At 39.1% G+C, this 144,179-nt stretch overlaps 2 pseudogenes; one reads left to right on the forward strand and one right to left on the reverse strand.

Annotated features, from left to right (window-relative positions):
• Positions 1-52,838: 52,838 nt before the first annotated feature.
• LOC149174568 (uncharacterized) lies at positions 52,839-83,868 on the reverse strand (annotated as a pseudogene).
• A 52,595-nt stretch (positions 83,869-136,463) lies between these two features.
• Positions 136,464-137,591, forward strand: LOC149174569 (LEAF RUST 10 DISEASE-RESISTANCE LOCUS RECEPTOR-LIKE PROTEIN KINASE-like 1.1 pseudogene; annotated as a pseudogene).
• Positions 137,592-144,179: the final 6,588 nt, after the last annotated feature.

Consider the following 144,179-nt stretch of genomic DNA (forward strand, 5'->3'; position numbering starts at 1 on the left):
TTACTTAAAGAACTATTGTAATAGGGGTTTCATGTCATAGGTTGATGGCAGGGTACCCCCGCTTACACCCATAGTATGCATATAAAATGCATCCACACATTTGTCCCAGGTATTTAACTCTCAAAGGAGTCAAATCTTCAACCATCCATGGTTAAGGCCCTATTCATCAGTTCCTTTATATCGAAACTCAATCACCCCACTTAAACCTTCTATCAAGACTTTAACCAACCCTTTGTAACCTTTATACAACCCTTTAAGCCTGCATATATATAACCTTTCCCTTTGCTAACCTTGGTTAATATATAATTATCGTATAAAATCTTCTATCGACGCTCTTTTCCTTTACAAATGATTTACAAAGGAAAAGCCCATTTATAAAGGAAAAACCCTACAAACATACCTTTTGCCCTTGTATGGCCTCTGCACACTTTCCGAGGTTAACTTCATCGCAATCGGGGTATCGCTTCTCCGTGGCACACAGCATACTCCTTCTGCTTCCCTCATATGCGATTATATCATTTTCCGAAATACACCAGAAAACAAAGGAAAACCTGCTTCAAACCATTAAGCCGGACTTCAAAAGTTATAAGCCCACATTCACAAATATCGTCGGGTCCACTCCTTCCAAGCCTTTTGTTGCACTACTCCGATCTCTGCCTTCTCCAATCGCCGATACATTTTACCTTCGATCGCTGACACGTCCGATATCCACTTATTGGCTATCGCCACATCTCTTCATCGCAATATCGCAAGTCGGAGGTTTTCAAGGCCCGATGCTAAAACACTTAAAAGCTCTAATGTGATCAGGCTCTCAAACCCGATAGGATTATAAATTTTAGATCCAGTTATGTCACAATATTGGAGTTTGACAATTCTATAGGCCTGGTTCCTCTCCACTGAAACGATGTGATGCGATAGTGTTTTGCCAATGCGACTTAATCCTAGCCGTTGATCTTAAAGATCCAACGGCTATTGTGCAACCATACTTCACTTCTCCGTTCGACTTGTTTACTTAGATTTTACACTGTTTTCAGTGGTTGCGATGGTTCCTGGGTTTCTTCAAAAGGTTCTAGACCTTCGCTATTCCGTTGCGCACTATCTCTTCTGAGCTTAAACTCTACACTCTCCTTTGATCTCTGTTTTTGCAGAGCTCTACCTTGGCTTCTAATGGATTCAATGATCCATCGTGATCCTCTGTATCATTTTCTCCCTCTACGTGTTCTGCAGAATGTTTAGTCAATTTAGTGTTCCTAAATTGATGTCATTAATTGTCAACCCGGGGCTCGTAAGCTGATGAAGTGAAGGTGTACTATATGTACTTAAGCAACCTCTTAGATCTTTTTGTCGTTTGGGGTGTTGTTTGTGGTCAATTTATCTTCCTAAGATGGAATGGAGGTTTTATAAACAGATGAGTGATAGTGTGTGTTACTGGTGATTTCTAAATGAGTGAGTGTGTGTTACTGGTGGTTTCTAACTACCTTCTAAACTTGCAAAGAAAGAGCTTGAAAGAAACTGAAAGCAAAGCATAAAAACCACTTTCTAATGGCACTAGTCACTACTCATGCTGCTGCAATAAAAAGGTAAGAAAAACCACTTTAAAGACCAATTATAATGTTCATCTCTTCCTAACACTCTGCTTCCAACATATAGTACTATGTGAAACACGATTAAGAAGTAGTTAGATATAAGTCTCAAAAGTAATCAAGCTCTAAGATGACAAATTATAACACCACTTTGCCTCTCTCCAACATTCTGCTTCCAACATACATTGTAATGTGTAACAAGTGAAGAAAGAGTTAGTGATATAAGTCAAAAACTACTCAAAGCAAGCTGTAATTTATTAGTATTCTGATCTCTTAAAGATGAACAACTTATGATAAGGAAACCATCAATATGTTAGCAGACAACTTGAGAAACTAAACTAGAAATCAAGCTAGAAAAACAGAGTAAAGGCAGCAACTATGAATATGACAACTGAAAATACCATTATAGATAAAGCAAATACAACAAAGACACACAATCCCGGGCTAACACCTGTAGAAAACAATCCTGATCAGTTAAAGTAAACGTTGGAAATGAAATGACAGTGAAAGTAAATCAAACTGTACGTGTTTTAAAGAAAAAGGAAAATTGTTGAATTCAAAAGAAGGAAATGGCAAGAACATAAAGGTAAATTTACTGTACAAAGGCTGTTATGAACGGGGGCCCTCCATCCACAAAACCCAAGGAAAGATCAGCTACTTGAAGGAGTCAAAACAGCACAGTCTTCTATTAACTCATATGCAGAAATTACAGTAAAAAGTGCTGAAACAACAGCTTCAAAACAGAGTTTCTGTATACACTAAAATTGTAGCAATTACATAAACAAAGCAACTAAAAACTAATCCTTAAGCGTACGCAGACGGTGGATTTTATAGGCGTATGAACAACTGCATACTGCGTAAAACATGAAACTAGAAATTAACTGATAGTCATGCTAATTAAAGGTACAGCAACACGTCAATAGGTCCGTGCGTTATCTTGGAGGCTTCTGTCGTCATGGAGGGTGAATCCAAAGCTGGATCCTGTCTCCCATAACCTGCATAGTGTGGAGGAATCGCCATCTGGAGTGACGTGACCTATCAGCTCACGCAGCACCGTTTGAGCTGGCTTTGTTGACCGAAGTTTGATCCACGTTGACCGGAGGTGTGCGTGGCGTTGCTGACCGAACCAATAGCATAGGAACCTTTAACACCTTCATTCCCACGTGCCCATGTGATTCGTTTTTCAAAATGACACGTGGAACATAGAGATCAATGAAAAGGCTGCGGAATGACTAGATAGCTGCGGAATTGCTGAATGGTTGCGGAATTGCCAGACAGCTGCGGAATCTCTGTGCATATGTCAAAAATCTAGACAAACAGTCAAACATTAGCAAAGTTAACCAATCATGCTTAAAGACATCAAATGTAATGATCTGGGTAGGTTTATGAGGAAAATAGGGCAAAAGAGAGAGATAAGTGAGGGAAAAGCTGTAGGTAATGATAGATAATTAGGTGCAAATTAGAGGCTCTACATACCCCCACTACGAGGGTGTTGCATGTCCTCATGCAACCAAAAATACTATTTAATCCACCTGTTGAGATGCCTCTGCTAAGACATCTAGTCTTCTCCTCTTCCTCTGTGTGGCCACATTGACTCTTGGTTTCCTCACCAAGCATCTGAATTTTAAATTGACCAAAGCTCTGCTTAGCTTCCTGCATTTCTTCTTTAGCTTTTTGTTTTTCCTTTGCCAAAGGCCCAGATGAAGCATGGTATTATCGTGGACCATCTTGTCCACTTTAGCTTGCTCCTTCAATTTTTCATTCTCTTGTATGATGTGGCGATTTAAAACTTCAAGCTCAAAATTTTCCTGTTTGAGTGAGTGAACTTGCTGTTCAAGAGGTAGAACAGTGCTTGGACCAGCAGCAGCTTGTTCTAACATCTCCAGGTAATTATAAACTTTTTGCTGATCTGGGTCAATCTCTGGTGACCTCTTTGGACTAGGCTCACGCTTAAATTCGGGTTCATGCTCAAAAGGACTTTCCTCACGTGGAGGTCTAGTCTCACCATGCTCAACATGTGGAGGGATTTTCTCAAAGTCAAGTCTTGTAGCAACCTTTTCAGGTGTGCTCAAGTCAATAATGAGTGACTCTTTATCCTTTGTGGCCCCCACTTTGTCTTGTAGCCTGCTGCTCCTCCTCATGGTGGTGATGCTCTGTTTTTCCTTTTGTTGCTTTTGCTTTTGTTTTTGCATCTTCTTGGAAAGGGCAGCCTCATGAAGTTGGGCCAGTCTATGTGCCAATGGCTGAGTGTCTTCTTCACTGGAATTTTCAGGAGTAAGGTAGGTTTCTTGGGCTATAGCTTTTCCTTTATCCTTCTTTTGTCTCTTCCTACTCTCCTTTTTCTTTTGAGCAGCCTCTTGGACAATTTCTTGCAGGGTTTCTGTAATGATTTCTTGGGCTGTTTGGTCAATATCTACAGCAGGCTCAGGGTCATTTTCTTCTTCAGAATGATGTGCAGCAATTTCTTCTTCAACAAGGTCTTGGACAGTTTCTTCTTGGACAACAATTTCAGGGACAGCAGTTTCTAATTGGACAACAATTTCTGGGGTAATTTCCTCTCTTCTTTTCCTTCTACTCTTTTTAGGCACTTGAGGTGAACCACCAGAGGCTCCCCCTATCTCTTGGAAATGATTCCTTACAAGAAATCTTTCCCATGTATCTCTTTTTGCTTTCAACTGTTCTTCAACTAGTATCTTGACAAGCCCATGATGATACAAATGTGGCTTAATGTTTCTTGGGTTTCTTTGGACTATTGAGCACATTTTTCTAAGGCTTGAGAGTAAAAAATATGGAAGGTTAATGTCATGCTCTCCTAAGAAATGCATCATAATTTTGGCATGGTAAACATATAGAATTCCAAACCTTCCCTCACATGTAAAGAATTTTTGTACTAGTAGAAGCAAAGCTGTCCATTCTTCTTTGACAAGATTAACAGGGATTCCCTTTGTAAAAATGCTAGTGTCCATACCTGGATTTTTCAAAATTTGCTTCCATTGCTGGTCTTTTACTGATCGGTTTTTGAACCATCTCTCCCCAGTTTGTGGTAGTGAAGTGGCCTGTGCTAAACTGCTTTCGGTGACTGTAAATTTCAGATCTCCTATCTCCACTTGGTTGTCTTTGTCTTTGAAAGAACGTGCAAAAGCCTTTGTAACCTCTCTATGGTAACCCTTGAATCTTTGGATGCACTGGAGCCAATTTGCCTTCTGCAAAGCGTCTTTGATTTGGGGATATCCTTCCAGAAATTTGGAGCCCTCTGGCTCTGCCCTCAAAAGTTTACCCATCAGCTCTCTGGCTTGTCTTACAGCTCTGTTTTAATACTTTGGAGAAAGGGTTATATGGCTTCAACAATGGCTTCAACACAATAGATTGACGGCTTCAACAAAACAGCCGTAATGCATTCACAACAGTGGTCAAAGTTTAGCGGAGGGAAAAATGAAACAGAGTATGGTTACGGTGGCAGAGTAGTGAATAAGGCAGAGCAGTGGAAAACAAGGGAAATGCGGAAGTGAATCAACAGCGTGAATGAGATTATACATGCGTAGGAGGGTTATGAATAATGGGAAGAAACGGTTAAGTCCCTTAGACATCGGTCATGAGTGTACATTTGGCTGCGGAATCATAACGCAGAGAGCTGTAGTACAATTGTCTACGTCACTCAGGTACAAGAGTTTTAATGGAAGAGCAGCCGTGTTTGAGTTTTAAAATCGTGATGAATAGGGACTGTTAAGGCTGAGAGATACGTGGATTTCCGGTCGAGTAATGGAAAGGATTGGTAATCATTACATTAAATGGCTAAAAACACAATCCGGAAACTATGCAAAATGTTATAACCGTAGGTTTAGAAATTAGATCATACCTTATGTATCCGCGCTTTGATTCCTTTTGCTCATCTGACACTAACCTTTCATTGTTTATTGCTGCTACATGACCTTTTTTCATTATTGCTGATGACTTTTGGACTGCAGATTCCTTCTTAAAACAGACTGTGTTTTTTTATGCAGGTGCAGAAAGTGTATCGGCTGCGGAATTGGGATGTTGGCTGCGGAATTGCTCCTCAGCTGCGGAAACTGCAGTGATACCCTCTGTCTGCACAAAACAACTTTAGCTGTGTGAAATAAATCTGACAATGACTTTATTGGTGAGATGGAATGTAATGGATGGATGGATGGAAAGAAATGAGGTGGAGTGAGAGTGATTGGATGAATGAGATGGTGAATGAAGTGGGCGAAATGAGATGGAACAAGGAGGAGAGAGAGATTTTTTTTTTTTTTGGAAAATGTGAGGTGTCAGGGGACCCTGATTTTCACCTCAGATTTTATGCATAGGACTGCCAATCAGAGACTGGTTTTCAGGCCTATACATTTATATTTTTTTCTTCTTTCTTTTTTTTTTTTTTTTTTTTTTCAAAAACCAAAGATTAGGCTGATGGAGGAGAAGAATCCTTCTCCACCAACCTGATTGCAGAATCTTCTTTAAACAACTTGACAAATTCCTCTTTTGAGAGTGGCTTCTAGTAGATCTTCAAGCGATGGCCATTCAAAATAAGAGGAGTATGAAATTCATCAATAGTTTTCACTCGAACTACTCCATTGCTAAAGACTTCATCAATCTCATATGGCCCAAGCCAATGAGTTTGAAATTTTCCTTTGAAGTCTTTAAACTTTGAATCAAACAATAGAGCCCAATCTCCTTTCTGAAACTTCTTCTCCTTGATGTATCTATCATGCCATTTTGTTCTTTGATGCTGAACTAGATCGGTTCTTAAAATGGCATCTTGTCTTATCTCATCTAGTTCATTTAACTGCTCCATTCTGTGCTTCTGGGCTTCTGAAAGATTCATCCCCAACTGGACTGCCATCTTGAAAGTTTTGACTTGGAACTCAATGGGGAGCAGGACTTCTTTCCCATAAACAAGTTCATAGGGAGAATATCCTGTGGTACTCCTCCATGTAGTTCTATAGGCCCATAAAACTTCAGGTAGCCTTTCAGCCCAATCTCTTCTATGCAGATGAACAGTCTTGGTGATGATATTCTCAAGGACTTTGTTTGTAGATTCCACTTGACCATTTGCTTGTGGATGGTAAGGAGTAGATGTTCTATGCTTGATCTTGTATTCCTCCATCAGCTTATCCATCAGATTAGATGTAAATTGGCTTCCTTGATCTGTTACAATTTCTCTTGGAACACCAAAACGAGTGAAAATATCCTCAAAAAGAAATTGAACAACTGAATTTTCAGTGGCAGAAGGCAAAGCTTTTGCTTCTACCCACTTAGTAACATAGTCAGTACAAACCAATATATACTTCTTTTGTTTAGATGGCGGATTAATGGGTCCAACGAAATCTAAAGCCCATTTTTCAAAAGGTTCGATGAGTACCTGTGGCTGCAATGGCATCTCACTTGAAAGAGTTGGTCTCCCAATTCTTTGGCAGCTGTCACACCTTCTGACATATTGCTTTGCATCTTTGAAAAGAGTAGGCCAATAATATCCCAAAGAAAGGATTTTATAGGCTGTTCTCTTGTCAGCGAAGTGTCCACCGCATGGCTCGTCATGGCATGCCTTAAGGATGTCAGGCATCTCATCTTCCCAAACACATCTTCTAATCACACAGTCTAGCCCTGTTTTGAACAATTCATTAGAAATCTGTGAATAACTTGAACTCTGCTGAATAATCTTTCTCCTTTCATTAGGAAAAAGATGTGGAGGTAGTTTCCCTGTAACCAAATAATTAGCAATATCCGCATACCAAGGGGTTTTAGTAGTTATTGCAAACAAATACTCATCAGGAAACTTATCCTCTACAGGAGAATCTTCGTTAGCATTTTGGATTCTAGACAAGAAATCAGCTACTGTATTTTGTTTTCCTGGTCTATCTAACACAGTAATATTGAATTCTTGCAAAAGTAAGAGCCATCTGGTGACTCTGCCATTAGTAACAGGTTTGTTCATTAAATATCTTATGGTAGAATGATCAGTATGAACAAAAGTTTCATAGCCGGTTATGTAGTGTCTAAACTTATTGATCGCATGTACCACAGCTAAGAACTCTTTTTCTGTCACAGTATAATTTAACTCAGTGGGAGTCAAATTTTTACTGGTGTAATAAATGGCATAAGGGATCAAATCCTTTTGTCCCAATACAGCTCCTAGAGCTGTATCTGAAGCATCTGTAGAAATATGGAAAGGAAGTTTCCAATTTGGCCCTCTTAGAATGGGTGCTTCAGATATTCTCGTTTTTAAAGCTTCAAATGCAGATTGGCATTCAGGATCCCATTTAAATTCACAGTCCTTTGTAAGTAGTTTGAAGAGCGGGGATGCTATTTTGGTGAAGTTTTCAATAAATCTTCTATAGTACCCAGTAAACCCAAGAAAACTTCTAACATCCTTTTGGCAGTTTGGAATAGGTAACTTAGAGATGACCTCAACTTTGGATCTATCAACCTTAATTCCATCTCCTGAAATATGATGTCCTAAAACAATCCCTTCAGTAAACATCATAAAACACTTTTCATGACTTAAAGAAAGATTTGTTTCCTTACATCTTATCAGTACTTTTTCCAAATTTTCCAAAGCTTCTTCAAACGTATTACCATAGACTGTAAAATCATCCATATAGACCTCTACACAATCATGGATTAGATCTGAAAAGATACCTAATACAGCCCTTTGAAAAGTAGCAGGTGCATTGCATAATCCAAAAGGAAGTACTCGGTAGGCAAAAGTTCCCCAAGGACAGGTGAATGTGGTCTTATCTTGATCTTCAGGTGCTACCTGAATTTGATTATACCCACTAAAACCATCCAAGAATGAGAAATACTTTTTACCTGCTAAAGTGTCTAGTACCTGATCAATAAAAGGTAGAGGAAAATGATCCTTTAAGGTTGCCTTGTTCAATTCTCGATAATCAATGCAAACTCTCCATTTACCATTCTTTTTGGGCACTATAACCAAGGGAGAAACCCATTGGCTATCTGAAATGGGGTAAATGAAGTTTACCTTGAGCAATTTCTGAAGTTCTTCTTTCACGATTTCCCTAAGGTTTGGATTCATCCTTCTCTGTGGTTGCCTAATAGGTCTGCTATTTTCTTCAATATAGATGTGATGAATACAAGTCTTAGGATCGATGCCTTTCATGTCAGTGTATTCCCATGCAAATGCAGTAGAATGTTTTTGCAAAAGCTTGGTTACTTTTTCTTGTTGTGGTCCTTCCAAGTTTCTGTTAATGTTCAATGTTTTCCCTGGAAGGATTTCAACTGTAGAACTACCAAACTCTTCCATTGAGAAGAGAGACATTTGTCTAGAGGAAAGATATTCAATGTCTGCATCTAACTGAAACCGTGTAGAGTCATATTCTGAAGATATTTCAAAGTTTTCTAATGTATTTAGAATTTGACTGTCTTCACTGATCTCAGAGATGGTTAGAACAGGTTGTATAGTATCCTCATCATCGACCCACTCGTCTTCTCCTATTTCTGTTATTGCTCTTGCTGGAGGATACAAGTTGAATTTCTTGGTTGAATTACCATCTGATATATACATGTCTCCAGACCTACAACTGATAAAAGCATCAGCTGTTGCTAGCCAAGGTCTTCCTAAGATAAGAGGATGTCCTCCTAGATTGTTCTTGGGAGTCAAAATCATAAAATCAACTGGATATTCCCAAGAGTCTAGAGAGACTGGAATGTCTTCCAATACACCATTAGGTTTAATGATTGATCGATCTGCAAGTTGCAGTAAAGTAGGTGTAAAGAGAAGGTTAGGAAGCTTTAACTTATCCATGGTCTGTCTACTCATGATGTTGATAGCAGCTCCTAAGTCAATCAAAGTATTTGGGATTTCAACCCCATTAATATGAGTTTTGACAATAGGACTACCGGGATCCACATATTTTTGCATGGTAATCTTACCCATCATAATGTCTGCAATTTTTCCAACCAGATGTATCCTTTTGGTATCTCTGGTTCTCTTTCCTGTTTTCTTCAAACTCAACTCCTTTATTGTCTTTGCTAGAATGGGAATTTCCTTTATGGCTTGTAACAAGGGGATCTTGATACAGACATTCTTCAATTCATCTAGAAAGGTATAGTCAGGAAACCAAATTTGTTTTTCCACTCCCCTATCAATTTGCAATCTCTCAGGAAAAGGGGGAGTGGATGAGGATGTAGGTTGCTCAACTATGGGAGTTGTAGGTGTTATTTCTTTTTCTTTTTGCTTTTCTGGGTTTTGAAGTGATGCTTCAGAACCCTTATTGACTTTAAGAGATTCTTCCTTAGAAATGCTTGGCTGTTGAACATTTATAGAAGGTTGATCTAAGATTCTACCTGATCTGAGTTGTACTTCATTGAGAGGAACAATCATATAGGTAGGGAATGGTTGACCTTCCATCATGTAAGCATTTTGAGGGTTCCTATTATTGGGATTTGGTAATGGCTGAGAGGGAAGTTGATTTGACTTCTGTTGGGATTGAAGCAAGAGTTGAGAATTTTGATTTTGTGGAGGAGGTTGTTGTTGTTGAGGGTATGGCAATGATAGTTGTTGACCTTGATTTGGAAGTTGTGGAGCTTGCTGGTTCTGAAAAGGTGGAGGATATTGATAGAACTGAGCAAATCTCCCATAAGGATTTTGCATGCTTTGCATCCATGATTGAAAAGGATTTTGAGGTTGAGGCCAAGGTTGTTGCCAAGGATTCCAATTTGGTTGGGCTTGAAAATTCATAGAGTTGTTAAACCCTTGATTCTGTTGCCCTTGCCAAGGTCTCCTTGCAACAAAACAGAGAGATTCAAGTGTATTTGGATCTTCTTGAAAGACTGCTTTGAGGCCAGGAATTGAAGGACAATCCTTGGTCTCATGAGTTTCTGAGAAAATTACGCATGTTTCTACAACGTGTGCATCCAAGGGACATTCCCTTAAAGCATGTTTCTTTCTACATTTCGGGCAAAAATTGGCCAAAGCCTCAGCTTCTGCTTTTTGTTTATTGTGAATCTTAAGGGTATCTAATTGTTCACTAAGACTCCCTAAGATGTCAGTTTTGAATTCATCAAGCATATTGCCGATTTCAGCCCTACTTACTGATCCCGTTGCAGATTTATTTGCTCTAAGGAGAGAAGGATCTCTAGGCCCTTTTTGAGTTTTCGATTTGCCCCTTGAGAGATGGATACAAAGTTCTGCTATATCACTGAGTGAAAGTTGAGATATATCCCCTTTCCCCATCATGTTCAAGATATCTATCCATTCATCTCTAATGGCTTTTAATAGGAGGGCTTTTAAGGTCTCCTCATCCAAGTTACTCATCTTTGCTCTTTTCAAGTTATATTGAAATCTTTCAAGTAAATCTTCTAGGCTCTCGTCTTCTCTTTGTATCATTTTAAATACCTTGTCCTTGTGATTAGTAGGCATACAATAGTCCAGATACCTATCCAAAAATGTTTGTTTCATTTCATCCCAAGACCTAATGGATTGAGTGAGTAACCCCATGAACCATTTCAAAGCTTGATCTTTCAATGTTGAAGGGAATAATTTGAGTTTCTGAGAGTCATCCAAATAGTCATAAGTTCGACACACAACTTCAAACTCAAATAAAAATGTTTCGGGGTCCTCAGTTCTTAACCCATGGAAATTTGGGAGGACAGATGGCGATATGTTTTTCATAGTAGCTCGGGAATCCTCATTAACAATAGGAAACCCAAATGAGTTATCCCCATCTCTATTTCCTCCTCCAATGGGACCTCTACCTCCTCCATTGTTGTTTCCTCCTCTTCCTCCTCTACCTCTACCTCTGTCATGATGGTTCCCCTAGGGATTTCAAGATCTTCTGGTTCTTCTACAAAGGGTGAATGAGAAGAGATTTCTCCTTCTTCTTCAGATGATTCTACTTCCTCAATTACAATTGGTCTTTCTGTAGGAGAAAGAGAAGGGTCTCTTCCTGGTTCAAATTCAATAGAAGGTGTGGGAGAGTCAATTATTGGCTCTTGAATTCCAGGAATTCTAAGGCTAGGAGTGTCGGTTGGAGATGAGGGAGGTGTCTCTTGTCTATTCCTTGCAGCAGATGGACTTGTAAAAATTGAACTTCGAGCTCTAGCTAAAAACCTTCCCCTAGAATCTCTAGCTCTATGCATGTCATTTTTTTTTTATTTCTTCAAGTCAAGTTAATAGTTTTGTTTCTGATCTTCCAGGTCACTCTAGGTGCAAGAAGAGAGCATACTCAAGAAACTACTAAATCAATAACTTTCTCTTTTCTGATCCTCCAGATCACTTTGCAGTGCAAGAGGAGAGCATACTTTGATAGGTTATCAACTTCTTTTCTTGAAATTTTATGTTTTATGTTTTTTTTTCTAAGAATTTGGCTACTTAATTTTCACTTCCCCGGCAACGGCGCCAAAATGTTTAGTCAATTTAGTGTTCCTAAATTGATGTCATTAATTGTCAACCCGGGGCTCGTAAGCTGATGAAGTGAAGGTGTACTATATGTACTTAAGCAACCTCTTAGATCTTTTTGTCGTTTGGGGTGTTGTTTGTGGTCAATTTATCTTCCTAAGATGGAATGGAGGTTTTATAAACAGATGAGTGATAGTGTGTGTTACTGGTGATTTCTAAATGAGTGAGTGTGTGTTACTGGTGGTTTCTAACTACCTTCTAAACTTGCAAAGAAAGAGCTTGAAAGAAACTGAAAGCAAAGCATAAAAACCACTTTCTAATGGCACTACTCACTACTCATGCTGCTGCAATAAAAGGTAAGAAAAACCACTTTAAAGACCAATTATAATGTTCATCTCTTCCTAACACTCTGCTTCCAACATATAGTACTATGTGAAACACGATTAAGAAGTAGTTAGATATAAGTCTCAAAAGTAATCAAGCTCTAAGATGACAAATTATAACACCACTTTGCCTCTCTCCAACATTCTGCTTCCAACATACATTGTAATGTGTAACAAGTGAAGAAAGAGTTAGTGATATAAGTCAAAAACTACTCAAAGCAAGCTGTAATTTATTAGTATTCTGATCTCTTAAAGATGAACAACTTATGATAAGGAGACCATCAATATGTTAGCAGACAACTTGAGAAACTAAACTAGAAATCAAGCTAGAAAAACAGAGTAAAGGCAGCAACTATGAATATGACAACTGAAAATACCATTAGAGATAAAGCAAATACAACAAAGACACAATCCCGGGCTAACACCTGCAGAAAACAATCCTGATCAGTTAAAGTAAACGCTGGAAATGAAATGACAGTGAAAGTAAATCAAACTGTACATGTTTTAAAGAAAAGGAAAATTGCTGAATTCAAAAGAAGGAAATGGCAAGAACATAAAGGTAAATTTACTGTACAAAGGCTGTTATGAACGGGGGCCCTCCATCCACAAAACCCAAGGAAAGATTAGCTACTTGAAGGAGTCAAAACAACACAGTCTTCTATTAACTCATATGCAGAAATTACAGTAAAAAGTGCTTAAACAACAGCTTCAAAACAGAGTTTCTGTATACACTAAAATTGTAGCAATTACATAAACAAAGAAACTAAAAACTAATCCTTAAGCGTACGCAGACACTGGATTTTATAGGGGTATGAACAACTGCCTACTACGTAAAACATGAAACTAGAAATTAACTGATAGTCATGCTAATTAAAGGTACAACAACACGTCAATAGGTCCGTCCGTTATCTTGGAGGCTTCTGTCGTCATGGAGGGTGAATCCAAAGCTGGATCCTGTCTCCCATAACCTGCATAGCGTGGAGGAATTGCCATCTGGAGTGACATGACCTATCAGCTCACGCAGCACCGTTTGAGCTGGCTTTGTTGACCGAAGTTTGATCCACGTTGACCGGATGTGTGCGTGGCATTGCTGACCGAACCAATAGCATAGGAACCTTTAACACCTTCATTCCCACGTGCCCATGTGATTCATTTTTCAAAATGACACGTGGAACATAGAGATCAATGAAAAGGCTGCGGAATGACTAGATAGCTGCGGAATTGCTGAATGTCTGCGGAATTGCCAGACAGCTGTGGAATCTCTGTGCATATGTCAAAAATCTAGACAAACAGTCAAACATTAGCAAAGTTAACCAATCATGCTTAAAGACATCAAATGTAATGATCTGGGTAGGTTTATGAGGAAAATAGGGCAAAAGAGAGAGATAAGTGAGGGAAAAGCTGTAGGTAATGATAGATAATTAGGTGCAAATTAGAGGCTCTACACAGAACTTTGCCTACAACCCCGTGTTACAGAACCTACAAATTCACATATAAATCAACACTCGAAACACACATTCCAACTCAAAATTGAGTTGATTATATTAATAAATTTAAATAATGATTATAGAATGAGATCTCTGTGTCTTTCACAGGCCTGATCTTCAACTATCAGTGGCCTCCTTCATCTACTCCATCTGTAGGCTTACACTTATACCAGCAAGGTTCATTGAACTAATTCTGGTTCGATTCCTAAATCTACTGAACTGACTCCTAAATCCTCTATGTCCACTTCTACTTCAATTAATTCCTAAGTACTCTCTCTAGTTCCTCAAATCATGGAACTGTTTTAAGAGTCATAATTGACTTCTGACTCTTGTCATTATTCACCACTCATGTTCTCCTTTAATTCAAGAGCATTTACAACTTCCTCTCATTATCTAATTAATTCCTATTCTATGCACTCAAAAGCCTAATATTACATTAATTCATCCCTTCGGAATCCAAATTCCTAAATTACATGACCCCCTATGTCTACTTAATTACAATGATTTCTCTTGGGTTGAATGCTCCTGCATCAGACTCCCAAAGTAGAAAATATTCATGATCTCCTGATCATGTGTCTTCTGATCTTTGTCTTCCTAGATCCCATACTTTGTTTTGTAATTGCTCAAATGCTTTGTTCCTTTGTTGCTGCTGCATGTCTATTGTCTTCTGTTTCATCTTCCTCTCTTTGTCAATCAGGTTCAAGTTCTGATTGATCATCCTTCCTACTGCTATCATTTTCCTCCAAATGGATTGCTTCATCATTAACTGCCATAAATCTTCAATCTCCATCTCCGGTATATCTTTGGGCTGGTCCATATTCTGCCATTCATTGTTAACTCTTTCTCTCTGCTTCAGGTTGTTGTTGTTGTCTTCAAATTGCTGTTTATTTTCTTCTATTTTTACTCTTGCTATCATTGTAGACATTGCTCTTGCTCTAGCTATCATTGTAGACATTGCCTCCACCCAAACTTCCTAAGTATCTTTAAGGATATCTCCCTCTGCAACATCTAGTTTCTACATTGAATTCTGACTTTCTAGCATCTCCAGCAATTGAACATTTCGGTTCCATGGTTTAAATACTTCCACAAAATATTCTTCTTTCATTTTTATTTGTCTGCTTACCTGTGCAAAATTTCCTCCAGCATATGCAACAAAACCTGCACTCACAAAACACTTGTTAAAATAAGAAGCATAAGCCTTCAGTGCCTTATTTTCCTTTGGAAATAATTCAGTTTGTTGCTCTGTTTCTTTCTCCTCTGTCAGCACATCAGTATGCTGTTTTGATTTCTCAAAAGAATTCATGAGACTGTCAATTAGCCTCTCCTCCACATCGTCTCTTTCAATGATATCTCTTTGCTTTTGTTCATGGTAGTGAACTTCTTCTTCCTTAGCCTGCTGCTGGTTAACTCTTCTTTGAAATTGTTTGATTCTTACTGCCTCCCTTTCATCCTTACCCTCTTGTTCTTTAAGAACCTCCATATCATCTTTAAACAATCTCTGTCCTTCCCCAATGACATTCATTGGATCATTTCTTTGGGATAAAATTTCTTCAATCTTCATTGGAATAAGACTATCATATTCTTCCTCTATGATAGCTCTATCATTCTGCTGCCTACTCCCAGGTGATTCTTCTATCTCCTTCTGATTTTGAGATCTTGCCATCTCAGTCTTGATTTGAATAGATTTCAGATTCTACTCCTTCTCTCTGACAAACTCTGAATTTTGTTCATTCTCCTGTGATGTGCCTGCAATCATCCACAAATTATTAATTTTAAAATCATAAGACCTGGTGGTCTTACTTGACTCTTCAGTCATCACATTCCCATGAGACTCGGAATATTCTACGTGATTTAGCTCCTCAGGCTCAACTTCATCTCCTTCCTTCACAAGGAATGGTTCTTGTCTTGTAAGAGCTCCAATTATTAATTTGTCAATGAGTTCTTTCTGTTGTAACAACTCAATACTTTCCTCATTTGAGAGGTCTTCTTCATCATACTCTGCTGCTCTAGAGTACCTTTTATCCCCTAAAACACATTGCTCCTCATACTTCAGTTTAAGAGCTCTATTCAGCTTCACTTCAGAGTATTCATCTTCTGTAAGATACTCCTCCATGCTTTCGACAGCTTCACAAGATTGTCTATCCTCTCCTATGCATCCTGCAAGCACACCAAAACTATTAGGTTAAAAAACACAAGGCTTGATGGCCTTATACATCAGCTCTTCATCTTCAATCAGCATCTCTTCATGTTATTTTGAACTATCCCAATATTCCATGAGATCTTCACTTGATCTCCATTCTTTATCTTCATTGTAGTCTTCAGTTTCTCCTAGAATTTCTCCCTGTTCTGGTTCACAAATGAACTCTTCCATTTCCAACTCAACTTCCTTGAGTTTTTCCCTTAGCCACTTTATTTTCTTTTGTCGTAGCCTTCTCTGCATCGCATGCCACTCCAATAGCTTCTTCCTTAATACCCAACCTTGTCTCTGGTTTTCTTCTATCTGCATTGTTAACACATCAAGTTCTTTTCTCATCTCAACCAACTCCTTGTCAATCTCCTCTTGACTCAGTCTCTTGCCATCTGCTTTTGCATTCTACTTCTCATATCCTCTACTATGTCTTCTCTCTGAACCTCTGCTATGACTATCAGTAGTCACGTTCTTCTCCTCTTTCTTCATGATCTCCTCACTTGTCTGCAACAAGCCTCTGCAATAGCTAGTCCTCCTCGCTGCAATCTTACCTCACTAAGCTCTCCTCACTCGGTCTTTTGGTTGGCACAGGTCCTCTATCTAGAACCTCCTCTTGAGCAAGACCTTTGCTTCTTCTAGGCTTCTGCAATCTCTCACTCTCTCTTGAGAACACTTCATCTATCCTCTTTATCCAACCCCTTGTTGGATTCTTCAAGTTCACTACCACTTCTTCTTCATAGTGTTTTCCTTACTCTGCCTTCAAGAACACATTTGGTTCTCCTCACACAGCTTCTCTTGATGTCCTTTGCTGAGATGTTTCATCTGCAACCACAATCTTCGATTTTAATTTGAATCAAAACATGCTATCTTACCTCCAAGATCTGTATGATCTTGTTCTCCCATTCTTCTGCACTTTGAATGGATTGTCCTCTGTTTGGTCTCCAAGTCCTCTTTCCTTTAGAACTTGTAATACGCAATCTTACTCTCACTTTTCTTCAAGGAATTCTCTCTTCCTCTCTACTCCAAGCCTCTGTTGGAACTGTTACAATCTCCCAAGAACTCCAAAAGTTCCCCTACAATCTTCTGTTGTAGTCTCTATCATTCATCAATTAACTTATGCACATTACCTTCTTCTGTGTGCAAACTCCTTTTCATAGGAAATCTTTCCCCACTTTGATTACAATTCTGCTCTGATACCACTAATGATGGCAAGGTACCCCCGCTTACACCCACAGTATGCATATAAAATGCATCCACAAATTTTTCCCAGGTATTTAACTCTCAAAGGAGTCAAATATTCAACCATCCATGGTTAAGGCCTTATTCATCAGTTCCTTTATATCGGAACTCAATCACCCCACTTAAACCTTCTATCGGGATTTTAATCAACCCTTCGTAACCTTTATACAACCCTTTATGCCTGCATATATATAACAATTCCCTTTTCTAACCTTGGTTAATATATAATTATCGTATAAAAGTTTCTATCAATGCTCTTTTCCTTTACAAACCATTTACAAAGGAAAAACCATGCAAACATACCTTTTGCCTTTGTATGGTCTCTGCACACTTTCTGAGGTTAACTTTATCGCAATCAGGGTATCACTTCTCTGCGGAACACATCATACTCTTTCTGCTTCCCCGATATGTGATTATATCATTTTCCGGAATACACCGAAAAACAAAGGAAAACCTGCTTCGAGCCTTTATGCCGAACTTCAAAAGTTATAAACCCGCATTCACAAATATCATCGGGTCCACTCCTTCCAAGCCTTCTGTTGTGCTACTCCAATCTCTGCCTTCTCCAATCGCTGATACCTTTTACCTCTGATCTCTAACACCTCCGATCTCCGCTTATCGGCTATCAGCACATCTCTTCAGCGCAAGTCGGAGGTTTTCAAGGCTCGATGCTAAAACAATTAAAAGCTCCAATGCGATCAGGCTCTCAGACCTGATAGGATTATAAATCTTCCTTTATAAAATTTTGGATCTGGTTATGTCGCAATATCGAAGTTCGAAAATTCTATAGGCCCAGTTCCTCTCCACTGAAACAATGTGATGTGATAGTTTTTTGTTGATGTGACTTAATCCTGGCCATTGATCTTAAAGATCCAACGGCTGCTGTGCCACCATACTTCACTTCTCCGTTCGACTTGTTTACTTATATTTTACACTGTTTTCAGTGGTTGCGATGATTCCCGGGTTTCTTCAAAAGGTTCTGGACCTTCGCTATTCCGCTGCGCTCTATCTCACTCTCCTTTGATCTCTGTTTTTGCAGAGCTCTACCTTGTCTTCTAATGGATTCAATGATCCATCGTGATCCTCTATATCATTTTCTCCCTCTGTGTGTTCTACAAAACTCTACCTGCAACCCCCTGTTACAGAACCTACGAATTCACATATAAATCAACACTCGAAACATGCATTCCAACTCAGAATTGAGTTGATTATATTAATAAATATAAACAATGATTACATAATGATATCTCTATGTCTCACACATGCCTGATGTTCAACTATCAGTGGCCTCCTTCCTCTACTCTGCCCATAGGCTTACACTTATACAAGTAAGGTTCGTTGAACTAATTCTGGTTCAATTCCTAAATCTACCGAACTGACTCCTAAATCCTCTATGTCAACTTCTACTTAAATTAATTCCTAAGTACTCTCTCTAGTTCCTCGAATCATGGAACTATTTTAAGTGTCATAATTGACTTCTGACTCTTGTCACTATTCACCACTCATGTTCTCCTTTAATTCGAAACCATTTACAACTTCCTCTCATTATCTAATTAATTCCTATTCTATGCACTCAAAAGCCTAATATTACATTAATTCATCACTTAAGAATCCAACTTCCTAAAAATACATGACCCCCTATGTCTACTTAATTACAATGATTTCTCTTGGGTTGAATGCTCCTACATCATAGGTAGGGAGGATCAATCTCAGATCTGGGAATCATTGGAATTTGTCTTTTTTCAAATTTAGACTTTGTATTTTAGGCAAAGCTTGCAATATTGCAACTTTTCCTTTTTATGGCAGAGTGTTTAATTTGAAAGAGATTGTTGGAGGTCAATTCAAGGAATAGTGCAAGAGACTAGGTTTCATTAGTTTCTAATTTGAATATTTTTATTTAATTGAAAATTTTATTTATGTAATGGTGGATTCATTTAAAATTTTCTCATGTTATGCATTCATGTTTGATATGAGGAAAAATGCATTTTGGATTAGCTATCTAATTGATAGTCACATAGATTTGTTATTAATTTCTCTTTGCTCAAATATTTAAATAAGATTTCTAGGTAACTATTTACATAGAAATTTATCATCAAAAGTCGATTTAATTACTAATGAAATTATGAGATCTTTTTCTTGGTTTTGATATTCAATTATTCATTGTTAAATGATCTGCAAATAGAACATGTCTTCGTAATTATAATATCATATAGTAGAACTATTTCATTAGCCAGATATTCACCTAAAACCAAGCATGTTAAAATCACAATCATTTAATTACTTTGCTCTTGGTTGGGTTATATCTACATCTTCCTAATCGAGATAGGCTTATGATTTATTTCCTTTTAATTGAATTATAGGATTAGTTTACATATAAATTAATCATTACATTTCTAGAAGTCCTCTTATCAAATTGGAAAAATTTATTTGTCGCTTGGTTGAGCCCTAGATCAGCGTTAGGATCACTTTCTTGCCTGAGCTTAGCAAGAGGGCTGATATAATGTCTCTTCTCTATTCGTAAGTAAAAGACTTAATTTAAGCCAGTAGAGATAGAGAGAAGGTAACTAGACCTAGTTTAACCCATTAGAAACACCATTCAAAATGGAAAATGGTTTTCTTTAAGTTCTCAACTGGGTGGTTACCCTTATAATGTTGAATGGTCATTTCAATCCTACAACATTTTTGGCACTAGAAAGAGGGTCTAAATAAAATCATATCTCTGATGATTTTGTGCTTTGAAATTTTATTTTATTACTATGGCTCCATGTAAAAACTTCCTTAGAGTTTCTTTATTGGACCTCATCCAACTATCACTCGGTAAAGGCAGTCCAAACCTTGTCTCAGGTAAAATATAATGGTATGACATGTGCTTTTAATCATCTCCTTCCATTTATTTTAAATTTTAATAATTTCAATATTGACAAAGGTGTTCTTTGCAGGATTTTCACCATTAAGGAAAAGCCAAAGACTGGTGCTTATCACTTCTAGTTGCCTCCGTACATAGCTGGGACGAATTTTTGAATATTTTCCTTCATGCATTTCAGGAATATGATTACGAAAAGGTGTGTGATCAGTTAGAAAAATTACGTAGGATGGAAGGTGAGACTTTGGATATGTTTTATATTAGATTTAAATTAATTTTAATTCAATTTCAGTCCAAAGATTTGCCTCCTCAATTCCAATTAATTGGATGGTTCAAACATTTAGTTTCTCTATCCTGTGAAAGCTATCAAGAACCCAAAAATATATCCATTATTGATACAATTGATCAAAATGGAAACTTTGATTCTTCACAAATTGAAATTACAAATTCTAATATTTATGCCAAAACTGCTCCAAATTTACATAATGTTGATCAACTAGAAATTCAACAAGATGCACAATCTATTAGCAGAAGTTAGTAACAACTAAATCAATAAATCAACTTGACAATGACAACAATGCATGGTCTACTGCTGAAATTAATTCACAATTTGCTAATAATAAAATGGAGCATCTCACCAAAAATTTGTTGATTGATCGAATGCATGAAAAATATGATTTTTGTGAAGACAATAATCAATAGTCTGAAATTGACAACAACATAATAATGGAATAATATGAAATATCTATTTTGGAAAAAAACCAACATTTTTTTAACAGAAAAATTTATAGGTTTGTAAATTCAAATTCTCACTTTTCTCTGTATCCTGATTTATTTTATAATTCATTTGCAGCTGCTCCTTTTGGCATTGATAATAATTCAAAATATGAAGGAGTTATCATTTACGAATTATCAGTAAGCTCTTATAGGAATATAGAAAATTTAATTGGTTATAATTCTAAAAATTCTCTAGCATATGGTTCCCTAACTGATTCTAATTTAGGAAAAGAAGATACTAACGAAATTGTTCATGATGATGAACCCATTGAACTTTGTTATTCTTCTTCTCCAAAAATTGTTTTAATTGACTCTCATTCTTTAAGTGAATCTATTTTTGAAGAGGGAAAGGATGATAGTTTAAATGTTTCAGTTAATTCTTCATCATTCGATCATCATGATGATTTTAGCAATCATGAATCTACCCCAATTTATGACTCCTACGATGATGACATACCTTTTTGTAATCATAATCTTGAAATTCTCCCATCTTTGCAAGTGAACTAAGAGAAAAATTAATTTAACTTTATAATCACTTATGGAAAGGAAATATTTACAAAAAAAGTCCTGCTATGTCGTACTATTATCTGTAACATAAATGTACATTATAATTTATCTTTCTCACATTTTCCCCCATTTCAATTTCTTTCTTTTTCAAATTTTATTTTTGATTTTTTGGGCATATTGTGCTGGCATTTTGAGTATCAAAACTCTAGTATCTCATCAAGCGTGTTAATCAGCATATATGAAAATCGATTTCAGAATTTCATTCATGACCATTGGCTACTTCTTATTTGGAGTTTTTATTTTATGATTATGTGTGGCCAATTTGTTTTTGATTTTCAAATTATTCTTTCACAAATGTTGACATTTGAAAGCCCACTATTGTATTCTCACCAAAATATTAAGAGAACAATACTCACTACAATTCATAAAGAAGAGTTGTTTCATTCTCATTTCTATGGATTTGGTTTACTTCTAATTTCTTGAACCTGAGACATCATTTTCTAGTTTAATGCTTTATTTATTTTAGGTTTAATAAATGATGATTTTGGGTCAATGAAATTTCAAAAAAATCAACTTCTTCATGTTTTTACTTCCAATTAAAAGAAGAGTTTATCTTTTGTTGGAGAAGATCCACGCCTTTCAGGTAAGTTAAACGAGATTCTCCAATGGTAAGTCTCATATGACCATCTTCATTCCTTTTTATTCTTTAAGTTTTATTTTTTTTGCTGATCTTAAACTTTATTTTGCATGACTTCAAGAATTACTACACACCTTAGATTTGGTACTCATTCTCCTTTCTTTGGTTTTCTTTTGGAAAAAGCAGTAATGATCCTCAACAAATCAGCTAAACTAGAGAGTTTTGAAACCTTTAATCTATTTCTTAACCATTATTTTATTAGAAAATGGTTAAGATACTTTTATGCAGGATTTCCTTTGAAACAAGAAAATTTGCAGCAAGCAGAGACTTCTCATTTAGCTTATTATCTTTCATCACTTATATTGACCCTTTAATTTCAGAAGCCTAATCACCCATAACTCCACATGATAAAATTTACTATATTCGCAACAAAAGACAAACACACATATGGTTTTCCTATTTTATTCATTTGTTGAGACATTTTATAGTTAATCTTGTTGGAGTTTGTTCTTTAAATTTGGGATTTTTCTTTTAGCTTTTGCGTTCTTCATTTTTACATTTTTTGGAGTTTGTTGATTTCTCTTTCATTTCGAATTGTAATTTTTTTTCCTTTTTCTTTTGGTTTTGGCTTGATTTTGGTGACTCGACCATGATATATGTGAAAGGTATTTTCCTCACCCAAAAATATTTGGCATACATGCGAAATCTTTACTCTGTCTATTTCAGTGAATTTCATTTATCACTAAAGGTATATCTTTATGGAATTGTGAAGCCCTCTTGCTTTAAAATATTTTTCATGGAGGAACACACATCCTTGTGATTTGGTTCACCTTTTCAAGGGAAGAACTGACCTAATTTTAACTCAACGAATCACTCTCACCACTCCACTTTATAAAAGTGTTTGATTGATAGTCGCAGGAAAATAATTTGGAGTCAACATTATGGAAGTATTATATCCATTAACATAAGTCTCTATTATCATCACACATCTTTCACCCTAGTACATCATAAAGTAAAATCTCACAAATGAGCTTATCAAAAGGGTGATTAAAAAAGGAATCATGGGAAATACAAGTAAAATCTTCGGGGCTATAAACATTTGCTGGCAATGGGACCATGCTTGTATGGTATAAAAGACAAGTTTGTCGGGGTACTGTTAAGGCTCACTAGTAGTGAAGCAATATCAGAGACAATTCATATCAATGGATATATGCTTTATCAAAAACTTGTAATTGTACCTTCTTCTATTCCTCATACGAAGTAATTTTAAAATATTTTTTTCCCAAAATTTAGATTCATGATTTTTTCTCATTCTACTTTGAGTACTTATCTTTTTGAACTCATATTGCTTAATATATTTATGTGGGACCCATGGAAATTTTTTACTGTTATATGGTTTCGTGGAATCCATTATTTTTCACCTTTGGGTAAATTAAAGTTCATCTTCTTTTAACCAGAGATAATTGGTTCTTCCACCTGTGTCGCCAGTGTTGAAGAGAAAACTCAACTTCCTCATTTTTTACTTATTTATTTCAAATAATGGGGAAAATGGGGACCCTCTCCATAATTCTTGGCTAAATAACCTTTTTAATATTTTCTTTTGGTTAAATGTCCTACAGTTTTCTCAATTTTGCATTTTCATTGGATTTCTATTTTGATTACTTCATTGAGTTCAACTTTTCACTAGCTTTCCATCAGTACTTGTTTTATCTCATTTAGTTACACAATTTGCAAATGGTGTTCATCCAAAGTTTAATAATTTTTACCACTTGGGTTAAAAAAGTATACAAAATGTATATTATATTAATATTTATAAATAAATTAGTAATTGATTGTAAATATTAATTTCTAGTTAATTTTAACTAATTATTTCATTTTTCACTAACGGTCCTACAAAATTGTTGTAGCCAAACTATAGAATAATTAAAATTATGTGTTTTCAAGATATCGGTAATTTATTCCAATTTCCAATTTAAAAAAAAATTATGAGACTTGAAATCTCAAAAGTGCAAAGTGGTTGTAGTTCATTTTGTCAGCTTTTTAATTACCAAGTGGTTGTGGTTTATACTGGACGAGTCCCACTCCACGTGGGCCCCACTTCACTTCACCTCCTCCCTTACTCCTTCACACCTCAGCACATAACATTATATTGGAACCATATAATAAAACCCTCTGATATGAAAAGTCTCAATAAACCAAAGTCCCGATATAAAAGTCCCAATATAAAAAATTCGGATAAAAACATTTCCTGATATAAAAGTTTCCGATAAATAAAAATCCAAATATGATGTATTGGACATCAACTTTTTTTGTTTGATGTCAAAACTTTCATATGAAAAATCTCTGATATATAGTAGTTTCAATATTTCAATATGTGATATCATGTGACGGGTTTGATTTGGTGTAATGAAGGTCTCATCTCCTTCATATAAAGACTTCACCTCATTTCAAAAAGTCCTTCCTCCTTTGTTTATTTGATCCATTCTCATGGATCTAAAGCCATTTGTGAAAATTTTTAAAAATGATTTTTGATTTGTTTAATATTTTTAATTATAGTTTCAATATAATATAATTTTAATTTTAATTCATTTAAATTTTTAATTAAATAATTCTAATTAAATTAATATTAATTGAGTAATAACTGTTAACTTAATTTAGGATTAGATTTTAATTAAAATTTCTTATTTTTGGCCTAAGCAACAATTTTTCCAAAATGCTCACAGTTTTGACACTTCAACTTTGGAAGCTCATAAGTTTAGTTTTACTCGGCCAAATGAGGCCCAATGTGGCTTGTTATATAGATAAAATCATTGAAAATATCTCTGAGGTGGTTTCATGACCAAATGCGGTCACTAAATGAGTATAAAATGTAGCAAAAAATTAATCTCTGAATTTGTAATCGAAACTAATCTTTTGAGTTTAATTTTTGCATTTTCAATTTGGTCAAAACCTCTGATGATTCCAAATCCATTCATTTATGTTCTCTTTGACCAATAAGATATTTACAAAGATCAATGGAAAGCTCAGATTTATTTAATTAATTAAAATGTGATTAGAGATGTTTGTTTTCCACATTTGGTATTTTTTATTTTAATTTGCATTTTAATTTAATTTTGATTGGTTTTTGGCAAGAGAACAGTTGAGGAGATGAGGAAGAGAAGATTTGAATCAATGGAATTGCTATAGCAAGAGAAGAAAAATAATTTTGACCAATGAAAATTGTTGGAGATAATTTTTTTCTTTAACACCTCTCCTATTTGGAATTCATTTTTGTAATTATAAATGGTGGTTTGAATAATAAGGAAGGGGTTTCTCTCTTTTGCAATTTTGTAATTCTTAAAGCACTATTGTAATAGGGGTTTAATGTTGTAGGTAGGGAGAATCAATCTCATATCTGGGAACCATTAGGATTTGTCTTTTTTCAAATTTGGACTTTGTATTATAGGAAAATCTTGCATTATTGTAGCTTTTCCTTTTGCTCGGGGAGTGTTTAATTTGAAAGAGATTGTTGGAGGTCAGTTCAAGGAACAGAGCAAGAGACCATGTTTCGTTATTTTGTAATTTTAATACTTTTATTTAATTGCAAATTTCATTTATGTAATGGTGGATCTGTGTAAAATTTGTTGATGTTGTGCATTCTTGTTTGATATGAGGAAAAATTTCTTTTGGATTAGCTATGAAATTCATAGTCACATAGATCTATTATTAATTTTTCTTTGCTCAAATATTTCAATCATATTTTTGAGTAACTATTAACTTAGAAATTTTTCATCAAAAGTTGATTTAATTACTTTTGAAATTATGAGAACCTTTTTCTTTATTTTATAGATGATGATAATGATGATCGGATATAAAATATGGTCATATGGATCATTTTTATATATGAAATGATATATATATATATATATATATATATATATATATATATATATATTAGAACATGATGACCTTCTTTAGAGCAACACCACAACAATTGGAACAAAAAAGAGAAAAAGGGCTTTGTTACAAAGTGGAAAGAAAAATTATGGAAACAAGGAATTATACCCCTCACAACTATAAATATGGAAGTGTTGTTTCTCCTAGCCTTCCACAACCTACAAGGGTTACACCACAAAAATTGGAAGAAAAAAGAGGAAAAAGGCTTTGTTACAATTGTGATAAAAAATACATTAAAGATCATAAGTGTGCTGAGAAGAAATTATTTTATATTGATTGTGGAGAGGAGGAAGAAAATGATCAAAAAATATCAAAAGAAGAGTATATACACCAGGAACCAACCCTAGCGAAAGAAGAAATGAATCTGGCCACATCTTGTAAAGCATTGGAAATAATTACTACTCCTCAAACTCTTAAGATAGGACATATCAAGAAGAAAAAGGTTCAAGAAGTGAAACACCACATCAATAAAGAAGAAATGAATCTGACCATATATTGTAATGCAATGGCCGGAATTACCACTCCTCAAACTATCAAGATAGGACATATCAAGAAGAAAAATGTTCAAGAAGTGAAAGATCACATAGAGCATCAAGAAATGAATCCAACCATATCTTGTAATGCACTAGAAGAAATTACCACTCATCAAACTCTCAATATAGAAGGACATATCAAGAAGAAAAATATTCAAGCAGTGAAAGATCACATTGAGCATCAACAACAAGTTCTCCAACTTTTAAAGGATAACGCCACTTTGGTGCAGATGCGAATGAAACAACAGGCAGATAAACATCACAATGAAAGAAGTTTTGATGTAGGTGATTGGGTATTTTTATGGTTACATACATACAAACAAATTTCCCTCAAGAAAGCTATTTATGAGAAGGAAATGTTGGCAATACTACATGCACTTAAGAAATGGCGACCTTACCTAATGGGAAGACACTTCAAGGTAAAAACAAATCATGATAGTATTAAACACTTTTTAGAACAAAGATTATCCTCTGAAGAGCAACAAAAATGGGTCACAAATATGTTGGGTTATGACTTTGAAATCATCTACAAAAAAGGGAAGCAAAATGTTGTAGCAGATGCACTCTCAAGAAAGGATGAGGATGTGGAAGCATTGTTGTGTGTCATTTCTATTATCCAACCAGATTGGATAAATGAAACAAGGTATGAATGGAAGAAGGATGAAGAAGTGTGGCCACTCATTCAAAAGTTGTAGAAGATCCCAGTTCAAACAATATTGCCAAAACTTGACGAAGAAGGAAAAATAATATTGGAGCCTGGAGTAGTCACAGAAGCAAGAACCCGACAGCTAAGAAATCGATCAATTTCAGAGTATGTCATCAAGTGGAAGAACTTACCAGCCGAAGATTCCACATGGGAGGACAAGAATTTTATACAAGAGCATCAAGAGCTACTCAAGTGTTGAGGACAACACTTTTTTAAGGAGAGGGGCATGTTAGGTCCCTATACTACTATTGTAACCCCTTATTGTTATTAGTACAACCCCCTTATTATATTGTTGTGCCCATGTAGTCCCCATATTTTTATTATTGTGCCCTAAAGAAGCCCACTATTGTTATTATTGTGCCCTTACATTATTATTGTTATGTCGGCTCTGATTATATTATGACCCCTTAGACTCCTATATATAGAAAGGAGGTCTTCTCATTTGTATCATCTAAGAATTGTTCATTTGTGTAATGTAAAGGAGGTTGCCCCTTGAAGAGGCTTACTTCTAAGGCATTCATCTATCTTTTCTATCTTTTTGTGAGATGGTTTCGTAACATTTGGTATCAAAGCAGTGAAATATCACATCGAGCATCAACAACAAGTTCTCCAACTTTTAAAGGATAACACCACTTTCGTGCAGAATCGAAGGAAAAAACAGGTAGATCAACATCACAGTGAAAAATGTTTTGATTTAGGTGATTGGGTATTTTTATGGCTACATCTCAAGCAAGCTATTTATGAGAAGGAAATGTTGGCAATACTACATGCACTTAAGAAATGGCGACCTTACCCAATGGGAAGACACTTCAAGGTACAAAATGGATCATGATCGTCTTAAATACTTTTTAGAACAAATATTATCTTTAGAAGAACAGAAAAAATGGGTCACAAATATGTTGGGTTATGACTTTGACATCATCTATAGAAAAGGGAAGAAAACTTTTTTGCAAATGCACTCTCAAGAAAGGATGAGGATGTGGAAGCATTGTTTTGTGCTATTTCTATTGTCCAACCAGATTGTATAAATGGAGCAAGGGATGAATGGAACAAGGACGAAAAAGTGTGGCCACTCATTGAAAAGTTGCAGAAGATCCCAATTCAAACAATATTGCTAGAACTTGAAGAGGAAGGAAAAATCATATTCGAACCTGGAGCAGTCACAGAAACAAGAACCTAAAAGCTAAGAAATTGATCAATTTCAGAGTATCTCATCAAGTGGACGAACTTACCCACTGAAGATTCCACATGGGAGGACAAGAATTTACAGAAGCATCAAGAACTACTCAAGCGTTGAGGACAACACTGTTTGAAGGAGAGGGGCATGTTAGGCCCCTATACTACTAGTGTAACCCCTTATTGTTATTGGTACAACCCTCTTGTTATATTTTTGTACCCATGTAGTCCCCATATTGTTATTATTGTGCCCCATAGAAGCCCACTATTTTTATTATTGTGCCCTTACATTATTATTGTTATGTCAGCTCTGATTATATTATGACCCCTTAGACTCCTATATATAGAAAGGAGTTCTTGTCATTTGTATCATCCAAGAATTGTTCATTTGTGTAATGTAAAGGAGGTTGCCCCCTCGAAGATGCTTATTTATAAGGCATTCATCTATCTTTTCTATCTTTTTGTGAGTTGGTTTCATAACAGCTTCCTTCATAGTTATGGGATCATCAATAGTGACAGATAAAGCAAAATTTGAATAGAAAGCAGATGGACTATACCTTTCTGGCTGCTTTCTTTCTTGAACTGATCTTCTTACACCCAGAGTTTGTGGCTCTTCATCTTCTGATTCCTCCTTTTTTGTAGAGTATGATTCTTCCTCCTTTAGCTCAAACTCTATCTTCTCAGGTTCCTTTGGTTGGACTTCACGTTTAATAACATCTTTCACCTCTCTGAACACCACATCTCAGCTGTACATAACCTTCCTTATTGTTGGGTTACAAATCTTATAACCCTTTAAACCATACTTATACCCAATGAATATGCACTTTTCAGATTTACTATCCATCTTGGTTCGTTTCTCCTTTGGAACATGTACATATGCAACACATCCACATACCCTCAGATGTGAAAGAGAGTGTTTCTAACCAGTCTATACATCTTGTGGAGTTTTATCTACCAACGCTGATGAAGGTGATCTATTGACCAGGTAACATGATATCTCCACCACCTCTGCCCAGAATTCCTATCCTAACCCGGCACCACTGAGCATGCTTCTTTCCCTTTCCATCAATGTCTTGTTCATTCTTTCTGCAACTCCATTTTGTTGAGGTGTATATGGAGTAGTCTTCTATCATGCTATACCACACTTCATACAGAATTCTTAAAATTCCTTACTGCAAAACTCTCCACCGTTATCTGTCCTCAACACCTTTATCTTCTTCTCTGTCTGGTTTTCCACCAGAGCCTTAAATTCTTTAAACCTGTCAAAGACTTCAGATTGCTTCTTAAGGAAATATATCCATGTATTCCTTGAGAAGTCATTTATTAATGATACATAGTACATAGACTTACCCAGTGATGGAACCTTCACAAGTCCAAACACATCACTGTGCACAAGTTCTAATTTCTGTTTCGCCCTCTTACCACCAGTGGGAAAACTCACCCGATTATGCTTCCCATATACACAATTTTCACAGAAATCAAAATCCAGAGAGCTATTACTCATACCTTCTACCTTATCTTTACCATGAAGTATTCGAAGGCCCTTCTCTCCAATATGTCCAAGCCTTTGATGCCACAGCATGGTCTTCTCTCTAGAGACCACTAGATTTTCTACTCCACTTTCAGGAACCATAGAACTATTGCACCCTCCAACAATAATGCTACCTTGTAGCTTGTACATAGTTCCAATCCGAACTCCCTGCATCAATACCAGTGCTCCCCAAACCATCTTGTAGGTATCCTTCTCGAACACTGTTTTTACACCTGCATCATCCAACTTGCTTACAGAAATCAGATTTCTGGCTAATGCAGGAATATGCAGAACACCCGAAAGTGTTCTAACCCTTCCACCTTGCAACTTCAACTTTACTTTTCCACGACTAATGATTCTAGCCTTCCTATCATCCCCTAAGAAGACATCATCGTATTTATCATAATCGTAGAACCACTCTCTATGGGGAGTGAAGTGAAAGGATGCACCTAAGTCAGTCAACCATGCCTCATGATCTACATGTGTACTTGAAGAAGCCAAGTACACATCCCCACCTTCATCTGAGGTGGTTTTTGCCTCTGCAAAAGAAGCATCATCAGATCCCTTTCCTTTTTCAAGAGATTTATATTTACAGTCTCTTTTGTAGTGCCCTTCCTTTCCACATTTCCAGAACACCACCTTTATAGGTTTTCCTGGAGATTTAGATCTCCCTCTAGATTTAGATCTCCTACTCGATGACTTATTTTTGTTTCTATTCTGGGACCATCCTTGTACAGACAAGGCATCACCATTTTGGCTCTCCATATTTTTCCTTCTCATCTCCTCTGTCAACAAGGATGAGAATATTTCATCAAACTGCAAGGCAGTTGCATTGCTACCTATTGCAATAACAAGACTATCCCACGAATCTGGTAGAGAACACAAGAAACTAATGCACTTATCTTCATCTGAAATTTTGATATCAACATATGATAACTGACTTACCACAGTATTAAACGTATTCATATGTGTTATAGACATTTTTGTGCCTTACAGCATTGAGCATGAAATGTCCATAATCTAAGGGATCCAAAGTCCCTAAACATGTTGTTCCTACCCCTAGAGGAACAAGGCTAACTAACCACAGCAATTCACAGAAGTTCTCCACCTGAAAACACTCAAAAACAAGCCAATTCTGGATCATGTCAACTGCTACACTTAGCATCTGCGCTGAATATCAACTGCTCCACTGTCTACCTGCGTTGAATGTCAACTCCAACAAAGGCTACCTGCGCTGAGCGTAATTGGACAAGTGGCAGGCTCATTCCTCAATGTGTCAATGCCCAGGAAGCTTCCAAAATGATACTTGCATCAAGGAATTCGACTGGTGATGAGTAAGAGGTTCCAAATCTCCAAGTGGAAGCAAGAACCTCCAAGTGGACTCAAGAACTAAGAGAGGGAGAGGACACTAGTCAGATCTCAAGCTGACTCATCCTCTCTCCAAAATAACTATATATAGATCTCTCCTCCATGAGATCTAGAGGCTGGAATTTTGTTATTGCAAAGAATTGCTGTTGGTTTGGGACTGGAAACATTGGGTGCTTAATGCTTTGAAGGGAGTTGAAGAAGGAATTCCATTCTGCTGGGAAGGAGATGCTGGATTGGAGCCCTATGGGTTGTATCTCTTCCTGAACCCTGTTACTTATCAATAAAGCTATCTTGGTTTGCTCCTATATGCTGGTGTATTTGTATGATTGCATTAGTGTATTTGATTTACTTCTAATCCTGAATCATTTATGAATATGAATATATGCCTTTGTGTTGTGTTCTTCTCTTGTCGCAAGTAGCTGTTCTCTTGTCACAGGTAGCTGTTCTCTTGTGATCTCGTGGGAATCAAGTAGCTGTTCTCTTGAGCAAGCGAGGAGGCAAGTAGCTGTGAACACCGAAAGAGAAGAGGATCTAGATCGAGGGACAAACAGAAGACTACGGTAAGTCTATCGATCTCCCCTCTTTCACATTTCATAAAGGAAGAAACCAGTGTAGCTGTATTCGTTTGTTGCTAAGGTGCTGTCACACCTTAGGTGGATAGGATCGTCCTGCATAGGCATTTTTCCCCACAACAAATTGGTGACTCCGCTGGGGAGAACTTGTTTATTCATTTCATTTGTGTTTCTGTCATTTGTTTACTTCATAGACTTGACAGCAACTCTTGAACTGCATCTTTCCCGGATGCAAAGTAGAAAGTTGCTGCTTTGATCCAGTTGCTGGACTTGTCTATGATCTAAACAATGGATCTACAAATGATTTGATGATCCTTTGTGATAGTCTTTAGTACCCTCTCAAAGCATCCCTCTGTTTATACCTTGCTTGTGTTTCTGATTTGGCCTGAAACAGTTGATTTTTGAGCATTTTGTGACCCAGAACCCAGGGGAAACGAGAGTTTCTCCTTCAGCGCAACTGCTGTGAAGGCAGTATGCATTTCAACGCAGGTCCCGTGAGGGCTACCTGCACTGAATTTCAAGTCCTCAGTGTTGAGGTTGCGCTGAACCAGTTTGGCCTTGTGCAGCTGGGGTTCTCTGTTGTCTGTTGCCCTGTTTTGATCTCTGTTTTTTGCAGCCTTTAACCAGCATAGGTACCAGTCTGATAAACCTTTTTCTTTGCTTAGATTCCGCCTCCTTTTGTACAAAAAGACTGTGAATGTTTTTATGTGTTTGTGATGTCATTTACAGTTTTCCTTTGCATGAGTAAAGTAGTCATCCTGTAGCCTTTGATTCAGATCTGATTGATTGTGATCTTAGAAGAGAGTTCATTGGCTGTTTGCAGATTGATTATAGGTTTACTTTTGCTTATTGGTTTGAATTTGTCTCTTTTGAAGTGTCAAAACAAGTCTTTATTTCGAAAATCGTTAAGTAGTGTAATCTCTTCTCTCTTCTCTGATTTCGAAAAAGTGAACTTGTTTGTATTGATCATTTTAAAAGCAAATTCAAAGTTGTGCAAAAAGCTTTCTTTGTAGGCATTTATACTAAGAAAGTGGAAAACAAACACTTGCATTGTGCATTTTGCATTTGATAGTTTGCATGTTGGATTTAGGGAAAGTGCATTAGAGTGTGTTGATTGCTCTTTGAGAAAAGATAGTGTCTTTCTTTTCCCTTAGTAGCTAGGATTTTCAAAGTTGAAAAGATAATAAAGCTTGCTTATCATCTTAGACTACATTTAGGAATTTGTATCATACATCTCGTGGTGAACCTTGAAAGGCAAACTTTAAAAAAGATCAACCTAAAATAAACTGAATGAACCTAACAACGCTTTGTAACATAACGCACAACATAGAGGTCTAGGCTAGAGACGTGTTCCGGCGTCGTTAAGCCTAGTGACTGTCGATCTCGGAGAAGGTGGGTGATTCCTCCTGAGCGACGATAGCACTAGTACGGATTGTGCTCCCACGTACCGTCGCGTATATATTGGGAGACCCCTATAGGCATATATCCTTTATCCTTAGGAAGCTGTGTCGGCCGCCCTACTGATCGCAATGCAGTGAACACAGCATTCACGAAGATCGACCGCCCGTACCCTAAAATGTATTCTGCGGTTTTGCGAAAAGTTTGGCACACCCTTTGCCTAGAACTCCAGAGCAGTTTCTTTTGGCCTTTTTCAGACTCTATAATAGAAAAAGTCCAGCCGAGCATTTGTAATTTCGGGCTCGTTAAAACATCGAAGGAGACTAGAGTCATCTTTAGCTTTTTCTCGACTCTTTAAAAGTGAAAAAGCAAGTTGTGTCTAAAGCGTCGTTAACAATTTATTTTAAACGGAACAATCACCCTTTAATCCTGCGTTGATCTTTAGGTTGAAAAGATGGAGCACACCAACCAAGGAGTTCCCTTGGGTGGAAATCCTAGTCCCTTCTCCTCTTGGGGAGATGTTGGTGTGCCCCACATGGCCACATTGTCGCTTCCAGGACTGACAATTGGCCTACCAGTTTGGCTCTTTTCAACCAATGTCGTTCAGAATACCACCATTCCTGAACAGTCGAGTCAACAGTTAGATCAAACAAGAGTTGCCTCCCAGCATTCCACTTCATCTTCCTCCCCTCCTTCCTCTTCGCTTGACGGAACTGGTCGAACAAAAAACCAGGTTCCTAAGGAGAAGAAGGAGAAGAAGAAGAAAGAAAAGAAGAAGAAGGAGCCTAAGGCGACTGGGAGAAAACAAGTGTCATCTAACAAAAATCCACACACCGCACTCGTAAGGCCTAAATCTCCATGCGTCATATGCAAGGGGGACCATTTCCATAGAGATTGTCCCTGTATCCCCCGGATACTAAGGGACTGGTCCCCCCGTTTGCACAATTCGGTAGCATCGACCTCTGATAGCCATGTCGACTGCTCACCGTCAACTAGTGGGAGTGAAGCTCCAGGACAGAGCGGGAAAGCTAAATTTCCCTGCAGACTGTGTGAAGGCGATCACGCCATCCACCGTTGTCCCTTCTTAGACGAGGCAAAAAGAGTTCTGGAAGATCGCTCGATTTTACAAGCGCAACTTCCTCCTGGATATCAAAAACTCTTGCCAAGTCCCTCGCTAGTTGAGAATCTGGCTGACCCACCCAGGTGGTCAACCGAAGCACCTATCATTGAAGATGAACCGTCTGGATCCATGCCCGACGAAAGTCAAAAGGTTGATATGCCAGTTGACCCGGTTTTGCCCTCAGAGGCTCTATCTTCGAATGACACCATCACAGAGGAGAATAAAGACGACACTGTCCAGATTCTCTTCATCAGCACTAACTCTGATGATCAAGGGGGCAATGCCACCATTCCTTTATCGCAGGAAGGAAGTTCATCAGAGCGCTATCCGGCCGTATATTCGGTCCCACCACCAAGCAACCTAGTTGTGTCCTTTGACTGGAACCAACTAGGCAGACCCCAGTTGCCAGCCAGTATACCATTCAGAATTATTTGTCAAATATACAGAATGGTAATGGCTGGCACTATCATTGATGAGGGGGCATCTGTGAGTATCCTTTCCTCTATTGCTTGGAAAGCGCTTGGTTCACCGGCGCTTTTACCTGAGATGAGAAATCTATCAGGTTTTGATAAAGGAACCAGTCGACCTTTAGGGATCCTCCCCAATGTGCCTATAACATTGAAAGGGAAGACCGTTCAAATGAACGTGATGGTCGTTCAAGGACCCTTGGATTATAACCTACTCCTTGGACAAGACTATATATATTGCATGGGAGCTGTAGTCTCCTCACTCTTTAGAGTAATGTGTTTTCCGCATGAAGGAAGAATGGTCAAGCTCGTGGACCAACTTTCATTTCCCGGATCACGCATCGCAAATAATCATGAACCATCCCTAAATGGTCTATTCATGCAAGAAGTGTCTCAACCCACGTTCCGTCCTCCTGATGAGCGTGAGTAATCCGGGAGGATATGACCGGAACCCAGGGGGCATGCGTCCTGGCCTGCTTCGGCAGGAAAACTTTGGGTATAGGGTAGGTTTCCGCGGGAGAATATGACTAGTTCGTACCCCGTCCGTGGATGGAAGAGGGGTTGTTCTAGAATAGGATTCTTTTGTCAAAGTTACGTGTTTGGCGCCAGAGTCATTCACCCTTGTCTATTTCGGTAGACATTGCCGAGGAAGTGTTTTTTTTGAAAGAGTAACGAGACAATCTTTGGGTAACCTGAAAGAGGTAAGCCTCTCCTGATTAAAACAAATGTTTTGGCGGAAGGGAAGTAGAGGTAACCTTGAAACTCTGTTTTATACCTGGGGGCATGCAAACCTTTCGGAGTGCAAGAAAGGGGTAACTATTTATTTTTTAAATTTTTAGGACCTCTAACCCTTTAAACTCGTAGGATTAGTCGTTTCCGAGCTTACATAAAGAAAGGATGGGGAGAAAAGCTTAGTGAGATGAAGCTCCATAAAAAATAGAATCTTGATGAGACACTCTTATCTTATGACTGGTATAATCGAGCAGTTTTAGCATAAAGTTCATGCTCGTTAAAAAATAAACGCAAGATCCGAGCAGTTTTAACGCGGTCTTCATGCTCGTTAAAAAATAAATATAAGCAGTGAGCAATGTTTCCTCCAGTGTTTAAGCTCATTTTTAACTAAAAAATGAACCTATCCCGGTAAATAACCACTGTGATCGTAAATTTATCAGCCATTAAAGCCTTGGTCGTGTTTGCACCTGCCACCTCCACTTTTCATTTGGCCGATCGTTCACCTCCATATGATTGTTTACCCATTTTGAGGAACAGCTGCGAAGAGTGATTTCACCTAGCCATCCATGTGACACTGCCGTGATTGGAAAATTCCAACCTGTACTTGGAATCTGCTGCTAACCCTGTTTATCACTCGTTCCTCAAAAGACGAGTCTTCTTTAAGCTCTTTTCAATTGACTCGTAAAATGTGAAAAGATTGCCGAGTTTTGGCCTTCCAGCTCGTTAAAGTGACCGGAAGAGCTATCCCTCCTCTAGATTTTAATCTTTTTGGACCTGAGGGATTATTGCACAAAAAGGTCGAGCGCTTGTTTTATTCGGCTCGTTAAAATTATCGAAAACTCATCCCTTCTGTATTGTTTTATACTTTTTCGGACTTAAGGGATTAGATGACGAAAAAGGAATTTTGGAGTTGACTTTATGTATCTTTTCAGACTCTCTAAAAATGAAAAGAACCGAGTTATCCTTGTCGTTAGACTCGTTAAAATTATTAAATAGCGACAAACTTGTCTTTAGACGAGAACGAGTTTCCCTATCGCTAGGCTCGTTAAAACATAGCGATGGGCTTGCCCGAAGGGCAGGTTATAGAACAAGCATATGTTATCCTCCTCAAGCTTGACAAAAATAAAGAGGTACTGGTCAGCAATGACTGGGGAAAAATTGGGAAAAAACTAAAGAAAACTTTGATGGTAGCAGGTCGCTCTTGAACATGACACTTTTCCTCCGTATCACAATCGGGTTGGGTTGTCTGATTCACCGGTCACATCACCATGGTCTCGCCATACCATCCATATTTGGGGTAATGCTACCGATCCATCGCATCAGTGTCGCCATATGTTCAAGAGAAGTCGTTCAGAAAGAGTCAACCGGGTCCCATCCACTGCCATACATTATCCTTCATCCATTCATGACCGCCACCCTGAATCATATGTCACAGATCGTTTTCACCTCCATTAAAATCATTAGCTCCGTTCCGTGTCACTGATGTGGGATTCATCAAGGCCCTCCTTTGACGGATCGCTTCTTGTCGACATCAGCTCATTATCCAAGAAGTTGATCTAGGAACACCCCTTTCAGTACTTTGAAGCTTGCATGCTTCAATGGCAAGTTTCTCACTTCCGGCGACAGGTATACATCAATGACCTTCGACCAGAAGATTTTGCGTGGTGTTCGACGCCAAGTCCTTTATTCACACCACATGAATTGTACTGCAGTACCTTGAGGGTCATTATCATTATCGGTGATTCCTCTCGCGCTTGTTAACAGTTTACATCATTGACCGGTAATCAAGCGATGTCTTTCCATGTTCAACTTCAGCGCAATTCTCACATGGATCGACTTGTACTTAGAGTGAAGATCGAACGAGTTTGAAGACCCCGGATCTAGTTTCATCCATCCGGGCTGCGATATATATTCAGGAAAGATAAAGACATTTGCCATGTACATCATTGCAGCAGATGATCATCCTACTTAAAGGATGATAATTTCGCCAAAATTATCAGTCTACCATCAGACGATCGTCTGTTCTATGTACAAAAATGAATTTATAAAGCTGAGCATGGGAATGCCCGCCTCAGCTAGATCATGAAAGTAGTATGAATCATAATGTATTGTATTGTATCTTATTACAGGTCTCCTCCCAGCAAATGGATGAACTTCGAACCCTCCTGGATAAAGCATTTCACCCGATAAACGGCCTCATACTTTAGGGGGCAACTGTTATAGACATTTTTGTGCCTTACAGCATTGAGCATGAAATTTCCATAATCTAAGGGATCCAAAGTCCCTAAACATGTTGTTCCTACCCCTAGAGGAACAAGGCTGACTAACCACAACAATTCACAGAAGTTCTCCACCTGAAAACACTCAAAAACAAGCCAATTCTGGATCATGTCAACTGCTACACTGAGCATCTGCGCTGAATGTCAACTGCTCCACTATCTACCTGCGTTGAATGTCAACTCCAACAAAGGCTACCTGCGCTGAGCGTAATTGGACAAGTGGCAGGCTCATTCCTCAATGTGTCAATGCCTAGGAAGCTTCCAAAATGACACTTGCATCAAGGAATTCGACTGGTGATGAGTAAGAGGTTCCAAATCTCCAAGTGGAAGAAAGAACCTCCAAGTGGACTCAAGAACTGAGAGAGGGAGAGGACACTAGTCAGATCTCAAACTGACTCATCCTCTCTCCAAAATAACTATATATAGATCTCTCCTCCATGAGATCTAGAGGCTGGAATTTTGTTATTGCAAAGAATTGCTGTTGGTTTGGGACTGGAAACATTGGGTGCTTAATGCTTTGAAGGGAGCTGAAGAAGGAATTCCATTATGCTGGGAAGGAGATGCTGGATTGGAGCCCTATGGGTTGTATCTCTTCCTGAACCCTGTTACTTACCAATAAAGCTATCTTGGTTTGCTCCTATATGCTGGTGTATTTGTATGATTGCATTAGTGTATTTGATTTACTTCTAATCCTGAATCATTTATGAATATGAATATATGCCTTTTTGTTGTGTTCTTCTCTTGTCGCAAGTAGCTGTTCTCTTGTCACAGGTAGCTGTTCTCTTGTGATCTCGTGGGAATCAAGTAGCTGTTCTCTTGAGCAAGCGAGGAGGCAAGTAGCTGTGAACACCCAAAGATAAGAGGATCTAGATCGAGGGACAAACGGAAGACTATGGTAAGTCTATCGATCTCCCCTCTTTCACATTTCATAAAGGAAGAAACCAATGTAGCTGTATTCGTTTGTTGCTAAGGCACTGTCACACCTTAGGTGGATAGGATCGTCCTGCATAGGCATTTTTCCCCACAACAATATGCTCTGTCACCGAGTCTCCATCTTTAATTCTTAGGTTATAGAGCTTTTTCCGCAGGAACAGTTTATTCACCAGAGACTTAGATTGGTACAAAGTCCCTAACTTGTCCCACAAAGCCTTCACCGTAGCTTCCCCTGATACATTTAAAAATACTGAATCTGAGACACACAATTGTATTGTGCTCTTTCCCTTCTGATCCAACTTCTTCCATTCTTCATCGGTCACTCCGGTTGGTTTAGTACCTAGATCTACCGTGATCCACTAATCTTATCCACCAAGAGATCCTCCATCTTGAGTTTCCACGGCTCAAAACTTTGATCATTAAATTTCTCGATCTCTATATTTCCACTACTTGCCATCTTCTTTTACCACTAGAATCGATCTTGCAGATCTCCCACTGAACAGGGTCTACCACAGGCCCGAGCGAAACCCCTTAGCAACAAAGGTGTCCCCTTGAAGCCAAAATAGCTCTGATACCAAATGTAGGTTTTAACACCGTACAGAAATTACCTACATACGAATTCTAAAACACAGAACATAAACAATGCAATAGCATAACACATAAAACACATATACATAGAGATTTTCCCACTAGATCCCAAAACCAGGACTACCAGCTTGATTTTTCATTATGTTCCTTTCAATGTTACAATACATATTTATACATGTCGAAGCATCCAATACCATGGACCGAAAACCATCGCGTCCAAAACCATGGACCGAAAACCATAGGTAGGTTCACCCAACCTAATATAGGGTCCAAAAAAAATTTCCCAGGGCGCTACCCTGGACCCCATAGATGGGAGCTACCCACGCCCCTCAAACCCCCTATGACCCCCCCAATATGCAATTGACACAACAAAGGGGGGGCTCCACCCCCCTTTTAACCCCCCAGTTCACTACGTAGGTTAGTCATGGAAACAATATAACACAACCCAACACTGTGAAGGTAGCAACGCAAATCCTTGCAAGGAAGGTGATGCGAAAGTGTCACGTCGATGAGGTGTTGGCACTTGTTGTTGCGCTCGCATAGAAATGCACGGAAGGATTCCAGTTTAACTGGTCGGACTACCTTCACAGAGAGTTCTTGGCGAACTTTCACAAAGCACAAGATGAAAGCAAGACATTCCACTACGCGTGGCTCTTGCTGTCAATTATGCTGGTATTATGGGAGCTACCAGAGGACAGCCAGTTCCCTTCGGTCATGCCAGACCTTCCTGAAGTAGCGAGGTATGCTTCGCTGTGGGTGACCAAGGATTCGCAATGAGTTCGCTACAACAAGATCTTCTAGATCTTGATGGAGATGAATATTAGGAAGGTCGTCAATCACAAGCTATGATTTTCACCCATGGTGTATTCTAACCTACATAGCTATGTCGATTTTAAAGTTGATTTCCATCGAGTATCAATCAGGGCATAGAAGGACCCTACGTAGAAGTGGTATGACTTGTCGTATCTGGCCACGGATGATGCCATCGATGCGGTGCTCGATCAATGGTCGACGGAGTGGCGCACTACCATGGACTTAGCGGTGGGTGGCAGCAAGTCCACCACGCATAAGAAGGAGGAGGAGGCCAAGTTGAAGATGGTGCAGTTGGTCGAAAAGAGGAAAAAGGAGGCCACTGAAATGACCCAGGTAGAGCAGGCAGGAAAATAGATAGGTGGCACAGATCGGGGCTCTGACAAAGGCATGCAGTCACCTTCACCTGAGACAGAATAGGAAGAAACAAAGCAGCACAGCGCAAACCCTTAGGAGACATCCGCTCGCACTAACCGCCCGAGAGAGCTGGAAAAGGGAGGGTCCAAAAAGAAATCCAAGGCAACCAAGACCTCATTGGACCCTATCACATTGACGGAGGGTGACTTACATGATATTGGTGACACATTCAGAGATTTCACCGCGGAGGCCTTGCAGCAATTTGAATAGTATCAAGAGATCATACTAGGGGCTATCCAGACCGGGTTGCAAGAATTGTAACCTGCGTGTCGCAGGCTAGTACGGTGTCTACCAACTTGTCCATTAGCACTTCAGAGGTTGTCGATATGCTACGCATGAAGGCTTCCAGTGCGATAGTGTTGCCGGATAGAGCACTGACTATAGACAATGAGGCTCACAGGCCCACTATCAATGCCTTGAAGGGAGTTGGGATGAGCATGGTAACGCTTCCGCGCGAAGCACTCCACCTCTTGTAGGATGGAGTAATAGCAGAAATGAGGGCCTGAGATCACCATGCCCTCCAAGTGATCAGTGAACAGTGGACCAACAATTAACAGATGGCCCTACAGAGAAATGATTCCATCGCCAATCAGACCAAAGTGACCAACCAGAGAAAGAATATTATGCAGGTCGTTGAGGAGGCATGCAGAATGGCCCCAAAGTTGGACATTCTGGAGGAAGAGCCATTCGAGGTTTGCATCCGCAAGTTGGCCATAGGGATATGTGACACTCAGACTGAGATGGTGCAAGTTTAGCTAGAGTTGAACCTGCAAATTACCAAGATACAGCTAAGGGCCAAGCCCTCCACACTTCTAGAAGTAAAGAAACAGCGGGTGACCACTGTCACAGAGGCAATCGTGGTGGTGGAAAGTGCAGTAGCAGAATGCATGCAATTGTTCGAGTAATCATTTGAGCTCCTGGCAAGCTTGCAGGAGGACCCAAATGTACAAAGGCTAGAGATGCAAGCGCGCGAGCTACAAGAATGCTACTATGAAGTTAAGGGAACAGGTGGATGCAGTACTACACAAGGAAGAAGTGTTGAAGGTGTGATTAAAGTCCTGGTTGGAGGAATATTACACAATCATAGGAAATATTGAAGGCAAGCTTGCGACTCTGAAGTGATGCAACAAAAGCTTTAAGCTGACAGCGTAGGGGTAGTGGTCGAGAAGACAGTGGAAGATGTGAAGCAGGTGGCAGCTCAGTTCACAGGCAAGGTAGCCATCATATAGGTTGAGCTGGATGGGCTTCACGCAAAGATCTCTGCGCCTACTGAGTGACTCGAGGGCGAGTCACGATGTTTGTGTTGGGGGCCTATTGGGAGTGGGATCCCCCAAGGGCAGTTTTGGGGCTAAAAGCCCATGTTTGAGTTAAATTTTGTAATAAAATGGTAAAGTCTCCGCATTTTGTGGTCGCGGAGTGCAAAGGTGTTATGTGTCATAAAGGGTAGTCCGCCCTTAGTTTTGTAAAGTAAAGTCAGCTGTAAGAGATCTACCCATGGTCCGCAGACCATGGGATTGTATAAAAAGAGCTAAGCTCTAAATATTTTAGAGAGACACGATATAGAATGATGAATAATGTAAGAGAGTCGTAACTCTAAAGTAAGAAGTCTAAGTCTTGGGTTGTAGTGCAGGTAGAGGCTCTGCAGCTGAGTATGCAGAGGCCTAGGGTAGAAGTCCGCAGCTGAGTGCGCGGACCCTTGCAGTTGTGTGTGCAGGGTGGACAGAGCTTGTGAACATTTGGAAGATATTAAGAAAGAGAGATATTCTGCAATTTCTTTGTCTTTGTTCTGTTGATGCACCTAGATATTTTATGCATGAAGTTCCTTTATTGTGCTTATATGATGCGCGAATGACCGCAATTACATTGAATAATTGAACTTGGTTAGGAATATCTATTTACACAATGTTAACTCTAATTTTTTGATAAGATAAGCAAGACAATTAGATTAATTAGGGAATTTGTATGGCTCATTGCCTTAGCAGCACGAAAGTACCTAGGCAGCAGGCTAGGGCTACAAGAAGATTGATCATACCCTTTCACGGAGGTACTGAAAGCAAGAATAGAGGGCTAGTCTTGCAAGCCCTAGACCGAAGCAATCTGCATGAAGTGAGGGATAGAAGGAATTAAACGACATCACAACCATCTCAGGGTGTGGAAACTTGGTTCTAGCATCCCCCCATACTGCTTCGGGTGAGACTTCAGTCTGTGCTCCGTGGGCTGATGCTGAAAGGGAAAATAGTGTAGGGATTTGTTTCACTAATTAACGCTAAACCTGGGTCAGGCCCCCCCAAGCCAACACAACCATAGTATTAAACCATTAAAAAAATAAGTTACTAGCATGAGAAAGTTCAGAATTTTGAGGCTCGCCTACAAATACAAAAGAAAACTTAGAGGACCCATAGAACATAGGTGATAAAAACTACTAACTAGAAAACCCCCAAGAGGGAACTACAACGTTCTTAATCATCCAAAGAAAGTTATGGATAGGGGTGGAGAACTACAAGTGCAATTGTAAAGAAAACATTGTGGGTGAGAACAATATTTAACCCATGCATCCGTCGTTGGAGCAAGATCGTCATTACAGCAAGAAAAATACGCAAAACCTGCCTGCAAGAGAAATGCACCCATGATTAGACCATGTTATATTCAAGAAAAATACGCAAAACCTGCCTGCAAGAAAAATGCACCCACGATTAGACCATGTTATATTCATAGAAAAGAAGAGAATGGAGAAACAAATATTTTCATTTCTTACCTGACATTATTTTGGAAAAAAGTGGAAAGACTGAGCCCTGGAAGGAACCAGAAGGTCGGGATTAGGAATCAAACTATAACCCTAATATGTCCTAGTAAAACTTGTAGCGAAGGCCTTGAGAAATGTAAAATGTTACCTGAGAACTAGGGTAAAATCTACCAACCTCATGAACTGGGGCATCTTTTTTATTCAAGCTCTCGTCCAACCAACAAACGTAGAAACACAAAGAAAAAGGGTTCAATGCCACTGTGGAGAACAAAATAACATAAAATCTTGAAGTAGCACAAGATAGTTAACACAGGCCAACTGTTGTGACTCACCTAGGAGTGAGAAGGAGATAAATCATGGCACAGAAATGAAAAGTTGAAGACGACTCTTGTTGGTCCTGTGAGATAAAAATGACCTAGGTAGAAATGGGAGAAATTGGGCGGTTTCACCTTTACTGACCCAAAACCATTGAACTCATCAAATTGGGACCCTAGCCAATTAATAGTCGATTATCTTCCAAGTGGACAAGATTTGAAGTTCGAGAGAATTCAAATAGATGAATGCACCTTAATCCTAGTGCCCATCTTCGATACATCATTCGTGACATGATGGAGCCACAACAAAAGTTAATGACCCATCAAGTCATAAATTAATGAAACCATACAAGAATAAGTATAATATTTATGAGGGTCAATGTATAATAGTTAAGTTGACAAGCAGGGTATGTGGTGAGCACCAAAAGACATTAATCATGTAATTCAATAATACTTAAGATAAACTAAGAAACTTTACATTCTTTATTATCTAGCAAGTCCTTGGCAATTTCAATAAAGTTGGAAATATGATTCGACGTTGGATTTTACTATATAGGATTAATTATTGTTTTAGTTGTTGTAGTGTTTTTAGAGCACAAGTGTACCAAAATACACCCCCTTAGTAGTAGATTGTTCCCTGCAAAGCATCACAGTCAAAATTGGTGTTGTTAATGGACAGAATTAAGTAAATAAAACACTGTAAGTATTGGAAACAATGCATACATGAACATGAACTAAAAAAAGAGGTACATAAACAAAACAATGCTCAAATGGAGAAAACACATCAATAATATATGGAAAATTTTACCTTTATTGATTGTTGGTGGTAGAAGTTGGATACAATTAGAATCTCAGACACATGAAGAAAATTATTTGAGCTATGGAGCTCAAAAATCCTCAGTAAGGGGGTTTCTTTCCTTAAATTTTCTCCTCTCTGTCAAAGAAGTGTAAAGACTCTCCAATGGTTGGTTCCTCTTCTCTCACTAAGATGTCAAGTTTCTTAGAATAAATTTTGCCAACATGCTAGTTCTCTTCACTTACTTGGCTTCAACAATGCAATGGTGGTTTGCTCAAACAACAATTTGGCTAGCATAACACTGTCTCATGCTTTGGTTCTCCCATGTCCTATTTATATAGATTTTTTTGAATCCTTATTCCCTCTCTTGGTACATGTATGATAAAGACACATGAGTAGGAGAAGAGGATTCCATTGAGGGTTTCATATCTCCAAGGTGACTCAAATTCAGCTATACTGGACCAATATCATGTCAGAGAGTCAACCCTAAGTGTGCAAAGTGGTCCCAGATCACTGAGTCATCCTCTTCTGCTACCGCGTGGCTTTTGGAGGTTATGTTGCGCATGCACATTTATCAAAGAAATATATGCGCAGCCTTAATTTCTTTTCCTTTATAAACTTTGGACCTTATGAGAACTTTGATTTTTTTTAACTTCATAATGTATTTGACTGGAAAAATGTCCACATGTGCATTTTGCTGGACACTTTTAATGTCTTATGGATTGTACTAGCAGGTGTATGATTTTTCGATGTTAACATTAGTGATGGATGTTACATAATGTGATTTATATTTAATAATAGAATGAGTATATTTATAACTATAAAAGTTGGTATTGTTGCCATGGACACATATTCATCACTAAAAAGGGTTATTATGCAAAAATGGTATCATTCATTTGTGTGTGTGTGTGTGTAGTAAGGAATCTATCAAAAACTATAATAAAAAAACCCACAAGTAATAGTAGGTGTTATTGTGATGTCTCGTATTAAAAAACAAGAAAAAAGTGAAATTTGACATTAATAAGTATGGGATTTACATAGAGTTTTGAAATAAAATGAAATATGAGATATTTAAATAATATAAAATACTCAAAATATTAATCTAAAAGTTCATCTTTGATTTCTCTCCTAAAAATTACACTATTCCCAATTGCAATTTAACCTTTTACTATGGAAATTTTTCTTATATTGGTTAATATTTTTTTAAGAGTAACTAGGAAATGTTTGTATGTTTATTTTGGTAGAAACTATGGTCAAATCTCACAATGATAAATTAATAATATTATTATCTTTAGATTTCAAGAAAAATTATTGGTTCCTCATTTTTCAAATACATAGAATAGTTATGTCCACAAAAGCTTCATTTCAACATTTCTTTCATGCGTAAATTCTAAGAAATCGTTAACACAATAAAGTGTCAGGTTGTGTTATATTCTTTCCACGACTAGCCCACATAGTTAACTGGGGGGTTAGAGGGGTAGGCGAAGCCCCCCCTCTGTTGCGCCGATTTCGTAGTGAGGGGAGTCATAGGGGGTTTGAGGGGTGCAGGTAACCCGACTCTATGGGGTCTAGGGCAGCGCCCCAGAAAATTTTGGTTTTGGAACCTATGTTAGGTTGGGTGGACCCACCTATGGTTTTGTGCATGATTTTTGCACATGTTTTTGGACGTGATGGTTTTCGATCCATGGTATTGGATGCTTCAGCATGTATAAATATGTATTGTAACATTGAAAGGAACATAATGAAAAATCAAGCTGGTAGTCCTAATTTTGGGATCTAGTGGGAAATTCTCTGTGTATATGTGTTTTATGTGTTATGCTCTCGCATTGTTTATTTTCTGTGTTTTAGAATTTGCATGAAGGTAATTTTTGTACGGGGTTAAAACCTACATTTGGTATCAAATTTGTTTTGGCTTCAAGGGGATGCATTTGTTGCTGAGGGGTTTCACTCGGGCTTGTGGTAGACCCTGTTTAGTGGGAGATCTGCGAGATCGATTATGGTGGTGAAAGATGATGGCGAGGAGTGGAAATATAGAGATCAAGAAATTTAATGGTCAAAGTTTTGAGTTGTGGAAACTCAAGATGGAGGATCTATTGGTGGATAAAGATCAGTGGATCATGGTAGATCTGAGTACTAAACTAACGGGAGTGTCTAATGAAGGATGGAAGAAGTTGGATCGGAAGGCAAAGAGCACAATACGATTTTGTGTCTCAGATTTAGTATTGTTGAATGTATCAAGGGAAGCTATGGTTAAGGCATTGTGGGACAAGTTAGGGACTTTGTACCAATCTAAGTCTCTAGTGAATAAATTGTTCCTACGGAAAAAGTTGTATAACCTAAGGATGAAAGATGGAGACTCGGTGACAGAGCATCTGAATGCATTTAATGTTGTGGTAAGTCAGTTAGCATCTATTGATATTAAAATTTCAGATGAAGATAAGTGCATCCGTTTGTTGTGTTCTCTACCAGATTCGTGGGATAGTCTGGTTATTGCAATAGCTAGCAATGCAACTGCCTTGCAGTTTGATGAAATATTCTCATCCTTGCTAACGGAGGAGATGAGATGGAAAAATATGGAGAGCCAGAATGGTGATTCCTTGTCTGTACGAGGACGATCCCATAACAGGAACAAAAATAAGTCATCGCGTGGGAGATCTAAATCTAGAGGGAGATCTAAATCTCCAGGAAAACATGTAAAGGTGGTGTGCTGGAAATGCAAAAAGGAAAGGCACCACAAAAGGGACTATAAATATAAAGCTCCTGATAAAGGAAATGGATATGATGATGCTCCTTCTACAGAGGCGAAAACCACCTCAGATGAAGGTAGGGATGTGTACTTTGCTTCTTCAAGTACACATGTAGATCATGAGGCATGGTTGATTGACTCAGGTGCATCCTTTCACTTCACTACCCATAGAGAGTGGTTCTGTGAGTATGAGAAATATGATGGTGGTGATGTCTTCTTGGGGGATGACAGGAAGGCTAGAATTGTTGGTCGTATAAAATTAAAGTTGAAGTTGCAAGGTGGAAGGGTTAGAACACTTTCGGGTGTTCTGCATATTCCTGCATTGGCCCGAAATATGATTTTTGTAAGCAAGTTGGATGATGCAGGTGTAAAAACAGTGTTCGAGAAGGACACCTACAAGATGGTTTTGGGAGCATTGGTATTGATGCGGGGAGTTCGGATTGGAACTCTGTACAAGCTGAAAGGTAGCACGGTTGCTGATGGGTGAAATAGTTTGGTGGTTCCTGAAAGTGGAGCAGAAAATCTAGTGGTCTCTGGAGAGAATACCATGCTGTGGCATCAAAGGCTTAGACATATTGGAGAGAAGACCATGTTGTGGCATCAAAGGCTTGGACATATTGGAGAGAAGGGCCTTCCAATACTTCATGGTAAAGGTATGGTATAAGGTATGAGTAATAGCTCTCTGTATTTTGATTTATGTGAAAATTGTGTATATGGGAAGTAGAATCAAGTTCCCCTCTGGTGGTAAGAGGGCGAAGCAGATATTAGAGCTTATCCACAGTGATGTGTTTGGGCCTGTGAAGGTTCCATCACTGGGTAAGTCCGTGTACTATGTATCCTTTATATATGACTTCTCAAGGAATACATGGATATATTTCCTTAAGAAGAAATCTGAAGTCTTTGATAGGTTTAAAGAATTTAAGGCTCTAGTGGAAAACCAGACAGAGAAGAAGATAAAGGTGTTGAGGACAGATAATGGTGGAGAGTTTTGTAATAAGGAATTTGAAGAATTCTGTAAGAAGTGTGGTATAGCACGGCAGAAGACTACTCCATACACACCTCAGAAAAATGGAGTTGCAGAAAGAATGAACAAGACGTTGATGGAAAGGGCAAGAAGCATGCTCAGTGGTGCCAAGTTAGGACAGGAATTCTGGGCAAAGGTGGTGGAGACAGCATGTTACCTGGTCAATAGATCACCTTCATCAGCATTGGAGGATAAGACTCCACAAGAGTTATGGACTGGTAAGAAACCCTCTCTTTCACATCTGAGGGTATTTGGATGTGATGAATATGTACATGTTCCAAAGGAGAAATGAACCAAGTTGGATAGTAAATCTAAAAAGTGCATCTTTATTGGGTATAAGGATGGTTTGAAGGGTTATAAGCTTTGGAACCCAGTAACAATGAAGGTTGTGTACAACTGAGATGTGGTGTTCAGAGAGGTGAAAGATGTTATTAAACATGAAGTCCAACCAAAGGAACCTGAGAAGATAGAGTTTGAGGTAAAGGAGGAAGAATCAAACTCTACAATAGAGGAGGAATCAGAAGATGAGGAGCCACAAACTTCGGGTGTGAGAAGATCATTTTGAGAAAGAAGGCAGCCAGAAAGGTACAATCTATCTGCTTTCTGTTCAAATTTTGCTTTATCTATTACTAATGATGATCCCAGAACTGTGAAGGAAGCAATAGATTGAGAGGATGGAAAACTCTAGAAAGAGGCCATGGTTGATGAAATGGCATCTTTGCACAAAAATGAGGCTTGGGATCTGGTGGAATTGTTGGCTAGAAGAAAATCCATTGGAAGCAAATGGGTGTTCAAGAAGAAGACAAATGCAGAAGGAAAGGTGGAGAAATACAAAGCTCGGTTGGTAGAAAAAGGTTATTCCCAGGTGCCGGGAATTGATTTTGGTGATATTTTTTCTCCTGTTGCCAAGGTAACTTCTATTAGATTATTGTTATCTATTGCTACTGCTTTTTATTTTGAGGTAGAACAGATGGATGTGAAGATAGCATTTCTTCACAGGGATCTGGAAGAGGAGATCTACATGAAGCAACCTGAAGGCTTTGCGGTGAAGGGTAAGAAAGAACTGGTATGCAAGTTAAAGAAGTCTTTGTATGGGTTAAAACAGTCACCAAGGATGTGGTATCAAAAATTTGATACATTTATATGGGGACTTGGCTTCACTAGAAGCAAAGTAGATCATTGTGTGTATTTTAAATTAATTGGTGACCGTGTTATTTATCTGGTCTTGTATGTGGATGATATGTTGCTAGTTGGAAATGACAAAGAAATTATCCAGGATTTGAAGACCCATTTGTCCTCCAAATTCGACATGAAATATCTTGGTGCTGCAAACTATATTTTGGGCATGGAAATTAAAATAGATCGAACAAAGAGGAAGCTCTAGTTAAACCAAAGGAAGTATGTCGAGATAATATTGCAGAGGTTTAATATGCAGGATAGTAAACCGATGAAGGTTCCTATTCCTGTAGGTGTAAAGTTATCTGCTGAACGGTGTCCCAAGACACAAGAAGAGGAAGAGGACATGTCCCGTGTTCCATATGCAAGCGCAGTCGGTAGCCTGATGTATGCGATGGTCTGTACTAGACCAAACATTGCACATGCAGTGGGAGTACTGAGCAGGTTTATGTCAAAACCAGGGAAGGAGCACTGGACAACAGTGAAGCGGGTTTTTAGGTATCTGCGTGGTACTAGTGATTAGGTTTGTGCTACCAAGGAAGACTATGATTGGACAGAGTGTTGGATATTCGTGGATTTTTTGGTGCAGACTGGGCTGGAGATCTGGATCAGAGAAGATCTACAAGTGGGTATGTGTTTAACCTATATGGAGGTGCAGTCAGTTGGATGCGTAAGAAACAATCTGTAGTGGCACTATCAACTACAGAGGCAGAATACATGGCAACTACCCATGCAACCAAGGAAGCAGTTTGGTTGCAAAGATTGTGTTCAAATATGGGGTTAGTACAACGAGCTATAAGGATAGACTGTGACAACCAAAGTGCAATTTTCTTGGCAAAGAACCCTACATATCATTCAAAGACAAAGCACATTGATGTTCAATATCACTTTGTGAGGGATATGATAGAATACAAAAGGGTGTTGCTGGTAAAGGTGGACACTTTGAAGAATATTGTCGATGCATTGACAAAATCTATGAGCTCTAAGAAGTTCTCTTGGTGTAGAGAAACAATGGGAGTTGCAGGGCTAGATAAATGACTAAGATCTCTTGTGGCCCCCTGTGGAAAGAAAATAAGTGGGAGAATGTTGGGTTGTTTTATATTCATTCCACGGCTAGCCCACGTAGTTAACCGGGGGGTTAGAGGGGGAGGCAGAACCCCCCCCCCCCCACCCTTCGTTGCACCGATTGCATAGCGAGGGGAGTCACAGGGGGTTTGAGGGCTGCAGGTAACCCCACTCTATGGGGTCCAGGGCGGCACCCCGAAAAATTTTGGTTTTGGAACCTATGTTAGGTTGGGTGGACCCACTTATGGTTTTGTGCATGAATTTCACACATGTTTTTGGACGCAATGGTTTTTGGTCCATGGTTTTGGATGCTTCGACATGTATAAATATGTATTGTAACATTGAAAGGAACATAATGAAAAATCAAGCTGGTAGTCCCAGTTTTGGGATCCAAGGGAAAATCTCTATGTATATGTGTTTTATGTGTTATACTCTGGCATTGTTTATTTTCTATGTTTTAGAATTCGTATGCAAGTAATTTCTGTACGGGGTTAAAACCTACATAAAGGACAAAAATATTCTACTACTAAACCTAATTAGGAATCCAACTTCTTCACACTACTAATTTGGTTATTGAAGGATAGTTTCTTCTTCACTATTGTTGTCCAAAATTTTTGCCTTTCACGATGTCCCTTTTATTCCTACCTTTCCTAACTTGTCTTGATCCAAGGGTTCTAATTTTTATTCTATCTCATATTCTCCATTTGAACTTAACTTACCTTAGAGGGTTTTGCATCCTAAATCACATCTAAGTGAAAAACAAGTTCCTCTTCCACCAAACCTTGTTGTATAAATTCTTGTTGGGATGAACGGTCTTCTTTTGAGAGAGTGTCCCTAGTTTGCTTGATATCCATTAATGTGCACTCCTAGTTTAAACCTCTATATCCTCTGTTGGCTCTTCATTAAGAGGGTCCAATTCAAGTGGATCTTCCTTTGTAATCAATCCATATTCTTCATTAGCTCCAACCCAACAAGTTGGTTTTCTCTTATTCTTTTTAACTTGACTGAGCCTTTTTGGAAATTTGATTCTAAATGCATTATTTTAGTACAAGATCTATAATGGAAGGAAACATATTCATAATCAATATTTTGTGTCTAAAAGTTGTTCTTACCTTTCAAACTTATTTTTTCTTGAAACCCTTTGTTGACGTTAATTTATACACATATACAAACATATATATAGTGGTGCATAATATCTTTGTTTCAATACTTCTATAATAATATCTTCCAAGGGCTTTGTTAAGGGATCAAAGAGATCAAAACCCTAAAAATGAAAAGGTGAATTTGGAATTCTAGCCCACTAATCCACATAGGAGTCTAAGCAGAGGATAAACTTTGGAAGGTAGTTTCCCCAAAGAAAGGGTCAACAATGAATAAAACCCTTTGCACAAGGATAAATAAAAACCTCTTCATTTAATTAAGATTTGGAGCAATCCTATATCCATTTTTGTGGGGATCTACTAAATGAAAGAAGTTTGTTGATATAATAGAAATCCTCCTAACTAGCAATTGCCAAAAAGGGTGCAAAGAGACAATGATAGGTTTGTTTAAGTGGAATGCATTTGTAGACATGATTTGTATTGTTAAGGCTCTCCTAGGTGTTAAGTCATCAGTTTAATTTCCCACCTTATTTGGGTGTTATTATTGAACATGAATAGCTAAGGTTACAAAAAAAAGTACATTGCCTTCACATGATAAACATATACCATGTGGATACTTATAATGTGGATGCATACACATGGAAAATTGAATATTAACCCAGCTGAAAATTTTATTATTATTCAGTAATGAGTAATTACGTCTTTTCAGCAAATAAAACCTACTGCAACCAATAGTGTTTAAATGAAAATATAGTATAATTGACCTCTTGAAATACTTGAAATATGATTTGATTGAATATCTGTATGTACAAATATCTATAAGCTGTAGTCTAACGATTATGAATTTTTGTCCTGAAAGTTATGGAAATTCCGGCCATATTTTGAAAAAATCTGGCATGGATTTTTGTAAATCCAAGTAAAAGTTGTCAAAATTCATAATTTTAGGTGCCCTAGAAGTTTTTGATGGTGTTGAATCCATTTTCACTATCAAAAACATGAATCAAACACTACCTCTACAATATTTAAAAAAAAAAATTGCCTGGATTCTGGCCACTTTTGGTTGTCCGGGCAATTCCTTCACCTCTGTAGGTGACTCCTATCTATAATATCGTTATTGAAAATAGATAATGTGGAAATATTTTGGATAGCTTAAAATATAATGGATGATGCAAACATACCTTGCCTGAACATTTATAAATCTAGTACTAAGAGAATTTTTTGCTATTTTAACCTCCTCTTGTTCTCAAGCCATATAAAATTAGTCATAGACTAAATATTCATATAAAGAAGTTCAAATTTTGGAACTCTCTCTGGGGGTATTGGACATATGTCAATCAATTTTCCTTTCATTGCTCCTCTGAAAATTGCCTACATAAAGAGAGGAAACAAAAATAATGAAAATATAAAATCACACCCCCAAGTTGGGATTAATGATGCCCTTTAAAAAAGAAAAAAGAAAAAACACTAATGTGACTTGAAAATCCTCCAGAAAATAACATATATAAAATTCCCTAGATTGAATAACTTTGTAAAGAAGTTTCTCAATCAAATAATATACATTCCAGTGTCTAAAATATAACACCTCAACAAATATAACCCCATAATAAATAAATGATGAGTGGTTTGATAGCTTCCCATTGACTAATGTGTCCCAAAATCTCCAAATATTTTCTTGTAAATAAATTAATAAATAAATTGAAGATTTGTCAATATCATGATGAACATGTACATTATTGGCATATCCAAAGAGGCAAAAAAATGTGTAATAAGACAACAATTCAAATTTGCTAAAAAAATCAATTTTAAACACATACCTCCACAACATCAATGAAGTCTTGCTTTTGATGGAAAGCAATAAGCCATTTAGTCTGATCTAGAGTTTTGTTTGAAGGCATGATCACATTTTATCAATCTCCCTGCATAATGAGAATAAATTTTCCAAACTCTACTTGCGAGTTAAGGAAACAAGCCACAGTAATATTGTTTGAAGAAATTTAGTTACACTTGAATATTCCTCCTCATCTTGATGACACAATTTCCCATAATAAAAATCTTATTGTAAATCGCAAACTGATTCTCACGGGTAAACATTGATCATAAAATATATATTCTCATGAGATAATTCACAACATTGTTGGTCGCAAATATTTCTACCAGAGAAACAAATAAGGTAAAATTGTGATGTATAAAACCTACAAAATTCAATGTGAGTAACAGTGAAATACCATGAGTCCATCTTCATATGATGCATATTAAAGAAGAAGACTGTAGCAGGTATCAAACTCATGTGAAATTACTTGAGATAAAATTGGATTTCCTCTGCATCAACATCCACTAAAGCTATCGATGCAAACTTTGACACTTCACATAAAATTTTTGCAAGATGTGGCCATAGAATTAATGAGAGAAGACAAAAAATTAAAATACCAACATAACCAAAACATGAGCATATTTGATAAAAACTAAAAAATGAGTCGGGATGATTAGAATAAGAGTACAATTTCATCAAGTAGTATCCAAACAACATATGTGGCCCTTCATAATTGGAGTACCAAAACTTGTCCAATGTATCCCTAATAATCTTGTCAGCATCATGTGTCCTTGTAAGATTCTATAACAAGTCACTCTTTTTTGTGTTGAAAATCAATCAAATTTCCATCTTCCTCTACACACAAGAAAAAGGCAACAATGCATCTTGTAAATACTAATGCAATAGTGAGAAAATCATGAAACATATCAATCATCTTTATAGTATAAAATATAGAAAAAATCTTCCTAAAAATAAAACATATATGTTATGAAGATAGCCAAGATAGTCTAAGCAAGTTCATTATGCCCATATCTAGGATATTTTTTCAAAAATTATGCATAACATTATCAAATACCACAATAAATAATTTTAAGCAATACTAGAGAGAAGATCTAGCTACACCTGAGTCAGAGTCCAACAACTGACAATTCATAGTTGCATAAAAGAGAAGGCTTCAACCACTCTTTAATGTCAAAACTCCATAACACCATGAATCTGGCTCAGGAAATGAATCCTTATGGAGGCTCTTCACTCTAATCATAAATACCATCAAATTCTAGGTTTTAGAAAAGGAGATGAATTGTCAATACCATCTACCTTCCCACACCAATTCTCTCATTCATTAACAATTTCCCAGCTTTGTTCCTTCCATCTTATCTATTTAGGCTACATTCGAAATTTCAAATTAGTGGTAGTTAGGTTTTTCCCAGTCATTGGAGTCTTTGTTTCTTTTCTTCTTTTAAGAAGAAAATTATAATTATCATTGTGGCAAGTGTTCCCTTCCCATTTTTGGGAATTAAATGGAATGTAGCTAACTTACAACACTTGAAAGGATCCCTCGGCTGAGAGGCCATAAGTGGGGGATCTATTCCACCAATGTCACATAAGACTTGTACTTGGACCCAATTGCAGGAAACAAGCTAGATCACATAAGACTTGCAACCTATATATACGTTAAACAAAGAAAGATTGCACAGGTATAAAATTATTCTACCATCCTTCCCTTGAGGCCTGATCATGTTGACCTTGAAAAACAGTAGACATAACTTGCAGATTGCAATGATGAACTACTCTTTAAAAGAGACTACTTAATAAACAGCATTGATGTTTAAGAAGGTGGGATAAATCTAAAGTTGAAAATACACATTTCAACATATACTCTCTTTATTATTGGGGCAGTTTCTTTGGTAGTGTTCATCTCAACTCATTATCATTCTTTGGATATTTTTGGGGGGATAAGTATTTGAAAGGATTTTAGATGGGTATGGTAGCTCTAGAATATTGAAAGGTGAAAAATAAGTGAACATCTACAACTGAGGTATGCAAATAGTGCGGCTATAAATATAAACATCATTTTTATGTCTTGTTGCTGTGAGGAGGAGGCTAATCAATCTAGAGAAGTGGTCACCCATGTGTGACATGAACTGGAGTTAGAAAATTAGTAGCACTTTGTAGTTTGTTGTGTTCTATCCCAAATATGAGTTTGAAGTCAAATAGATTAGTGAACTAGAAGCCTGATCCTAGAACTTCCATTCTTCTTTTTCTGATCTTTAATCTACACAAAATAAATATCTAAATGCCAAGTTGAACACAATAGGCTATAAATATTGTAAATGTCCAAGAATTCCAAGCTCAGGCACTAAACGACCAGAGAGATTTGAGTTACCCAAGTCCCTACACACATAACAAAATTAGTATGGTGTAAAATAAAAGGCAGCCCAAGACGCTTCATTGAACCACTACAAAGATATAGGAAAATAAGCTTACACTCTTATAACACAGTTATCCCAGTCACAGGTGACATGGAACCAGGTACAAGGATTAACAAGAGTAGGATCCTAGCATTGCAATACATTGTCAAGAACTAACAAGCTTCTCCTAAATGCATGAAGGGCATCACCTATGAAAAAGAAGTTAAATCATTTCAACAATCTAAGAGCTGGATTCTAAGGAAAATTGAAATTTCACTTAGAGTAAGGAGTCCTTAAAATCGATGGTGAAAATTACTCACGGAGAGTTTGGCTTCTCTATATGCTAAACAATGTCTTTGTTTGAAATTTTACATATGGTGTTGTAGTTCAATGGAACGGGATCTATATACATAGATATGTATTTGGCAGTTAATAATTAAACATATATATAATAAAGTATTTTATGTCATATATATTTAATTGATAGTGAGAAACTAATCATATATACATGATGATGCATGGCAACGGCAACACCAATTGATATGTATTGTGGTGCCAAGATGTGAACTTTGTTCTTGCAAGTAAGCCCACATTTTCCTGTGTGCCTCTTTCATGGATGTGAATTGTTTTTTCAGTAATTTCCTTATCTTCCATAACAATTCAATAGTTGGAAGCAAACGATAAAGAGGAAATGATTATCGGGGTAGGATCCTCGCTTGTATATATTGCAAGGTAAGTTATTGTTGTTGAATTTCTCGGAAACATTCATATAGCATGTGTAAGTAGTTTGTATCCATATATGTTGGTCATTAAAAAAGAGAAATAGTAAGTGATAATGGGTGTGTATGCTAAAAGCATTTTTTTTTTAAATAAAGTAAATATGAACATTTATTTTAAATAAGAACAAAACAATATGAGGTTAAATGTAATAGAAAGCAAGTGTATGTGAAATTTGATTAAGTATCAAGTGGTGTTTACCATGGGTAAATTTGGAAGACAAAGTGTATGGTTGGCTAGAGTGTGTTCTCTTGCACATATTTTGATGCAAAGTGATTCATGTTGATGTCTATGTTTTAGGAATGGATTCTCATGCATGTGTGCAATGCATGAGAATGGAAATGTTGGAATGATTTGAATGTTTTCCAATGACCTTACTCTTGAAATTGCAGTGAATGTTAAACCTTGGCATTCTTTGGTTTCATTCCTTGTGACTTGTGTATCGTTAAATCCCATGCCATTTGAAGTGGTATCTATTGGCGTGCACCCCTTGTGATGGGGGAAATGGGTACATATCTTGGGTGTGAAATGTCCCATGGTGTTCCTTTGTATTGGTTGAAGTTGAATAAAATATTGAAATGAATTTTCCAAGTGTGCCATTAACAAGGCCTACATTTACCCATAAGTTTCTAGTGAGTACAACTTTTTTTCATTGCATGAGAGTATGTTTGCATCCAAATGTTCATATTTAGTTGTAGAAGAAGTTTGCTATCTTTGTTGCTCTGCAAAGCAAAGTGCTACTGACATGTTCAAACTTTTAAGCATTGTTTTATTATGCAAAGAAACTAAGTTGTTTGTTGCTTATATGTGCATGAAGTCTTGAAATGTTTGTTTCTCTTCATGCGTAATAGAGGAATTTGTCCTTGACATTAGGAGTTTCTAATATTCAAGAGTAGGTGTTCCATTTCTGAGGTTTGTGAGGATCTGGCAGAAAGAAACTTGGGAAGGGTTAGCACCTTGTTGGCGAAAAATAGTTGAAAGTGTTATAAATGTGTCAAAGTTGTACCAAAGTGCAATGCCGCATGATGTGCGAGCACATAGAGAAATGTCTTTCACAGGTGATAGCTAGCTTAAATATTCGATAGGGATAATGGATTGATTGTCGAATGGTGCATTTCGATGAAGGGGGAATGCCTCTCTCAAATGATCGTCAATGTGGAAAATCATTTTTGGACTGATGAAGCTCATTTCATCAATGAGGATGTACTATACATGACAGAGTTGCTCTTGCAAGTGTGGGAGTGATTTTCGTTCAAGAGGATGCATTGATTAGATAGGGATAAAAAGGGCAGAGTGGATTGTAATGGAATTTATGTTGAACATTGCAACACCAGTGAGTGCAAGTAACAAAAAATGGTTTGTGTTTGTTGGGTATTTTTCCATAAATTCACGTTGCAGAAATTTAATTAAATTAGATTTTCCTATCCCAATTGTCCCTTGTATGATGATTCTGAGTGGGGGTTTTGGTGAAGGGGCTTTGAAGTGAGAAATAACAATGGTAAAAGTTGTGTTTTGGGTGGGGGAGAATGTGTGATCTTGGGAGAGGTTTGAAAAAGGATGATGTTGGTTTTGAATATTTGAGCAGTTGAATTCAATGAAATTTATGATAGTTTCTTACAAGTGGAGAGGGATAGAAGTATGCAACTAATTGTATTTAGCATCGAAGTCGCAATGGCCAATCATTTCAAGGTCATCAATTTCAATATTGTATCATGGATGGTGTTGAGAGAGGATTTTCCATTGACTTGTTTGCATGGGGTCAGGAGGGGGCTCGGAAGGGGTAGTCACAGAAGTAGATTTATCTTCGAGTTGTCAGGTTTGTGGGTCTTCAATTTCTCGATGAACATGTCATGGTGTATATGTCCCTTTCTTTTGTTCCCAGTATGTAATTATTTCCTCATTAGTGGAACCAATTTCACTGGGGAGTGTGTGGAAATGGAAATACAATAGTAGTTCACTCCAACAAAAAGTGGCATAACAATGATCATTAGAGGAAGGGATGGAAATGTATCATGGCACGACATGTGAAATCATTAGAGGGAATATGTGTTTCCATTGGTTTTTCTTTCGACGAGCATAAAATGACCAAGAGTGTGCAACTTAAAGAAGGGGAAATGATTCCAATTAAATAGGTATATTCATGTATGCAAGGATAAAGGTTGGTGTTGAAAGGGGATTCTCAGAATCTTGGGAAATGCATCTTAAGACAATTATGTTAACATTCAAAGAAACACATGTATGATTGTAGAGAGAGGGGTATTTTTTGTAACATATGGCATATTTCTTGTGCCCTAATGTCTCTATCTGCAATGGTTTTTGTAAGGAATTTCTAGATGACAGTAATAGTAGGTGCTTCTGGAGTGGCGTTTTGCGAGAGACGTGATAACATTTGGCAGTAGCTCTCTGATATTGTTTATGATTTTGCTGCATACTTTTAAATATAGCTTAACATAGCATGGAGTGATAGAACAAGTTGGCAATCAACATTTTCTCCCCGATAGAAAGTAGATCAGCATTGTTAATATTCAATCTTTCATCATTACGAGCAAGGGTGTAGTTTTTTCATCCCTTATTGTCAATGAACATTGAAGATGTGGAATTTAACTCCCATAGTACTCAGATATCAACAACTAAGAACATTGTCTTTTTGCGAAGGCAAGAAGATTCATGACACTTTGTGTGACATTGAACACAATTGACAAGCTCTTCATAGTCTTCAGAATGGGTTGATGCGAAGATTGATGCTATGTCAAGAAGGCATGGGTTGTGAATTTCTTATTGGTGTAGCACAGGATTGTGATGTTAAAGGTGTCATGGATTCCAGGTAGTTACATAGTGATCAAAATATTTATTAACGTCAACAACTTCTGTTTCATTTTTCTAATCGAGATTGTCCATATTTGGTGCATCTTGCAACCAAATGAAGCCATGTATATGTGCAAATCCTCTATGTTGCCATTTGTATCTGAATAAAATATGAAAGTCAAAAATTGCATCAGACAAAATTGCAATTTATAAATCAATGGAGAGAAGAATGGTATGAAAACAAAATACCTGCACCAATAATCAACTATGTGAAGGCCCTTTTGCGGGACTTCTTCAAGGAAAATTGTAAGTCTGTAATGCATATATTGTGCTGTTAAATGTAGGTTTTTAATTATGTTTTGAATTCTCCACTGGTATTGATTGTTCGAACTAGACGGAACAGTAGTAGGCATGATCATGTGCAAGTCATGCCATTCAATATTAGGTGCACTAATAGTGAAGAACAATGTCGGACTTCCTATCTGCGTGATCATGTCAATTAGTTCACACCGTCACGTGTTCCATAAAGAGCGTGTTCCTCATAATCCTAAACCGAAGTGCATAAATTATCAAGAAATTCGGAATCTTGGAAGTCATGAAGACATTGTCAAAGATATGAAAAAGTTGTTGGCAGGTTGTTCTCATTGTATTTCTTCACAAAAAAATTGCAGTTGCTTAGCTACGGTGGTGCATTAGAATGTTATATAGGTAGTAGCAGAATCTTGGATGTTGGCCGAATAGGTTATCATGGTAGTGCAACAAGTGTAAATCATATTCATGCATTTCAACTTTTGTAATTCTTGGTTGTGTGATCATGGAAATGCCTGTAGGAAAGAGGGTGGGGAATTCCATAGTGAAGAGGCCCTCAATGTTGTATTCATTCATAGGGGATAGAGAGATTCCAGGCCAGTCAATCGAGCTTGTTGAATTTGGATTGGTCGAGTGCAAATATGCACAAATGTGCTCAAGTTCAGTACATGAATTTGGGAGAATTGGAACAAAAGAAGAAGGTTGGATATCTAATGGAGTTAGCACGACATTAGGATCGTAAGTAGAATCAACTATGGTTTGATGGGGTTCAAAAGAGGAGGTGGTTACATTATGAAGAAGAGAAGAAATATCTATAGGTTGATCTGGTAAAGCATAAATTGCAGATGGACTAAGTTGGACATCCTTGTAGTAGGGATCATGATTTAGTTTGTATTCAAGTGTCGCAAGTACACATGACTTGCAAACGAAGAATTCATAAGCCTTTTTAGAAGGATCATTCCTTTTGACAATGAGGATATTCATTTCATAAACCATCTGAGGTAAGTATTTGGCAATAGCAGTGATGTCTTGGGGGAATTTGATGTATGGCCACTATATTGATATTGACTAGCACGGGCATGAGTGAATTGTAGAATGGGATTCACAAATGCAATGAGAATTTCCTCAACTTGTGTTAAATTTTGAAGGACATGCGGTTGTTCACTGGGGTCCATATTGTTAAGATGATAAAAAAAAGATTGGTAATTTTAGATGATAAAAAATGAAAGAAAGAAATATTGTCATGTAAAATCAGTGTTACTTTGGAATGGGAGCGAAAGCGGGGATCGGGTGCGAAAACAGGTGCAGGAGCGACATTTTCAGAAGCTCCCAATTTGGGAGCAAATCCCGAAGTTTTTTTTTATATAATATATATATTTTTTATATTTTTATATTTTGATACATATATGTCAACAAAAACATGTAGAATGATGAATTAGATATAAAAAACAAAAAAAAAAAAACATAGATTGAACCATATAACAACAATCATCTAGAAGTTATAATCTTCATCAACCATGTCCACAAGTTAGTAACATAGTAACATACAACATATTGAGTCATGATTCATCAATCTTAAAGTTTCAAGATTTCAAAATTCAATATATAACATTTATCATAATTGATCACCAAAGTTGTACTTGTAAGCTAAGTGTAACCATTACAACAAATAATATCTAACATGAAATGAAATATTATAAAATGAAATGAAACAAATTTCAACTTTCATGAAGCATCATATTCATAATTCATTACTAATGAGTTATAATTGCCAACTTAAAACTTAAATTGTCATATATTGTTTAAAAAAATATCATAATAAATATGAAAGAGTCAATAGTTATAAAAACTACTAGAAACTAGAAAATACAACTAAATCTATTATCTATTGCTTATGCTTGGGCCTCTTGCCACCACGAGAAATGTCTAATTTTTTAGTCTTGTTGGAAGATCAGGATATTTATCATTAATATCACCCTCTAAGCATTAATATCCAGAGGTATCTTTGTCATTACCTCTGTATCTATATAGGGATCTTTTTCATTAATATCACCCTCTAAGCATTAACATAAGATAGAAAAAGCATAGCATGTCAAGTCAAGATTTTGTTTGAGTGATGCGTACATTTTTAGGAGGGTCATGATAGAGGAGTTAGAAAACCAATGTCGCTAACATCAAGGTACATCGAGGGATTGGTGCTCTTGATTAAATACGAGTTCCATACCCTAATACATGACAAAATTCAATGGAAGCAATTCAATCTTGAAATCCTGAAAAACTGATAAGTCTGCTGGATTTTGAATGAAATCTAAAATTCTACTTTTTGCATATGAAATACAATGAGGTCGGAACCACTCTTAAACATCCTAAGTCATTTCATATAGTAATGTTAAAAATTTAAGTAAAAGGATGAAAATGAAGATTAAAGTGAATGAAACTTTTACTTTAAGAATTTAACATTACCATGAATCGCATATCAATACTAGGGCCATAGACTTGATCATTAAGATGCCCCACTAAAAACTTATTTGTTTCTTTGAAAAAAATTTGCATTTGGAACATCATTGAAAAAAAAAAATTGAAAACAAGGCAAGACGCTCCCGAAAATGCTCCCAAAAAGGCAGGGAGCGTTTTCCTTTTTAGGTAGCGCGCTCCGGACCCGCTCCCGAGTTGCTCCCACCCAGAGCACGCTCCCGACCCGCTCCCGAGTTGCTCCCTCTTGGAGCGCGCATTGGGAGCGGGATCCGGGGGGGCGGCGCTCCCCCACAACACTATGTAAAATCCTTGTTTTCATACCTAGGTATGATTCTTTTCATATTGTAAAAACATGCATAGTAGAAATTTTATCTATCCTTTGTCGAAATCGATGGTGTTCATCATTAAGGGGGGAGTTATATTGGTTTTGATGAAGGTGAGGTGAACTGGTTTTCACAGTTGGGAGAGCACTTGAGGTGGAAAGGGATGTAGTGGAGGCAGTAGATTTTTTATGGTTTTTATAAATAATTCGTCAGTGTGCATTTATTGTATCTTTTTTTTGTGCATAAAGAAGACACCTTCGTGTGTTTTTATCTGGATTTTGATTGTCGCATGGGATATCTAAGAAAGTATAAAATAATTTGTCATTATTTTTTAGACATAAGCAATTTAGAATGAATCAAAATTGAGTTATTATGCATAGAAAATGTGTTACAAGTTTTAGAATTCTAGCCTTTTATTTGAACATCATAAAATGATAGCAGGAATAAGTAAATAGATAAAAATTCATTTTATAGACATATAAACAATGAAGTAAGATTTAATTGACATTGACACAGATGTTGATATATAGGTTATGTAAATTTTGAAGGGGTAAGAATACATATGTTGGAATTATTTAACAAGAGTGTTGTCAAAATATACATTATTGTAGCATCAAACATTGATAGAAATAGAGAAATATAAACAAATTTCTAGTTCTTTTCTTATTTGAACGTCATTGAATGATTGCATAAATAGATAAACAAGCAAACATTTAGTTTATAGACATGTAAATGACAAAGGGAAAAAAATATGAATTGAAGATCCTACAAATGTTGATATGTACATTATGTAGATTGTGAAGGGGTAAACATACATATGTTGGAATTATTGAAAAAGAGTATTGTCAAAGAAAGTGTATTGAACAATGATCTATACAGAGATGATACTTCATGTACAAAACAATAGAGTTCCTTGCAACCATGAAGAAAGTTCAAAGGCAGCAAATAACAGGTCATTGTGCAATGGACATTGCATGAATGTCCTTGAGGACCTCCTTGCATGCAGAGTAATATTGAATTTCTTCTGAATTAACCAGTATTGTTTGCAAGTGCTCAACACTATTGAAGAATTCTTTTTTGATGGAAAGTGTTAGTAGGAAGAAGCGGCCTAAAATCCATCCACAAATTTCTTGGAGATCAGCTGGATCAATAGAAAGAAGGAACAAGTATTTTGTTGGGATGCCCATTAGCTCATTTCCTGCATCATTGAAAGTTGTGACATTTCCTAGGTGCCCAGTGTGGTCATGTAACTCAATTTTAAGTTTGTAACGATAGTCACTTTCTAGGAAGTCGTCGTTACACTTTGTACAATGCCAAATATTGTTAGAATGTTGTATCACCTTTTTCATGCATTTATTTCTGTTGAAGTACATTGGACATGCAAGAAAATAGAAGTCGTCCATGTGAAGAGCAGTCACATTTGCACGAACCGAAACATATATTTCTTTCTCAAAGACTTGCATGCAAGTAATTTCATGAAGTGTCTTTTGTGGTAGGGCTCGTTTGGAAGCAACATTATAGTTTCTACTCAAAGATGGAGAGGAAGAGTTATAGTTGTTTTCATGGAACCATGTATGGATTTGTTGAGTTTATTCAATGTTTGATGACAAGAGTGCTAGTGGAGACTGTTCCTATGGTGATTCCATTGAATTCAGATACACAAACTCCTTTGATTGCAAGGATTGGTAGGTTGTCAAAAGAGCACAATTTAGCAAGGTTTTGTCCTATAGAGTCACTGTGATCTACCCATAGTGTTACATCAATGATAAAACCCGACTTGTCCTTTAATGTAAGTGTTTTCCTTAGTGTTTTAATTCCATCTCTACGTTGAAGTTTCCAGATAGGTGAGGTGGAGATAACAACACCAATAACATTTGCATTGGTATTTGGGCTTGCAGACTTAATTTCAGTGATAATTCTGAAATGAAAGAATTGGTAAAGAAAGGTTGGATCAAATACCAAACATGGCTTGACAGTGGATGTAGCAAACAAATAAATCTCCCATTTGTTCTTTAGGTGGTTGTAGTTTGGGTTTGTTGAATCTTTAACTGTGTCATTTGAAACAATGTATAGCTTCCCAACTTGGATTATATTATAAAGAGATTCAGCCAATTCAGCAAATGCAGAAAGGTGGATATCATCTTTATCATGATCAACTAGGTCAAATCCAAAGACTTTTCCTGAGCCACATGCGTTGTTGTAAGTCTTCAATGTTGTCTTTACAGATGATCTACCTTCGATTGACCAATACTTTCAGTAGGGATTGAGTGTCGTGAATGAGATAGTTGTAGTTGTGGAAATATTCGTTGGAGTTACTATAGTGAGCAAGGTCTTTGCTGATGAAGATGTCAGACCAGGAAGTAACTGCACAAAACAAACAACTGATTCATTTTTTATTCCATAGGTAGGTCATTGTTATATACAATAGGAGTGATTGTTCAGTTCATCTCCTGATGACTGTTCACATTCCTAATTTATTTATTTACACAAAATTCCCCCAATCATGAAGATTAGGTGTCAACATTCCCCCCTTAATCTGAAGGGATGTTGGTGAGTCCAAGCATCATTCTGAATCGTTCAAGCTTTTCCCTTCCAAATGCTTTGGTGAAGATGTCTGCAATTTGCTCATTTGTGGAACAATGATAGAGATGGATTGTTTTGGCCTCAACATGATGTCGAATCAGATGATATTTAGTATTGATATGCTTTGTTCGATCATGGAACTTTGGGTTCTTGGCCAAGTTTATTGCAGAGGTGTTGTCAATCATGAGTGGAGTTGATTGTACTTGTTTTACCTGCAAATCTTCAAGAATTTTCCTGAGCCACACAATTTCTTTCGTTGCTTCAGCTACTGCCACGTATTCTGCTTCTGTTGTGGAATCTGTTGGTACTGATTGTTTGTGTGATCTCCAGGAGACAGCTCCTGATCCAAGACTCATAGCATATCTTGAAGTAGATACCCCAGTTTCTTTGTCTCCATCGAAGTCTGAATCAGAGTATCCAATCAAGCTCAAGTCGTCCACCTGTGTATACTTGATTCCAAGGTCTTGAGTTCCCTTCAAGTACCTTAGAACGTTTTTGCTAGCAGACCAATGTCCCTCACAAGGCTTTTGCATAAACCTGGAGAGGGTTCCAACAACAAATGAAATGTCTGGTCTAGTAGTAGTGAGGTAGATGAGACTTCCTACAAGCTGTCTATACTTTGTTGCATCCTCAAATTCCTTTCCTTCAATAGATGTGAGCTTTAAGTTTTGTTCCATTGGAGTAGTAAGAGGATTGCACTCTGTCATGCCAAACCTGTTCAACAAATCTCCAATGTATTTCTTTTGAGAAAGAAATATGGACTTTGGATGTTGGGTTACTTCAATGCCAAGATAGTAATGAACATAGCCCAAATCATTCATTTCAAAACTTTTCCCCAATTCCTTCTTTATGGATGCAATGTAGCTTTCATTGTTCCCTGTCACTAAAAGATCATCTACATATACCACAAGATATACAACTGTTTTTCCAACTTTCTTGATAAATAAAGTTGCATCATCAAGATCAAAATGATTGAAGTTGAGTTTCAAAAGATGCTCAGTTAGTTTTTCATACCAGGCTCGTGGTGCTTGTTTGAGGCCATACAAGGACTTCACAAGTTTGCATACTTTATGTTCATGTCCTTTCACACCAAATCCTTCAGGCTGGGACATAAAAACATTCTCTTTTAGATCTCCATTCAAGAAGGCAGTTTTTACATCCATTTGATGGACTTTCCAACCGTTCTGAGCTGCTAGTGCAAAGAGTGTCTGGATGGTGGCCCATTTTGCTGTGGGGCAAAAGTTTCCTCGTAATCGACCCCTTCCTTCTGTGTAAAACCTTTTTCCACAAGCCTAGCTTTGTGCTTGTCAAGTGAGCCATCAGCTTTGTACTTGTTCTTGTAGACCCACTTGCAGCCAATTGGTTTGGTTCCAAATGGAGGATCAACCAGCTTCCAAGTGTCGTTCTTTATGAGGGCATCATACTCCTTTTGCATCGCTTCTTTCCATTCATCATGAGAAGCAGCTTCTTTAAATGAAGTTGGTTCAAAATCTGTAGACAAGTTCAATTCACAATCATAAGAAACATCCATATCAATAGGTGAATTAGAGTCATCTACATCACCTCCATTTTTTCGGTTTGAATTTCTGGTTCCTGTTTTTCCAATTTCATCAGGATGAACACTTTCAAGTGTCTTTGTTAGCCACTTTGGGGGACCTTTCTAAGATGGTCTAGGGTGCTCTGTTAATTGAGTTGGGACTGAATCAAGATTGAGTCTCCCAATTCTATCAATTACATCACTTAAAGCATCATCCGTTGTTGGAGTTTCAGTCGAGGGAGAGTGTTCTTCATAAGAAGATTCCACATGTTGATCTAGTATAGGAATACCCCCTTCAAGATGTGGAATCTGATTATCAAATTCTTGAAATGATTTCGTTTTTGCAAATCTATCCAAGCGATCAAGTTGCCACTCAACAACATTGTCAGATTTGGATGATTCAAGAAAAATTACATCTCTAGATACAACAAACTTTTTATTTACTTCATCATAGAGGTGGTATGCTTTGGAGGTTGTTGAATACCCCAGGAAGATACACTTACGACTTCTAGCACCAAGTTTGTTTCTATGTACCTTTGGTATCAAAGCATAACAGGTGGAACCAAAGATCCTGAGATGTTTTACCGAAGGAACATGTCCATACCATAATTCATAAGGAGTCTTGTTTCTTATAGCATTAGATGGACATCTATTCTTTATATATGCAGCACATAGAACAGCATCAGCCCAAAACATTATATTTATATTTTTGAAGAAAAGCATGGATCGTACAATATTCAAGATTGTTCTATTCATTCTTTTAGCTACACCATTCTGTTGGGGATTATAAGGCACAGTTGTTTGATGTTTGATCCCATGTTGGCGAAGATAGTTTTCAAATTCATTTGATATATATTATTTTCCATTATCAGTGCGAATAGACCCAATATGAGATTGTGCATCATTTTCAATCCATTTATGAAAATTCTTGAATGTTTGAAAGGCATCAGATTTGTTCTTCAATAAATAAACCCAACACATTCTGGTGTAATCATCAATAAATGTCATGATATATTTATTTCCATTTGCAGAAGGAACGGGCATTGGACCACATAAATCTGAATGAATGAGTTCAAGCTTCCTATGTGCTCTTGAATGTGAATCATGAAAAGACTGTTTGCTATGCTTTCCTAGAATGCAAGCATCACATTGCTTATGTTTCCTAAAAATTGTAGGAAAACCAGCAACACCAGTTTTCTTCAATAAGTGGAGACTGTCATAGTTTAAATGTCCAAATCTAGCATGCCATAATAAACTTGATGGAAGTGTACCTTCTTCATGATGAGAAATATATGAGAAATGTTGTGCATGAGCAGAGGTTCCTTGCGGTTTGAGAAGCCTTTCTTCTTCTATTCCCCTCATGACAAGTGAGTGGTCAGAAGCGTTTCTTACCTCAAGCTTGCCATCAAACATATGAATGGAGTGACCTTGCTGGTCGATGTGGACCAAGGACAACAAGTTTCTCTTGAGCTGTGGGAGACATAGAACATGATCCAGAAGAAAGTCTGGAAGACCAGGCAGTTTAAGCCTGATTGTGCCAAGCCTTGATGGCTTGATTTTTGACTGATCTGCAAAGTATACTGCTCCATCAACATTATCAGTGAAATCTTCGAAAAAATATTTTCTATGAGTCATGTGACAGGTTGCTCCTGAATCAAGAAACCAATCATTTTCCGAAGAAGCAAGTGAAGCATTAAACAAATCTTCATTTACTCCAATGATACATTGTGCCTCAATATAGTGAGCGGATTCAGGTGCTTTACCTTTGTCTGTATCATCAGTTTTACCTTTCTATTGGTTTCTTTTCTGCTCAATTTTGTCCCATGGTAGCTTGCATGTAGAGGCATCATGTGATCCATTTCTTTTGCAGCGAATGCAGTGTAAGTCTCCCTTTTCTCCTTGAGAATGTCTACCCCCCTGCCTCTGAAATATCTTCCTCTTCCTCTTTGTCCACCTCTTCCTCTTGTAGAATCTTGAGCAGGATGCTTTTCTTTATGAGCAAGGCACACAGTCTCTTCAGAAGATTCAGGGGTTGTCTTCTTTCCAAAGGCTTTCTCTCTTTCAGCAAACTTTTTCTCAAGAGAGTCAAAGGTTATATCTTTAAGATTTCCATTTGCTTGTAAAGACTCAAGATAATTGGAGTAAGTAGGATAGAGTGCCTTGAGAAAAGCAATAAGAGGGATATCTAGCTCAACCTTAGTGGATTTGATATCATGCATTATAGACTTTAATTCAGATGCAAGAGCAAGAGGATCATTATTTTTCAGTTCAAGAGTGAAGAGTTTAATCATGAGCTGAACAACTTCAAGTGCAGAATGTGAGTCATAGAGTTCTTTCAGCTTTTGTGAGGCTTCAAAGGCAGTTGAATATGATGAAATATGACGACTCACCTCTTCATTTACAGATGCTGCAATTAATGCATAGGCTTTTCTATTCTTGTTTTCCCAAATGACGAGCTCTTTGTCTGAGGTAGGTTGTACAGGGTCATTGTCTCCTTCTCTGACACACACTCCTTTCCACAACTCATTGAAGATGAGGGTGTGTTTTATCATCCGGGACCATTCAGGATAGTTCTCCTTGCCAGTGAGAACTATTCCTACCATAGAGATGATTTAATGCATTCTGTAAAAAAAAAATTCTACTGATAGAAAAAATACTTTTGCTGATATACAGTGAAATTGTACTCAAAAGGGCAAAAATACTTTATGCACTATGTTTTCTTCAAATCCCTCCAATGTTTATAAAACCATCCTCATATAATATTTCCATATCACCTCCCTTTTTTTCTTTTAAACAAGAGCTCCACGCACATATAAAGTCAACAAAGGATTCAAATGGAAACCATTCAATATATATACGCTAGACCATTCGCTGGACTATTCAACGGATTCAAATGTAGTTCATAAGCGGTGTATATCACTCAATAAAGCCGCAGTTCAAATACCATGTCAGGGTTTCAAATACCATTTCAACCGCATAGTTCAATACCATATAGCGTTAAAACAGGAAAACTGGACAGCGTTAGAACCATTCAACACAGTTCAATGGGACAGCGTTAATATTCAAACAACGTCCAATAATTGAAACGCATTCAATATTCAAAACTCAAACGTTGTGTCAAACAACAACACAGCATATACAATGATACCAAATGTTATGGACAAGCGGTTCAATATCAAACGTTATGGACAGCGTTACCAAACGTTATGCAAACATATACCACTCGTATACCATGTCAGTCCAGAGAAATACGAACTCAAACACTTTAAAAATTCCTGCGTTTAATAATTCTGTTACAGTCTCGCTCTCAGAGGATTTTCAAAGGAGAAACGAAAATATGGAAACTTAGAACTTTTGTAATCTGAATAAGGAAGAAGACAGAAGTTCATTTGTATGCGATATACTTCAAAGCCTCATAATCATATCAAACAGCAGAATGAGAGAGATGAATAGACTACGCAAAGATTGGAATCTAGAAAGGGCTCGTAGACTGCAATTCTCTGGCAAAGCCTGCGTCCACGGAAAAAAAACGTTTATGAATTAGTCATCCACACAGTCATAGTATGCAATGATACCATGTTAGGCGCAGCTACCATGTCAGAAACGTTTATGAATCAAACAGAGAGCTGAACAGTCAGACAATGGGCAGCTAATTTTATGAAGAATCTGCTCAGCTATATGGAGAGCAGACAGGGAGTTGCAAGGGACACAAAGGCTAAAAAGAGCTGGCTTTGATACCATGTCAGGCCAGGCAGTAACTCCACAAAACAAACAACTGATTCATTTTTTATTCCATAGGTAGGTCATTGTTATATACAATAGGAGTGATTGTTCAGTTCATCTCCCGATGACTGTTCACATTCCTAATTTATTTATTTACACAAAATTTCCCCAATCATGAAGATTAGGTGTCAACAGAAGAGGTAGATTGGGACGTGTCTACCTTAGTTTGTACTAGTATTGATGAGTCTTTAGTCAATACTACTTTACACCTCACAACCTCAAGTTCAACAACTTGGATGGACCTTGTGTAAATGAAAAAAAAAAAAATTAGTGTAGAGTCCATTTGTTTTTTTGCATAATGTAGGAAGAGTGTAAAAGACAAAAAAATAGAATATGGTGCGGACAAATATCAGGCCTTATGAAGAGTATTGAAGCACCGTGCAAGCTACTTTTTTAAGCAGAGTGATTGAGCCGACTTCGATGTCTTCAAATGCAACTTGTGCACTATATGCAGTTGGTAGCAAAGTCTTGTGTTGATGCATTCCATCGAAAAGAGTAATGTGGAAGTGTGGATGTAGTTTTTGATGACACAATAGATCTGATGTCAATTATTTGGAGTAGTGGTTGAATCTTAGTGGAACCATTCAGCAACAAAGGAATGGCATTCTTAGTTAAGGTTGGCATCATGTTATTAGCACAATAAAATATTTTTTTGTGATGGAATACCTATAATTCATTTTAATGCATTGGAAAATATATTTAAACATAAATGATAACATATGCAAGGGAAGCATGAATTAGAATTTCAAATTTAATTTTATAGAATAACTTTCTCAATATGTTATGCAAGAAAGACCCCAACTATATAAAAAGATAGATAAACAATCTATTTTCTAACACCCTTCATCATACATATGGATTTTGAAACATGGAAACATATGTCTTGACTTTCTAAGTCAGCCATCGACCCTTTTCTGGATATAGGAGCATTGCACAGGTTTATAGAATAACTTGCTCAATATGCTATGTAAGCAAGACCCCAACTATATAAATAGTAGATATACAATCTAGTTTCTAACACCCTTCATCATGCATATGGATTTTCCAACATGGAAACATAGTCTTGACTTTCTATGTTAGCTATCCACCCTTTTCTGAATATAGGGGCACTACACAGGTTTGAAACAGGCACCCTACAGCCTTCTAATTCCACTGTATTAGTCTCCTTTAATATTGTGTATTGGTTAGTTTAGTCATTGCACACTTGTTGTCATCATGCGAATGTGAAGAAATAGTTACTCTGCAACAAAGGTATATTTATTCATTGGCTATCGAATATTTAGTAGCAACTTATTTTTATTAATAGGCACTTGTATATTTTTATAGAGTAGTCTAAAGGCTAAAAAATTTCCCCGGACATTTAGATGAGTTTTTTAGAAAAAGTTTGTCGTCTCGTGAAATTGTGGCTTTGCTAGATGATGCCTAGTTTTATTCATTGGTTTTTGTAATATTTAATAAGAAATTGATTCAAAATTTTGGAACATTTTGGAAATTGTTTGCCATCTTGGGAAATTATGGCTTCGCTAGACAATGTCCATTTTAAGTGTTGGTTTATGTAATATTTAGTAAGAAATTGATTGAACATTTTGGAAAAAAATTGGATGGTATAAATTTAAATTTAAAATCTAAAAACAAGTTTTTTTTTCAAATTTACAGTACAATATTAGAAGAATCAAATTTTTCATACGATTGTTTTTTGAAAAAATGATAAAAGAAATCCATTTGGAAAATGATAAAAGATCAATTTGGTTAAATTACTATGATTGGAATGGAGATAAGTGTGGAAAAGGTTAAAAAGACACTTTGGTTAAATTATTGTGATTGGAATGGAGATGAACATGAGACTTCTCTAGATAAAGATAAAAAGACACTTTGGTTAAATTATTGTGATTGGAATGGAGATGCACGAGAGGTTTTATTTTTAAATAGAGGAAAGGTAAGTGAGGAAAGGTTATTTATAATTATTTATATTTAAAAACTAATAATTTAAGATTTGAAAGTCATAAAATATCTAATACAACTTACACCCCTAGAAATCCCCTCCTCCCTTGGGACTCCAATACTTAATACTCAGGTTGCACAGTTGCATTAATGCAGAAAAATGAAAGTACTAAATTACCTTGAAAGTAGAGAAACTATTTCATTGCGATGCTCACAGAGTGTATCCTGAACTCGCTCTCGATGACTCAGAGCACGGGTCAGCATTGGTGCAGCATTGCAGCAACCACATTTTCCTTTGTCTCAAGAAAAATGTCAATAACACCAAACCAAAAAACATAGAGGAAGGAAGTCATCATGAAGGACACAAAACTCAACACTGTGAAGTAGGAAGATTGGGACAAGATACATGATAAGGCCATTTCCTTGACTAGTCTTAATCCTAGTCTTAATCCTGATTATGTGTTAATGATGTGTCTAGGGAAACTACAACAAAAAAGCTTTGGGATAAGCTTGCTCATTGTGCAAGGCTAAATCCTTCATGAATTTGATATTTCTATAGAAGTTGTATGCTCTGAAGATGGAAGATGATGATAGCATTATAAATCACACTAGTGCTTTCCATGCCTTGTTTATTTATCTGAAGGCAATCATTGACAAAGGACAATAAGCTATGCATAACTTGCACTATGGTCTTTTAGATTCTTGGAAGAATATAATACTTACCATCAGTGTAGCTACAAGAGTAGAAAATGTCAAGTTGGATGAGGTCATAGGTTAGTTGCTACAGCAAAAGGCACGAAGAAGAACTTTCCAAATAAACATTGATTCATAAGCTATGATGAGTAGGGGTTGCTCTAAAGAGTGAAATAATAAGAGATCTAATGGGAGGAAATTCAAATATAGAGGAAAATATGCCAATAAGGGTAGGAAGAAACATGAGTTGATTTGTTGAATATGCCATCAAAGGCATATGAGGTGGGTTCAATATCTGTAAATTTATTCTTCTGGGTAAAAGAGAAATAAAACAACTCAAATATTATAGTTGATGCAATGAGTAAACAAATTACTTTGTTGGCAACTATGTCAATAAAGGTAGTTAGCTTTGAAGCTATAAAAATAATTATGAGCATGATAACAATTTTCATAGGCAAGGAAAACATGTAAGGAATCATTAATGGGAGATCAAATATCCTACATGGATTATTTTTCAAGAACCATTTTTATTATAAAAATAAAAAATAAAACATAAAAATAGTTTTTTGTGCCAAGGGCGTAAAAATGTCAAGTTGGATGAGATCACAGGTTAGTCATCGTGGCAAAAGACACGAAGAATAAATTTCCAAATAAACATTGATTCATGAGCTATGATGTGTAGGGGTTGATCTAATGGGAGGAAATTCAGATATAGAGGAAAATATGCCAATAAGGATAGGAAGCAGCATGATTTAATTCGTTGAATGTACCAGCAAAGGCATATGAGGTGGGTTGGATATCTACAAATTTATTCTTCTAGGGAAAAGGCAAATAAAACAACTCAAACATTATAGTTGACGCAATGAGTAAAAGAATTACTTTGTTGGAAACTATGTCAATAAAGGTAGTTAGTTTTTAAGCTATAAAATATTTGTATGAGCATGATAACGATTTTCAGAGGCAAGGAAAGCATGTAAGTAATAATTAATGGGAGATCAAACATCCTACATGGATTATTTTTTCAAGAAGCATTTTTATTCAAGAAAAGAAAAAACAATTTTGTGTGCCAAGAGGTTCCACTAGTGACAATTTAATCTAGAATTTGGGAATCATATGGTGGAAGATTGAATGATCATTTTAGAAGGGACAAAACCCATGAATTTTGAAAGAAAAGTATTTTTGGCTATGATTTACAAGAGATGTAAGATGATATGTGTAAATATGCAATGTTTTTACTTGACTGTATAGTCCATTAATTGTGCCAAGTAGACTATGGGAGGAAATATCCATGGAGGTTGCTCGGTTTGCCAAAAATCCAGTGAAGGAATGATTCTATATTTTTGGTTGTTGGGTTGGACATGGAGCTCACAATTTCTCTGAAGAATCATTATGCCATCTTATTGGAAGAATTCAAGGAAAAAGCTTGAATATAGTTCTTCCTATCACCCCACAACAAATGGAAAACTAAAATAGTCAACTAAATCTTGGTAAATCTGCTAAGAATCTTAGTTGGTAGCAAGCCTCGACAATGGAACGCAATATTGGCACAAGCAAAGTTTGCACACAATAACTCACTGAACAGAGCTACAAGGTTGAAACCACTGAAATTGGTTATGGAAGGGCTCCTAACGGAGTGACTAATTAGTTGAAATAAGAAATGGTTGAACAAAGAAGTGCAAATGCATAAATTTTTACAGAAAAAATGCAAAGGATGCATGAATAGGTGAAGGGAAAAATTGCAACCCAGAAATCAAAAACCCAAAGAAGAGGTCGATCATTCTAGGAGTTTAAAGTCTTTTACAGTTGGAAACCAGGTGTTGGTTTATTTAAGAAAGGAAAGGTTTCCAATGATCATTACAAAAAAACAAATTATCAGACGATAGGTCCCTATGTGATTTTAAGAAAGTTTTCAGATGATACACATGAGGTAGAGCTACATGAAGGGTTGTATATTTCACCAATCTGCAATGTAGAGATATATATACTATCAAGAAAATGAAAAAAAAGGAATAGACAAGGAAAAAAGAGCTGATTTGAGTGATCAAAATTCATGAAAATGAGTGTGACGAAAATGATGAAGTCCTGGATGCAAAGAACATCAGTAGTCAATGACAAACTTACAAGCAGCATTTAGTGAGATGGAGTGAGAGAGGAGGCAACATGGGTTTCAGAGGCGGAGTATAAAGGGCTTTAAGTGAAGATAAATTGCATGAGTACACTTGGAAAACTAAGAACAAATGAGTTGCATGAAGGTAAGGAAGTGTTACCTAAAATCAGTTAGCTTGTCAGGCCAAAGCGGCATCATCTCTTTGAGAGGTTTGCAAGAGTATCATGTATCTCTCCTTGACATGTTAGTTAAGAAATGTCGATGATGAAAAGAAAATAAAAGGCCAAACCCTCGTGGAATGAAATCAGATAATAACTTCAGTATAAATTGTGTTCATGAAATGAGAATATGGCTTCTAAACCCATGAAATAATTGTGGTAGAAATAAAGTGTTGTGTAGATCCAAATATTCCTATTTAGAAGAAGAGTTTGTACTTAAAAGGATCCAAAGATGCCTTAGGAAATCAAGATTTGAAAGTGGAAAACATATAATTGAGAAAATAAAGGCCAGGGCTTGCCCTGGTTATGCATGGATAATATAAAGTTGTTGGCAAACACATCCTGGTCCAATTTAGGAGAATCCTTTGTAGTTAAAAGGATCCAAAGATGCCTTTAAAACTCAGGCTTTAAAAGAAGAAAACATATAGTTGAGACAAAAGAAATACCAGGGCTTGCCCCAGTCTACATGGATATTATAAAGTTGCTAGGAAACACATCCTAGTACTATTTAGGAGAAGTCTCTATCCTTGAACTCACACATTAGTGGATCCCAATGAACTCATATAGCATATGATATTTTACTCAAATGATGTTATAAAATTTTCAAAACCATTGATTAAGACTATTGAAGATGTTGGATGAGGATAAACCTCATATGGGTACTGTTACCCACAATTTATCCTGGACAAAATTGGGTAATCAAGGGAGTTACCCCATTCAATAAAGGAGGTAACGATGTTTCAACAAGCTAGTTAAAATTGTGTAAAATAAACATTTTGCAAAACCCCAAACAAACTCCCATTTTCAGTGGTATTCATGGGCTATAGAGAGTTCATTCAATAGAACCAAAAAAATATGATATTTAGTGAAGGAACTGTGTGTAACGCCTTGTACTGATTTGTTTGCAGGAAGGTTGATAGAAGGGCCACTGATCAGAGTACCAGAGACTACTAATGCTTTTCACATCTATCAGCATGCTTCACACCTAAATTTCTGAAAGTGTGGGTTGATGCTAAGAAGAATTTGGGTCTTGATTTACTAGTCATACAAGGTAAAAACTTAACTATTCGCTTGAGGATCTAAATATTATCCTTGTCTCTATTGCAAACTCTAGAGATAAGACAAAAAGAACGAGCAAATCTCGTTTATGACAATTATAAGGAAAATCCCAATACACACTTCTTATTCCAGAGAGCTATATTTTTTGTTTTACTAACCATCATTAGCCTTGAGAAGTGAACATAAATACCAGCCCTGCATCTATATCAAATGGCATCCATGGGCCATCAAGGCTATTGGGGCTTACACCCAGTGCACAATTAATTATGGTTGTTTTCTTACACTGCAACATATCTTCGGGGGGCTTTGAACCCAAGTTTAAGCACCAAATTTGAAGCCAACCTTGATCGAGGTGGATATTGGTCGCTACCCGCCAATTCCACTTGGACCCCCACCATTGTTTCTTTCAATTTTTCAGTTTCCTTAATTGTAGCACAATTTACTATTTTTAGCAGTTTTTCAGGTCCTGAACTTCTAGAGCCGTTTTGAGGCCCTAAATGATGTTTTTTGGGAAAATTGGGAGAAACATGGGTCAATGAATTAATGTTGCTCATCATAAAGTTGTATTCCTCGGATAGATCTTTCTAACGAGGTATTGTGTGCCTCAAATGGAGATCTTATGCCAAAGTTACGACCCCAAGAAGTTGATGTACCAATTTAGCCAAAACGGGGCCCATAGTTTGGCACTTCATCTCCTAGGGTTAGGTTTTTTTATTTTTAGGGTTTACCATTGCTTCTCAACAATAAATAGGCCTTCAAGCCTCATTGTAAGACAGTTCAGAGGCATGTAGCCACCACATCTCTCCTCGAAGATAAGCTATCATCGCCCGAGCTAGTTTATTTCCATTTATGTTTGTAAGCATATTTCAGTATTTTACATTAATGAAATGAAGTATTATTTCTGTTGCATCTTTGTATTTATGGTTATCTCTGTAATTTGTTGCGTTCTTGTTTAAATCTGGATCACTGGTATCAGAGTAGGTTATGATTCCATGGGAATGAGGGTTTCATGCATATTTCAGTTTTGAATTTTTGCAACAATATTCAACAAACTTCAGGCATGCGCTGCGACCTCCACAGAGCACTTTCTTGGGCCAAGCAAGAAGAAATTTTATTTTTTCATTTTTTTGCAGGAATTGTTTTTGGGTAGCGAGTTTGCAGATCAGATCTGAAATATTTGGTGCAATATTTACAAAAACAAATAACATATCTGGATTCCTTCCGAAAAAGTACCAAAAATAAAAAAAACAACTGACTGAATTGGAGTCTGGATGAGGGAGATATCACTGATTTAAAATCAGCGATGTTGTAGAATTTTTTTGCGACAACAACTAGTGGATGGTGACTCTCCTATCATTTTTTGAAGTTTTTGTGCATAATTTCAAAAAAAGGATTGTAGATCTGAGCGCCTCTTGAAAAATCACCCAATTTCAAAAATAAAAGGGTCGAATCGGAGTTCGGATGTGGGAGATATCGCTGATTTAAAATCAACTATTTTTTCAGCACTTTTGTGACAGCGGAAAAATTGCAGTGCTAATCTGAGATTCTAGAGTGTCCAGATAAGGATTTTCCAACATACGGGAAGATGCAAAATAGTCATTCTGCTTCCAAAAATAGGTTATGATAAATATTCTTATTTATATTGACCAAGTTATGTCCATTTTAATTGTGGAGCAGCATTTAGAGTGGGTTCCCGTTGGAGACGTGCCCTCCCACCCCACACCCCACTTTAGTAGGCACCTACTTCACATTCATCAGTTTCAACATAACTGAATTCGGCTTGGGTTATTTGGAGACATGCCCTCCTACCCCAGGCTATGTAGGCACCTGCTACTTCATCAACAAACAATGTAAACTTTGAAACGGGAACTATAAACTCAAAACAAGAACTCTGGCCAAAAAAATGCCAAAAAAACATCAAAAACAGTGCTAAAAACGAAAAGTGTGTATACTGGAACGATGGTTTTTTTTTAGGGACAATTTTGAACATGTTTTAAAAATGGCAGTGAAAACAAAATTTCCGTGCAAAATATAGCTTGAAAATGAAAAAGTGATTATGCTCGAACGATGATTTTTTTTTTAGGGTCAATCTTCAAAATTTAAAAAAAATGCTAGTAAAATGAGCTAACAACATAAAAGTGACTCATAAATTCTCATTTAACACCATATGGAAATCAAAAATTTTATTTCAAGAGACAATGCATACATCAGTTAGATAAACTGCCTTAAACAATTATTCAAAATCACTCATATTTTCTTGCATGCCATCAGAATTCACATCTTCAGATGAGTCACTGGATGCTAATGAAGATGTTCCATATTCTTCTCTTTCATCAACTAGTGCCCCATCTGAGTCCACATGCATGCCATCATTTCAGGTTTCAAAATTCTTCTAGATCTACGACTGGTTTCAGCAGACTCCCATCTCAATACTATTCCTTCTGGTAACAACCTTTTCAGAATCTCTATCGTCTTGAAGTGAAGAGTTCCCCTCTTTGTTAAATTGAAGTCATAAAAAAGTATGTCAACATCCTCCAATTTCAATATGTCTGTGTGGCGACGATTTATATTCGTACCCTTTCTTTTTCTCTTTCCGCCAATTTTTTTGTCAACTACCATCTCTGGCTTATACACACCATTGAATGGGTGTGTATTTGTGGCATACCAATGTACTTCAACACTTGTAACATCCTCATTTTCTGTAAAGACCTTTATAACTTTAGCAACCCAAAATGGATAGCCATTGAGATCTCCATCTGCTAGCACTGCGATCATGTAACCCTCCTTAATATCCTGTACTGAACCCCTGTAAAGGTCTTCCATGGCTTCACGTTGTGCACGAGATCTTCTGGAACCAATATACATCTCTCTTTCCTCTACCTGTGAAGAATTAATGGTACCTTGAGATTGTTGTTGTTCAACAATGTTTATTTCCTCATGTGCATTCGACACATTTTGTGGCCAAATAAATGGATTTTTCAAAGGTATATCTTCATTTGTTCTTATTGAAATGATATCACTTTGATTATTGAAAAATGACTCCCACCAAATTGAATCAACAATGTCAAAGTACTCATATGTATATCTAATACATTTTTTAATTTCTTCTAGGCAATCAAAATAATTTATATCTCTGTTTTGTTTGTGTGCATTATGAACTTCACCAACTGATTGTAATAACAATATTTTCGATGCAGATATTGGATGATCTGGAATGAACTTCAAAAATTGCAAACCTGATGACGGTGCCCATTCTGTAGTAGTTGAATACTTCTTGCCCCATATTAGTGTTTTCCCATCAATTTTTTTGATACGAAATTGATCTTGGAAGCTAATGTCATTAAGTTGTTCAATGCATTTCCCCTCGCCATATGATCCCATAATAAACCTTTGCATGTCAACAGTTTCTTCCAACACATCAAAAGTAGGCTCTGGCATGTATGATTTCTTAATACATTCAATTAATGATGACAAGCTCCCAGCTTCCTTCCTCCTTAATGTGATTGAAAAACGACTGAACATCTAATCAATATGGTCATGCGTGTGCCCAACAAGAAGGAAACCAACCTTTACCTTCTGAAAAAATCTCAATTCAACAAGCATGTTTAGATATCCAAAAGCAACCTGATTTTTGTTTTCACGGCAAGTGTTGTCCAATTGTAGATATGAAACTTTAGGAAGATTACCAGACCAATGAGAAAGCACATCATGAATTATGGTTATGGTCATATTTGCATCATTATGAATATTTGGAGCTGTGAAGTACACCTTTGGCAACATTTTCCCATTGAAGACCATACAACCGACCAAGTGATACTGAATAAAATTTTCCTCCTGTAAATTTTTGGGTGTGCGAACAAAATGTGGTAAAAGTGTTTTCTTCTGGTCCATACCATCAATTATCAAACCCAAATATTTATTCGGATTATCATAACACTTCTTTCGATGCTTGTACAACTTTTTCCGTTCATTTGTTTGTTGTTCGTGATGCTCCTGAAGTTCTTTGACAATTGAATCTACACAACATAAAAGAAAGCCATTAAGAAATATGTTTTCATACTTGATGAATATACAATCTTAAAAGTTAAAGTTATGAATGCCTACCTCTTTCTGACCCTTCACATTTGTCCCTTTTTTATTTAAGAGAAGCACATGTACTGCAAATCCCCATCCTTGTCTTCTTAGGAATACAGACATTGTTGAATTCTTTCTTCCATATCTTCACAAAATATTGATATGTAATAAACCGGCCATGTCCCTCAGCACCTTCTACATATTCTTTGTATAAGTTGTAGATTTCACGTCTCAAAAAATTATCTGGAACATGTATTGTCTCTCTATTTGTTATACACTCTCCATGCTTTGGAAAGAAATCTTTCATCCATGACATTGCAATGTTTGATAATGGCCCAAACTGTCTTTATGACGTATTTTAGAATAAAATGTGGGATCCTTTTCCAAATTTTCTTGAGTTCTCGAGAGACGAAAATTCCCAATCGAATGAAACATTTTGAAAGCTTTTCTACAGATAAATAAAGTCTTAATATGATATTCATAACCTGACAATGTAGATTGCATGCACCCAACTAAATATGAATTTTGCATGCTTTTATTCATTGACAAATATCTCTTCCTACTCTCAAATGCAAATTTGAAATCCATATGTTTCAAGCAATCTTTTTGGCATCATTCACTTGAAATGAGTGCACTGATAGAACTTCTTCTCGTCAGATATTCACTCTACCCCTTGTAACTAGAACATATTGCATTGATACGAAAAGGTCTGGTCCTACTCCTCGATACAATATTTCTTGGCAACATCTCCATCATTAGATCATCATTTGTATAAGGATTTTTATCATCATTAAGAGGAATGTTATCCACACTATGATCAACTGTGCTTTTCAAATACTGACTTGGAGGATATTCTTCATCTTCCCTTTTGTCATTGCTACTGTCATAGTCCATAGAATTCGAACTCAATGGAAATTTTGACTCGATGTTTATTGGATATTCTTCCTCATGTGCATTTTCAGTGCTGCTCTCACGGTCCATAGAATTAGGACTAAGTGTATCATTTTTTCCTTCATCACTGCTACCTTTATACTCATTAGAATTGGGACTAAGTGCATCATCATGTCCTTCATCACTGCTGCTCTCATAGTCCTTAGAATCGGGACTAAGAGGACATTGTGACACTCCATTCTTTTGAAATTCATCATCGCGCTCTTCATCATTGTTGCTCTCATAGTCCTTAGAATTAGGACTAAGTGGACACCATGACACTCCATTATTTTGAATTTCATCATCCTGCTCTTCATCACTGCTGCTGTCATAGTCCTTAGAATTAGGACTAACTGGACACCGTCGCACTCCATACTTTTGAAATTCATCATCCCGCTCTTCATCAAAGCTGCTTTCATAGTCCTTAGAATTAGGACTAACTGGACACCGTCGCACTCCATACTTTTGAAATTCATCATCCCGCTCTTCATCAAAGCTGCTTTCATAGTCCTTAGAATTAGGACTAACTGGACACCATGGCATTCAATACTTTTGAAATTCATCATCCCTCTCTTCATCAAAGCTGCTCTCATAGTCCTTAGAATTAGGACTAACTGGACACCGTGACACTCCATACTTTTGAAATTCATCATCATGCACTTCATCGCTGCTGCTCTCATAGTCCTTAGAATTAGGACTAAGTGGACACTTTGACACTCCATTCTTTTCAAATTCGTTATCACGCTCTTCATCACTGCTACTCTCATAGTCCTTAGAATTAGGACTGAGTGGACACCGTGACACTCCATTCTTTTGAACTTCACCATATTGCTCTTCATCACTACTGCTTTCATGATCCATAGAATTAGAACTAAGTGGACACCGTGAGACTCCATTCTTTTGAAATTTGTCATCAAGCTCATCATCACTACTGCTTTCATAGTCCTTCGAATTTAGACTAAGTGGAATCTGTGACTCTTTATTTATTTGAAATTCTGCATCCCCTCTTTCATCTGTGCTGCTCTCATAGCCCTTAGGATAAGGACTAAGTGGAAAAATTGACTTTCTATTCATAGTGGAAGAATTCCCACTATATTCATCCATATGAATAGAGTTGTTACGCAATGAAGATGTTGATGTTGTATAAATCGAAACTTCACTATCAGGACAATCCATCCCTTTAAAAATAGAAGATGTTGAATGATACAAATGGAGAGTCTCCTAAAGATATTATATAGCTTAGAGAATGAAATTTTCCCCCCAAAATTTTCCCTCCAAAAAAATTTCACGAAAATATTTCCCTCCTAAAAGTTTGTGAGATATATTTCACTTCATTATTTTATCATGCAATTTAATGAAAAATGTAAACTTAATTTTTTTTATGAAATAAATCATTAAAGTTAAAATTGTAAAGTACAACTTCTACCTAAATTATTTTAATAGTCAAAGTATATAATTTTTACTAAACAATTGAATGTTTTTTTAAAGTTTTATAATACATTTAGAAACAAGGTAATCCCACATTCACCCCACTATAAAATAATTCAAAACTGTTCGCTTTATCATATTTTCATTCATCGCCATAAAAAAATTAACATGTTAAAATTTATTAAAACTAATTAATCCCACAGTCACCGTATGATAAAACATCTTCGTAGTTTCACCTATATATTCCATTATCACTATTACTCAAGTTACATCAAGGTTTGCTGAGGTTCGTTAAAAAACTTGGAGTGAATTTGTGGAGCAGCTACATTGGAATCAACAACATATTTAACGAAGAACTTCTGCAATTGAAAGGTCAGTTAAATCTTTTTCCTTGAAATTTCTCATATGAAAGGTCAATTAAATTTTTGTTCCTTGAAATTTCTCATATTAAATTAGTTTAACGAAGTAGATTTTTTTCTAAACTTAGAAGTTTTTTGTCAACCAAATTAAGAAATATTTCCATCATGATCATGGTGGGCCAAGGGCAACCCCATCCTGCAATCGACCGGCCACTAGATTTTTTTTTTATAAACTTAAAATTTTTTGTCAACCAAATTAGCAAATATTTCCGACATGAGCATGGTGGGCCCAGGGCAACCCCATCCTGCAATCAGCCGGCCACCCGCTCCCTTCGCACACCCTTCCGGGCCCCTCCCCAAACTTAGCAACCCCTTTCCCCCTCACCCCTCAACCCCCCTTCTGCCCGACCCCACACGACACCCTTACCAGGCCCCCTACCTCACTCCCCTGGAGCCACCCACCTGCCCCCCTACCCAACTCCCCTTCCCTTCCCCCTCACCTCACCCCTCGTTTCTCCCCACTCTACCCCTACAGCCCCCTTACCCCCCCACCACAACCCCCAACTCCCCCCCATACCCTTAACCCCACCCCCATACGCCCCCTCCCCCATTCCCAACCCACCCCCCATAACCACCCCCACACCTCCTATACCCACTCCCTCCAACCGCACCCCCATACACCCCCCTTAACCCCACCCCCCATACGCCTCGCCCCCCATTCCCAACCCACCCCCCATAACCCCCCCCCAACAACCCCCATACCCACCTCCCCCAACCCCCTTAACTCCACCCCCAACACCCCCTAATTTCCACCCCCGACCCCCCATACGCCTCCCCCACTACCCACGCCCAACCCCCATAACCCCCGCCCCACCCATCCCCGCCCCGCCCACCCCCCATAACCCCCGCCCCGCCCACCCCCCATAACCCCCGCCCCATCCCCTATACCCGCCCCTGCCCAACCCCCACCCACACCCGTCCCCGCCCCCACCCATCCCCGCCGCCCGGCCCCCTCCCATCCCCGCCTCTCGTAACCCCGCCCCGGCCCAGCCCCCTCCCATCCCCACCTCCCGTAACCCTGCCCCCCACCCGGCCCCCTCCCATCCCTGCCACCCGTAACCCCCCCCCACACGCCCCCTCCCATCCCCGCTCCACCCCTCCCCCTCGCCCTCCCTCCACTGCCTCCCGACCTCCTCCCGCTCGAACGGCCACCCGGGCGCTCCTGCGGGCCGCCGGAGTGGCGTGCGGCGGGCGGGCCAGCGAGCTGCTGGGGTGGCGCGAGGTGGGGGCAGCGAATCAGACGACCACCCCAACGGCCCGCCCGGGGTGGCCGTCCGATTCCGGGGCGGCCCCCGCCCCGTGCCACCCCGGCGGCCCGCCGGGGGTGTCCGTCTGATTCCAGGAATCGGACGCCGGGGTGGCGCAGGGTGGGGGACCGCCACCTGCCCCGCGCCACCCAGGCGGCCCGCAGGCGCACCCGAGTGGCCGTCCGAGCGGGAGGAGGTCGGGAGGCGAAGGCAGAGGCGGAGGAGGGATGGTGAGGTGGAGGGGAGGGGCTGGGCAGGGATGGGAGGGGTCCGGGTGGGGGGCGAGGTTAAGGGCGGCGGGGATGGGTGGGGGCGAGCGGGGATGGGAGGGGGTCAGGCGGGGGGCAGGGTTACGGGCGGCGGCAGGGGAGGGGAGTGGCGGGGCGGGATGGGAGGGGGTCGAGCGAGGGGTAGGGTTATGGGCGGCGGGTATGGGTGGGGGCGGGGGCGGGATTACAGGCGGCGGGTATGGGTGGGGGCGGGCGGGGGGCGAGGTTACGGGCGGCGGCAGGTACGGGTGGGGTGGGGTGGGGTGGGTGGGTATGGGTGGGGTGGGGTGGGCGGGTATGGGTAGGGGCGGGCGGGGGTTATGGGGTGGTGCGGATATGGGATGGGGGTGGGGCGGGTATGGGATGGGGGTTGGGGCGGGTATGGCTAGGGGTGGGCGGGAGTTATGGGGTGTGGTGCAGGCGGGTATGGGGGGTGAGGGGGGTTAAGGGGGGAGGGGCGGGGGTTGTGGGGGGGGGGGTTGGGAATGGGGGGTGGGGTTAAGGGTATTTGGGGGGGGATTAAGGGGGCCGGGTATGGGGGGCGAGAATGGGGGGTAGGGGGGCGAGTATTGTGGGGGCGGTGGGGTGTTAGTTATTGTGGGGGGGGTGGAGGGTTATGGGGGTTGGGGTTAAGGGTATGGTGGGGGGGCTTATGGGGGGCCGGACCGGGCGAGGCGGCGTTGGGTGTGTGGGTTTGACGAGCGGGGCGGGGTTGGGTGGAGGGGTTAAGTGGTGGGGGGGTGGGGGGGCGAGGGGGAGGATGGGGTGGAGCGAGGCAGGTGGGGATGGGGTGGCGTTGGGTTGGGGGATTAAGTGGGTGGGTCGAGGGGGTACGGTTAAGGGGTTAAGGGGGGGTGCGGGGTGGTTTTGGGAAGGGGGTTAAAGGGGGGGGCATATGGGTGACCTGTTAAGGGGTAGGCCGGGGGGGGGCATGGGGGGGATGGGGTAGGATTAAGGGGTTTGGGAGGGGGGCAGTGGGTATGGGTTGAGGGTGAGAGTAAGGGGGGGCTGCCAGGGGTACAGGTAGGTAAGTTTAGTGGGGGGCGCCGAGGGGGGGAGTAGGGTGAGGGTGAGGGTAGGGTCCCATGGGTAGAGGGGGAGGGCCAAGGGGATGGGGAGGTTATGGAGGTGGGTTGGGGGGGCTATGGAGGGGGGCAGGGGGGTGAGGGGTAAGGTGAAGTGGAGGGAGTGGAGTTGAGGGTGTTAAGGGAGGTAGAGGTAGGGTGGGTGGGGTGAGTTAAGGGTTCGGGGGAAGGGGGCGGCCGGGTAGAGGGAGTGGGGGGAATGAGTGGGGTGGATGAAGGGGAACGTGGGGGCCCGGGTGTTGTGGGGAAAAATGCCTATGCAGGACGATCCTATCCACCTAAGGTGTGACAGTGCCTTAGCAACAAACAGAGACAGCTATTCTAGTATTCTTCCTTTATGAATTAAGAATGAAGAGAGATAGATGGACTAACCGGTGTCTACCATTTGTCCCTCGATCCGGTCTCTCTTCTCTTTGAGGGTTCCCAGCTACTTGCCTTCTCGCTCGCCCAGCTTCAAGAGGTTTCTGCAAGATCACAAGAAGAGAACACTACACAAGACATGGATTCATATTCATAACTAGTTCAGGATTAGAAATAAACTAAACATACTAATGCAATCATACATCAAAGATACATCAGTATATAGGAGAAACCAAGATAGCTTTATTGATGAATAACAAGGTTCAGGAAGAGATACAACCCAGAGGGCTCCAATCCAGCATCTCCTTCCCAGCAAATGGAATTCCTATCTTCACCCCCTTCAAAGCATTAAGCACCCAATGATTCCAATCTCAAACCAACAGCAATTCTTTGCAATAACAAAATTCCAGCCTCTAGATCTTATGGAGGAGAGATCCATATATAGATGTTTGGAGAGAGGATGAGTCAGCTTGAGATCTGACTAGTGTCCTCTCCCTCTGTCAGTTCTTGATTCCACTTGGAGGTTTGGAACCTCTTACTCATCACCAGTCGAATTCCCTGAGGCAAGTGTCATTGAGGAAGATTTTGGAAGCTTCCTGGGTCTTGACACCTCGTGGAATGAACTTGCCACATGTCAACTCTCGCTCAGCGTAGGTAGCCAGTGTTGCCTTTGAAATTCAGCGTAGGTAGCCAGTGTTGGCTTTGAAATTCAGCGCAGACAGCTAGTGGAGCCACTGAATTGATCCTGAATTGACTTGTTTTTGAGCAGTTTCTGGTGGAGAACTTCTGTGAATTGCTGTGGTTTGTTAGCCTTGTTCCTCTAGGGGTAGGAACAACATGTTTAGGGACTTGGGATCCCTTAGATTATGGACATTTCATGATCAATGCTGTAAGGCACAAAAATTAGTATAACAGTTGCCCCCTAAAGTATGAGGCCGTTTATCGGGTGAAATGCTTTATCAGGGGGATCCAAAGTTCATCCAATGCTGGGAGGAGACCTGTAATAAGATACAATACAATACATTATTTTTCATACTGCTTTCATGATCTAGCTGAGCGGGCATTCCCATGCTCAGCTTTATAAATTCATTTTTCTGTACATAGAACAGACAATCGTCTGATGGTAGACTGATAATTTTGATGAAATTATCATCCTTTGAGTAGGATGATTATCTGCTGCAATGATGTACATGTCAATGTCTTTATTTTTCCTGAATATATATTGCAGCGCGGATGGATGAAACTAGATCCAGGGTCTTCAAACTCGTTCGATCTTCACTCTAAGTACAAGTCGATCCATGTGAGAATTGTTCTGGAGTCGAACATGGAAAGACATCGCTTGATTACCGGTCAATGAGGTAAACCGTTAACAAGCGCGAGAGGAATCACCGATAATGATAATGACCCTCAAGGTACTACAGTACAATTCACGTGGTGTGAATAAAGGACTTGGCGTCGAACACCACGCAAAATCTTTCGGTCGAAGGTCATTGATGTATACCTGTCGCCGGAAGTGAGAAACTTGCCATTGAGGCATGCAAGCTTCAAAGTACTGAAGGGGTTGTTCCTAGATCAACTTCTTGGATAATGAGCTGATGTCGACAAGAAGCGATCCGTCAAAGGAGGGCCTTAATGAATCCCACATCAGTGACACGGAACGGAGCTAATGATTTTGATGGAGGTGAAAACGATCTGTGACATATGATTCAGGGTGGCGGTCATGAAAGGATGAAGGATGAAGGATAATGTACGGCAGTGGATGGGACACGGTTGACTTTTCTGAACGACTTCTCTTGAACATATGGAGACACTGATGCGATGGATTGGTAGCATTACCCCAAATATGGATGGTATGGCGAGACCATGGATGTGACTGATGAATGAAACAACCCAACCCGATTGTGGTACGGAGGAAAAGTGTCATGTTCAAGAGTGACTTGCTACCATCAAAGTTTTCTTGAGTTTCTCCCAATTTTTCCCCAGTCATTGCTGACCAGTACCTCTTTATTTTTGTCAAGCTTGAGGAGGATAACATATGCTTGTTCTATAACCTGCCCTTCGGGCAAGCCCATCGCTATGTTTTAACGAGCCTAGCGATAGTGAAACTCGTTCTCGTCTAAAGACAAGTTTGTCGCTATTAATGATTTTAACGAGTCTAACGACAAGGATAACTCGGTCCTTTTCATTTTTAGAGAGTCTGAAAAGGTACATAAAGTTAACTCCAAAAGTCCTTTTTCGTCATCTAATCCCTTAAGTCCGAAAAAGTATAAAACAATACAGAAGGGATGAGTTTTCAATAGTTTTAACGAGCCGAATAAAACAAGTGCTCGATCTTTTTGTGCAATAATCCCTCAGGTCCAAAAAGATTAAAATCTAGAGGAGGGATAGCACTTCCTGTCCCTTTAACGAGCTGGAAGGCCAAGGACTCGGCAATCTTTTCATATTTTACGATTCAGATGAAAAGAGCTTAAAGAAGACTCATCTTTTGAGGAACGAGTGATGAAACAGGTTAGCAGCTGATTCCAGGTACAGGTTGGAATTTTCCAATCACGGTAGTGTCACAAGGATGGCTAGTGAAATCACTCTTCGTAGTTGTTCCTCAAAATGGGTAAACAAACATATGGAGGTGAACGATCGGCCAATGGAAAAGTGGAGGTGACGGTGCAAACACAACCAAGGCTTTAATGGCTGATGATATTACATTCACTGTGGTTATTTACCGGGATAGTTCATTTTTTAACGAGCTTAAACACGGGTGGAAACATTTGCTCGATCTTATGTTTATTTTTTAACGAGCATGAACTATGCGCTAAAACTGCTCGGATCTTGCGTTTATTTTTTAACGAGCATGAACTGTGTGCTAAAACTGCTCGATTACCCAGTCATATGATAAGAGTGTCTCATCAAGATTCTATTTTTTATGGAGCTTCATCTCACTAAGCTTTGCTCCGCATCCTTTCGTTATGCAAGTTCGGAAACGACTAATCCTACGAGTTTAAAGGGTTAGACCTACAGGTTTAAAGGGAGGACCTAAAAATCTAAAAAATAAATAGTCACCCCTTGCTTGCACTTCAAAAGGTTTGCATGCCCCCAGGCATAAAGTACGATTTCAAGGTTACCCCTCAATTTGCAGATAAAACATTTGTTTTACCGGGAGAGGCCTACCTCTTTCAGGCTACCCAAAGATTGTTCTGTTATTCTTTCAACAAAACATTTCTTCGGCGATGTCTACCGAGATAGACAAAGGTGAGTGACGGTGCCCGCCAACTCACATAACTTTGACAAAAGAATCTTATTCTAGAATAACCCTCTTCCAGAATGGGCGGGGTACAGACTAGTCAAATTCTCCCGCGGAAACCTACCCTATACCCAAAGTTTTCCTGCCGAAGCAGACCAGGACGCATGCCCCCTGGGTTCCAGTCATATCCTCCCGGATTACTCGCGCTCATCAGGAGGACGGACCGTGGGTTGAGACATTTCTTGCGTGAAGAGACCATTTAGGGATGGTACATGACTATTTGCGATGCGTGATCCGGGAAATGAAAGCTGGTCCACGAGCTTGACCACTCTTCCTTCGTGCGGAAAACACATTACTCTAAAGAGTGAGGAGACGATGGTTCCCATGCAATATATATAGTCTCGTCCAAGGAGTAGGTTATAATCCAAGGGTCCTTGAACAACCATCACGTTCATTTGAACGGTCTTCCCTTTCAATGTTATGGGCACATTGGGGAGGATCCCTAAAGGTCGACTGGTTCCTTTATCAAAGCCTGTCAGATTTCTCATTTCAGGCAAAAGCGTTGGCGAACCAAGCGCTTTCCAAGCAATAGAGGAAAGGATACTCACAGATGCCCCATCATCAATGATAGTGCCAGCCATTACCATTCTGTATATTTGAACGATAATTTTGAATGGTATGCTTGCTGGCAAACGGGGTCTGCCTAGTTGGTTCCAGTCGAACGAGACAACTAGGTTGCTTGGTGGTGGGACCGAATAGACGGCCGGGTGTGACTCTGACGAAGTTCCTTCCTGCGATAAAGGAATGGGAAAATTGCCCCCTTGTTCGTCGGAGTCTGTGTTGATGAAGAGAATTTGGACGGTGTCGTCTTTATTCTCCTCTGTGATGGTATCATTCGAAGATAGAGCCTCTGAAGGCAAAACCGGGTCAAATGCCATCTCAACCTTTTGACTTTCGTCAGGTATGGATTCAGACGGTTCATCTTCAATGATAGGTGTTTCGGCTGACCACCTGGGTGGGCCAGCCGGGTTCTCAACTAGTGAAGGACTTGGCAGGAGTTTTTGATATCTAGGAGGAAGTTGCACTGGTAAAACCGGGCGATCTTCCAAAACTCTTTTAGCCTCGTCTAAGAAGGGACAACGGTGGATGGCATGGTCGCCTTCACACAGTTTGCAGGGAAATCTAGCTTTCCCTCTCTGTCCTGTGGCATCACTTTCACTAGTTGACGGTGAGCAGTCAACATGGCTATCAGAGGTTGACGCTACCGAACTGTGCAAACGGGGAGACCAGTCCCTTAGTATCCGAGGGATGCAGGGACAATCTCTGTGGAAGTGGTCTCCCTTGCATATGACACATGGCGATTTAGGCCTAGTCAGTGCTGTGTGTGGATTTTTGTCAGACGACACTTGTTTGCCCCTAGTCGCTTTTAGCTCCTTCTTCTTCGTCTCTTTCTTCTTCTTTTCCTTCTTCTCCTTAGGAACTTGGTTTTTTGTTTTACCAGTTCCGTCAAGCGAAGAGGAAGGAGGAGAGGAAGAATTAGATGAAGTGGAAGGTTGGTGGGCAACTCTGGTCTGATCTAACTATTGACTCGACTGTTCAGGAATAGTGGTGTTCTGAACAACATTGGTTGAAAAGAGCCAGACCGGCAGGCCAATTGTCAGTCCTGGAAGCGACAATGTGACCATATGGGGTGCACCAACATCTCCCCAAGAGGAGAAGGGACTAGGATTTCCACCAAGGGGAATTCCTTGGTTGGTGTGCTCCATTTTTTCAACCTAAAGATCAACGCAGGAATAGGGGTGATTGTTCCGTTTAAAATAAATTTTAACGACGCTTTAGACACAACTTGCTTTTTCAATTTTAAAGAGTCGAGAAAAAGCTAAAGATTACTCTAGTCTCCTTCGATGTTTTAACGAGCCCGAAGTGACAAATTCTCGGATGGATTTTTTCCGTTATAGAGTCTAAAAAAGGCCAAAAGGAACTGCTCTGGAGTTCTAGGCAGAGGGTGTGCCAAACTTTTCGCAAAACCGCAGAATACTTTTTAGGGTACGGGCGGTCGATCTTCCTGAATGCTGTGTTCAGTGCATTGCGATCAATAGGGTGGCCGACACGGCTTCCTAAGAATAAAGGTTTTATGCCTATAGGGGTCTCCCAATATATACGCGACGGTACGTGGGAGCACAATCCGTACTGGCACTATCGTCCCTCAGGAGGAATCACCCACCATCAACGAGATCGACAGTCACCAGGCTTTACGATGCCGAAACACGTCTCTAGCCTAGACCTCTATGTTGTGCGTTATGTTACAAAGCGTTGTTAAGTTCATTCAATTTATTTTAGGTTGATCTTTTTAGAAGTTTGCCTTTCTGGTTCACCACGAGATGTATGATACAATTCCTAAATGCAGTCTAAAGATGATAAGCAAGCTTTATATCTTTTCAACTTTGAAAATCCTAGCTACTAAGGGAAAAGAAAGACACCATCTTTTCTCAAAGAGCAATCAGCACACTCTAATGCACTTTTCCTAAATCAAACATGCAAACTATCAAGATGCAAATGCACAATGCAGGTGTTTGTTTTCCGCTTTCTTAGTATTGATGCCTACAAAGAAAGCTTTTTGTACAACTTTGAATTTGCTTTTAAATGACAAATACAAACAAGTTTATTTTTTCGAAATCAGAGAAGGTAGAAGAGATTACAACACTTAACGATTTTCGAAATGAATACTTGTTTTGACACTTAAAAGAGACAAACTCAAACCAATAAGCAAAAGCAAATGTATAATCAACTGTAAACAGCCAATGAACTCTCTCCTAAGATCACAATCAACAGATCTGAATCAAGGGCTACAGGATGATTACTTCACTCATGCAAAGGAAAACTGTAAATGACGCCACAAACACATAAAAACACTCATAGTATTTTTGTACAAAAGGAGGCGGAATCTAAGCAGAGAAAAGGGGTTATCAGACTGGTACCTATGCTGGTTACAGGCTGCAAAAATCAGAGATCAAAACAAGGCAAAACAGAGCAGAGAACCCCAGCTACACAAGGCCAAACTGGTTCAGCGCAACCTCAACACAGGGGTTTTGACATTCAGCGTAGGTAGCCTTCACGGGACCTGCGTTGAAATGCAGAACCTCTTCACAGCTGTCGCGCTGAAGGAGAAACTCTCGTTTCTCACTAGGTTCTGGGTCACAGATTGCTATTTAATCTACTGTTTTAGGCCAAATAAAAGCAACAAGCAAGGTACAATCAAAGGGATGCTTTGAGGGAGTACTAAGATCTATCACAAAGGATCATCAAATCATTTGTGAGTCCATTGTTTAGATCATAGACAAGTCCAGTGACTGGATCAAAGCAGCAACTGTCTACTTTGCATTCGGGAATAGCAGATGCAGTTCGATTGTTGTTGTCGAGTCTATGAAACAAACAATGATAGAAACACAAATAAAATGACTAAACAGATCTCCCCAGTGGAGTCACCAATTTGTTGTGGGGAAAAATGCCTATGCAAGATGATCCTATCCACCTAAGGTGTGACAGTGCCTTAGCAACAAACAGAGACAGCTATTCTAGTATTCTTCCTTTATGAATTAAGAATGAAGAGAGATAGATGGACTAACCGGTGTCTTCCGTTTGTCCCTCGATCCAGTCTCTCTTCTCTTTGAGGGTTCCCAGCTACTTGCCTTCTCGCTCGCCCAGCTTCAAGAGGTTTCTGCAATATCACAAGAAGAGAACACTACACAAGACATGGATTCATATTCATAACTAGTTCAGGATTAGAAATAAACTAAACATACTAATGCAATCATACATCAAAGATACATCAGTATATAGGAGAAACCAAGATAGCTTTATTGATGAATAACAAGGTTCAGGAAGAGATACAACCCAGAGGGCTCCAATCCAGCATCTCCTTCCCAGCAAATGGAATTCCTATCTTCACCCCCTTCAAAGCATTAAGCACCCAATGATTCCAATCTCAAACCAACAGCAATTCTTTGCAATAACAAAATTCCAACCTCTAGATCTCATGGAGGAGAGATCCATATATAGATGTTTGGAGAGAGGATGAGTCAGCTTGACATCTGACTAGTGTCCTCTCCCTCTGTTAGTTCTTGATTCCACTTGGAGGTTCTTGGAACCTCTTACTCATCACCAGTCGAATTCCATGAGGCAAGTGTCATGAGGAAGATTTTGGAAGCTTCCTGGGTCTTGACACCTCGTGGAATGAACTTGCCACATGTCAACTCTCGCTCAGCGCAGGTAGCCAGTGTTGCCTTTGACATTCAGAGCAGGTAGCCAGTGTTGGCTTTGACATTCAGCGCAGACAGCTAGTGGAGCCACTGAATTGATCCTGAATTGACTTGTTTTTGAGCAGTTTCTGGTGGAGAACTTCTGTGAATTGCTGTGGTTTGTTAGCCTTGTTCCTCTAGGGGTAGGAACAACATGTTTAGGGACTTGGGATCCCTTAGATTATGAACATTTCATGCTCAATGCTGTAAGGCACAAAAATGTCTATAACACCAGGTAGAGGGTTGAGGTGAGGGGGAGGGATGAGGGGTTAGAAGGAGCTAGAGTGAGGGGGGAACGAGGGATGAGGGGGAGGGTGCGCGACCCGGGTAGAGGGGTGAGGTGAGGGGGAAGGATGAGGGGTAGAAGGAGGTAGAGTGAGGGGGGGAACGAGGGGTGAGGTGAGGGGAGGAGGGGGTATGAGGGGGAATGAGGGGTGAGGGGGGAGTGCTAGGTAGAGGGGGGAGAAGGGGAGTGAGGGAGAGATGAAAGGTGAGGTGGGGGTGGGTAGGTAGAGTGAGGTGAGGTGGGGGTGAGAGGGGCAGGGGGGAATGAGGGGTGAGAGGGAAGGTTGGGAAGGAGGAGGTGGTGAGGGGTGAGGTGGGTCCGGGTAGAGTGAGGGGGAACAAGGGGTAGGGGTGGCCGCAGGTAGTGGGTGGGAGGCGAGGAATGAGGGGTGAGGTGAGAGGAAGGGAGGAGGGGTGGATGAGGGGTGAGTCCGAGGGGAGTGAGGTAGGGGAGGGGGGTTAAGGGGTAGAGAGAAGGAGGGGTAAAGGTGGGTTGGGGTAGCCGTTCGATTGCGAGGAGGGGTGGTTCAGTTGGGGGTGAGCCAGGTAGGCGGAATAGGTGGAAGGTGGGTAAGGGTGGGCTAGGCTGGTTGACGTTGGGGGGAATGGGGTAGGCTGTTGGGGGTTGGGGAGAGCGGAAAGGGGGTGAAGTGGCATTGGGGTTGTGGGCCGGTAGTGGGGCTAGGGGGTGGAGGGGGGCGTGGAGGGGAAGTGGTTGGGGGGTGGGGTGGCGTGGAGTGGGGGTAGGGGGGAGGTGTGGAAGGGGGGTAAGGGTGCGGTTGGATGGCCGTCCAATTGCGGGGTGGGGTGGCGTGGGTCGGTTGAGGGGGAAGAGGGGTAGGGGGCGTGCGGGGTAAGTGGTGGGGAAATCGCCCGCCACTCCATGGATGGACAGGGTGGTGTCAGTGGGCTTCTGCCATTTCTTAGTGTTAATATTTTTTTAATTTCAATTATCTAATTATACAAATTAAAAATTTAGGATATATTTTCATTGTGGATTTAAGTTAATATGTTTTCGTTGTTTACTAATTTGTGTTTCTATTTTTCAGGAAAATGGCATCAAAGAAGATTTCTGTGAATATGTCTGGACCAAAGACACTTAAAGGTGCATCTTCAAAAAACATTGGTGAACAAACTCCACCTGAGTTCATGGCTACAAATCTTTCAAGTGCCTCAAATGATAAGAAGATGATTTCAGACTGGAAGAATTCAAAAGAGGTGAAATTCCCATCAAGAATATGGTAAGTGAAATAAAAAGAAAGTCAAAGTGTGAACATATATCTGTATATTGATATACCGAATGAAAATATAATTTTTGAGCTGATGGGAAGAGTCATAGATATGTGTTCGGTACCAGACACTGAAGTTGTTTACATACTTACAAAAGCTCCCAAGTCACATGAAAGGATTAAATATCAACCAACATATTCATTGTATGACACGAGAGATGTATCTACAAAGTTGTGTAAACAAATTGTAAATGAGATGAAACAAAACATCGTAAGTATTGTCATTTATATTTGTAATTTGTTTTCTTGAAAGTGTCTCGCTATATTTTTTTTATTTTTTATTTATTGACATATGATATTTTATTTGGCAGAATTTTTTTGAAAGTTTTTCAATTAGGTTGGGAGGCATTCATTTCATAGAGCATGATATCATGAAAGTTGTCAGCAATTTTTACTCAGTGTCAGAAAAAGATATGGAAAACAAGCAAAATGTAGTAATTGATGATGCTACAAAACTACATCCAAAGGATCAGAAAAAAGGCCTCTAGTGGACAAATCTAGCAAGGGTAAACAAGTTACTTTTGATGACAATGAAGTTGAAACTGACAGTGAAGCATATGTTGCTATTACTGAAGATGACATTGGAACTGAGAAGAGCCGTAAAAGACCAAAAGTAACAATGCCAAAAAATAAATCTGTTGAGAATGTTATGACGAAGAAAAGTAAAGTTGAAGATTTTGAAGTAGTCATTACCAACAGTCAAGAACCTAGTGAAACTTCAAAAGAAAGCAAAGAAATCATTACACCAGGAGCTGATTTAGAGGATGGCATTATCAAAACAAAACAAAATGCCATTCGACAGAATTTGACAAAGAAAAACTTAATTGATGGTGGTCGTACATTTCAGCTTAATGTCAAACAAACCTATAAGGAAAGTGAAGGACAATGTCAATATCAAGTCAAAAAGCCACACCATCTGCATGTTCACAACTTGAAGACATTGATGAGGTATAATCCATATGCTCATATGGTTAATTATGTGCTTCTTGTTGATCCAGTTCATGTTCCCAACAACGAAGCATTTGATAAGTCAAAATGTTTTGAACACAATTATTGTGTGCTTAGGGGGAACCATTCTGCAGAATCTCAAAGAAAATTGATGGAGGAATATCCCAATAACCCACGTTTTAAAACAATGAAATGTATCATTTACGCTAGTTTATTGGATATAGAAGCAAAGTTAGTGGCATGGGATCATAATTCAGATAATGAATATAGGATGTCTATGACTTTCATCCAAAGGGTTAGATTTATTCATAGTGAATTTCAAGAAAAATGTGGTGGGGATAGGATAAATGTTACTACAGATTTCCGAAGGGAATGTTGTATGGAAATAGGCTATCAAATTGAAGAGAAACCCAATTCAAAAGGTGGAAAACGCAACCTTCCTAGTGACATATTCAGAGGTGTTGATAACATTTTCCAATTGGCATTTAGAACTGGAGATGTTTTGAACTTGATTGATGAGATTTTTAGCATGTGGGAAAACAATGGCATTAAAAGCGAGAAGGTTAAAAAGTCTAAGCCATTGATATGTGGCGGTAGTAAATTAGGTCCTGACTTGAAGCAACTTCCAGAAGATATGACTATCACACCTTGGAGAGCAATGCAAGGAGTGAAAGATGAAAAAATTGTCAAAACAATATTATCTCATGTGAAGTCAGGGGAATTATCATTGGAGGAAATGTCCGAGGAATTTCAAAAGTAAGTTTGTTGAATTATTTTTGTTTATTTCTAGATTATAATTTTCTTTTAAATAAAACATGTTGTTCTTGGTAGTATTTGTTATACATATCATTATATTGACTTTTTGTTACTTTATCTATGTAGTCACAAAGTTTACATGAAAATTCAAGAACAAATGGTTAGATCGTTGAATGAAGATAGCTGGGATGATGTCGTACACAACTATCCAGATTCAAGTTCTACATCAACATTAAAAGCTTTTTATCTTGCATTTAAAAAGGTATCTTGATTTACACATTCGTTTTTATCCATCTGTGTACTATTTTTAATTTATAACTTACACATATATTTGTTTATTTTATAAAATATGAAGAAGGATGATAATGGAGCGCCAACTAGCTTCAGAACCTTTATTGAAAAAATAAAGACCGAAAGACTGAGGAAGCAATGTGTTAAGAATGTTGAACTTGATCCAACTCTTACTCATTTCATTTGGAATGGGCTAGACACTGTTCAATATCAAGTAATACAAGGCAACTGTGAAGACATTGCTAAACTCATACCTAAAAGGGAGTATGCCCTAGTTATTGCAGATATTCCCCATGGTTTCAATGTTCCAAATATTGACTACGATAGTGACCCTTATACTTATCAAGCTTTTAGTAAACTGGTTGCGGGATTTGTAGAAGTCACGTCATCACCATTATGGAGATTTGTGACATTTCATTCAGACACACAATTGGCAATGATATTGTCAAGCTTCAAAGGGAAAACAAATTCAAGGATGCAACTTACATGGTAAGACGTTTAAAATGTAAATGTGATTAATGTTGAAAAATTCATTTATGTACAAGTTGATTGAACTTTTACTATTTCATGTTACAGGCAAAAGTCAAATCTTCTTAACCGTGATGATCAAGTATTTATAAATGATTGTGAGTTCATTCATATCGATAGTTGGGAAAAAGATGATAGTTGTATGTCTATGATTTTTAATCGGGTGGACAGAAAGAGTCATAGCCAAATACTGAGTTATGATGTTGTTGTGAGAAAACTAACATATGAAGACAAAGAAGCAAAAGGAGAGATAGTTAACATTTATCAAAAACCACAATTATTGATTAACTATCTTATAGACATATGTTCAAATGAAGGACATTGGGTTCTGGATTTATTTTCTGGCTCAGGTAAGTTTTATTATATAGAATTTAATTTCAATATGTTATTTTTTTAATTAATATGTCATTGTACTAATTTACTTTATTATTTCTTTTGTGCTTGATAACTAGGTACAACACTAGCATGCTGCCTTCAAAAAGGAAGAAATTGCATTGCAATTGAAAAAGATCCATTACAATGCAATTTCATTCAGCAAAGAATTAATGCTCTTCAATTTATTCCAGATGCAATGCAAGAAATTGGGTTGAAGAAAGGGGACTTTAGTGAATCACATGTCACAAAAAAGACAAAGGAACCTCAACCACCATTACATGGGATGTTTGGAAAGACATACATTGGGAGATTGGCAGACATGAAAGATCCATTAGAAGACGAAAATGAGCAAAAGGAAGCAGAAAATATTGAGGAAGAAAACAATGATGAAACTTTAGAAGACAAAGAGTTTGGATTACGTGACATTGTTGATTAAATTTAAGTTATGCTTGGAAATCAAGCTCATTTTTCGTAATTATTAAGTAGTTATACTTGCAATGTTTTGACTTTGACATTTTATGAGAAGAATATACACTCAATTAAGGTTGTTATGCGTTGAATGTTTGCAATATGTGATTTTCGCATTAATTTTTAAATTAACCATTATTTTTTGAAAAAAAAAAAGTGATTATTATTATTTTTTTGATATGAAATTCATAAAAAAAAAAACTATTATTTAACTATTTTTAGTTAAAATTTTCGTATAAAAATTGTGATTTTCGCATGTCAATTGTAGAAAAAAATTATCAAAACGTGTAGTTTTTTAATTATATCTATGTTAAAATGGCTATTTTTATGTCAATTGTTAGAAAATATTGTTTTTTAGAAACAATTATTTCTTGTGGATTGAAAAATTAATTAACAATGTATAAATATGTAGAATATTGAAAATTCAAAATATCAACTTTCTTTTTTATATATGTGAAACAATAAAAACCTCACTACAAAAAAAATAAAATTAAAATAAAAACAAGAAAATATGAAGAAAAAGACCACTTCAAAAATTATTAAGTTTACAAAATAATTATTTACATTTCATACATTAGAAAATCAAAAAAGTAAAAAAAAAAAACCTTTTAAAAAAAGGGTCTGGTGCAGAATTACCACGTTTTTAAATCAGCGTAAAAAACACTACCATTATACAACGCAATGTACATAAAAAAATTTATAGTGCCAAAAACTAAGCTTTAAAAAACATATGTGTGTTCTGCATAACCCCTTTCGAAATCGGGTCACTTTTTTGCTATCTCTACAAAACGGGTAACAGTATGGGTTCCCGTTTCAAAGTTTACATTGTTAACAACCAACATCATGGTTATGAGTCAACCACGCAAAATCCTTGTCATCGAAGTCCATTTGCTAGGCCGCACACTGTTAGTATCACAATTGGTCACAAGCATTACAGGGTATCTCCATCTTCAGATCTTTGTTTGTCATGGTCATGGGTCATCCACAAACCCACACTTCATCGAAGTCCATTTGCTAGGCCGCATATTGTCAGTATCGCAGTTGGTCACAAGAATTACAGGGTATCTCTATCCTCAGATCTTCATTCATCATGGTTATCGGTTAACCACATAAAACCCTTCTCTTCAGTGGATCTTCATATTAAATAAAGGCTTTGTTGGAGGGAGCTTCACGCAATGGGGACCATTGCTTCTTAAGGAGGGAGGAATGATTTGAATGGAAAATGGCATCAACCCATGGTATTGTAAGTGGCATCCACCCATGGTATTTATCCACCCATGGTATTGTAAGTGACATCCACCCATGGTATTCATTCACCGATGGTATTTTCCCATGGTATTGTGACATCCACCCATGGTATTCATTCATCTATCAAATTGACCCGTAATATTGTGACATACACCCATGGAATTGACCCATGGTATTGTGACATCCACCCATGGTATTCATTCACCCATCGAATTGACCCATGGTATTGTAACTGAAAAATACTACAAGTAACAAGTTGCATTTTATAAAAAGACAAATTTTCCACCACAATGTAGTCCTTACATTTATTATCTATTTTAATAAAAAAAATCTTTGTGGTTTTGTTTATTGGGGATTGTACTCCTTTTCTTCTGGAAATTTCAACTTTTCAAATCTTGGGGGCCTCCCCCCGAAAATCCATTTCAATCTTGGCGGTCTGCTATTTCTCTATTTTTCTTTGCATGTCCCCAATGAGGTCGGGATATAAGGAGTTAGGGCTTGAACTGATCGAACCTTTACAATACCATCCTTGCAAATCCTGACGACCTCCCATGGCGGATGAAAAGAAAGATGAGAGGGTAGGAGATCCTATCAAAATCTTGCTCGAAGATGCCCTCGAGTGACAAAGGAATGCCATGATGGACAACTTTTCCTTGATCCTTCAACGGCTGCCTAGGTATTACCGGGAAAAGTGTCTATTTAGAACTGCTCTATCCCACTAAGGTGTGACAGTTGCCTTAGAAACAAACAGAGAAAAACTACTTTTGTATTTCCTTTATGAACTATAGATAGAGAGGAATAGAAAGAATCGACCTGTGTCTTGCGCTAATCCTTTGATCCAATCCCTCTCTTCTTTGACAGCTTCCAACTCCCTGCTCCCTTACTTGCCCAGCTTCACCAAGTACCTGTAAGATCACAGAAGAAGAACACTATACAAAGACATGGATCTATATTCATAAACAACTTAGGATCAGATTTAAGTTAACCATACAAATGTAACAAGCATCAATGATACACAAGCATGGAGGAAAAACTCAAATAGTTTTTATTGATAAATAAGAAGATCCAAGAGGAGTTACAACTGATGATTCCTAACCGAGCATCAACCTCCCAGCAAAGAAGCCCCTCTTCACCTCCAACAAAGCATAAATCACCCAATACTCTGATATTTGTCTCAAAACCAACAGCAATTCCTTACAATGTGCAAAATTCCAGCCTCTGGATCTCTGGGATGAGGGATCCATATATAGATGTATGCAGGGAGGATGAGTCAACTTGCGATTTGATTAGTGTCTTCTCTCTGTCAGTTCTTGCTTCCACTTGGAGACTGAAGGCCTCTTACTCATCCTTGGTTGAATTCAGTGAGGCAAGTGTCATAGGAGAAGATTCTGGAAGCTTCCATTGTCTCTCCACCTCGCGGAATGACATTGCCATTTGTCATTTCTCGCCCAACGCACCCTCATAGTGCATTTAGGTGCGTTGCAACGCACCCAGCTAGTGTGTTTAGGTGCTATGCAACGCAGCTAGCCAATGGAGCAGCTAAAATGATCCTGTTTTGACTTATTCTGAGCAGTTTCTGGTGGAGAACTTTTGGGAGAAGCTGTAATTTGTTGACCTTATTCCTTTAGGGGTTAGAACAACACTTTTAGGGACTTAGGAGCCCTTGTTTTATGGACATTTCATGCTTGGAGCTGCAAGGCACAAAAATGTATATAACAGTTGCCCCCTAAAGTATGAGGTCGTTAATCGGGTGAAATGCTTTATTATGAGGATCCGAAGTTCTTTCAATGCTGGGAGGAGACTTGTAATAAGATACAATACAATACATTATCTTCATACTGTTTTCATGATCTAGCTGAGGCGGGCATTCCCATGCTCAGCTTTATAAATTCATTTTCATGTAGATAGGACAGACAATCGTCTGATTGTAGACTGATGATTCTGATAGAGCCATCATCCTTTTGGTAGGATGATTATCTGTGCTGCAATGTTGTACATTTTAATGTTTTTATTTCCCTGAATATATATCGTAGCCCGGATGGATGAAACTAGATCCGGGGTCTTCAATCTCGTCCGATCTTCACTCGAAGTACAAGTCGATCCATGTGAGAAATGTTCTGAAGTCGAACATGGAAAGACATCGCTTGATTACCAGTCAATGATGTAAACTGTTAACAAGCGCGAGAGGAATCACTGATAATGATAATGAACCTCAAGGTACTACAGTACAATTCACGTGGTGTGAATAAAGGACGTGGCGTTGAACACCACGCAAAATCTTTCGGTCGAAGGTCATTGATGTAAACCTGTCGCCGGAAGTGAGAAACTTGCCATTGAGGCATGCAAGCTTCAAAGTACTGAATGGGGTGTTCCTAGACCAACTTCTTGGATAATGAGCTGATGTCGACAAGAAGTGATCCGTCAAAGGAGGGCCTTAATGAATCCCACATCAATGACACGGAACGGAGCAAATGATTTTGATGGAGGTGAAAACGATCTGATGATATACGGTTCAGGGTGGCGGTCATGAAAGAATGGAGTATAATGTATGGTAGTGGGTGGGACACAGGTGACTTCTCTGGATGACTTCTCTTGAACATGTCGGCGACACTGATGTGATGGATTGGTAGCATTAACCCCAAATGTGGATGGTATGGTGTGACCATGGCGATGTGACCGGTGAATGAAACAACCCAACCCGACTCGGACACGGAGTGGAAGTGTCATGTTCAAGAGCGACTTGCTACCAATAAAGATTCTTTGAGTTTTCTTCCCAATTTTTCCCCAGTCATTGCTGACCAGTACCTCTTTATTTTTGTCAAGCTTGAGGAGGATAACATATGCTTGTTCTATAATTTTCCCTTCAGGCAAACCCATCGCTATGTTTTAACGAGCCTAGCGATAGTGAAACTCGTTCTCGTCTAAGGACAAGTTTGTCGCTATTAATCTTTTTAACGAGTTTAACGACAAAGATAACTCGGTCCTTTTCATTTTTAGAGAGTCTGAAAAGGTACGTAAAGGTAACTCCAAAATTCCTTTTTCGTCATCTAATCCCTTAAGTTCGAAAAAGTATAAAACAATACAGAAGGGATGAATTTTCGATAGTTTTAACGAGCCGAAAAAAACAAGCGCTCGATCTTTTTGTGCAATAATCCCTCAGGTCCAAAAAGATTAAAATCTAGATGAGGGATAGCACTTCCTGTCCCTTTAACGAGCTGGAGAGGCCAATGGCTCGGCAATCTTTTCATATTTTACGAGTTAGTTGAAAAGAGCTTAAAGAAGACTCGTCTTTTGAGGAACGAGTGATAAAATGGGTAGCAGCTGATTCCAGGTAAGGTTTGGAATTTTCCAATCACAGCAGTGTCACAAGGATGGCTAGTGAAATCACTCTTCACAGCTGTTCCTCAAAATGGGTAAACAATCAAATGGAGGTGAATGATCGGCCAATGAAAAAGTGGAGGTGATGGTGCAAACATGACCAAGGCTTTAATGGCTGAAGTACTTCATTCACGGTGGTTATTTACCGGGGAATAGTTCATTTTTTAACGAGCTTAAACGCAGGTGGAAACATTTGCTCAGTGCGGGTTTATTTTTTAACGAGCTTGAACCTTGCGGTAACACTGCTCGATTAATCCAGTCGTATGATAAGAATGTCTCATATAAAAACGACAACTTTTAGAGTTTTGCCCCACATCCTTTCTTTATGCAAGTTAGGAAACGACCAATCCTACGGTTTTAAAGGGTTAGAGGTCCTAAAAATTTAAAAAAAAAAATAGCCACTCTTCGCTTGCATGCAAAAGGCTTGCATGCCCCCAGGTATAAAACAGAGTTTCAAGGTTACCTCTACTTCTTTCCGCCAAAACATTTGTTTTACCGAGAGAGGCCTACCTCTTACAGGTTACCCAAAGATTGTTCTATTCGCGGCGCAAACAAAACACTTCTTCGGCGATGTCTACCGAGATAAACAAAGGTGAGTGGCGGCGCTCGCCAACTCACATAACTTTGACAAGAGAATCTTGTACTAGAATAACCCCCTCTTCCAATCACGGACGGGGGTACAGACTAGGCATATTCTCCCGTGGAAACCTACTCTATACCCGAAGTTTTCCTGCCGAAGCAGACCAGGATGCATGCCCCCTGGGTTTCAGTCATATCCCTCCGAATTACTCGCGCTCATCGGGAGGACGGACTGGAGATTGAGACACTTCTTGCGTGAAAATACCATTTAAGGATGGTATATGACCATTTGCTATGCGTGATCCGGGAAATGAAAGCTAGTCCACGAGCTTGACCACTCTTCCTTCGTGCGGAAAACACATCACTCTAAAGAGTGATGAGACAATGGCTCTCATGCAATAAATATAGTCTCATCCAAGGAGTAGATTGTAATCTAGGGGTCCTTGAACTACCATTACGTTCATGTGAACGGTTTTCCCTCTCAATGTTATGGGCACATCGGGAAGGATCCCTAAAGGTTAACTGGTTCCTTTATCAAAGCCTGTCAGATTTCTCATCTCAGGCAAAAGCGATGGCGAACCAAGCGCTTTCCAAGCAGTTGAGGAAAGGATACTCATAGAAGCCCCCTCATCTATGATGGTACCAGCCATAACCATTCTATATATTTGAACGATAATTTGGAATGGTATGCTAGCTGGTAAACGGGGTCTGCCTAGTTGATTCCAGTCGAAGGAGACAACTAGGTTGCTTGGAGGTGGGACCGAATAGACGGTCGGGTACGACTCTGACGAACTTCCTTCCTGCGGTAAAGGAACGGGTAAATTGCCCCCATGTTCGTTGGAGTCTGTGCTTATGAAAAGAATTTGGACGGTGTCATCCTTGTTCTCTTCAGTGACTGTATCATCTGAAGATGAAACCTCTGAAGGCAAGACCGGGTCAACTGCCGCCTCGACCTTTTGAATTTCGTCTGGTATGGATCCAGATGGTTTATCTTCAATGATAGGTGCTTCAGCCGACCACCTGAGCGGGCTAGCTGGATTTTCAACTAGTGACGGACTCGGCAAGAGATTTTTATATCCAGGAGGAAGTCGTAACGATGAAACCGGACGATCATCCAAAACTCTTTTAGCTTCGTCTAAGAAGGGAAAATGGTGAACGGCATGATCGCCTTCACAAAGTGTACAAGGAAATCTATATTTTCATTTTTGTCCTGGGGCTTCACTTTCACTAGTCGACGGTGTGCTTTCAACATGATCATCAGAGGTTGACGACACCAGGTTGTGCAATCTAGGAGACCAGTCCCTTAATATCCGAGGTATGCAAGGACAATCTCTGTGAAAGTGGTATCCTTTGCAAATGACACATGGCGATTTAGGCCTGGTCGATGCACTGTGTGGATTTTCGCTAGACGACACTCGTTTTCCCCCATTCGCCTTTGGCTCCTTCTTCTTCTTCTCTTTCTTCTTCTTTTCCTTCTTCTCCTTAGGAACTTGACTTTTGGCTTTACCAGCCCCATCAAGCGAAGAGGAAGGAGGAGAGGAAGAATTAGAGGAAGTAGAAGGTTGGTGGGCAACTCTGGACTCGTCTAATTGCTAATTCGATTGTTCAAGAATAGTGGTGTTCTGAACGACAGAGGTTGAGAAGAGTCATACAGGAAAACCAATTGTCAGTCCTGGAAGCGACAATGTGGCCATATGGGGCGCACTAACATCTCCACAAGAGGAGAAGGGACTAGGATTTCCTTCAAGGGGAATTCCTTGGTTGGTAGACTCCATTTTCTCAACCCAAGATCAACGTAGGAAAGGGTAATGAATATTCCGTTTAAAATAATTTTTTATACGCTTTGACACAACTTGTTTTTTCAGTTTTTAAGAGTCGAGAAAAAACAAAAGATGACTCTAGTCTCCTTCGATTTTTAATGAGCCTGAAGTGACAAGTGCTCAGATGGACCTTTTCCGTTAAGGAGTCTGAAAAGGAATGAAAGGGACTGCTCTGGAGATCTAGGTAGAGGGAGTACCAAACCAATCGCAAAAATGCAGAATACTTTTTACGATACGGCAGTCAATCTTCCCGAATGTTGTGTTCAGTGCATTGCGATCGATAGGGCGGCAGACACGGCTTCCTATGGATAAAGGATTTAAGCATATAGGGGTCTCCCAAAATATACTCGACGGTACGTGGGAGCACAAGTCCGTACTGGCACTTATCGTCTCAAAGTGGAGGAATCACCCAACCATCAGTGAGGACAACAGTTACCAGGCTTTACGACGCCGGAATACGTCTCTAGCCTAGACCTCTAAATGTTGTGCGTTAAGTTCCAAAGCGTTGTTAGATTCATTGAATTTATTTTAAGTTGATCTTGCTTATGAATTTTGCCTTTTGGGTTCACCACGAGATGTAGATGTAATTCCTAAAATGCAATCTAAAGATGATAAACAAACTTTTATCTCTTTTTTGCAATGAAAATCCTAGCTACTAGAGGAAAAGAAAGACACGATCTTTTCACAAAGAGCAAAGAGCACACTGTAAATGCACTTTCCTAAATCAAGCCAAACAGACTGTCAATATGCAAATGCACATGCATGTATTTGTTTTCGACTTTCTTAGTATTGATGCTAAAAAGAAAGTTGATGTACAAATCTGAATTTGCTTTCAAGCGACAAACACAAACAAGCTTCTTTTCGAAATCAAAAGATAGAGACGATTACGACACTTTACGATTTTGAAATGAATACTCGTTTTTGACACTAGAAAGTCACAAATTCAGACCAAAGGCAATAGTAAAAGTATAATCGACTATCAACAGTAATCAAACTTTCTCCTATGATCGAAATCGACACTTGCAACAGATCTAAATCAAAGGACGACAGTACGACTATTCTACTTTTGCAATGGAAAACTGTAAACGACTCAACAAACACACAAAAACATCTACAGTTCTTTTGTACAAAGGAGGCGGAATAACAACAAGGAAAAGGGGTTTTTAAACAGACATATACTGATCACAGGCTACAAAATTCAGAGACAAAACTGGAAAGAATGAAGCACAAGAACCTCAGCTGCACAGGGCTAGTCTGATCAGCGCACCTGTAACACAGAGAAACTGGATTGCAGCGCAGGTTGCCCTTTCGGGAAGTGCGCCGAAATGCAGGAACTCTTAACAGTACCTGTGCTGGGCCAAAAACGAGAATCTGTCCGGGTTCTAGGTCACGGTTTGCAGTTCAATCTTTGGTTTTTGGCCGAGTAAAAGCAATCAGTAATGCACAATCAGGGGTAGATCTAAGGAAGGTCTAAGAGCTATCACAAGGGAAATTAGATCATTTGTGAATCAGCTGTTCAAATCATAAACAAATCCAGTGGATGGATAGAAGCAACAGATGTCTACTTTGCATTTGTTATGGCAAATGCAGTTCGAATGCTACTTATAAGTTTATGAAACAAACAACAAAGAGATACACAAACAAACTAATTAGACATTCTCCCCAGCGGAGTCGCCATTTTGTTACCGAGAAAAGTGTCTATTTAGAACTGCTCTATCCCACTAAGGTGTGACAGCTTCCTTAGAAACAAACAGAGAAAAACTACTTTTGTATTTCCTTTATGAACTATAGATAGAGAGGAATAGAAAGAATCGACCTGTGTCTTGCGCTAATCCTTTGATCCAATCCCTCTCTTCTTTGACAGCTTCCAGCTCCCTGCTCCCTTACTTGCCCAGCTTCACCAAGTACCTGTAAGATCACAGAAGAAGAACACTATACAAAGACATGGATCTATATTCATAAACAACTTAGGATCAGATTTAAGTTAACCATACAAATGTAACAAGCATCAATGATACACAAGCATGGAGGAAAAACTCAAATAGTTTTTATTGATAAATAAGAAGATCCAGGAGGATTTACAACCGATGATTCCTGACCCAGCATCAACCTCCCAGCAAAGAAGCCCCTCTTCACCTCCAACAAAGCATAAATCACACAATACTCTGATATTTGTCTCAAAACCAACAACAATTCCTTACAATGTGCAAAATTCCAGCCTCTGGATCTCTGGGATGAGGGATCCATATATAGATGTATGCAAGGAGGATGAGTCAGCTTGTGATTTGATTAGTGTCTTCTCTCTGTCAGTTCTTGCTTCCACTTGGAGACTGAAAGCCTCTTACTCATCCTTGGTCGAATTCAGTGAGGCAAGTGTCATAGGAAAAGATTCTGGAAGCTTCCATTGTCTCTCCACCTCGCGGAATGACACTGCCATTTGTCATTTCTCGCCCAACGCACCCTCATAGTGCATTTAGGTGTGTTGCAACGCACCCAGCTAGTGTGTTTAGGTGCTATGCAACGCAGCTAGCCAGTGAAGCAGCTGAAATGATCCTGTTTTGACTTATTCTGAGCAGTTTCTGGTGGAGAACTTTTGGGAGAAGCTGTAATTTGTTGACCTTGTTCCTTTAGGGGTTAGAACAACACTTTTAGGGACTTAGGAGCCCTTGTTTTATGGACATTTCATGCTTGGAGCTGCAAGGCACAAAAATGTCTATAACAGTTGCCCCCTAAAGTATGAGGCCGTTAATCGGGTGAAATGCTTTATTATGAGGATCCGAAGTTCTTTCAATGCTGGGAGGAGACCTGTAATAAGATACAATACAATACATTATCTTCATACTGTTTTCATGATCTAGCTGAGGCGGGCATTCCCATGCTCAGCTTTATAAATTCATTTTCATGTAGATAGGACAGACAATCGTCTGATTGTAGACTGATGATTCTGATAGAGCCATCATCCTTTTGGTAGGATGATTATCTGTGCTGCAATGCTGTACATTTTAATGTTTTTATTTCCCTGAATATATATCGTAGCCCGGATGGATGAAACTAGATCCGGGGTCTTCAATCTCGTCCGATCTTCACTCGAAGTACAAGTCGATCCATGTGAGAAATGTTCTGAAGTCGAACATGGAAAGACATCGCTTGATTACCAGTCAATGATGTAAACTGTTAACAAGCGCGAGAGGAATCACTGATAATGATAATGAACCTCAAGGTACTACAGTACAATTCACGTGGTGTGAATAAAGGACTTGGCGTTGAACACCACGCAAAATCTTTCGGTCGAAGGTCATTGATGTAAACCTGTCGCCGGAAGTGAGAAACTTGCCATTGAGGCATGCAAGCTTCAAAGTACTGAATGGAGTGTTCCTAGACCAACTTCTTGGATAATGAGCTGATGTCGACAAGAAGTGATCCGTCAAAGGAGGGCCTTAATGAATCCCACATCAATGACACGGAACGGAGCAAATGATTTTGATGGAGGTGAAAACGATCTGATGATATACGGTTCAGGGTGGCGGTCATGAAAGAATGGAGTATAATGTATGGTAGTGGGTGGGACACAGGTGACTTCTCTGGATGACTTCTCTTGAACATGTCGGCGACACTGATGTGATGGATTGGTAGCATTAACCCCAAATGTGGATGGTATGGTGTGACCATGGCGATGTGACCGGTGAATGAAACAACCCAACCCGACTCGGACACGGAGTGGAAGTGTCATGTTCAAGAGCGACTTGCTACCAATAAAGATTCTTTGAGTTTTCTTCCCAATTTTTCCCCAGTCATTGCTGACCAGTACCTCTTTATTTTTGTCAAGCTTGAGGAGGATAACATATGCTTGTTCTATAATTTTCCCTTCAGGCAAACCCATCGCTATGTTTTAACGAGCCTAGCGATAGTGAAACTCGTTCTCGTCTAAGGATAAGTTTGTCGCTATTAATCTTTTTAACGAGTTTAACGACAAAGATAACTCAGTCCTTTTCATTTTTAGAGAGTCTGAAAAGGTACGTAAAGGTAACTCCAAAATTCCTTTTTCATCATCTAATCCCTTAAGTCCGAAAAAGTATAAAACAATACAGAAGGGATGAATTTTCGATAGTTTTAACGAGCCGAAAAAAACAAGCGCTCGATCTTTTTGTGCAATAATCCCTCAGGTCCAAAAAGATTAAAATCTAGATGAGGGATAGCACTTCCTGTCCCTTTAACGAGCTTGAGAGGCCAATGGCTCGGCAATCTTTTCATATTTTACGAGTTAGTTGAAAAGAGCTTAAAGAAGACTCGTCTTTTGAGGAACGAGTGATAAAATGGGTAGCAGCTGATTCCAGGTAAGGTTTGGAATTTTCCAATCACAGCAGTGTCACAAGGATGGCTAGTGAAATCACTCTTCACAGCTGTTCCTCAAAATGGGTAAACAATCAAATGGAGGTGAATGATCGGCCAATGAAAAAGTGGAGGTGATGGTGCAAAAATGACCAAGGCTTTAATGGCTGAAGTACTTCATTCACGGTGGTTATTTACCGGGGAATAGTTCATTTTTTAACGAGCTTAAACGCAGGTGGAAACATTTGCTCAGTGCGGGTTTATTTTTTAACGAGCTTGAACCTTGCGGTAACACTGCTCGATTAATCCAGTCGTATGATAAGAATGTCTCATATAAAAACGACAACTTTTAGAGTTTTGCCCCACATCCTTTCTTTATGCAAGTTAGGAAACAACCAATCCTACGGGTTTAAAGGGTTAGAGGTCCTAAAAATTTAAAAAAAAAAATAGCCACTCTTCGCTTGCATGCAAAAAGGCTTGCATGCCCCCAGGTATAAAACAGAGTTTCAAGGTTACCTCTACTTCTTTCCGCCAAAACACTTGTTTTACCGAGAGAGGCCTACCTCTTACAGGTTACCCAAAGATTGTTCTATTCGCGGCGCAAACAAAACACTTCTTCGGAGATGTCTACCGAGATAAACAAAGGTGAGTGGCGGCGCTTACCAACTCACATAACTTTGACAAGAGAATCTTGTACTAGAATAACCCCCTCTTCCAATCACGGACGGGGGTACAGACTAGGCATATTCTCCCGTGGAAACCTACTCTATACCCGAAGTTTTCCTGCCAAAGTAGACCAGGATGCATGCCCCCTGGGTTTCAGTCATATCCCTCCGAATTACTCGCGCTCATCGGGAGGACGGACTAGAGATTGAGACACTTCTTGCGTGAAAATACCATTTAAGGATGGTATATGACCATTTGCTATGCGTGATCCGGGAAATGAAAGCTAGTCCACGAGCTTGACCACTCTTCCTTCGTGCGGAAAACACATCACTCTAAAGAGTGATGAGACAATGGCTCTCATGCAATAAATATAGTCTCATCCAAGGAGTAGATTGTAATCTAGGGGTCCTTGAACTACCATTACGTTCATGTGAACGGTTTTCCCTCTCAATGTTATGGGCACATCGGGAAGGATCCCTAAAGGTTAACTGGTTCCTTTATCAAAGCCTGTCAGATTTCTCATCTCAGGCAAAAGCGATGGCGAACCAAGCGCTTTCCAAGCAGTTGAGGAAAGGATACTCATAGAAGCCCCCTCATCTATGATGGTACCAGCCATAACCATTCTATATATTTGAACGATAATTTGGAATGGTATGCTAGCTGGTAAACGGGGTCTGCCTAGTTGATTCCAGTCGAAGGAGACAACTAGGTTGCTTGGAGGTGGGACCGAATAGACGGTCGGGTACGACTCTGACGAACTTCCTTCCTGCGGTAAAGGAACGGGTAAATTGCCCCCATGTTCGTTGGAGTCTGTGCTTATGAAAAGAATTTGGACGGTGTCATCCTTGTTCTCTTCAGTGACTGTATCATCTGAAGATGAAACCTCTGAAGGCAAGACCGGGTCAACTGCTGCCACGACCTTTTGAATTTCGTCTGGTATGGATCCAGATGGTTTATCTTCAATGATAGGTGCTTCAGCCGACCACCTGAGCGGGCCAGCTGGATTTTCAACTAGTGACGGACTCGGCAAGAGATTTTTATATCCAGGAGGAAGTCGTAACGATGAAACCGGACGATCATCCAAAACTCTTTTAGCTTCGTCTAAGAAGGGACAACAGTGAACGGCATGATCGCCTTCACAAAGTTTACAAGGAAATCTATATTTTCCTTTTTGTCCTGGGGCTTCACTTTCACTAGTCGACGGTGTGCTTTCAACATGATCATCAGAGGTTGACGACACCAGGTTGTGCAATCTAGGAGACCAGTCCCTTAATATCCGAGGGATGCAAGGACAATCTCTGTGAAAGTGGTATCCTTTGCAAATGACACATGGCGATTTAGGCCTGGTCGATGCAGTGTGTGGATTTTCGCTAGACGACACTCGTTTTCCCCCATTCGCCTTTGGCTCCTTCTTCTTCTTCTCTTTCTTCTTCTTTTCCTTCTTCTCCTTAGGAACTTGACTTTTGGCTTTACCAGCCCCATCAAGCGAAGAGGAAGGAGGAGAGGAAGAATTAGAGGAAGTAGAAGGTTGGTGGGCAACTCTGGACTTGTCTAATTGCTAATTCGATTGTTCAAGAATAGTGGTGTTCTGAACGACAGAGGTTGAGAAGAGTCATACAGGAAAACCAATTGTCAGTCCTGGAAGCGACAATGTGGCCATATGGGGCGCACTAACATCTCCACAAGAGGAGAAGGGACTAGGATTTCCTTCAAGGGGAATTCCTTGGTTGGTAGACTCCATTTTCTCAACCCAAGATCAACGTAGGAAAGGGTAATGAATATTCCGTTTAAAATAAATTTTTATACGCTTTGACACAACTTGTTTTTTTAGTTTTTAAGAGTCGAGAAAAAACAAAAGATGACTCTAGTCTCCTTCGATTTTTAATGAGCCTGAAGTGACAAGTGCTCAGATGGACCTTTTCCGTTAAGGAGTCTGAAAAGGAACGAAAGGGACTGCTCTGGAGATCTAGGTAGAGGGAGTACCAAACCAATCGCAAAAATGCAGAATACTTTTTATGATACGGCAGTCAATCTTCCCGAATGTTGTGTTCAGTGCATTGCGATCGATAGGGCGGCAGACACGGCTTCCTATGGATAAAGGATTTAAGCCTATAGGGGTCTCCCAAAATATACTCGACGGTACGTGGGAGCACAAGTCCGTACTGGCACTTATCATCTCAAAGTGGAGGAATCACCCAACCATCAGTGAGGACAACAGTTACCAGGCTTTACGACGCCGGAATACATCTCTAGCCTAGACCTCTAAATGTTGTGCGTTAAGTTCCAAAGCGTTGTTAGATTCATTGAATTTATTTTAAGTTGATCTTGCTTATGAATTTTTCCTTTTGGGTTCACCACGAGATGTAGATGTAATTCCTAAAATGCAATCTAAAGATGATAAACAAACTTTTATCTCTTTTTTGCAATGAAAATCCTAGCTACTAGAGGAAAAGAAAGACACGATCTTTTCACAAAGAGCAAAGAGCACACTGTAAATGCACTTTCCTAAATCAAGCCAAACAGACTGTCAATATGCAAATGCACATGCATGTATTTGTTTTCGTCTTTCTTAGTATTGATGCTAAAAAGAAAGTTGATGTACAAATCTGAATTTTCTTTCAAGCGACAAACACAAACAAGCTTCTTTTCGAAATCAAAAGGTAGAGACGATTACGACACTTTACGATTTTGAAATGAATACTCGTTTTTGACACTAGAAAGTCACAAATTCAGACCAAAGGCAATAGTAAAAGTATAATCGACTATCAACAGTAATCAAACTTTCTCCTATGATCGAAATCGACACTTGCGACAGATCTAAATCAAAGGACGACAGTACGACTATTCTACTTTTGCAATGGAAAACTGTAAACGACTCAACAAACACACAAAAACATCTACAGTTCTTTTGTACAAAGGAGGCAGAATAACAACAAGGAAAAGGGGTTTTTAAACAGACATATACTGATCACAGGCTACAAAATTCAGAGACAAAACTAGAAAGAATGAAGCACAAGAACCTCAGCTGCACAGGGCTAGTCTGATCAGCGCACCTGTAACACAGAGAAACTGGATTGCAGCGCAGGTTGCCCTTTCGGGAAGTGCGCTGAAATGCAGGAACTCTTAACAGTACCTGCGCTGGGCCAGAAACGAGAATCTGTCCGGGTTCTAGGTCACGGTTTGCAGTTCAGTCTTTGGTTTTTGGCCGAGTAAAAGCAATCAGTAATGCACAATCAGGGGTAGATCTAAGGAAGGTCTAAGAGCTATCACAAGGGAAATCAGATCATTTGTGAATCAGCTGTTCAAATCATAAACAAATCCAGTGGATGGATAGAAGCAACAGATGTCTACTTTGCATTTGTTATGGCAAATGCAGTTCGAATGCTACTTATAAGTTTATGAAACAAACAACAAAGAGATACACAAACAAACTAATTAGACATTCTCCCCAGCGGAGTCGCCATTTTGTTACCGGGAAAAGTGTCTATTTAGAACTGCTCTATCCCACTAAGGTGTGACAGCTTCCTTAGAAACAAACAGAGAAAAACTACTTTTGTATTTCCTTTATGAACTATAGATAGAGAGGAATAGAAAGAATCGACCTGTGTCTTGCGCTAATCCTTTGATCCAATCCCTCTCTTCTTTGACAGCTTCCAGCTCCCTGCTCCCTTACTTGCCCAGCTTCACCAAGTACCTGTAAGATCACAGAAGAAGAACACTATACAAAGACATGGATCTATATTCATAAACAACTTAGGATCAGATTTAAGTTAACCATACAAATGTAACAAGCATCAATGATACACAAGCATGGAGGAAAAACTCAAATAGTTTTTATTGATAAATAAGAAGATCCAGGAGGATTTACAACCGATGATTCCTGACCCAGCATCAACCTCCCAGCAAAGAAGCCGCTCTTCACCTCCAACAAAGCATAAATCACACAATACTCTGATATTTGTCTCAAAACCAACAACAATTCCTTACAATGTGCAAAATTCCAGCCTCTGGATCTCTGGGATGAGGGATCCATATATAGATGTATGCAAGGAGGATGAGTCAGCTTGCGATTTGATTAGTGTCTTCTCTCTGTCAGTTCTTGCTTCCACTTGGAGACTGAAAGCCTCTTACTCATCCTTGGTCGAATTCAGTGAGGCAAGTGTCATAGGAAAAGATTCTGGAAGCTTCCATTGTCTCTCCACCTCGCGGAATGACACTGCCATTTGTCATTTCTCGCCCAACGCACCCTCATAGTGCATTTAGGTGTGTTGCAACGCACCCAGCTAGTGTGTTTAGGTGCTATGCAACGCAGCTAGCCAGTGGAGCAGCTCAAATGATCCTGTTTTGACTTATTCTGAGCAATTTCTGGTGGAGAACTTCTGGGAGAAGCTGTAATTTGTTGACCTTATTCCTTTAGGGGTTAGAACAACACTTTTAGGGACTTAGGAGCCCTTGGTTTATGGACATTTCATGCTTGGAGCTGCAAGGCACAAAAATGTCTATAACACTAGGGGTGACGCATCTACTTCTAGCAGATACTTTGGAAGTGCCACACCCTTTAAGGTACAAGTTAACTTTGACATTCCCATATTTGAGGGTCAGATAGATGCAGATGCTATAGATAAATGGTTAAATCTACTAGAAGGGTATTTTCTGTTCATGATTTTTTCAGCCACGAAAAGATTACTTTCTCTCTTCTCAAAGCTGCCTCACATGTCAAGGACTAGTGGGAAACCTACTGCAAGCAGAAGGATGAAAGTACGGACTCGCTATTTTCAGTCGCACCCACTTCGAATTCATTTTGGAATGCCATCAAGGAGTAGTACTATCCTGTTAGAAGCTATGAGGATAAATACATAAAGTGGATGCGGCATGGAAGGGACAAAGACGTGCTGGAGTTTACCAATATTTTTCATTCCCTTCAGAAAAAGTTGGGTATCAACGATTCTAAGTTTCATTTGGTACTCAAATACTGCAGCTGCCTACATGGGTACATCCAAGATGAGATCTAGTTCCTAGACATCTCCTTGCTTGGCACGGCGTATCGATACGTTGTCAAGATCGAGCAGAAGTTTAAACAGAAGAAGCGAGACTTTGGATCTGCAAATCTGAAGCAAGGGAAAGGAGCCCCCAAACCACTGAACAAAGGACAAAGCCAAGGCGTAGTGGCCTAGGACAACCTGCCAAAGCTACAAGCAATGAACAACACTGCGAAGCCAAAGAAGGACATGGGAAAGTGGTGTCAATTCCATAAGAGCTCCACTCACAACACAAGTGAGTGTCAGGCCAAGCAGTCACTAGTGGCCGAGCTAAAGTCTTCGGAATCATATGCATGTTCTAACTCTGAGTCAAAACCCGATAAGGGGAATGATAAAGGGAAGCAAATTATTGATGCGAAGCCCAATGCCACCGTTGCCACCACAAAGATCTAGAAGGAGGAACCTGAAGATCTAGAGGAGGAGGAGCACCTCTTCCACTCCCAGCTGTGGGTAAAGTGCTCCCCGCTACAGTCCATTGTCGAAAGCGGGAGCCAAAAGAACTTCATTTTAATAGAGGTCATGAAGCAGTTGGGCTTATCGACCATAGCACATCCACAACTGTACACCATCGGGTGGCTTCACCAAGGACGGGATCTTTGCATGAGCCAGCAATGTCACCTTCCATACAACATCAAGCCCTTCACGGATGAGGTATTGTGTGACGTTGCACCCCTTTATGTTTGTGATGTATTATTAGGCCGACCATACTTGTGGAAGCAACATGTTGTGTATGAGTTAAGGCCTCGTGCTATTATTGTTACTTTGGGAAATAAGTTGTACAGGATACCGGAGATAGCACTGCCTACCTCCATATCTTTGGTTACTGCAAAACAATGCAGTAAGCTCATTTCCAAAACCGGGAAATCTTTTTTCATGATGATACACCCTCAAGGAAAGAAGAAGACGGTGGCCATGACCTCCAGACAGGGCCCCTTTTCACGACAACTATAGATAGACAAGGTCGTGGAGGAGTATGAGGACATATTCACCTCCCCTGCAAGGGTTCCTCTGCACTATCAGTTCAAGCACTCCATTGATCTGACCCTAGGTGCGTCGCTGCCCAATGGACTAATCTATTGGCACTCCATTCTGTAGAATGATAAAATCAAGAGGCAGATTCAGGAGCTGCTGCAGAAAAGTCACATCTGACCGATTTCATCACCTTGTGGGAGCCTGATCGTGTTGGTACAGAAGAAGGATGGGACTTGGAGACTCTGTATTAACTATCGGGCACTGAACAAGATCACTGTCCAAAATAGGTACCCAATCCCACGGATTGATGACATTCTGGACCAACTGAAGGGGGCAAAATATTTCAGCAAGATCGATTTGAAGTCAGGATATCACTAGGTACCAATCGAACCCTCTGATGTGTGGAAGACTACCTTCAAAGCCAAGGAGGGCCTTTTTGAATGGTTGGTTATGTCTTTCAGGTTGACGACTTCTCCTGCAACATTCATGAGGCTAATGGATAACATCTTGCAGCCATTCATCAACTCATTTGTAGTGGTATACTTGGATGACATTCTGATCTTCAGCCAAAGTTGGGAAGAGCACCTCCACCACATCTGACAAGTTCTCTAAACACTGCGAAAACACAGGTTATGTGCCAATTTGGAGAAATGCACTTTTGGCACGACCCAAGTTCAGTATTTGGAATACATTATTGACGAATGGGGGGTGCATGTGGATCCAGACAAGATCCAAGTCATTCAGAATTGGCCATCTCCAACCACTCTGACAGAGCTTCACAACTTTTTGGGTCTTTCCAACTTCTACAGTAGGTTCATGTTGGGATTTTCTCATATCTCTTGGCCCTTGAGTCAAGTCACCAAGGCAGAGCGAAAGAAAAATTCTTTTGGCCTGAATCTCAATAGAATCCATTCACAAAGTTGAAACATCGCCTGTGCTCAGCACGAGTGCTCGCATTACCAGACTTGCAACAACCATTTGAGATCGAGGCAGATGCCTCTGACTATGCTATTGGGCAGTCCTTACTCAACATAGGCATCCAGTGGCATATCAAAGTGAGACACTTTTAGACACAGTCCGAACGTATCCCACTTATGACAAAGAGATGTATTCCATTGTGCAGGCCTGCCGACAATGGAAGCATTACATTTTGGGGAAGGAAACAGTCATCCACACAGACCACCGGCCCCTATAGTTCATACAGACCTAAGGGAAGTTGCAAAATGATCGCCATCAGAAGTGGTCCACATACCTACAACAGTTCCATTTGAATATCAAGTATAAGAAGGGCAGCACCAATAATGTTGCAGATTGCCTCAGTCAACCACTGATCATGGTGTTAACCATCGTGCTCAACTCTTGTGGGCACGAGACTTCTAATTGGCCACTTCTCTACAAAAGTGATCCAGAATTTGGCCACACATACCAAAAACTCTTTGAGGGTCAACATGTTTCATATTTTCACCTCCACGATGCCCTGTTATGCCACCTGGGTCACCTTTGTGTTCCTTCAAGTGAGCGTGCTAAGATGATTTGGGAAGCACACTACAATCGAGCTGTTGAGCATTTCAGGGTTGAGAAAATGGTGGCAGTACTGCAGAAGTATTTCTATTGGATGAATCTTCAACTAGACACATCCGACATTGCAAAACAGCCCACACCATCAGAGTTAAATCTAGATTGCATGGAACAAGATGCAACTGATCAAATCATGCACACGTAGATCAAGCACACTCGCCAGCAGAATATCTAACTGTATCGAGTTGTCAAAGCAGACCAACTCCTTCTCCAAGGAAAGTGGCTCACCAGGGACCAAGTTCAGTAGAAGTTTCCTCATCCCATGGAAGAACTCAACGCAATGGGGACCATTGCTTCCTAAGGGGGAAGCAATGATCTAGGTGGATATTGGTGACCACCCGCCAATTCCACTTGGACCCCTACCATTGTTTCTTTTAGTTTTTCAATTTCCTTAATTGTAGCACAATTTACTATTTTTAGCAGTTTTTCGAGTCCTGAACTTTTGGAGCCGTTTTGAGGCCCTAAATGACGTTTTTTGGGAAAAATGGGAGCAACATAGTCCATTGACTATGTTGCTCATCCCAAAGTTGTAGTCGTCGGATAGATCTTTCTAACGAGGTATTGTGCGCATCAAATGGAGATCGTATGCCAAAGTTACAACCCTGAGAAGTTGATGTACCAATTTACCCAAAACAGGGCCCATAGTTTGGCGCTTCATCTCCTAGGGTTAGGTTTTCAGATGTTTAGGGTTTTCCATTGTTTCTCAACAATAAATAGGCCTTCGAGCTTCATTGTAAGACAATTCGGATGCATGTAGCCGCCACATCTCTCCTCGGCGATAAGCTACCATCGCCCGAGCTAGTTTATTTCCATTTCTATTTGTAAGCATATTTCAGTGTTTTTTTTTTTTTACAAAATCGGTTGCTTGATATATTCAAAAAAATTGGAGGAGACTAAGCTCCAGTTTTACAAAAGATGAGATCACATGAATAGCTTGTGACTGTGTTTCATTATGGAAGTTCACAAAAATGCCTTTACTGTTCATTTGTAAGTTCCTAATACAATTATAGATTCTTATAAATTGGGACAGCAGCAGGGTGGTTTTGCAGTACATCTAGTCAATGCTGATATGGCTAATCTGCCGGGTATTGGAGGCCTCAGGATGGCTGTCTACTGCTGCAACTCTGGCACTGGAGGAGCTGGTGCTTGGTTCGTTTAAGCTGTTGATCTTGTCCATCATGAACTTGAGGATCTCAACTGACTCTTGAATGTGTGCACAGGTGTTTGAGAGGGCGCTGAATTGCTCCTGCAGAGAAGAAATACGGTGCAGAAATAGATTAAGATCAGCCTCGTATTTAGCTATGAGGATACTTGTGGCAGCGTCGATTTTTTCATCTAGTAGACGTTGATGAGTTCTAACTTGTTCGATCTCGGCTTGGAGGTCCCGGAAATGTAAGCAATCTTCACTTCGGTCCATGAGGAGGGCTTCAGCTCTTGCTTCAGGTGACTTAAAAGAGAGGCACGCACTTACTGCAGTTATATGTCTGAAGACAGTTCTGACAGAGCTAACTGTCTGAGAGTCGGGCACTGAAGCTGTGCAGTATATACCACAACAGAGCAGAACAGAAGGATAGAGGGGCCAAGAAGCTGGAGAGGCTGAGTCGAAGAGAGGGAAACGGTCTAGGGGAGACCTGGAAATAGAGGTGGGGCTCGGCTTACAGTGAACCACAACGAAGGAAGCGAGGGCAAAAGAGCAAAGGGGTGGAGCGCCGAGGAAATGAGGAGGATAAGTGCTGGAATAAATAGCGTGTAAACAGACCCACGAAGAGGACCAGATCACAAGGAGGGAGCAGGGGCGATCACGAGTTCTGCTGATCAAGATCCGATTTGCTGTGTCAATATCTTCAAGGATGAGATTCGACTGCATAGACAAAGATTTACTGCAGAGGAAATCAGATATGGGTTGGATTTGGTCAGAGTTCTTGATGGCAGAGACGTAGTTCATTGGTGGGAGACGATTTGGGGCAATCATGAGAATCAGGGGATGAATTGATGCAGGTTCGCGTGGTTACAAAGGAGGCTTCCTTTTTCCCGAGAGCAGGCTTGACTAGCTCTCTTATCTGTGTCTTGGTTGTTGGAGCGCAGGACATGAAGGAAATGGTACTCCAAGTCCTAAGGCAGCAGATTTTTACAACGACTGATGACTTGATGGAGAAAAATATTGGATGCTTGTCTATTGCTATTCATTAAGCTGATTATTATAGCAGAATCGCCAAAAATGAGGGCTTTGTTGATCCCTTGGTTCTGAAGCTGTAAGATACCTTGGTAAAGACCCAAAGCTTCAGCTCTGTTGTTGGTTAGATTTCCAAAACCCCATTCAAAAGAGGACACAGGTATGCCTAAAGGATCAAGAATGGTGCCCCCTGTGCTGGCTGCTCCCGGATTAGATTTAGAAGCTCCGTCAAAGAATAAGGAATGAGATTTCTTTGACAGGAGACATTTACTGAACTCGTCTTTTGTGAGGTGGATTTTCCATTCAGGGTTGTCGGATTTGCCTCTGAGCTTGCTGATCTTTGTTGTTGGAGTATTGTTGGTCCTGTCAATAAGATTCCAGATAAAATTTCGTTCCTCTGCCCATAGGCTGGCGTAATCAATTTTCTTTGTTATCTTAGATGCAATAGTTTCCGAAGCAAGGCTTGATGCTTTAATGAGAATGTGCCTGATTGCAGTTGTTTTATCTTGGAAGATAATACTATTTTGAGCAATCCATATACGCCACAGAAGAGCAAAAGGAATGGCGTTCCAAACTCTTTTAGCTGGATTTTGCTTCACTGATTGCCAAGGATAATTTCTCCTCCAGTTATTTAAGGCTTCATCAATAGAATGTTGAGGATTCCAAATAGGGGGTGCAGAGGGGATGATGCTGTTCCAGCATGAGGCTGCAAAGGGACAAGAAATAAATAAGTGTTGTATGGATTCCTCCGCAACTTGACAGTTGGGACACCTGGAGGGTCCGACAGTGCCTCTTTTCCCAAGGTTCTCTGCAGTTAGAAGGTTACCGTGCAGAAGTGTCCACATGAAAAATTTTATTTTTGGAATTGCTTCAGCTCTTTTTAAAGTCTTCCCATGAGTCCAAATAGTAGTGGGATATTCCTTGCTACTCAGATAGTTGTAACCTGCTTTGATTGAATAATTTGTTCCTGAAGGATACCATCAGAACTCATCCTTTTCACCTTTAATGGTGGGAGCAATACTGTGTAGGCAGTTGCAAAGAGAATCAAAGCTACCTTTGAGGTGGTGGGGGATGGGTGGAAATTCCCATCGAATCCAGACATTAGATGATACATTTCATTGAGAAATTTGACTCAGATTAGATATGCCTTTGCTTTGTAGATAATGAATTATAGGATCCATACCTGGAAGACTGTTTATGGGAGGGTTCCCCATGATTTTATCCGAACCAAAGTTCACCGTTTCACCTCCTTTTGGCACTTTGGAGACATTTTATGCCATGAATGCAATGGTTTTTTTACAAAGTTTCCATATCTTTGTACAGTTTCTGTTGGGGGTCTCAGAGGTGAGAATATGTCGCCTTGACTGATTAAGGTATTTTGTTTCCAAGAATTTTTTCCACCATGCTGTTTGGTTGTCCAGAATGTTGGCATTATGGCTAAAGTGTTGTCCTTGATGGCAACCCATTCAGGTGGTAGTTCACTATTCTTCAAGTCAGCAGCAGAAGTTGATGATCAGCTCTCATTTTATTGAAAAATTATGAAGGACGCAGGAAGCCAGTTCAGAAAGTGCGTCCCCGCAGGTATACCATGCAGAACACGCGTCCAAGGACGCAGGCCAGCCGTTCAGGGGGTGCGTCCACCCAGTGCACACATTTCAAGGCAGAGAAAAGCGCGTGGGGGTTTCTTGTGTGGTATCTAGCCGACGGTTTTGTGTTTCTATGGTGTCGGCTCGTGGTATTGTTCCATGTTTTGAGGAGGAGCTTGCCTATATAAAGCAAAGGAGATCATTTGGATTGAGTATGGTTTTGAGTTGAATATCTTATGAGGGCTAGATCTGGTCTAGATCTAAACAAGGCGAATCTGATGGACTGAGATCTCTTCGGCTCTTGCTCGGATCTATAGATCTAACTGTCTGGGTCATTTCTAAAGTCTTGAAATTCTCTATGCCCGGAGGGACGCAGGTGCAGTAAGGGTTCAGGTGCGTCCGAGACGCAGGAGCGAAGAGTTTCAGGTGCGCCGGTCGCAGGCGCAGAAGGGTTCAGGTGCGCCGGGACGCAGGCAGTTCAATAGACTCAGTGCGAGGGACGCAGGCTAGCAGTTGAGCAGGGTGCGTCCAGGGACTCAGGCCAGCAGTTGAGCAGGGTGAGTCCGGGACTCAGGCTAGCAGTTGAGCAGGGTGAGTCCGGACTCAGGCTAGCAGTTGAGCAGGGTGCTTCCTTCTCTTAAAATCTTTGTTTATCATTGTTGTGTTCTGGGTTTTGTCCTATTATTGTTGATCTGGTTACTTCAGTTGATTGGGTGTTTCAGAAGGTTGTTTGAGCTTCAATGTTGTTGTTGGGTCCAGTATGAAAATTGGATGAAATGTGGCCTTTCAGTTTATGGGTTGTGCTTCACTGTATCCAGTATGAAAATTGATGAAACGTGGTACTTGAAGGAGAGAAGATTGTAGGCCGGCGCCTACGTACTAGTATCTAAGCTAGTACAAGAGCTAAAGGAAATCTTTGGAGCATTGTAGCAGGTAGTAGCCTGCGTACTAGTAAATGGATCGGCTAGTACAAGAGCAAAGGGGGTTGTAGCTCCCGTACTGGTATAAGGCTGCACCAGTACAAATATTGTAAAATAATTTTCTTATTAAGAAGAAGATTGAGATGACTTGCAGCAGGTGGTTTTTCTCCCGCATTGGGTTTCCACCTTACATCATTGTGTTCATGTGTGTGCCTTATGTGTGATGATCTACTTTATGTTACTGCATCTGTTAACTGATAATATGGTTGATAATGTTCTAATGCACTCATTGAAGATCGATTAACTTAATCATAAGAAGTTGTGGAAGTAGCATATATGAATCTGATTATGGAAATGAAAAAGTTTTATTAATATGATAATACTGATTCACCCCCCCCCTCTCAGTATTATTTCCAACAATTGGTATCAGAGCAGGTCCTTTGATAGAAGCTTGATCGCTTGAAGGAGATTCGTGGAACAATGGGAAAGAAGCTTAAGAAGAAAGCTAATAAGAAAAAGAAGTCATCTCAGAAGAACTATGACAGTGGAAGAATCGATTGGGGATTAGGCATAAGAAGCTCTTCAGATTCAGAATCAGATTCAGAGTCATTATCAGGTATGAATGTGTTATCCTCTGATGTTCCAGCTATATTTCCTTGTGAAAGAGATGAAAGTGATAGCGAAACTACTGAATTTGCTCTTATGGGTGAACAAGAAAGATATCAAATAGAGGCAGAATTTAAAAGGCTGACAGACAAAATTAGAGATCAACAAGATCTATTGAACAAAAAGGAATGTGATTTCAAAGAAGAAGCTGCCAAACTAAGGGCCCAACTAGAAGAAGGAAACAAGGTAAGAAAGCTACTCAAGGACAAGGAAGACCAATGTCAAAAATTGCAGCATGAAGTGACATCATTAAGAAAAGAAGTCAACGAAAGAAGCACAACCATCAAGAAACTCAAAGATAGATCCAGCTACTATGAAAATCTTGAAGCTACAATCCTCTCACTAAAAGGAGATCTTGAAGAATCAAAGAAGCAGAATACAGATCTACTCCAAGCTATTGCAAAACAAGAAAACGAAGTCACCAGCTTAAAATCTCAACTAGAATGTGCCTTCCGAGTTCGTCAAATGCAGCAGGATCTGTATGAAGAACAAGAAAAAGAAATTCTCAAACTAAGGGAACAAATGGAAGAAGGAAGGAAAGCTGAAGAAGTTTTGAAAAAGAAATCTCTTGAAAAGGAAGAACAGCTTCAGGTTGAGGTAAATATATTGAAAGGTAAACTAGAAGAAAAGGATAAGCTTTTACGATTTCAAGATAGCTCTAAAGTATTGGATGATATTCTTAGTAGTCAAAGGTCCCCTGCTATAAAGACTGGTCTTGGTTTCCATGAATCTGTTGAAGGTGAATCTAGTTCACAAGGGGAGGCAAGAAACTCTAAAAGGAAATCTAAAGTGATCAACGAAGAAGTGAAAGATCAATCTCATCATCAACCAAGGAAAGAGATTCCTCAAAGAAAATCCTTTACTCCTCCTATGAATAATGTTGAATGTTATGTATGTCATAATCTTGGACATGTTGCAGCTAGATGTAGAAGAAGAAGAGTTCAAGACCATTATGCAGAAAGGTCATCTCAATCAAGGTACTTTTATGGATATTGCTTTGCTTGCAATATGTTTGGTCACAAAGCTACTGATTGTTACAGGAGGAATATGAAACATGTAAGATGTTATGCATGTAACAAGCTTGGACATATAGCCAAGGAATGCAGGAACAAAGTTTGGACACCATATCAAAAGGAGAAAATGTCATCATCACGCTTGAAGATATGGAGGAAAAAGGAAGTAAAATCAGAAAAGGATGGCACAGTACAATGTACAGACATACCAGAATCAGAGGAAGCTGAAAGTACAGGACGCAGTGCAGTAACAGGAGACCTGCGTGCGGACGCAGGCCAGACCAAGTCCAGGTGCGTCCAGGACGCAGTTCAGTAACTGAAGATCTGTGTGGGGACGCAGAGCGACTGAGGATCAGGTGCGTCCCTGAAGCAAAAGGACGCGACGCAATAGTAATTTTGGGTGCGTCCCTGAGTAAAAGGACGCGGCGCGATAGTGTTTTTGGGTGCGTCCCTGCAGCAACAGGACGCAGCGCAGCAGAAGATGAAGTGCGTACCTGTCTCAAAGCATTTATTGGCTGATTCTTCTTGATATGCATGATCAGATTTAACAGATGGCACTGGTTCAGGGGGAGCATATGTCCTAAATGCATTGTTGGCATTATGGTCCTTGGTGACAAGCTTATGATTCATCTTGCTATTATGAGTTGGTCACATGATCTCTAATGATGCTTGCATGAAGTCTTTATTATCCTTGGCACATATATGGATGAGGTTGGCTGATTTCGTGGATGATTACTCAAAGTCGCATTGTTGGGGACATGATGATGATGAGTTACTCATACGCATTTCATGATGATGTTGACATGAGCATGATGCATGAATTCTTTCTTGGTACAAATGGATGAGGATTGTTGGCTGGATATGATTATTCATACATATGTTGATTGATGCTGATGCTTTCATTTGATGGCTCTTGATTCATGTAGATCTGGATGGTTATGAGTTGATGTTGACAGATACTATGGAGCAGATTATACAGTGTTGTTGTTTGTCATGATCTTTAGATGTTTGGAAGGTCGTAGCAAGACTCATGTTGTAATGGTCTATCTATTATAGTCATCTCTTCAGGCCATGTAACGGCCTATGTCCCCCCACTATGCATGGGATGAAGATGTAATGTATTTGGTTCTCATATTTCTGATGTATTCCCACTTGGTTGGATGGATGATCCTTATTGTGATGGGTGATGGATGTATGTATTGAGTCTTTTGGTGATAGGAAGGTCATTTATGATATATATAGAGTCATGTTCTTCTTGTAGAACATCTTTTTGCAGACCTTGCTTACAGTCAGGGGGAGCTTGACCATGAACAAACACCATACAGCAGAGCAGACATCTCAGCTGGTTCTCAGAAAGACCATTATCAGATTGGAGCACCATGTCATATTCAAAGGGGGAGCTCATTCAGAGATTTCAGCAGATCTGGTTTATAGTCAAAGGGAGCATGTTCTTAGGGGGAGCATACCCCTTTGCCCTTGATGTCAAAGGGGGAGAGTGATCTGGTGTTGTTGCCATCAAGTCCAAAGGGGGAGATTGTTGGCATTATGATGCATGTGTTGTACTTGATGGCAACCCCCCCTCATAGAAGACCATCTCACTTATATACATTCAGAAGAGATATATGATGTAACATAATACATAGATGCAGGACAGCTCAAAGGAATCAAATGGCAAGTTCTTAGTAAGCTTTGCCATCAAGTCCAAAGGGGGATATTGTTGGCATTATGGCTAAAGTGTTGTCCTTGATGGCAACCCATTCAGGTGGTAGTTCACTATTCTTCAAGTCAGCAGCAGAAGTTAATGATCAGCTCTCATTTTATTGAAAAATTATGAAGGACGCAGGAAGCCAGTTCAGAAAGTGCGTCCCCGCAGGTATACCATGCAGAACCCGCGTCCAAGGACGCAGGCCAGCCGTTCAGGGGGTGCGTCCACCCAGTGCACACATTTCAAGGCAGAGAAAAGCGCGTGGGGGTTTCTTGTGTGGTATCTAGCCGACGGTTTTGTGTTTCTATGGTGTCGGCTCGTGGTATTGTTCCATGTTTTGAGGAGGAGCTTGCCTATATAAAGCAAAGGAGATCATTTGGATTGAGTATGGTTTTGAGTTGAATATCTTATGAGGGCTAGATCTGGTCTAGATCTAAACAAGGCGAATCTGATGGACTGAGATCTCTTCGGCTCTTACTCGGATCTATAGATCTAACTGTCTGGGTCATTTCTAAAGTCTTGAAATTCTTTATGCCCGGAGGGACGCAGGTGCAGTAAGGGTTCAGGTGCGTCCGAGACGCAGGAGCGAAGAGTTTCAGGTGCGCCGGTCGCAGGCGCAGAAGGGTTCAGGTGTGCCGGGACGCAGGCAGTTCAATAGACTCAGTGCGAGGGACGCAGGCTAGCAGTTGAGCAGGGTGCGTCCAGGGACTCAGGCCAGCAGTTGAGCAGGGTGAGTCCGGGACTCAGGCTAGCAGTTGAGCAGGGTGAGTCCGGACTCAGGCTAGCAGTTGAGCAGGGTGCTTCCTTCTCTTAAAATCTTTGTTTATCATTGTTGTGTTCTGGGTTTTGTCCTATTATTGTTGATCTAGTTACTTCAGTTGATTGGGTGTTTCAGAAGGTTGTTTGAGCTTCAATGTTGTTGTTGGGTCCAGTATGAAAATTGGATGAAATGTGGCCTTTCAGTTTATGGGTTGTGCTTCACTGTATCCAGTATGAAAATTGATGAAACGTGGTACTTGAAGGAGAGAAGATTGTAGGCCGGCGCCTACGTACTAGTATCTAAGCTAGTACAAGAGCTAAAGGAAATCTTTGGAGCATTGTAGCAGGTAGTAGCCTGCGTACTAGTAAATGGATCGGCTAGTACAAGAGCAAAGGGGGTTGTAGCTCCCGTACTGGTATAAGGCTGCACCAGTACAAATATTGTAAAATAATTTTCTTATTAAGAAGAAGATTGAGATGACTTGCAGCAGGTGGTTTTTCTCCCGCATTGGGTTTCCACCTTACATCATTGTGTTCATGTGTGTGCCTTATGTGTGATGATCTACTTTATGTTACTGCATCTGTTAACTGATAATATGGTTGATAATGTTCTAATGCACTCATTGAAGATCGATTAACTTAATCATAAGAAGTTGTGGAAGTAGCATATATGAATCTGATTATGGAAATGAAAAAGTTTTATTAATATGATAATACTGATTCACCCCCCCCCTCTCAGTATTATTTCCAACACAGAAGTCTCCAAATCAATTTCCCACCGAACGCTAAATTCATAAGAGATGGGGACCTGAAGCCAAGACCTCCGTTCTCTGGGCTTTGAATGACCCGTTTCCATTTTACTAGGTTGTATTTTTTTTTTTCATTCTTACCCTTTTGCCATAGAAAAAATCTGAGGATGCTATCCATTTTTTGGTGGAATGAAGCTGGGGCTTGGGCCTGGGAGAATTGATATAGGGGGAGGGAGGAGAACCCTGATTTTAGAAGAACCTGTCTCCCAGCTGGATTGAGCCACAGAGTTCCCCATTTCTGAACTTTCCTTTTCATTTTGTCTAGCGTTAAGTCCCAGACTCCAGTCTTTTCTTTCCCTATGGTTACCGACATTCCTAAGTAATTGAAACAATCCTAATTTAACTTGCAGGGGACACCAAAAATGTTGGCAATGCTGTGTATCGTTTGGGGTGAAGCATTCCATCCATAAATGCAGCTTTTGAGGTGATTTATTTGACCTCCTGAATATCTCATAAACTTGTCAAGCAAGGATTTGAATCTTCTTGCTATAATGGTGGTCGCCCCCCCTAGCAGAAGGGTGTCATCAGCGAATTGAGAGTGATTTATATTTTTAATGCCATCTTCAAACTTGATGCCCGTAATGAGGCCTGACTGCCTCTTTTGATCAAGGGCACAGTTGAATGATTCTGCCATGAGGATGAAGAGATATGGGGATAAGGGGCAGCCTTGCCTTAGTCCTCTTGAGGATTGAAAGGAGGGTCCGGGTCTTCCGTTGATGAGGGGAGCGATCCAAGGCCCAGAGATGCAGGCTCTTATGACATTAATAAGGAGAGGTGAGAAGCCCATCCTTTGAAGAACTGCGAATAAGAAAGAGTGCCTTACCCTGTCAAAGGCATTGGCTAAGTCTAGTTTCAGAATGAAACCTTTCTCATTCCTTGCTTGACTTGAATGGATGGCTTCTTGAACCAAAAGGATAGAGTCTGAAATTTGTCTGTTAGCCATAAAGCCTCCTTGGTTTTCTGAGATTAGCATCGGTAGAAGAGGTTTGAGCCGAGAGGCTATGATTTTAGAGAAGATTTTGTATGATGAATTGCATAAAGATATAGGCCTGAAGCGAGAGAAGTTGGAAGGGCGGTTCTCCTTAGGAATGAGGGCCAGATGGGTAGAATTTGTATATCCACCTATTTTGCCTTCTTTTTTTATCCACTTGAGGTATTTGATGAGGTCCTTCTTTATCAACTCCCAGTAGTCCCTGTAAAAACAAATTGGGAATCCATCTGGTCCAGGTGCCTTGTTGGGATGGAGACTCCAGATTGCTTCAACTATTTCTTCCTCTTTTATTTCTGTTGTCAGGTTTTTGTTCAGATCATCTGTGATTTTAGAAGGAAAATGTTGTAGCAAATCATCGTAAGATTCTTCCTCCTTTTTTTCAGTTAAAAGGTCCTTAAAATGTTCTGTGGCTGCTCCTTTGATATCTGTTTGTTCCACATGTTGAGTCCCTACGCTATCCACAATGGCAGTTATGGTGCTTCTGACTTGTCTTGCAGTGGCTTGTTTGTGAAAGAAGGAGGTATTCTTGTCCCTACTTTCCAGCCATATTTTCCTTGATTTGATGTGCCACTTTTCTTCCTCCTGTCTTTTAATTCTACTCAATTTATTGTACAGCTCTTCTTCTTGGATCTTTTCGTTTTTGCAATATTCCTTTTGTTCTATTGCACATTGAAGTTCAACAATTTGGAGTTTTAGCTCACGTTTTTCCTTTTCTGGCTCCTTATAGTGCGATTTGGCCCAATTTCTAAGCGCTTTTTGCACATTCCTTAATTTATTCTCCCTTATGTAACCTGGGGAACCTTCAATATGCTGTCCCCAGGTGAGCTGGATGATGTTTCGGGCAGCTTGATAATCACTCCAATTATGATTATATTTGAATGGAAGCGGACCAAGGGTGCAGTGAGTATCCAATGCAAGAGTGATTGGATAGTGGTCTGAAACGACAAAGGGTAAGATGGAGGAGTTGACAGTTGAAAAGGTTGATAGGAGGGAGATGTTGACCAAGAATCGGTCCAGCCTCTCCATGATATTGTTGCTGCCCAACCTACGATTGCTCCATGTGTACTTGCGATTTTTTGGAGATATATCTATCAAGTCACCAATGTGCATTATATTTTCCATTTGGTTCCTGAAAGGATTTGGCAGAAAGTTCCCCCACGCTTTTCATTAGCATGCAGAATTAAGTTGAAGCTGCCACCAACTATGATGTTGTTGTTATCTTCTTCCATAATGTGTTTTCTAAGAGCTTCCCAACAGATTTCTTTATCCCTGTAATGATTGGGTACATAAACATTAAAGATGACAATCTGCTGATTGCTAATACTATTTCTCAGAACTGTTTTTATCTAATGCTGATCAATTAGCTCAGCTTCATTATGCCAATCATTTTGGTTCCAAATTGTGGTAATTCCTCCAGAAGCCCCTCTGGCTTCGCATATGCTTCCTTTATAATGTTTATACTTTCCAATGATCTTGTTGATTTCTGATTCTCTTTGTTTTGTTTCCTGTAGTAATATGATGGATGGTTTCTCGTGCGCTATAAGATCTTTTAGAGCATTGGTTTTGGAGGGGTGCCCAAGTCCCCTGCTGTTCCATGAAATAATTTTGATCATTTCAGACCTGTGGTTCGAGGAGGTGCTCTGCCTCCCTTGTCTCTGCTTGCTACTTCTTATTCTTTTGTGCCATGAATGTAAGATTCTATTGGATTCTGTAGACCTAGGGCTATTTCTTTCTGCGTGTTCTCATCCCTATGCTGTTTTGAAGTCTTTCTACCCGGCTTCTTTTGGCCATCAAAGGAAGAACCCTGGTCCTTGGAGTTACTGCGAGTGATTCTAGGAGGGAGGGGGTCAGTTAAGAGGGGAGGAAGGGAAGTCATAGAATGAGGGGAAGAGGGTTGATCAGGAGGGTTCGAAGGAGTAGGGTCATCTTCAGGGAGGGAAAGAACATGGAAGGGGTTGGAGGATGGAGGAGATTGAAGGGATTTTTCCAATCCAGGGGATTGAGATCGATGAGGAGGGGAAGGCGGAGGAGATGGGATTTGGGCGGAGGAATTAAGAGAGGAAGGACCAGGTTCATTGGGTAAAATGGGGCTAGGGACTGATTTTTTTCCTTTTACCACTTCCCATTGTTTTTCTTGAGTATTTTTATCCACATTAATGATCTTAGTACAGCGATTAGAAAAATGACCATATTCGTGACATACCTTACACTTGAAGGGGATCTGTTCATAATCGAGTTGTTGTATGTGTGACCATTCATCAACTTTGATCTTGATGGCTTCTGGAAGTCCTTTGCCCAGGTCAACCTAGACGCAGATTTGGGCACATGCCTGCATGTTGTCTCTTGGCTCGCTCCTGTCAATATATTTGCCGACTGCATTTCCGATGGCGTGCACAGATTCATCTCCCCGGCAGTGTAATGGGAGATGAGGGAGGCGAACCCAAACAGGAACCGCATTAGGAATATCAAGCTTTGGATCGAAATCTGGCATCCACTTGTTTAAGTACAAACCTCTGGAGTCCATAAAATATGGCCCATTGCGAAATATCAGATCCTTGTCATTCTTTGTCTCGAAGTGGAAGGTGAAGTAACCCTTCCCACAGAATCTGATAGCAATTTTCCCTTGAATTTTGTCCGCCCAATTTCTTTCCACCCACCTCTGAACAGTTTTAGGTGAGGGCCAAAGACCTGTGAATTTACCTATCATACCCTTTTCTGCCAAAGCAAGTGCAGCCATTCTAGGAAAAGTAGGAGGAAGGGAAACCTCTTGTAATCCCTTTATTTTTTTTACAAATTTAGAAATGGCAGGGCGAGCTCTTTGGGGTGGTAAAGAGTTAACGAGAGCTGAGAAAGCCATCTGCTAAGCGACCTCCACCGGGGGAGCCTCCGGAGGAGCCATCTGGAGCGCGAACCAGAGCGCTGTTGATGGTGGCCAAGGCAGCGCACGTGCGCTAGGGTTCTCAGGAACGCAACCAGAGCTCCAAAACAAAAATATTATTATGTGCCTTACAATTGTAATTGTTGTTCCTTTGATTACTGTTGTCGTAAGCATATTTCAGTATTATACATTAATGAGATGAAGTATTATTTCTGCTGCATCTCTATATTTATTGTTATCTATGTAATTTGTTGCGTTCCTGTTTAAATCCGAATCAAACCTCCTTCATAATCAAGTACCATATATTCCATTAGATGGTTTTAAGCTTTCTATTTTGAAACCATGACTTCTCACTACCTAGATTTTGATTTAAAATAGTAGCACTTCATTACTAATATACTCATGCATTGACAAAGTAACAAAACTAAGGAACAAAAATCGAATCATAAACATGTTAAGTTGATGCCGAAGAAATCGAAAAGAAATGTATTATAGTCACACACAAATACCGTCCATACTAAGAACATCCTCACTCACTGCAATTAGAATATGCCAAATTCTAATTTGATTTGAAGTTTTAATAAGTAAATGAAATGAGTTAGAATGTTTGAGAATGGTACTAATGACAATAGCCATTCCAAATTCGAAGTTGTGGAGGAGACTGGAACCAAATGGAGATTTGCATTACATAAACCTGAAGGGCTTTAGAGCCTCTGTCGTATCTGTTATATTGAACACTGTTATACTAAACACAGGCTCCTTCTCTGGGCTTTGTGGGCTCTGTCTGTGATATTTTGAACACGGTCACTCGCAGTGGGTGTTTTTGATTGTTGAACAGAATCACTAGAAAATTAGCACTGAAACAAAATGAAGTAGGGAAATTAAAAATAAGGTAATACACTGGATAATACATAACTGAGGGTTGAAGGTAATACACAGGAATATGTTGGTCGTGGGTCATAGATGCGGGAATTTGTTGGTCGTGGGTCATGGAAGCAAGAATATGTTGGTCATGCACCACAGAATTCGGTTTTGGAGAGACCCGGAGGAATAATGCTAGGGAACTAGATGTCAAGCAACAACTTTGGAGAGACCCATAAGAATAATGCGTGGGAACCAGATGTCAAGCGAAGAGAGTAAAAAAATTATATGCCAGATGTCAGATGTAGAGGAAAAGTATAGACTAAAATGAGAGGGGCATTGATTCAAAAGAAACGCCTATCAACGTAAATATAACATTTAAAGAATAATTATTATTAAAACTTCCTAAATGGAACATATTAAAAAAACTAAAACATTTCTTACAATATTACTAAAAAAAATTATACGAATTACCATATAAAGAAAAGGAACTAGATATGCAACCACTTACTATCTCCCAAAAAGCTAAATCTATCATATTAACTCCCATAGACTACTAAAATTTGGACTAAAAATATTTATATAAATTACCATGTGGAGAAATGTAACTAGATATACATCCATTTAGTGTCCCCCCAAGCTAAATCTCTAATATTAACTCCCATACACCACTCAAATTTAGCTTCCACTTATTTACCAAATGCACCAGGAAAAGGTTGAAGTCATGTGAGCCACAACCATGCAAACAATAGAGTCAACCAAGAGAGAGGAATTGTTCTGCACAGCTATCACAAAAAAAGGTAACCAATATTTATGGTGCTATTGATTCACTAATACATGGAGCTATAATACACACTGCTACATAATGTGTGGTGGGCATATACATTGTTGACACTATCACAAAGAAAGACAACCAATATTTATAGTGTTATTGACCCATTAATAAATAAGATTGTATATACCCACCCCTAAATAATTTGTGGTGAAACTATGAAACCCATGCATTAATGTGTAAATAACAAAATAAAAATATTGGGGTTGCAACAAAGGAGGGCCCTAAAAGGAAAGTACCAGCTATGTATGGTCGAATCGAAGCAAAAGGACTCTATGGTTCTATCGCATGAACAATATCATACATCCTATTAATTAATCAATCACAAATGGCATCCTATCTCCCATTGGTTCATCATCTTTGTAAAAATATTTGATATATAATTTTTTATTTATTAAATACTCATATAAAAAATAAGGTAGTGGCCACTTGCATTGACTTTTATATTTTTAATTAAAAGTACTATTTACGATTGAAAATAATAAAATTTATGTATTTAATAAAGTTTTAATATGTACTAACTTTTAAGCTTTTTATATTATACAGTTTGAGTGGGCTTAATGGTTAAGAGTATGTGTCCTTTTTTAGGAGGTCACGGTTCAATAGATAAAAATAAAAATGTGGGACTTCAGATATGTTTCAAAATTGCTTTTGTTTAGTTTGCAGTTAGTTATTTTAGACCAAAAACAATGTGGGGCTTTAGGTATGTTTCAAAATTGTTTTGGTATAGTTTGCAGTTAGTTATTTTAGACAAAATAAATAAATAAAATAAATAGAGTAATAACACAAGAGCCAAAGACCTTTACGAGGAGTAAAAGCTTGTTTTCATAAACACAACCAACAAGTAATTCCAAATAGCATAATTTGGTGTTGTCTAAATATTATAAGTTTTGGAGTTTTTGGTTGGAATTAGTCTGAATTTTTTTGTCAAAGGTTGATTTTTATTGATAGATTCATATTGTGAAAAATTTACAACTCAAATTTGTGATTCCAACAAATTTTTAGCAAATTATAGACAAATCACACTAAAAAATATATAAAAAACCTCTAAAACTATAATAAATAAATTACTCCACATAATTTCGCTTCACGATAATTCAATCTACATTAATAAATTATAGAAATAATAACCCATTTATATTAATAAATTATAAAAATAATAAACATACTGTCTGCCCATAGCGCATAATTAAACGTTAACTTTCCTTAAATAACATTGATAAATCAATTTACAGACAATAATACTTTCCCACTACTATTTGTGTCAACTAAATTATGCTATATTTTCAAAGTAGCGGCTATAAATTAGGCCACTGGCTTGGGACGGACTATTACCAGGTGAGAGAAACGGACAGTGTACGTCTTGACGTCTTGGTCATCTCTTCGCAAGTCAATTCCATGTCGTTTACTTAACGGAAAGCAAATTACTGTCCAAAATAAAATATTACAATTTTCTTCATAAATTGAAATTTAATAAGTCGAGCGGCACAGTCTGATTGGTGTGTTGGCTGTGCAGTCTTCTGCACTGTAATTCGTGTTTTCGCCTTTATGTGGATGTATTTGTGGAATTTTTTAGAGTTGTTTTTATTGTGGAAAAAAATTAATGGTTTTTTTAGTGTAATTTTTTAAAATTAGATAAAAATTTATTGAAATTATAAGTTTGATGGGTAACCTCTCACAATATAAGTGTTTTACTAGTTTTTGAAAGTGATGAATCCATATATAATCAAAAAAATCAGTTTAAATAACACAAATCAAATTTTCACCTCAAATTTTTCTACCGGAATCTGATACCAAAAAACCCAAAATATCACACTAAAAACAACTCCATGGTTCAACAACCAATCAAATTAATAATAATGAATAATAATTTTTCTGCTACTAAAATATATACGGTTAAAAAAAATAATTGAAATTTTTTATTGGTATCCGAATTCCAAATTTTAATTGAAAATTTTTATTCGAATCCGAATTCCACTTTTAATTGACATTCGAATCCGAATTCCAACTCGATAAGTATGGAAGCGGCTATAACATAGTCCACTGGCGTGGGATGGACTATACCAGGTGAGAGAAACGGCCCTTGTACGTCTTGACATGGGAGTCTTCCTCACCTCAAGTCAATTGACTCAATTCCATGTCGTTTATCTATGCCAAAGCAAATCCCTGTTCAAAATAAATTATTTTATAACTTTCCGCATAAATTAAATTTTAATGAATCGAGCGGCAAAATCGGATTGGCTCGTTGACTCTGCAATCCTGTGCACTGCAATTCGTGTTTTCGCCCTCGTAATGTATTTGCGGAATTCTGCATACGTTTCTGGTCATTGGCTTCTGTTTAACGGCAAGTCGCCCTTCTAGGTCTTGCAGAGTCAGAGTCAAATCACTGCACAATTTTCACAGACAAAGACGTAAAACCGTGTGGAATTGAGGGCATCTTACAGCAAATACCAGCAGAATTCTCCGTAAAGCCGTGTGGAATTGAGGGCGTTTCCCGCACGGCAATTCCATTCCATGCCGTTTCCCCCACGCCCGCTCTCCTAAATTCCATTTCCATCGTCTTCTTAACCTGTTTACAGAGCCCTTCATCTTAAGTTGGTTGCTATTGGCCTCTTCTTCTTTCAACTTGTGTTAGGGTTGTAACCTATTTATTATTAGTTCGGCTAGTTCATAGATTAAGTAAGGTGTTTTTTTAGACGCCACTAGCTCTGTAATTCTTAGTTTTGTTAGCCAATGGAATCAAGCAAAATATTTTTAGACACCACCATTTTTCGGGATGCTCTGTGATTTTAACAACACCACCACTTCTTTGCTCTGTGATTTTTAGTCAGATTAGCTAATAAAATCAAGCAAAGCTTTTTCTAGACACCACTACTTCTCTCCATACTCTATGATGCTATGTGATCCTAACAACTTCAAGTGAGCTTTCATTAATTTTTATCTCTGACAGAAGAGGGAAGCAAAGCAGTGAGCATGAGGAAACTGGTATTGTTCTTGACCCATTGTGTGAAGAGGACGAAACCTTCTGGTAGCCAGAGTCATGCTACTGGTTTAAGAGAATATGAGGGAAAGGGCATGGAGCCACCTGTATTCCCTGGGCGGAAGATAGGCAATTTGGTAATATATTCCTACGAAGAACTTCGACAGGCTACAAACTGTTTTCATGAGGATAACGAAATTGGGGAAGAAGGGAATGGGTTGGTCTATTTGGGAAAGCTTCGGGACGGACGAACTGTGGCCGTGAAAAGACTTTATCAGGAAAATTCTTGGAAACATGAACAGTTCATCAACGAGTTGCAGATATTTTCGAGCTTGAATCATCCACGCCTGGTTCGTCCTTATGGCTGTACCTCTGCAGGCACTCCAGAGCTGCTGCTTGTATATGAATTTGTTCCAAATGGGACCTTGGCCGATCATCTCCATGGGTATCGCAGAAACCCTAGGGGATTGCCATGGTACGCTCGTTTGAACATTGCTCTTCAAACTGCCCAGGCCTTGGCTTTCCTTCACAGTGCTGATACGCCTATAATTCACAGAGATGTGAAATCCTCCAACATTTTCTTGGACGAGAATTTCAATGTCAAGGTTGCTCGTTTTGGGTTTTGCGGGCTTGTGCCTGCAGATGCCTCATATGTCACCAGTGCTATACTGGGCACGGCGGGGTATATTGACCCAGAATACCTTAAATGCTATTACTTGACTGAGAAATCCGATGTGTACAGCTTCGGGGTCGTTTTAATGGAGATCATCTCTGCCAAATTAGCGGTGGACGTACATCGGAATACAGGGGAAATCAACCTTGCTAACATGGCAATATCAAAGATTCAAGAAGGGGCTTTGCATGAACTGGTGGATCCCCAGCTGGACATTGAAGTTAACCATCTGGTGAAGGCCATGGTCAGTGCTGTTGCAGAATTAGCCTTCAGATGCTTGGCTTCTGATAGAGAAGACAGACCAGATATGAAAGAAGCTGTTGCTCGGCTTGAGGAGATCAAGCAATCATGTGGGACGCCAAGTGGTCCAGGTGAACGAGACTGGGGATCATCGTTTTCCAACACCAAACAGCCACCATTTTCTTCCGTCTCTGTCGGAGACAAGTGACCCCGCAACACCAGTACACAAATTCGGTTAAGATTTAAGGTCACAGGTATAGTTGTGACATTGCAGGCCGGATGAACATTGTCTGTTTAGGCTCTAGATTATATGGTTCCATGAATAACGGCCATGGGCTCTAGATTATATGGTTCCATGAATAACGGCCATGGCTATTATATATATTTCAGCTGAGATTTTCATATATATGTTTATTTGTGTGACGAGATGCAGTAGTTTCAAACTATTGATGAATTGAAATTTGGATAAAGCTCATGGGGCGAATAGATTATGCGAAGCCAGTCACGCTTACTGGTTGTGCAATGGCCATATTATAATGGGGAACAGTTTTTTCCTTTGCTGTATGGAGAATTGTAAAACTGGTTAACTTTATTAGTGATTGCATTATAAAGTGTAATAAGTTGTTAATTTTATAATGTAAAGTGTAATAAGTTGTTAATTTTATAATGTTTTGTCTCCAGAAGTTCAGAAGTTTGTATGATGGAAGAAAATGGTAAGATTGGTTAGTTTTATTATTGAGAGTCTCATTGGGTACAATTCGGGTGATAACTATCGTTGGTACCATTTTGGTGATAATTATTTTATTCAGGGTCGGTAATTCGTGCTAATTATTTTATTCATTGTGGGTGGATTGTTCTTTTGTTATTTAATGAACTGATTAGCTTCGTCGTAGGCTCTACCTAGTCACAAAAGAAATGGAAATAAATTGTTAATTTTATAAAATTGTGTTTAAAAAAGTTTTAGGAGGATAACATACATTTAATTTATTATTTTGATAAGTATTGTGTGATGTAGAGTATAAGTAAACCCTTACACAAATCCATACATGAATCTTTGGAATTTTACACTCTAGCGTCTAACACACAGCCTCTTGCCTTTAACAGATTGGTGTTCCTCAGACCTCAGCGAACCTCAAGCGAACCTCTTGCCTCATAGATACTACCTCAACAGACAATTTTAACACATGAAGAAATGAAAAAAAATGTACTCAAGCAGAATGTATCATGCTCAGAAAATGGATACTCATATATTTATGGAGAAGTTTCTTTACAAAAATTCAAAGAGAAATTCTGAAGCTCTTTTTCAAAGATAGACTATTTAGGCATTTATCAAATGTTGTGACTTGTCAAGCAAAAAACTATCTAAAGGCTTCCTGGCCTTTCACAGACTCTGTCTTAGAACTTGAATTCTTACGAAAACATACAGACTTCAAAAACCTAAGAATCTAGCCACTTTAGGTTCCCAACAGAGCTCTCACTCTGATGCGCAAGCTTCTCAGATCCAACTCTAAAGATATGGAAGCAAGAACTTCCTCCTTGGACTCAAAAACTCAAAAACATAACCAAAATCACACTCACACCCTGAATGCCCAGAATGAGCCTTACTCCTTCTTTATATAGGGAAATGAGGGGAAAAACATCCGATAGTCAGGCAGACAGATTCAGTACTATCTTTCATCAGTCGAAGAGATGTGGCTCAAAGCTCACCAAAATTCGGAGAAGTGCTCCGAGTCTCGTGAGTGAAGAATCTTCGTACTAAGTTACACTGTGGAAGATTTGAACAAATCCCATGGAAAACATTGTATTGTAAATAACTTTTACATAGTGGATGCTTTTAAACAGAAACGCCCACGAGAAAACTAGTCACATTCAGTCTTGTGACTAGACATCATTATGACACTGTGGAAGCTTTAAGGACAAGCTCACGAGAACCATTAGTCCCCCAAGGGTGTGGCCCTTGGAAATATTATCTGAGAATATCTAAAAAAATCCCAAGCCTTTGTATAAAATCTTCGTACAATCATAGGCTTTCTTAAGACGATTTGGTGTTTAATCTTAGCCATGACTAACCATTCATGGTGTCTTTTCATAAAATAACCTAGAATTTGACGGTCTTGATAATTATTGACATCTCCAATAATTTTACATGGAGAATGTCAGCATTCAATTAAAAATCCACAAGTGTCGCATTCATATCGACAGTCACGTTGGACGAAAAGAGGATCCATAGCAGTCTTGTTGAGGCCAAAATCATTCCACCATTGTTGAAGCCATTCACCTTTCCGTTGTCTTTGTGTGGTCCCTGTGGCCCCAAATTTTACTCTTGTGTAGTGAGTTTCGTTTTTTCCATCTACATTCATGATGTCCCACCACAACATTTTTTAGTTTGAAAAGTTGTAAATGGTATCTGAGAAGATAATGCTTGGATTACCCTGTGGCCACATTTCTAGCATGTCGTACCATCCCGGCCATCTGGTCTGATTTATGGCAAGATATTTGTGGAATATTCTCCTCTGGTTGCTTCCTTCTGTCTAGATCACAGTGATATCTCTAAAATTTTGGCTTAGGGATTCTTCAGCCAAATGTGCAGCCATCATACTCCTCTGATACACCATGCCGTGTATCCATTTGCTACCTTTTGGGTAGACTTTCCTTTCAAGTACTAAGTGTTGAATATCTTAATGAGGTTGCAAATTTGCATCGAGCACTTTTGTGTTTCTTAGTTGCCATGTTGGTTTCCATTTGGAACAGTACTCTTCCCAGTTCTGTGTTTCAGAAATACTTCTTAGAGTCTCTATATGTTGGGAAGGGTCCCATTCTATTACTATCACCATGGAAGTGTCTTTCTAATTTAAATATTCTCTGCTTAGGAAGTCAGGCAGACAATTCTTTTCGCCTTTGATGTGTTCGACTTCAAAGTCGAAATTTGCAAATAGAGCCTGCCACCTTGCGAACTTAGCTTCTCCTGCTTTCTTTATAGCTTTACTAAGGACTTTCTTTAGTGCAGAGGCATCTATTCTTAAGAGAAACTTTTTGTGTATTAGGTGGATATCAAATTTATCAATGCAGTTCCATGCTGCTTTGACCTCTTTTTCTATAGTAGAATAGTTTTTCTCAGGTGGGCTCCAAGTCCCTGAGACAAGTTGAACTTTTTGTTCTTTTCCTTCTTTCTTTTGCTTCAAACTTCCTCCCCACCCTTCATTATTGGCTTCTGTTTCAACAATTTTGAAAGAATATTCATCAGCGATATGAAGAATAGGAAGAGTTTTTACCTTCATTTTAATTCTTCTGGCAGCTTCAGTGTGGGCCTAAGACCAAGGTTCTGGATTTTTTGCAGTCTTCTGTTGAGTAATAATCTATCTTTGGTTGTGTCAGACACTAGAGTGTGAAATTCCAAAGGTTCGTGTATTTATCATAGAGAAGAGACTCAATGAGAGCAATATTCGCGTCTAAAGCCCTTGCAGCAAATTGTGGTATCAGAGCCAGTAACGTCTGGTTCATTATGGTTAGTACTCAAAATCTATAAGTCTCTAAAATGGATAATTCTAGAAGATCAGTCTCTTTCAGACAGGTTGAAACTAAAGAAAACCCATTAAGAGATATGTTTTCTTCATCATCTAAAAGGGTTATAAATTCTACAAAACTTGAATATTTGAAATTCAGCCTACACCTAAGTGGTGTCTAGGTAGTATCTCCTCGTCAGAAGTATATGATAACTTATCTATGTTCCATCTTAAATCTATAACTACAATATCTATCATAGAAAGTATTAGTCAAATACAAGAGAACTTAGATTCTGTACAAACACTTTCTCTTCTTGACACTAAGAAAGTTCAGGCTGAAGCCAAAAGACTGGGAACCAAATATTTGCATCTGGGGTGCATAAGGGTAGGGATCAATCCATAGAGGACTGAATAATTTTGTTCTTGTCACAGTCAGAGATCTGACACATAACAAGTATTCAAATTCATTGATAGGAGGAATGGTTGCTCCATTATCAAGGGGACCAGTATACTTTGATTGATATCCCAATTTTTCTATATATACATTTTATGAGCACATCAAGGATATTTTACAACTACAGATTCAAACAACAGGGTTTGATATGAAGAAAAAGAGAAATAATATTTCCATTCAAACTTGTGGTTGTTTTAGACACACAAATACCCTCTATCTTGTAGTTCTCCATGCTCCCAGCAAAGAATCCAAATCTAGTGTGGTTGTTCTAACAGATACCCAGAATCAAAAGATAGAACATCATATTATTAAATGGGAGGACCTAAGTTTCCCAGAACATTGGGTTGTTGATAACCCAAAACCTCCAACATTGCAAAAGATTACTTCTGCTGATATACAAGAAGGACCATCATCTATTGTAGTATCCTTTCCTAGAAGATCTACAATAGATCGCAGAAGAATCGATTTAGCTTGCAAAGCATCATCCATGTATATTGATCCACAAGTAGTAGATACTGCCAGTTCTTTTACACCATCTGTAAATTTCCCTCATATAGATCTATTTGAATATGCCCAGATTGTAAATTTTTCATCCCTACAAGTCATTTGCCCAAGCTGCAATCAAAAGATAAATCTCAATAGCCTTGCTAATTCTATCATACATCAGAACCACCATCCAAGGATAGCAGTATCTCCTCCTACAACTTTTGTCACTCCGTGTCCAAATCCTAAGTGTTCTGAAATAGCTTTCCCTCATAATATTGATCATGTATTTATGATTCATGAGCTTCCATCTTTGGAAAATGAACACGCCCGCCTTAAAGACATGTTTAGCAAAATGTGTCCTACTGGTATGCCTCGCTATGGTCTAGGATATCTGGAACAACTTGATGAAATAATCCCTCAATCCAGATTTGACAACTTTGTGCCTTCTGATTGTAAGAAGTCGTTAAAACCAGAAATGCACAAGTTCTTTTCAGTTATGGAAGGCTATAGGAAGCATACAATTGATCATCAATGGATGAAAAATATGCTTAATTTGGATTTATACACTCATCCTTAGGCTGAAAGTTTTGACCTTACCACTCCATACCCAGAAAAAATTAGATTATCCCATGAATGGAAAACATACATGCAAAATAACAATGTCTAGTTGTCTTTTTATGAATGGAAGAGGAAGCAAGAAAATAAAGATGTACAAATGGCAGATGTTGAATCATCCTCAACAAAACATTCTTGGACTGCCATATATGGCAGTGAAATTGAAACTCCTACCACCTTCCCTCCTTACAAAGGCATTGTATTAGGAGAAGCACGGAACAGTGTTAAATCCATTCCGCTGATCATAAAAGATGACAGTGCCCTTGGCATTGATGGTAGGATACAGAAAGCCAGTGAATAGATAAACTAGACAAATACAGCAGTTAAAGGGCTAGAAATGAATTGTGCAAAGTCTATTGAAGTTAAAAAATATTTTGACAGTATACAAGTATCTGTAAATAGTATTAACAAAACTCTGAATGATGTGAACTATTCCACTACTATATTGAAAGGTTTTGTTAAAGAATCCTTAACAAGGATAGAAGATGTTGAAAGGAAAGTAGACATGGGAAAACAATCTACTCAGGAATCTATTTGAAGAACTGTCTAAAAAAATTGATAAACTTCATATAGCCCCCAAAGACAAACCGATTCCTTTTTTTCTCTACTTAAGTGATCTGTAAATATTCAACATCCTGTTAACCCCGTTGATAGATTTCCTTCTCTCTTCCCTAAAGAAATGGCAGAAGAATAATCTGAGCCAACGACTATCTCCTCATTGTTTAAAGAAGTAGAGCAACCTGAAAGATCAAAACCACGTCTGTTCCCTATCTATGAGCCTCTCTAAAGTCAATATACTAGGTATCCAATACCTGATCTCAGTGGAAAAGGGAAACTTCCAAAAACACATAACTTCCATCCTGAATCACACAGAGAATGGAATATTGACAATCTCAGTGTTGCTCAGATTCGACAAATGATAGATCTTATGTTTACAGAATACAAGCTCATGTGCCTAAGGGGAAAAAATGAAATAGAAACTTATAAATTTATTGTTCGGTGCTTTACTGGAACTTTGTTGAGATGGTGGGAAACAGAGTCATCACCAACAATAGTGGCAAAAATGGAAAATGAAATCTTGAAAGATGAAGTGGGAGATGTCATTCATAATTCTGATGGAGATCCGCAAAGAAATATTATTGGGGCACTAACTTCATTCATTTTATAACATTGGTGTGGAGGAGAACTTGAACTTTCCAATAAGCATGAGATAATTCTCATGAGTATTAAATGTAATAAAATGTCTCATTATGAAGATTTTCATAGAGACTGGATTCAGAGAATATATGAGGTTAAAGATAGCAAAAATCTCTTGTGGAAAAAAATCTACTTAGCAGCATTGCCTTCAAAATTTGTAGATTATCTAGGAAAACAAGATGCTTTTCAATTGCCTTTTGAATCCTTTACTTGGGGAGAAATATATAGCATAATAACAAAAGTTCTGGTAAATTTATGCACTAGTATGAAAGTTAATAAATCTCTGCAGAAGATGTCAAGATTACCAGACAATAAATCCATCTGTAACAAGTATGGTCTTGCTATAGATGACCCTATAGTAAAAAGAAAAAAAGCTAAAAAGAAGGCCAAGAAAGAAAAAAGGCAAGAATACAGAAAATATCAACAGAGGAAACAAAAAGGGACCAAGAAAGGATACTATAGATATGTTCCAAAAACACATTACTATGAATGATCCAGGTGGATGTTGGTGGCCACCCGCCAATTCCACTTGGAACCCCAC

The sequence above is a fragment of the Pinus tabuliformis genome, chromosome 4_1 (genome assembly GCF_031772625.1).
Source record: "Pinus tabuliformis cultivar Carrire ecotype Pingquan chromosome 4_1, CPIR1, whole genome shotgun sequence".
NCBI lineage: Eukaryota > Viridiplantae > Streptophyta > Pinopsida > Pinales > Pinaceae > Pinus > Pinus tabuliformis.